Below are 130,377 nucleotides of genomic sequence, written 5' to 3' on the forward strand. Positions count from 1 at the left end.
TTTTTTTTTTCTAATCTTATCAGCGAAGCCATGGCCAGAGATCACGATTTAGATCCCGGACCTATCAGTTACAAAGCCGTCTATCTTATGTCTTAACTGTTTCTAAAGGCAGGCTGGGCTGTGGTTCACCTCCTCAGGCTGAAATCTACTGACCAAATCCCAGAGGATTTGCTCCAGATGGAACTCAAAACATTCCAGGTCTTCACTTCCAGCTGAAAAGAGAAAGGATGTTTCTGAGTTTGTTTGGGGTTTTTTTGGTCAAAAAACTTTCCCAACAGAAACTATTTTAAATGGATGTCATGTAAATAATCATTTTGAAAAACCTCTGGTTTGGCCTGAGAGGGACAGAAATAATGATATATTTTATGCTTCTCTACACCTCATGTAAGGTAAAATATATGAATAAAGTTTAAATAATTGAGATCCAGCCACACCCAAGATGTGACCTGTCTTTACAGAAGAACTATAAAAGTGCGACGCAGCACATTGTCGACCAGGAAGTGAAACGCGGAGGCATTCACACAATGTTTTTCTAACTCAGTGAAGAACAATAAAGTCGTGAGCAGGTGAAACTGAAGGAGATAATAAAACAAATGAGGAACAGATTCTCGACATTATTTGGTTGTGCAACAACTGCTACCTCAATTTGATTTTTAGCACCAAAAACAAAGAAGTCGTTTCAATGCACTTTTACAGAGAAAATCCCAACAGTTGGAGAACAACTTGAGCAATCGTAGGCGATGGTGGAAAGGCAAAGCTCCCTTTTAACAGGGAGAACCCTGCAGAACCAGGGGTGGAGACTTTCTGCTGCTCCAGTTGGGGTTAGAGGACAGAAGAGAGAAAAGGAGAGGACAGAGATAGAGAGCAAAATGTTTTTGTGATGTGGATCAAATAAAATCCAGCAGTGCAGTATTGTGACGTTGTCACACAATCTAATGCATTTTGATTGTTCAAATTGAGTTTGCCTTGTAAAATATCCCAGTTTTGGACCAGATATCTGTCATTTAGAAAAATGTAATAAAGACAATAACTGCAGTTCTGACTGAAAATGTAAAAAAAAAAAAGGATTTTCCTAGTTTTTCAATTTCCTAATTTTCCTCCAGTTTAAATGTATTAATTTCAGAGTCAGTGACATGGGTGATCTGCATTGGTTCGAGCATGTTGTTCCAGGTTTGTTCTCTTCAAACAGGCCAGCACTAATCTCGCCCCAAAACCCTCCAATCAAACATCAGTCTCTCCAGCTGCCACTCCACTCACATCCTTTGTCTGTGTGTCCTTTCAGACCTGTCTACTGGCTGGGTAACGACACCCTGCGGGTGTCTGCTGCCCTTTTTGCCGAGAACCGCGGCCGGCTGTGCCAGGGGCTGAAAGCCAAAGACGGAGTGGTGCCAAAGTCGGTGGTGGTGCTGCAGGGAGGAGAGCAGAAGCAGAGATACTGCACGGACACAGATGTCCTCTTCAGGCAGGTGAGTGGTCAGTAGTTCAGCATTCATTCTCTTATCTATGTCCCTCCTGAACAGCAATGAGACCGTGCCATCCTCAGGTACTGTGGTCCAGCATGAGCAGTCAGGACATAATTGATTTTTAAACAGGCATCATTCAGAATATACTCGTTTTACATTTCTCTGGTAATACTTCGTCCAACACTCTCTAAAGCTGTGACTGTTTCTATCAATTGTGCAGGAGTCTTTCTTCCACTGGGCTTTTGGAGTGACGGAGGCCGACTGCTACGGGGCCATTGATGTGGACTCTGGGAAATCCATCCTTTTTGTTCCTAAACTGCCTGAAAGCTATGCTACTTGGATGGGAGAGTGAGTCTCAGTAATCCTCAAAGAGCTGTGCACACAACACAGAATGATCAGCAGCTGGCTCACAGCTGGAACTTAAAGAAAAACCTGAGTGTCATGGTCTCTAAAAAGATGTATTTATTTATTTTTACAATTGAAGGCGAGAATGATGCAAGATTTTATATTTTTGTAATTGTACAAACTTCCTCAGACGAGTCGACACGGATATAAAAACCTCTAAGTATTCTCACGCGAAACAATTGAGTGAATAAATTGGACATATCAGCAACAAGCTACATTTATTGCCCGTGTTGGACTTGGCTATTACAAAAGGTGAGTTAAACAAGACAAGAAATCGAAAAAAAAAAAAAAAGCTATGATCATTGTTTGGGAGCTGAGAAAAAGCTGCTGTGAACTAATTTGTGCGATTGATGCAGACTGGCACTGCTGGGTCGTGCGTGAAATAATTAGTGAGATTATTGAACCTTTAAAAATAAGTGAAAAAAAAATTTGATTTCGAAACAATTTTCTCCTTGTGCACAGGTTTGATCTGGACAGCTGAGCTACATTTTGTGTTTTTTGCAAACCAGCTGTTTCATCTTAAATCCCAGCTGTTCGTGCTTTTTCTTTTTTTAATTTGTGTTTTTATCTGTTGACAGGATCTTTCCAAAGGAGCACTTCAAGGAGAAATACAGTGTCGATGAGGTGCAATACACCTGTGACGTAAGTCCGTGTGGTGTTGTTGGTCACCTGTTGTGCTTTGACCTTTTTGTTCCTGTGCTGCATTTGAACGCTGATGTTTAGTCACAAAGTCGCGACGTCACAACCAAGGGACAGTCATGCCTCCAGAGACTGCTTATAACATGAAAGACGTCTTGGTATATTTGAGCTACTTGGCGACATTTCTGAGCAGGCCTTCTTTTTTTGAAGTTTAAACAGAAAGTTTCTGCTGTTTAGCTTAATATTTCTATAACTAATTATTCAGGACTTTTGCGACCTCCAGTGTGGAGTAGAATATTTATTCATCTCAACGAGCTACGATTGAAAACTAGAACAAATGTGGAGTCATCAGTTCAACTGTTTTAATTAAGGAAATTGTCATCAATAAGCAAGATGTTGACTTAAATTCATTAAAAAGATTTATTTATATATATATATATATATATATATATATATAAATAACAAAAGGTGACTAAATGTATTTGTAAAAGTAGTTAAACTAAATGCATAAACTGTACTTAAATGTACAATAATAAGTATAACAGGTATGATGGTTTCAGGTTATTTATAGTCTTACTGCTTTCTCTTTCAAAGTAAAAGCATCTATTTATGACCGTATGTTTGAATTAAAAAATGTAAGGAATGCATCTTCCAAGCAACACTGAGAGCAACAGTGAGGCAAAACCATGTGTGGCTTAAATGTGGGTTCAAGAATTGATCACACTTGTTGTGTGAGAGGTATTGCATGCCTCAGGTATGGAAAATGGTATTTGAGTCTTCAGTCCTCAGATGTCATGTTTGTTGTAAAAACCAAGCAATATAAAGTACAAGTTTGCTCTACAGTCATGACGGTCAATATAAAGTGTTTTGATAAATTCACTGCTAACTCAGCAGATTTGGATTGCATTAATGCCTTGAAATTAAAAGAATTCTCAGAATGCTTTCTGATTAATAGAAATGATCAGGCATGGTAATTATGTCTGTACTTTTATGTACATAATGGTGAGAGAATTCTAAATCGGGCTGGATTGTCTACAACATTATGAAAAAGAAATGTGGCGGGTATGAGAGCTCATCATAACTTCTATCAATTAATTTGAACAGTGAACAAATCTGAGTTTAATATTCAAAGATCATTAGTCACATTCTGTGGCCGACCGACATGGATCTTTTGTGGGACTAATGCCGATTCCAGTAATAGAGAATAAAATATTATGATAGCTAATTGGATCATTTTTTTAATGCTGGGGTGACGTGTCAATGTAAATACTTCGTTTAGTTATGACGTGCGTCGAGGCGTCACATCAAAGATGGTGACGTCTGGTCAATGTGGAAACAGCGATAAAAGCATGGGCGGAGAGCGAGCCAACACATCAGTCAAGTGTGGATATCACAACGAGGCACTTCAGGAGAAATGGGGAACTTATCGAGTCGTTATTTATTTCACAAAATAGTTAACCGATCAGTTCAGTAAATGCTCCGTTGTCTTTCGCTCTTCACTTTCCAGCTCAGACTGAGAAACCTTCGCTCGTGTTCAGGCTGTCATAATTTCCTGTTGTCAGGGTTTGTGGGAGCAGTTCAGCCCATCAGAGCTGACAGCAGGCAAGAGACAAACTGTATGTTGGTGGGCTGACACCTCCAGAGCTATTTTAGAAGCATGCATGTTGTCAAATAATAAATAATATATTTAGACTACAGTTTAAGGGGGAAAAAAGTCTTTCCGGTGCCAAAAAAAATGGCTGAAAAGCTTCTATTTGTTGTGATCACATCTATTTTTTCCCTCATTTCCATAGTGACAGTGTGGATGACTCACCCTGCTGATTTTCAGGTGTTTTTACATCTCCACACCTGCCTGAGGTGTTACATTTCCTCATCAGTCACAAGTTCACATGCAGATCATCAGGCAGCAGCTATTTAACACCACAGGATCAAATTAGTAGAATAAAATGTTGTGACTGTGTGTTAATGACCAATACCGTCATCAAGAAGTCAAAGTTCTTTCCATCTGTTCAGCATTCAGGTGACAAAGCTTCCTACACTAAAATAGAACAATATTTCCTTCTTTTCGGAAGTTTAAATAAGGCAAACCTCCTTGAAAATACTCAGTTACGATGTTATAATCACGTGCGCCTGATGCGATACAACTGTTTGTGATTTTAGCCACTTCAGGTAGGATTAAATGTGGGGGTGTACAAATGTATTTCTCAACAGAAATGACACTTTGTATTATTTACATTATAAAGAAAGTTTTAAAAAGTGTTTTTGAATGTTATAATTGTTTATTTATATTCACATTTTTTCAGTAGTGTTAAAATGTATATTAGATATCCATACTGTATGTCCAAGTGTGTAGAAGAAAAAAGAAAAAAAAAGCACGTAGGGTTTTGTGGGCTGTCCTGACATTTTTCAATATATACATATACAGTATGTGATGTGAAGTCCCTCCCTCAGCACTTTTTTTACTCAACTTTTTTTTTTTAGCTGTTGCTGCACACTAAATCTTATTCATTTTATGAATCCTGTAAACATCAAACATCTTCTATCTTCTACCTTGTTCACACAGATTTTTTGCAAATAGCATGGAGAGAGGATGGCAGAATCATTTGTTCTGCTTCTTGTTCCACCTTTAGAGGGATCTAACAACCAATAGTGAAATTATGGCCAATAGTGTAATAGTTTTGGACATTTTAAGTGTCATAAAGTCAATAATGTAATAACTTGCCAATGGCGTAATAGGATATGTGACCCTTTGTCATAAAAAACATTTGGCCAATAATATAATCTGAGTTATTACATTGAGGAGTAACATTTTTTAAAAATCATTCTAAAAAGTATCAACTGCATTGAAAATTGTATAAAAAAAAAAAAAATTACAATTTAAAAAAAAATCCATCAAAATGGCTGGATTTCTTATAAACAAGTTTTTTGCATGTTTGGTGAAGGTTGCTAATCAAAAATATGTATAGTGGATGGCACATATTGTCATATGCATTGAGGATACATGCTGCAGCACTCTCTCAATTATGGCTGAAATCTTTTTTGCTATTGGCAAGTTATTACATCATTGGCTTAATTACGTTCAAAATGGCCATAATTATTACATAGTTGGTAGCTACAAGGCAATGTCACAGGTGACGCAGAGCCTTTGTTTTTTTTTGCAGACGCACTAAAGAGTTGCACATTGCCCATCAGCCATTTCTCTGTTGCACTGTGATATAGTTTGTAAATTTATTACAAATAAATTGCATCAAATGTTGTGAATGTGACTTATTAATCTGCAAATCAAAATAAAAAAGAGGAACTATTGGGGTATTATGTGCAGAATTTTGTGGGAAGAGGGAATTCAATTAATTTTCATATAAGGCTGTATAACAAAATGAGGAAAAAGTGTGAATACTTTCCTGACTCACTGTAGACTGACAAGGTCTTTGAGCCTGGTCAGACTTGCACATCTGAACACGCGTAACCATGACTGTGAAAACTCTTTAAAATTACACAGAAGCTACAAAGATCCTTATCTTTTATTTTCACTGTGTTTACCAGAACATTTAAACCTAATGTACAAATAAAGAGGCTGTATCGCAGGCCGGGTCCACGTTTCAAAAGCGTTTCTCGTGTCCAAAATCGATGTAGATTTTTAGTTTCTTTGGCGAAAGCAAAGGTTTCAGGAGTTTTTATTGTGCTGAAATATCACCACAGTGTTAGTGAGTCACAGATCTGCTATATGACATTTAGGCTGTTGGCAGAGGGGTAATAAAGCCTCCTGAGTTTTGTCCGTCACTGAGCTGCTGAGTACCGGAGAGGCCATGGAGGCACGGTGGCGTCCGTCTCAGTGACCTTTTTATTCTGCTTGCCTCTGAATCGAAGGAAAGAGGTGCTGGTTGTCTGTGAGGCTCCAATGTGTGTCTGACTCCTGCTATTATTTCCCATGTGCAGATCGCGGATGTCCTGGCCAACCTGAAGCCAGCAGTTCTCCTCACACTGGTACGAATCACTCAGTCCTGCATGAGAACAGTGAGAGGATCTCACAGAATCGCTCTCACCTCACTGCATCGTGCTTTAGGTTAGATTTCAACCGCTCGTCATGCTGATGGGTAGTTTTAGGATTATTAACTTTCCAATATGAGAAAAAATACATTTACTTAATCCAGAGACAAATAATCACTACATGTATTGAATGCTCTTGGTGGTGACGAAACAACTGTTTCCTGCAGCGAGGACAGAATACAGACAGTGGGAGCACCAGCCGAGAAGCCTCCTTTGAAGGAATTAGCCGGTACGTTTAATTGGCATCTATTTGCATTAGCATAATTATACTTTGTTTAGAGAGGTTGTTTTTTATTTTTTCTTCCATTTATAACCAGCAGACTTCTGCTGCAAACGGATTGTGTGTGATGAACCTAATTTGAAATGTAATTTAATTAAACAAACAATCTGTCTTCTCTTATTAGCAGTCAATTAATAGCATTGGTTTTTGTTTGTCCTTCGCACCAGTCTTCGTTCTTCTTTTACACGTATACATTTACTAATTTTACCATTTTTATCCACATACTTTACGTGCAACTGGTTTTGAAAAGGCTCGCAAATACTTGCATCATATTAAATATTGTTCTGTCTCGTTACTTCTTCTTTTAATCAGCTTCCAAGTAAACAACACTCTCCTGCACCCGGTCATTGTGGAATGGTGAGTAATTAACATTTGCGATATGATAGTATTGAAGAAGTCGGTCTTTGGATGAGGATAAAGCCTGTGAGCGTGTAAAGGTGTCTTCAGTCAGATTCTCACAGCGCTGGTAATTGTGTGTCTGCAATCACAAACATGGAGGAGGGCTTTGTTTCTCTGGGTTGTTATTTTCCTCCCCCCTCTTAAAGTCAGGAGTCGGTCTGCATGCCTGTAATGGACTCCGTGCTTGCCTGCTTGTCCTTGGCATTAGAGTTTGCACCCTCCAGATGAATTGACATTTTCTCAAATAAAGAGGAACGCTTTTCAGGCACACACCTCCAGGGGAGCAGAGCTGGATTGAACCCTCTGCCACCTCTTCTCGACCCAGCTCACTGGGCACCTTTTCAAAAAAAAAAAAAAAAAAAAACCAACATAACATGCTTTGCCCTTTTTAAAACATTTAGTGTTATATTTCATGACCTCAACTTTTCTTCCGCGGTTTATTCAATTATGAACAAAGGAAAAATAAACTTGTGTTTATGCTGCTTGCATAAGGCCAGGGAATGACCGTGTGCATGTTATTGTATGTCCACACACAGGCTTTCTGTAAGGGTCCATTTCAGCTGAGTAGGCCACCAAAAATATAAATGGGAAAGGATATTTTATTGCCAATAAAACAAACTTGAGGTGGAGAAACTGAGACATTCTACCTTTTAATTGTAAAATGTCCCATCATTTTCAATTTGATGGAAGAAACAAATCTTTAAAAAGAAAGGGGAAAAAAGTGTTGTGTTCCTAAGAATGATCTTCAAATTAAGGGAACGGTATTTAACAAATGACGGCTACAAGGAGTTTTGGTTTGGTTTTTTTGATAGACATTTGTGATCAGAGTTTTTCCAGTTTGCTTTTAGTCTGTTGTTGCTCAGCTTTGGCCTTTGTAGCCCTTTGAGTTGTACTTCATTGTAGGAAAGACGCCAACTACCAATAATGCAATCATGGCCAGTAACAAAACCATTTTGGCCATTCGAATGTAATAAAGCTGATTACATAACTTGCTCATAACGTAATAAAATACAAAAAGATTTTACAACCACAATTGACAACGTTGCATAGTATGTTTCTCATTAAATGAATAAAATGACTGTCCTATCCACTGCATCTATTTTTCATAAGGAAACCCCACAAAATCAGACATGAACCAGTCATTTCCAAGAAATAATAACTTATTACATTATAGGCAAAATGTTATTATAGTAATGGTTCAAATCTTATTACACTAATGGCAAGTTATTACATCACGAGCTTTATTACGTTAAACGGGCTAAAATGATTACATTATTGGTCGCTACATGCTACAGATAGTGACAGATACTGTGAGATTGATCAGACTGAGGCTTGTTGGTTAGTTGACCAACTTCAGTCAGTAATTCTGCTGCACAATTCAAAGACCTTTGAACTGCTGTAATGACATTTTATCCAAGATATCGAGCTCATTTTGAATGGTTTTAACATTAAATTTTTAACTGTTGTATATAATGTCTGGTTTTCTATGCGTACTGACGGTGTGAGTGATCAGAGCTGGTTCCTCACCTGTTATTTCTCTGTGTTTGCAGCCGCCTCCTTAAGACCGACATGGAGCTGGAGGTCCTGCGCTACACCAACAGAGTTTCCAGTGAAGCCCACAAAATGGTGAGATTCTTCTCTGCCATAAAGACCACCTGTAAAAGATCACACTCGTTTACATTTATGGACCAATGAAAAGAACGAAGCCAACAGTTGAAAGCAGAAATCAAACAGAAAACCCCTAAAAAAATAAATAAAAAATAAAAGCCTCTGAGAGTTTAAAACTCCACTAAAAGATTGAGGAAGTCAAGATCCTCTGAGGCTGTAAATGGTTTAGAAACTATTGATTTTAACTTCCCGCAGTTGCTCGGAGGTCTGCAGTTATCGGAATAAGCTTTTGACCAATGAGCTATAACATTAAACTAATACTTTACTTCTGTGCTGGCTTTTACTTTATCACTATGAATAACCTCTTCAGGGGTTGAGGGGCAGTTAACCTCGCAGTGTTATCTGTCCTCTGACATTATTCAACACAAGTTCTCAGTAATCATTTCAACCTGTCCCCCCCTTGTTACAAGTGTGACCATCAATCAGTTCTGATGAAACTGGAGCTCCTGTTCATTTGGCCCAACTTTATTTACAATCCAACTCGTATATCAGAGAGTCAAATCTACAATTATTATTCAAATCTTTTTGGCTTATTTTGTAACAGTCCTGCAAATAATGCCCCTTACGTTTCAGCTTTAATCATATACACACACTAAAAGAAATGCTTGTATTATTTGTAAAAGATTGTGGTCTGACCTTCACATTTTGTAACTTATTTTCCCAGATGACCTGTTTATATAACAAATAAAAAAAAAAGAGAGTTCCTGATCAAGCCACCTGTCATACGTTAATTGAAACAAATGGGAAACAAAAAAATGGATAGGATGTCAATAATGAGCACAAACGTAATTTTTTTCTCCCGACAAAAAGATTTTGTGTATGGTCCTTTAATTTAAAGATTGGCTTTATACAGTATATCTATGCAAATCTTTTGGGGAAGAATGACAACCCTATTGCTATTGCTGGGTTCATGTGTTGAGCGACAGGCAGATTAAATTCAACATAAACCAGCAACTCAATTGCACAATTACACATTTTCTTGTTGCTGAAGGCAAAAAAGTGCAGTTACATCGTCAATGACCAACTTCCAGTTACAGAAAATACTGAAAAGGATATTCTATAACAATATTTCAATCTAAGGGATACGACAGGCATTGCACACTCAACTCTCAAACAAGGATAGTGTCTAACATCCAAAGGGTATTTTTATGACAGTTTGACCACAAATGTAGTCTCAATAATGCCATTTAAATGAACCATCCATCAACCATTCCAATAGATTAGTTACGATGGTTTTGCTTTTTAAACAAACTGTGGAGGTGCAAATAGATTGATAAATTAATAATAATTCAAACTTGTATAGTACACTCAAAGCCGCTTTACATAGAAACAAAAATGAATTTTTAAAAAACCCGAAAGTGATCTCTCTAAAAATACTATGTTTATTGATCAGATCCAATCTTCATCTGCAGATCATGAAACACGTGAAACCGGGACTTAAGGAATATGAAATGGAGAGGTAAGAGGCAGAAGTGGTTTGGTGTCTACGAGTACATTTACAGTACAAGTGAAAAAAGCAGCATTCATTCAACTGAACTTTAGATCCTGACAGACACATTCAACAGTCGCTCGATTGGGTTTAGTCGTAATAGAATTGCAGTGAAATAAGCAAGTTGAGATCCTGCTGCATGTCCTGATTTTATATGATGCAAAATATTAGGTGTGCAATGATGCTGTGCTGCACATACATGTACAAACAATGTCTTTAAGCATGGGTGTTAAATTCAACAATCTGGAATATTTTATGTTATGTTAGTTTTTATGTATTGGTAAGAATTGGTAAGAATTGTCCAAAACGGCCGGTAAAATGATCTGTGTCCTCACCTAACTTCAGTTAAGGTGTGCGTGTGTGTATATATATATATATATATCAAAACCTGCAACCAAAAAAACACCTCAAATTAAAATATAATTAAGAGTGAAAAATTAAAATTATTGTATCAAATGAATTCCAGAACTGAATCAAATTAGATTAAATTTTAAAAGAATGCCAGAGTTGAATCAAATTACATTAAAAAAAAATTTAAACTTTTCATGCACTGATTTTAATTCATTTACTTATTTTAATAGTGTTTTTATTTTATTTTTTCCAAAAGTCAAAATTAAACCGTGAACATTCAGTTTCAGATAAAGTTGGTTTTTTTTTTTTTTTTTTTTTTAATGAACAAACTTTTTGTCCTGGATTTAGCTCCATAATCATCCGTCTGTAACTTCTGAAGTAAAGCTGGACATTTTTGTATCTTTGTAGTGTTTCTGCTGTGGCGGAGCTGCCGGCCGCCAGCCTCGTTATCTATGTGATGATTGACGATTTAGAGCTGAATGAATTCTGAAAAACCACAGTGTGAATAAAAGAGCAGAGGAAGTCCTTCAGCAATTAGTTTTCCCCTGATCTCTGCCGGCCTGACATTGTTGACGGGTAATGATTGTCACTGCAGTTCTGTGTCTGACGTAGCACTATTTTGTCGGTTTGCAGTCTGTTCCAGCACTACTGCTACACCAAAGGAGGAATGCGCCACACCTCGTACACCTGCATCTGTGGAACGTGAGGCCTTTTCCTGTCGAATCGTCCTGCTTTCATGAAAGAATTGTATTATTATTATTGCCTGCATGAAGACTTGGGGCACATAATGTATTATTAATGGGATTACAGGGAGATTTGAAACTAGAACATCAAATGCCGTCTCCCTCTGTGAGACGACCACTCCTCCACCTTCCTACTCTCTGTTTGAAGCACCGTGTGCGCTGAAGCTAAACTAACATCTTCTAGCAGGCTCACTATCAGCCAACAGCATCATTATGGATGAAGGATTGTCAGATGCTTTGCTAATTGTGCTTTGGCCTTTTGTATAAAAGGCCACGCGCACAGTGTTTCTAACACAGGATTAGTCATCAGAGGATGATTCATCTTCCCTTTCAAAATAAGATATTTAAACAATTAAAAGACCTCTCTGGAAAGCAATGGCTCTCAAAGTCAAAGTTCTAAATATTACAGTAATTTGACACAATGGATATTTAAAATAAGGAACTAAAATACGTTTTCATAAATTGCTTGTAGAAATGCTTTATATAGAACAAACTCATAGAAATCCTGATTTTAGTAGCGACGTTCCTTTTGTTTCTTAGGTTTGATAACATTGTATTCATTCAAGTGTATACTCTGTCTCCATTTCTCTTTTCTTATTGTTTATTTACATTCAGGGGAGATAATTCTTCAGTCCTCCACTACGGCCATGCTGGAGCTCCGAATGACAAAACCATTGCAGATGGAGACATGTGGTGAGTTGCAGCCACTTCATGGTATTGCAGGATTTCTCCTAAGGGAGGAGCCGTTGTACCAGAATTAAAATCTTTCACAGTCTTTGTGTTACACCTATTCAGTGTTACCGTTAATTTATACAGCGATTTCCAGTGTTGCATTCATTTCTGCCTGGTTGTTGCAGTACAAATGTTAAATGTGACCTGATGGGCTGTGTGGCGTCTGCTCCCCTGCAGTCTGTTCGACATGGGCGGAGAGTACTACTGCTACACTTCAGACATCACCTGCTCTTTCCCCGCCAACGGCAAGTTCACGCCAGACCAGAGGGCCATCTACCAGGCTGTCCTGAAATCCTCCCGCGCCGTCATGGCTGCCATCAAACCAGGTCATCGTCTATTGAGGTTGAACTGAGGACACGTTACAGACACACAAACAGGGAAGAGAGGAGAGGAATTGAAAATTCAACCTGCTGTTGATGTACTTTGAAAATCTGTGGTTCTTGTCTGACTATATTGAAGACATTAGGCTCACAAAGGTCTTAAAAACTATATTTTCTATATTATATGTTGCTTTTAGAACAGGTAGGTGGAGCCTGTTCAGACGAAGTCAAAGGCAGGATTAGATCACCAGTCCATCACACGGCTAACAGAGAGAGACAGACGCACACATTCACACCTATGGCCAACGTCAACAGATGAACAAGCTGCATTTCGTTGGTGTGGCAGGAGTGAAGTGGACCGACATGCACCGCCTGGCTGACAGGGTTCACCTGGAGGAGCTGGTGAAGGTGGGCATCCTGACGGGCAGCGTGGAGGACATGTTGAAGGTCCACCTGGGCTCCGTCTTCATGCCCCACGGCCTGGGACACCTGCTGGGTATCGATGTGCACGACGTGGGCGGTTACCCCGAGGTGAGGACAGACCACTTCATCTCTGAGATCAACTTCCTGGTAACTTGAAACAGCAGCAGGAGACAGTAGTTTGAACTCTCCAGACAGCAGAAGATAAAAAAAAAAAAAACACGTTTCTCCTCCTGGAATATTGATGCATCATCAATATTAAAAAAGCTGCTGGTGCAGAAGTGAGAGGGGAACAAAAAGAGGCCAAACTGAGAAACAAGTTCAGAACGAGGGCAGGACCGAGGAGAAGGTGTCTGACCCCTGACAAGGATGGTCTCATGCTGCGATTGGAGGCTTTGAACGAGGCAGTTTTGACGTGTAAATCGTGAAGACAGTTCAGCCACAACATTCCTTATGAAGCTGCTGGAAATTGCATGGCAGGAAATGACAGTAGTCGAAAGAAGCGAGGAAACTAGGCTCAGTGTTAAGGGGATATTACAAAGCAGCTTATTGGCTCACTGCCGTAAGTCTGACATTAAGATATAATTTGGCTTCTCATCCACAAATATTTTGATTATTAGACTTGAAGAGGACATTTAAAGCCCATTCCCTTGTTTTTTTTTCATTGCCACTAATTTTGAATAATAAACTAAAGTCATGACAAGCGAGACATTATCAACATGTTGCTGTCTGAACATGAAACAAAACTGCAAAAATGATGCCATTTCCACTCCATGGTTTTCATGTAAACATCAGGTCTGCCACCAGTGCTACTAATTGCTTCAAAATATTAAATGCCAAGTTGCTTTCTGCGTACAGTTGTCTCACGGAGGCATCAAAGACACAGAAAAGATGTTCAATGGACACTTAAATCTCAGACAAAACTCCACAAACTCTGGATTCAAACTGTTTTCTACATGACTTCACAGTGAAGTAATGCAACGTGTCCCGTCACTTCAAAGAAGCATCCAGAATTTCTCCAATAATCCAAATGCAAAGATTAAGAAATTAAATTTGTTTTTTTTACATGAATACAGATTTTTAACTGTGGAGCAAAGTGCACCAAGCCAGAGGTATCTTTACCCACCCCCAAAAAACTATTTTCACATTACTGATTTTTGTAGGATCAAATAGTAAGAGTCTTTTTTTAGTTGGACTATTGCTAACATGATGAACCAAAGAGTTATTACAACCAGCTGCTACATGCCCAAAATGTTTCGTCTTCAATGTTGGATGCCGTCATGTTGTCCACATTTTTCCCCAAGCCCGAGTAAAACAGTGTGATATTTTCATTATTTGCACCATTACAGAAAACTATTCATGTGGAGGTTGTGCTCAACAGTGAATCTGTGTTACGGTTCCCGTCACGTAGGGAGTGGACCGCATCCCCGAGCCTGGACTGAAGAGCCTTCGAATGGGCCGCCTGGTGCAGGAGAGGATGGTCCTCACCGTGGAGCCCGGCATCTACTTCATCAACCACCTGCTGGATCAGGCCCTGGCCAACCCTGCGCAGAGCTGCTTCATCAACAACCAGGAGCTGGCTCGCTTCCGCGGCTTCGGAGGGGTCAGTGAGGCCGAACCGCTGACTGGCCGCTTGGTGGCTTTGACCGACATGCACTGAAAATAGCGTTTGGTTCATAGCGGCCGTGTTGGCGAAGGCGAGATGCCTCATTGGTAGAGAAGTAGCATCAACTTAAAAGCCCTGCGACTCTGTTGCTGGACACAACAGGACATGGATGGGAACCATCGGAACTCCTCGGGGAATTTTTCACATTGAAGATGTGGTACAAAAAGAGAAAGATACTGACGGGAACATCCGCTGCTCACTTGTGTCAAAAACCAGGGGTCTGCAACCTTTTTGACCAACGGAGCCATTTCCGTCATATCAAATTTATCTGGAGCCGCGAAACACATTTAACCTTTAACATTAGGCTATATATGAACAGAAACTATATCTTATGTTGCAATTTATGGTGTTTCAAATACAATTTATGATGGTAAACATGTTAGTTTTCAACTTTCTTTTTCCACCATTTTTTTTTCAGACATGTTTGACATTTTAGCTGATTTAACCATTTTGACTTTTTTTATTATGTGTGTGTGGCCCCCCCCCCATTTGTAACCTTTTTTTTTCTTGCGAGAAATAAAAAATAATTTTAGGTTTTTGTTTTAGCAGCTTTTTCACCCTCTTCTTATGTTTATAGAGTTTTAACCCCTTTTTAGTATATCCGTTTTTAGCCCAGAGTTAAAACTCATTAAAAATGACTAAAATGTTAGGCATCTTTTTTTTTTTTTTATGTTCAGGGAGCCACTAGAGAGGGGCAAAAGAGCCACAGGTTGCAGACTCCTGGTCTAAAAGCATCAGTCTGGAAGGTTTCATGTTGTGATGTTTTGAGTTGTGATGGTGAATTTAATTTGATTAAGACTTGGGGAAACAACACATTATTTGTTTGAACGTTTCAGGCAACATTTTGAGCCATAATGGTTTAATTGTGTCATAACTGTTAAAAAGAGTCGACAACATTACATCTTATAAAAGCTGTGCTACATTCAATACGTCAGGGGAAAATGTTCAGAAAAGCTCCTCCTGCTTTTGTGTTTCACTGATCCGTTTCTCTGCAGGTTCGCATCGAGGACGACATCGCAGTGACGGCGACGAGCATGGAGCTACTGACCTGCGTCCCTCGCACAGTGGAGGAGATCGAAGCCTTCATGGCCGACTCGGATAAAACCTTCAGCCCTGTGGTCCAGAGCGAGCAGTTCTAAATAACCGGACCCAAGTCGGAGCTTCAATCAATTCCACCATCACATTCTCTGTCTTATTCATAATCAGGATCTTTATCGAAAACCGTTTAAAAATTCGGATCAGTGTTAGCAAATGTTACTTTAAGGGACGGGAAAACTGTTTTGACCTCCTGGGGAGAAAGTTTTCTATTTTCTTTTTTCTATTCTTATATGTTCCTCTTTGTTAACATTTGCTGACAACAAATGCCACAAAACTGAAATAGAAATAAAAGAGTTTGATTTGCATCAGTGTGCAGAAGATTTCTTTTCATTAAGTCATTGAAATAAATTACATACAAGCACAATTATTGCATTATCATTTCTAATAGTATCCTTTGACAGAAAAAAAAACTGTTATCTGGGAGCAGAAACAAATGAATTTACATAGAAAATGTGAGTTATTTTACCACAGGACATTCTCTGAAGCACTTGTTATACATAAGTATGTTTCAGTATTAGTTTAATGATTGAAAATAATCCTAAATCCCTAAGATGTTTGTTTATACAGCAAATATTTGAGAAAAATGTTTGACACTTAAATTTATTTTTCTGTAAATTAAGAAATTGATACTCTTCTCCAACCTACAATGTGCAGTGTTCCCAATGCATGAAACTAAAAAGGTATTACAAGTGCAGTTTGTGCTCCTGTACTTTACCTACTGGTGACACTTTGGTTTATAGGTTTACCCATGATGGGAACAGTCTTTGCTGTCATTTTTACAAACACCACCTTTCATTTATTTTATAATCTTCACATGTAGCACTTTGAGTCTTTTTCTAAATGTAAAGTGCTTTACAAATCAAATGCATTATCTTTGCCTTAAAACAAATGTGCATTTCTGTTTCGTGTGACAAAACTACGATTGAATCGTTAATGCATCTTATTTCGTTGTAGAATTCAATAAACTCATCACAAGATTTTCGCACCTCTAAAAAATCACCACTGTGCATTAAATAAACCGTTGATTTCCTCAGATTGCAAGCTTTACACTGTAAAGTTTACAGTCTTTCTCCCGTTTTGCAATCTGTCTCACCTGTTGACGTCTTGGTTGACGCGCACACACACACATTCCTGTTTCAAGCGATCATTGTTCTTGCCGGATCGACGCGCTGATCGCTGGTGTGTTTCATAAATTACAATTCGAGACTTAATTCATGATTAAACACACCTTGTTCCTTTAATACAACCCTAAACTCGCTGTGGCCAGTAAAGTAAACTCATGTTAACTAGTGTTTCAGCTTCGACGGCCAAAAGTTGGTTCTCCTTCCGGGTGGAACACCTGCCATGCAAAGAAAGGTTCCTCCATTCATAGTCCTGCTGCCAATTACCATGTGACAACCAATACACTCTGAACCAAAGTTAAATAAATGTAATTTTGACTACAAGGGCACTAATGTTAGCAGTATTTGTACTTTGATGAAGTAAAACAAAATGGAAAATAACAGCATGTGTTTTTGTTCATATTTAGTGTTTAATGCTATGATTCTTTTAGGTGTATGAGATCACTTTAAAGTGTATGTGCGCCCACACGTGTTAATGAGGATAAGGACAGGAGCCAACACCCAGCATTATATATTGTTTTTTATTGTGGTAATTTTTAAAAATAATTATTAATTTTAACACTTGTACAACCTGTCAAATCAAGTACATTTTATCCTCTCGTATCAGTTCGTGCCTGATTCAAATGTATTCTTATTTTAGAAAAAGGTAACATAGAAAGTCAGAAATTATAGATTTCTGTATTTACAAGCACAGTGACCTAATTTTCAATAATTGTCGAAGATGATCCAGTAAAAATGATTCATACAAGTTTCTTATTTGAGTGCAGCAACTAATATATATATATTAACCTAATTTTTGAATCAGTAGCTAATATTCCTGAGCATTTTATCATGAATTTTACTTAGGGTAACTAACTTTCAATAACTATACAGATTTCACTTGACATGGAAGTTAAGAGATTTTTTTTAATGTTCCTGGTTGTAGTTATAGTTATTGAAGATGCAAGTGAAAGCACTGCAGCCAGTTTTCATAAGTTCCTATTACCTTAATAATCATGTTTTTGGGGAAACAGGAAATAGGAGCTGTATTTCCATCCATCCATCCATCCATCTTCTAGTCTACTTAATCCAGTGCTGGGTTATGGGTCGCTGGACATGTTGCCAGTCTATCACAGTGCAAAACAGTACCCGTAGGATACCCGTAGGATACCCACTCACAGTGACGAGAACATGCAAACACCACGCAAAAAGGCCCCCGACTGGTATTTGAACCCAAAACTTTCCACAGAGAGGCAAGAGGGCAAACCACTGTTCCACCATGTGACCCAGGTGTTGTATCATTTATTTCATAAAAGAAGAAAAGAAATGTTTCTCCAAGGAATTCAGAGAATTTCACTCATCCAGGTCCTTTAAAGAGACAGTTTATCGCTGCTGACCACAGGGCTGAAGGTTTTATCTGAGTCAGCCATGAAGGCTTCGATCTCCTCCTCTGTGCAAAAGGTCAGCAGCTCGATACCAGTCGCTGTCACTGCAATGTCATCCTCGATGCGAACCTGAGCAGCAGTGACACACGGGTCAGTAGATATAAAAGCAGGGGGTATAGTCAAGTTTTAAAGTTGCCTTTTTATGAGTTAAGGGTTCAGCCACACTGACCCCTCCGAAGCTACGGAAGCGAGCCAGCTCACGGTTTTTGATGAAGCATCTCTGAACACGGTTTTATTGACATTTATAGACACTTTTATGATCTTTGCCACTCTGTTGTCTCACACACACACGCACACGCGCACGCGCACGCACACACACACACACACACACACACACACACACACACACACACACACACACACACGTTTTGAGTCAAAGCCAAGACCTGAATCCATGTTTAAATATCTCGAATATTGTTCAGGTCTCATGGACTGCTGATAATGTTGTCTTCAAAGGAGGAAAAAGAAAGTAAAGAGTGTTTATCTTGTTGTGATTGTTTTTATACTTCTGTCAGAAACATGGACTGGTAAATGTCTGTTTTCACTTAAGGCTCAACATACATGTGTGTAGTGTTGACATTAAGCAAAACATAGTTATCTGGATCTGTGACTGTCAGATGGTCCCATTGTTTTATTTGTGACTTAAGTACAGTGCAGAAATGTCAGAAGCTGTGAAGATTGGCTTCAAAAGTCAAATCTGTGTCAGAAAGTGAAAATATTTCAAGATGAGAGCCAAACTCAATCAGAATGTCACATTTATGACCGTGTCTCTCCACATTGCGCTGTTTATTTTAATTTGTGTCACCGATTTCAATTACCAGCTGTTGCCACCCAGCAGTTCATTGAAATATTGTGGGATAACGCTCTTCTCTGTCATCCGGTCAAAACTGTCTCTTGTTCAAAGCCTCCAATCGCAGCATGAAACCATCCTTGTCAGGGGTCAGACACCTTCTCCTCGGTCCTGCCCTCGTTCTGAACTTGTTTCTCAGTTTGGCCTCTTTTTGTTCCCCTCTCACTTCTGCACCAGCAGCTTTTTTAATATTAATGATGCATCAATATTCCAGGAGGAGAAACGTGTTTTTTTTTTTATCTTCTGCTGTCTGGAGAGTTCAAACTACTGTCTCCTGCTGCTGTTTCAAGTTACCAGGAAGTTGATCTCAGAGATGAAGTGGTCTGTCCTCACCTCGGGGTAACCGCCCACGTCGTGCACATCGATACCCAGCAGGTGTCCCAGGCCGTGGGGCATGAAGACGGAGCCCAGGTGGACCTTCAACATGTCCTCCACGCTGCCCGTCAGGATGCCCACCTTCACCAGCTCCTCCAGGTGAACCCTGTCAGCCAGGCGGTGCATGTCGGTCCACTTCACTCCTGCCACACCAACGAAATGCAGCATTATTACACTGGATGGATGATATGGTCTCCATCTAAAATCCGGTCAAGGCCCTTTGGTTCTTCTTCAGTATCTCAGATGATTTTGAAACCAGGTTAACATTTAAAGAAATAAATGTGCTCTACACACAAACACAAATTTAAAAACTTCACTTATTCCATTTAATTGTAAAAACCTGTAAAGGCTCAACAAAATATATTCAACTCTCTTGAGAAACCTGGTAAATTGAAGCGTTACAGTCAGTTCGTATCAAACAGCAACGCAGACTTCCAAAATGCTCCTCAACATTTTATGAGAACACATTACATTTCAATTCCTCTCCTCTCTTCCCTGTTTGTGTGTCTGTAACGTGTCCTCAGTTCAACCTCAATAGACGATGACCTGGTTTGATGGCAGCCATGACGGCGCGGGAGGATTTCAGGACAGCCTGGTAGATGGCCCTCTGGTCTGGCGTGAACTTGCCATTGGCGGGGAAAGAGCAGGTGATGTCTGAAGTGTAGCAGTAGTACTCTCCGCCCATGTCGAACAGACTGCAGGGGAGCAGACGCCACACAGCCCATCAGGTCACATTGATTCCTTCACTGTTTATGAGTTTCTGGTGCGACAAACATGCACACATAGACACAAAAACACTCAATCGCTTTATGGAGTGACAGTAATTGTAGCACTGAATGGCAGTTGGCTGAAGTGTGTCCCACAGAGACTGTGGCTGCTTCTCATCGGTGCAACAGCCACATTCATGAGTCAACCTGAGGTCAAAGCCACTTGCCACACGTCTAGATCTGCAATTGTTTTGGCATCGGGACCTCCGGGGTCGCCGTAGAAAATGACTGAGCAATTACTGCCTCAGGTGGGAATGAATAAGAAATGAATTACAACCAAGAATGAATAAATGACAACTGAAATATTAAGGTGGAACTCCTGTAGATGTAGCTATATGTTTATAATTTACTACATGTAATTAAAAGGTAAATCATGGATGGATGGATGGATGGTGTAACTTCAGTAAAACAATATTAGCTGTATATCCTTGTTTTAGATTATGAAGCAAGATAAGCTGTTGAAAAACATTATTCAGTGCAACCACTATCGAGCTACTTCTTTAAAACATTGCAAGGATTCCATGTCAAGTTTTTCAATATTCTTAATTTGATCTAGAAACACCTGAAAATAAATCATCCATGGGCCATTAATCTTGAACTCAGTGCACAAGGTCTTCAATACAAAAGGCAGATGAATGATCAGTGTAGGTGTCTGACAATCTTTCACTCATAATGCTGCCAGCCGATAGTGAGCCTGCTTAAACATGTTAAAGATGAGTTTATACCTGCAGCTTAGAGACAAATGGAAATGCATTCTGTAGCCTTAAATTTACCGATCAGTAGACTCATGGTAACATGTGTCTTTAATGTGTAGTCAGTTAAGTAAGTCATCATAGATACTATTCAAAACAGCAGGAAGAATCAACTTGAAAAAGCCTCATATTGCACAGATACATAGTGTACGAGGTGTGGCGTGTCCCTCCTTTGGTTTGGCAGTGGTGCTGGAACAGACTGAAAACCAACGGAAAGCATTGAATCAGTCAAAAAACTATAGTTAAAAAAACATTTCCACAATTTCAGCCAAACAGAGATCAGGTATAGCACTAATTAGCTGAAATACTTCCTGTCCTTTCATTTATTCTGTGCTTTTTGAGAATTCCTTCAGCTCTCAATCTTCAGGCATCACCGAGCTGTAGGACAGGAAAACAAACATGATGGGCAGACTGCAGCATTGACGTTACAGCAGAAAACCTTCTGAGAAACAAGGACGACCAAAGCGAAACATGAAACATGATTTTTGTTCTAAACATAGAGTGTCGTTGGAGATGCTCTGGTTTCATTTTGTCAAACAGTCAGTAACATTTCATTTTTGATTTAGTTAGCAAAACTATATATTTTTTTTTTTTTTATGATGCCATCAGGTCAAAACAATACGATCTACTACACTAATCAGGTCTCCTATCATTCTGAAAGTAGTAGAAACATACTGAAGCGAGGAATCATTCCCCGTCTGAGTATGTCAGTCAGATTGTATGTTAAAACATTCCTAATAATCTTGTCCTTCCAATGTGGTTAATTAATCTTGTTCTTTCCATCACCATGTTTGGAAATTATCCTGCGGGTCAAAAAAGAAGGGAGAAAGGCTGTATGTGGCTCATGTCTTTTCTCGGTCATGGGTGTCAAACTCTGGCTTCAGGCCACATACATCCTGATCTAATCTCAGAATGGATGAGCCAGGATAATTAAAGCACAAAAACCTTTAAATAACTCCAATTGTGTCATTTTGTGTGGCGATTTGCATGTATTTTCTCAAATCCTAAATTGAGTGAAAATTTTAACTAATGTCTCGATTTTTTTTTTTTTTAGGTTTATTTAGCAAACAGATGATCTTTGCCAGAGTAACTCTCTTCAGAATAATAATGTCTGTCTGTGTTCAGGCAGCCTTCAGCAGGATTTCACCAGTTAAGAATGACAGGAAGGGTGCTAATGCTACGTGGCAAACAATAAGTCAACTCGCTTTCACTGCTGTATCGCTCATCCCTCTGCCCCAGTCTCTGTTTTGTTCTATTTTCCAACACTCAATATTCTACAGATTGGACCGCTGGCAGGGCCAGTTTTGGCCCAAGTGACTAATCTTTGACATTACCTGCTGTAGGAGTTGAGTTCAATGCACCGCCGATACAGTTTTTATGCTTTTGTTCGTTTCCAGCTGAACGAGCAGGTCGAGATGCAGATTGCGCCTCCATCATCACCTGCTGCTCCTCTCTTCAACTGAGCCTGTAATTATATCATGACTAAACCTTATTTAGTGCCTCTGATGACTCCATCAGTGCAATTGAATTTAAATTGTAAGTGAATAGTTGATGGATAGTCTTGTTCTGCTTTTAAAGTGATGTGAGGCTGTTTGAGATTCAAACAGCTTCTTCAACATATAATGTTGATACACACTCGGTGTTTATGCCACTTGCCACCAAACATTCTTCTCCACCTCAGAGAAATGTAAAATACATCACTTATCGCTCTATTACATATTTTTCTGTCCAGGTTTCACGTGCTTCATGACCTGTAAAACAGAGATTATATCTGGACTTTACTCTGTACACTGTGCAATGTAATCTTCATGTGCTTGGCTCTTCTTTTACAGTTTATTGGTCAAATATATGTTCTGTACTTTATGGTTACGGTGCCATCTTCTTTGGAACCATGTACTTTGAAAAGCTTTAAAAAGTTTAAAAGTCACTTGTCGCTTTTTATATGTAATTACTCGGATCTCAGCGCTGACTGGATTCGAGCTTAAAATGAGAAGCTCAGGGGGAAAATAGGTGAAAACTGCCCTGCGTAAAGCTGAAGTCTGGTCACACGGTCACCAAAGTGGAAAAAACAGGTAGAAGGCTTTACTGGACACTTGAGGTGAATAATGTCAGATAACAGTGTGAGGTTAACTGCTCTTCAACGCCTGAAGAGGTTATTCATGGTGATAAAAATTAAAGCCCACACAGAACTTTAGTATTACTTTAATGTTATAGCTTATTGGTTGGAGGCTTACTCCCAATAACTGCAAACCTCTGAGCAACTGAAGGAAGTTAAAATCAATAGCTTCTAAACCATTAATGGCCTCAGAGGATCCTTACATCCTCAAAGCTTTTGGTCTGTTTTACTGTAAGTGAAAGGCTTTGTACTGTTGTGTCTTTATTTTGTTGGGATTTTAAGACTGATCTTCACAGGTGGTCTTTAAGGCTGAGTAGAATCTCACCATTGTGTGGGCTTCACTGGAAACCCTGTTGATGTTGCGCAGGACCTCCAACTCCATGTTGTTTAGTAGACAAATGTGCAAATATCAGGAGAGGGACCAGCTCTCATCACTGTAAGGAAAGGTGCAGAAATATCAATTGAAGTTGATAATCTTGACAACTTTCTTGACTGGCTCTGTTCTGAACAATGCACAATACCATTTGTTACCACAAGGTGGTGTAGTGAGTCCCTCAAGGGGCTTCAACATGTGAAAAATTAAAGAAGTACCAGGTGCCAAGATGAGAAGAATGAGGTTATCTGCAACCAAACTGAAAGAAAATGTCAAAAATGATCTTGGTTTATCCTTGCATACTGTTCCTTCACTTCAAACATTTTATAAACTTAAAAAATTAAAACAGGACTTTTTTGTTATGACGGACACAACAAACAGTAATATTTGCCATTCTGAGTGATATTGTATTAAGGTAAGTGAGAGCTTTCTTTTATTTACAGAGGGAGATGTGGAGTATTTATCCATCAGTCACAGCCTTTTTTGGTAAACCATTATCAACAAAATGCATTCACTAGTCCCTGATCCTAAACGTAACCATCATAGACATGACTGAGTGTGAAAGCCTGACAATCAAGTTGATATAATCACTCTGAAATTGATCCATTGTGTTTTAACTCCCAACTAGATGTTTGGACTCCAAGATGATAGAGACGAAACGCATGCGTCTCATTGTTGGGCCTTCCAGTGGCACAAAGCATCCCCAGCCTTATACCCAACCTCATCACAAAATATATATTTGACCTTAATTGCTGTCTAACCTTTGCTCAAAACCACATCTAGACCACATCGAAAATTATTAACTGATCCAAAGAAAGACACCTGATTGTGCTTTCAGTGCACTCTGACAACATGAGACCAGCTCTGCAGACATTCGCACGTGGAAACAAATGCACACTGAAGCTTATTTTTCTTTTTGTTTTAATTTCAAATGTCCAAAAATAAAGCAACGACCAAAGCAATTAACATTAATAAATGTTTGAAAAAGTGCAAGGAAAAAGTAAATAAAAGGAGCCCTGTGAGGGTTCAATCAGCACCGCTCCAGTGGAGGTGTGACTGAAAAGCGTTCCTCTTTATTTGAGAAAATGTCAATTCATCTGGAGGGTGCAAACTTTAATGCCAAGGACAAGCAGGCAAGCACGGAGTCCATTATAACCATGCAGACTGACTTCTGACTATAAGAGCGGGGAGGAAAATAACAACCCAGAGAAACAAAGCCCTCCTCCATGTTTGTGATTGCAGACACACAATTACCCGACTGGTCTGCAGTAATTATCCAGCGCTGTGAGAATCTGACTGAAGAAACCGACACTCTGACAGGCTGCTGGAGTCTGTGTGAAATAAAACATTGAGTTATCTTTTGACCTGTGTGGCCTTTAATGGTCAAAAGACATTGTTCTAGTATCTTACACATCCTCCTTTTTCTCTTCCTGTGAAGTTACATTTCAGATGGCCCATCCGAATGCTGTTGTTGATGTTTCTCCTGCACCAGTGGGACAAATAAACACACCAACTGGTGGGACGCACGACACACATTCAGCATGATTGACTGCTGAAACTGTTACCCAAAACAGGAGCACACCCTCAACGGTGAGGTATTTCTCCTTGAAATATGTACATTTATCAAAACCAATGAGTAAATTAATGTATGCATTATTCATATAACAAATGTTTATTACTCACCATTCATGAATGAGTGGGTGCAGAAGCATGTTGTTTACTTAGAAATAGGCTTAAAGAAAAGTAACCAGAAACAACAAAATAATTTGATGCAAAGTTCATCAAAAAAGTGGAATTACTACATTTATGTATGTAAGAAAAGAAAAAAGAATCAGCCCGAAGGACAATAAAGAACCAATGACATTAACGAAAGCGTGACGATAAATGGAAAATTAATTAGATTAAAATATAATTTCATCAGCAACAATCAGTGTGCAGTAAAACTCTGCTTGATCCTTGGTCATAAATGGAGAAAAAATAACAACCTTAGATTTCAGGCCAAATCGGGTATGTGCACATGTGCTGCTTTCTTTCACATGTATTGCAATTACTGTAATTACTGTCATTATGTTAATCCAAATCAATGCCAATTAAATGTACTGGTTAATTCCAAAGGAGGCTTCTAGGCTGATGCTCCCACTGTCAGTATTCGCTGCACGAATAACATTGAAATGTTATTACAATATATATAATGATTCTTTGCATTTGGATTCTGGCAGCATGACGAGCGGTTGAAATCTAACCTAAAGCACGATGCAGTGAGGTGAGAGCGATTCTGTGAGATCCTCTCACTGTTCTCATGCAGGACTGAGTGATTCGTACCAGTGTGAGGAGAACTGCTGGCTTCAGGTTGGCCAGGACATCCGCGATCTGCAGACGGGAAATAATAGCAGGAGTCAGACACACATTGGAGCCTCACAGACAACCAGCACCTCTTTCCTTCTATTCAGAGGCAAGCAGAATAAAAAGGTCACTGAGACGGACGCCACCGTGCCTCCATGGCCTCTCCGGTACTCAGCAGCTCAGTGACGGACAAAACTCAGGAGGCTTTATTACCCCTCTGCCAACAGCCTAAATGTCATATAGCAGATCTGTGACTCACTAACACTGTGGTGATATTTCAGCACAATAAAAACTCAATAAAACAGTTTATGCCAAAGAAACTAAAAATCTACATCGATTTTGAACACGAGAAACGTTTTTGAAACTTTAAATTAAGTTTAAGCCGAACAAGACTTTTGGTAAATCCAGTGAAAATGAAGGATATTGTGTACATACATATATTCTGGGTACATTTAAAGACAGGCCAGGTCCCAGACGAGCTCCAAAGACACTGCTGTTTTGTAAGAAGCATCGATTCTGCTTTAGCTCACTCCTACAACCCGTAGAGCAGGGGTGTCCAACCTCTGTCCTCGAGAGTCCCTGTCCTGCATGTTCTCGCTCTCTCCCAGTTGCAACACACCTGATTGCAATGAGGGGCTTGTTATTGGGCTTTTTCACAACCTTGGTGATGACGTCATCATTAGATTCAGGACTGCTGCAGCAGGGAGAGACTAAAACATGCAGGACAGGGGCTCTTGAGGACCGGAGTTGGAGACCCCTGCTGTAGAGACTCCTTGTTTACTTTAGCATCCTTCTCCCTCACCACAAAATAAAGTAGACTAACGTTCTGGACTATTGTATGCGTTGTGGAGGTGCCTGCTGGAGAGACACAGCAGCAACCTTTCTGAGCCTGAAGGTTTTTTTGTGTGGACAATGGTGGTTGAAGTCACTCACTCATGAATGTGATATTATCAGTACTAAGAGCGTCAAAACTTTCATCAAATCCATTGTTCTGAACATACCGAGCATTTCTTTCCCCTTTTGACAGTAAACGTAAAGCCCATCTCACATCCTGTACATTGTTGTTTATTTCCACCCCCCAAAAAAATCTCAAATTTTTGCTGTCAGGAGAAATGACCAATATCTACCTTAAAAATATTTTGAAAGCAAGTAGATGAAACATGCAGCATTTTCAGTTTATGACTGAATTGACTGTCTACCCAGTTTACTGGTAAACTCGTGGAATATAAAGGATGTTGACTTCTGTGAGCACATTTGAAGGCAGAACATTACAGTCGAATGTCTCTTTGGAGATCACATGTGTTCAGACCAGTGACTTTGAGTTTATCATGCATCAAAGCCACCGAAGAAAACTGATTATTTGAGATTGTGGAGGAAAGATGGTGTGTTGGTACAGCCTTATCCCTCCAGTCAACCAAGGACCTGCTCACCTCAGAGTAAAAGAGAATAAGGCATTAAGATTTGTTCTGCACTTTTTGCCTGAGGGACAGCTGCAGCTACTATTTCCTCTGGACAATGATATCTCATGACTGTATGATGGCTACGCTTCAATAAAAGTCAGTGATTCAAAGGTCTTAAGTTTGTCTGATCCACTGAACTGTTTACAAACCTGGGCCCATTTCAAATCTTTGATAGGAAATGTTTATGTTTATGTCTTTTCACACAAAAAGATTCCAATCGTTCAGATCCACACAGATCTGATGTGAGACCAGCTCAGTTTGTGATTTTCAAAACCATGCAGTTTGTGGAGTAGAGATATGACAGATGGCGGGCAATGTGAAACTCATTAGTGTGTCAGTGGGAGGCCAGAAGCTTGTTGCCGAAATTGAATCAGATGCGGAACAAATCATCCTTCCATCCTCCCTCCATGCCATTTACACAAATGTTGGGGAGTGATAAAGGCACAGAATCTGTATGAAGATAAAAGATGTTTGAGTTTCACATGATTTCATGAATGAATGAGACTTATTCATGTTTGTGGCAGCAGTCAAACAAAAAGTCAAGTAATACAGGTGCCAAAGGAAAAACTTTGAAGTTCGAATGTCAATGCAAAAAAAGAAAAAAACAAAACAGTTTTTGTGCCTGATTAAATTTATCTGTAAATAGCTACAAGGACACCAAAATATCATCATAATATTGGAAAGTAGCAGCAAATCATGAAGGTAAGCACATGGCAGGTGCTTCAAGAGTCTGAATTTCAACAATGAAAAAGGTGAATTGTTTTGCATGTTAAGCATGGTTGTGTTGAGAAAGTGTGTGTGTGTGTGTGTGTGTGTGTGTGTGTGTGTGTGTGTGTGTGTGTGTGTGTGTGTGTGTGTGTGTGTGTGTGTGCGTGCGTGCGTGCGTGCGTGCGTGCGTGCGTGCGTGCACACCACCTTTCAATTCTGACTGAAAAACAATCTGAAATATTTATGACCTGGTTCTGACAAGAAGGAAATATTGTTCTCTTTTAGTTCTTTGTGTTGGAAGCTGAATGCTGAACAGATGGAAAGAACTTTGACTTCTTCATGACGGTATTGGTCATTAACACACAGTCACAACATTTTATTCTACTAATTTGATCCTGTGGTGTTAAATAGCTGCTGCCTGATGATCTGCATGTGAACCAGTGACTGATGAGGAAATGTAATACCTCAGGCAGGTGTGGAGATGTAAAAACACCTGAAAATCAGCAGGGTGAGTCATCCACACTGTCACTATGGAAATGAGGGAAAAAATTGTTGTGATCACTGCAAATAGAAGCTTTTCAGCCATTTTTGTTTTTGGCACCGGAAATACTTTTTTTTTTTTCTTAAACTGTAGTCTAAATATATTATTTATTATTTGTCAACATGTTTCTAAAATAGCTCTGGAGCTGTTGGCCCACCAACATACAGTTTGTCTCTTGGGAACCTGCTGTCATCTCTGATGGGCTGAACTGCTCCCACAAACCCTGACAACAGAAAATTATGAGAAGCCTGAACATGAGCGAAGGTTTCTCAGTCTGAGCTGGAAAAAAAGCTGCTGGTTGCAGATTTTAAATATTATGATCACATTACTTTAAATATTTTGGAAACTATTAACTGTCTTGTAAACTGTACTACCCAATGAATTGATGATGCTCTCTGAGCTTGACTATTTTTCTTGCATGCAGACAACACAGTTGCAGATGATTTGTTTTATTTATCAGCCATGCTGCATTATAAACAATTTCAAAGACAGTTTAAAAAAAAAAAACAAGTCAAAGAAAACAACAGTAATAAATTAATTCAGGTATTCACTGCAGACCAGTATTTATTATAAAGACTGTATGTTTGTTTAAAAATATAGAAAGAACTGCAGATCTGCAGCAAGGATATGATCAATCCTTATTATAATAAGTATCAACATCCAGCATATTAGTATTGCTGGACGTCAATCAGCTAGAAAAAAATCAACAAAGCTCGCTCTGTCAAGTTCTTCAGCCAGGTCGGCAGTTTCGTCAGTAAACTGCAGCAACATAAGAATTAAACTTGTCTGTTGAAATCATAAGAACATGTGTTTTCCAGGAGATGACACTCACCTCCAAAAGATCAGTCAGGGTGTTGATGGGGTGCAGCTCCCTGTCTGGATCAACTGGTGACTGATGACAGGAAAGATTTCATAAAACTGACATTTAGATAATGGTCGTCCAGAGAAACAAGAAAGAACAATTTTCTCTGATCCAACAGGGTTCAAATGGAGACTATGAATGTTACCTTCAGAGACCAAACTCTGGTCAGGTCACTCATGTCATTGGTGAAATATTCCTTGGTGTGAATTCCAAAGTTCATCACCATGTCTGGAGGCTGTCTGAAGATCCACACAATCATTCTTAACTGTGGACACAATACAATGTTGGATTTATAGGTTTAAACAGAACAGAGACTGAAATATGAATGAACTTCCACAATTGTCAGTTCCTGAGGATGGAGAGATCATTTGTGTTGGATTTTAAATGTGATCCCACCATATCAGCATAATTTTTGTCCATAAACAAGGGAAGTCCGAGCAGCATCTCTGCTGTGCTGCATGTGTCGATGGCATGGTCATATGGAGCTCCCAGCAGCAGTTCTGGAGCTCTGAGGACACAAACACACTTTAGTCACTTGGTCTGACATGAGACGGACTCACAAACTGAGATGTCACCTTGCAGTGCCGACACAGCTGGTCCACATCTGCAGAACGAAGTGGTTACTTTCCTGTACCAAAGAGTTCCGCGCCGACAACGTATTCGTCTCTCTGGGTTATTATGAGCCAAACCAAAGTCAATCAGCTTGACTTTTAATGATTGATGAATATGATTGGGCATCATGATGTTGTCCGGTTTGAGGTGAGCATGAATAATGCCTCTTTCAGAAAGGAAAGAGCTTCGGCCATCTGAAACAAAGCACAGAACAACACTTTATACACCTGAAGAAACACATGGATCAATAATCAATAAACCTGCTGCAACAATTTATTCTGACGCTAAAATGAAAACTGTTATGATGGAAGTTTTAACTTGAATTCTGAGTAAACCCACACATGAAAGAGACACTAGTCATACCTGATGTACGACGGGACGAATCTCCTTCAGATGGATTGTATAATTCTGTATGAACTCTTTTAGCGAGATGTCCATCCTCTCAATCTCCAGGCAGTAATTCTCACCAGCCATGAAGGAGGTGGTCCATTGAACGATGTTGAATTGGGGCAAACCCGGGGAACGCATCGAGTGCAGAAACTTGTTCTGGAACCAGATCAGGTCAATTCTAATGCTAAAAATGGTGTTTCTGGATACTATGCAAGTGAAATGTGAGAGACTGTTCTCGTCAGGCACCTCGTCCTTTGAGGAAGCGATGGCTTTCCAAAATCGTCATCCGCCCCTGGACACGAGTGTCCGCTCCGACCACGCACGCAGCCCAGATTTTGTGACCACGCGTCCTGTATGGGACTGTACACACCGACTGTGCATGAGCCGGAGCTTCTGTGAGGAGATCCTCCGCAGAAGTGAAGATATTTTCTGGATCGTTGCGTTACGGAGTGCTCACGGACGTGAGCCCGAGTGGAGCATGGCCCAAAGTGGGTCACTAACTGATTTTCAGCGACAACGCTGGTACCTTATGGCTGTGTTCATATCAGCCTGAATAATATCAACTAAATGGGAAAACAAGGAAGATTTCAAAATACAGTTGTTGCCTTCACTGAAAATAGAAGAGATCTTTGTGGTGTGTGTGTGTGTGTGTGTTTTAAGTGAGATATTGTGCAGGTATTGCATCAAGCAACAGGCACCAGGCAAGTCTTACTTTATCGCCATCCGGTGGTAGTTTCTGGGATTACAACATCGACAGAGCAAAATGTGAAATTGAATTAAATAACTTGAGAACATTTGATCAAACGCCTTCAATCTGTGCGAGGATTGTGTGCAAGTGTATTTGTGGGGAATGACAGCATTTCTGAGGGAGGGCACTGTAATATCCTTAATTACAAACATTTAACAGTTTGATCTCTGATCTTCTGTTAAAATATCAGACCACGTTTAGAATTGGGTGATAAATATTTTTTTTCAAAGCACAGACTGTATGATATCACGCAAGAGAATGTAGAACAAAGAGTACAGAAATCATTAACAGATTAATAAGGGCTTCAATAAAGTGCAGCTTGCAACAACCATTGTAATAATTGTGACCATGTGGTCATTTTTAAGAAATGCTGTTTTGGACTGAAATTCTAAATATTGAAATATTAACTTAGATTTTTGGCAAAATGCCATTACATAATGGGCTTTAGTACATTCCATAAGGCACCAAAACAATACATTATTGGCCATCATCACATTGTTACATTGCTGTTTCTACATATAGCAACTTCTCCTGTTTAAATCAAAACTTTGCATCTGGGCCAGTTTGGTCGAAAGACATGGCTGGACGGGATGTAAGCAGACTTCTCATTTAGAACAACTCAAGTTAAAACCTTTCATCTTCTGAGAAGCCATGAGACACAAGTAGAGGTCGTTATTGTGGCCTTTAATTTTGACCAGGATTTCCTTCCAGTAAGACGTCTGTGATAAATGTCAGTAATACTACCTTAATTGTTGGAGGATGAAACCTTCCATTACAAAGCTGAAACCACACGGCCTGTCTTTTGTCTCAAGTCCAGCAGTCATTTTTGGCTGAGGGGTGGATGAGATCAGACCAAATATTTTTTAGATAAGAAAAATAAAAAAAATGTTGGGATTCATAGAAAATAAATTCTGTATTTAGGTCTTTATTGTTTGGAAGTGGTCCACTTGTGGTTGAGCAGCAAAATGTTCATTTTTCAATAATTAATTTCAATTATGCTTAGAAGTTCAGAAATAAAAATGTTGCTTAGAGATTGATAGTTTTAAACTGTACTTTTATGCTCAAATAAGCCCAATATGATGCCTGGAAAAGGCATCACTGGAACCCCTCCAAGTTATTTATGAAGCTCTCTGTGAGCAAACACCATTATCGTCCATATGTGATCAGTTAAAAGTGATCTTCTGAAGGGGAATTACATACAAAACCCTAACCCTTTCACTATTTAATAACAGAAAAAGTTCACTTTACTTGTACAAATAATTACTAATTCTGTTTATTTCAGAGCATTAAGCAAAATTATTTGGAGTTATAAAGAATTACATTTAATTAAAAAAAAACAAGAAATGGGTGTAGGACTGGAGTAATCCACAAATTACAGGAGAATTTTATAAATTCCTAACTTCCCAAGTGTCTTTATTTTAGAAAAAAAATACCATGCCATCACAATGGCACATTGACAAGGGCTCCTTCTCTTAGAGACTGACTTAATACAAGAACAGTACATGTGGGTGGCAGGTCAATTTATAGTGCTTCTATAGAGGAAATTGATCAAAGCTATATCATAAAAAAAACAACTTTCTATAACACACTGGGTGTCCGTTTACAAGTAAAATTAAACAGCAGAGGTATGGCAGGAAAGGACGGCTCACCGTGACGAAACCTCACGCGTACATCAATGAAGAGCAGTAAAAAGCCGAAGTGATTACGTTTTTAAAAAAATCTAAGGAAATTCAACATATGTTTGATAATTAGAAATTGTACAAATGTGGAATGATCTAATCCCACACAACAAAAAAGATGCATATACACATAATAGTTTGAACTCAATGAATACAGATCACTTCCTGACTGAACGCCTACATCCAGTTCAGAGGCTGTGACTTCCTCCGAGGCTGCAACGGTTTTATCCCCAAAGTAATGATGGGGGCTAATAAACCGTGTAGAAAGGGGAAGTGGGGGGTGCACACAAATAAATAAAGGGGATGATTTTTCTTTTCAGTTGCTGGGAGTGAGGCAAACTGTACAGAAAACCCTTAAAAACAAGCTTTATCTTACACATTTTATCATAGATACATATTTACACACAATACAGAAGCTGCTTTTACATCTCTTGAGATGTAGGTTGGAAAGAAAGAAAAAAGGTTGGTTTGCCAGAGAAACCTGATGTGGGCAAAAATCGAACTTTTTTTTTCTTTTTAATGAATCCATGCCGAGTAAAGGAAACACTGAGCACCATGGAGGGTTTATAACTCAAAGTTTGTTGGGAGAAAAGGTAAAAATCTGCCACTGCTGTCAGCGCAAAGGGTAAACCGAGTATTATAGATGTGATCTTATCAGAGTTTTGTGGAGAAGAAATAAAATTGATTGTGCTCTCTTCCTCCTCCTCCACAACAGGTAATCAAGACCCAAAGGTGAATTTAACAGTTGCACTGTTCATCTTGAACCAAGGAAAAGAATTCCTTAAATTAGACACAAATTAACCCGAAATCAGTTTCAATTCGCCAGTTTGCACTTGAACTCTCTCCTCCCTCCAGGCCTCTGACGATCCACAGACTCCGGTCACCCGCTATTCTTAAGGTGCTCTTCTTCTCCAGCCAGCTGTGTCCAAATGCACCAAGTAAAATAAAAAGGCCCTTTTGGTTTCTATCCACGGCAAACAAGTCAAGAGTCTGTTTTAGGTGACGTCCAGCCAGAACTGCCCTCTTGGCCGGCCTACGATCCTGGCGCCCGACGAAGGGTTAGTTCATTTTGGCCCAGCGGGGCGGCCGGGGTGAGGCGAGGAGGGGCGGGGCTAGCTGCGGCCACGATAGATGGGCTGTCTGTGGGCCACTCGTGAACATGAAGCGCAGCACGTTGTCTGGTAGTAATCGTACACGCAGAGGCGAGCTTGGACCACTACGTTGCAGTTGAAATATTTGTCTTTGCAGTTCTCATCTACGGGGGGGGGGAAGAAAAAAAAAAGAAATCACATGACTGCAGTTACAGGGTGATAATCGGGGAGAATCTTCTCACTAAAACGGACCTATTTGAGGTATGCAGGGATCCGGGTTGCAGTTCTCCTTCTGGGCTGGTTTCCGCTGCTCGTCGCACTGCTCACTGGACAGCATGTTGTCAGACAGGCAGCGAACCTCCCGCACGCGGAAACCTCCCTCACAGGTCTTGGAACACTGGAACGAGTCAGTAAGAGCCATCAGCATCACAAGGTCATCGATATGGCACCGTTCATACCGCGAATGCAGCTCAAAGAACTTCAAGATTTAGAAATGAGAGGAAAAGAAAACATTGATAAGTTTATTATTGAAAGAGAAGGCGCTTAAACAGTAGACTGAAATATATATATATATATATTATAATACACACAAGTAAAATTGCAGTGGGAAAAATATATGACAACTAAAAACAAAGTTCAAAATAAATTGAATAAAAAACTATTGTGGCAATAATAATGGGCAACAGTGTCATAAAATAATAAAATGTTTTTTTACAACCACAACAGAGTGCATCCATCATATGTTTCCTCACTGAAAGAGAATGAAACTGGACCATCCATTTTTGACAAGCAAATGGCACAAAGCCTGCAACAATACTTTATTTGCAAGAAACTATAAAATTACTGGCTACAGGTGATACTTTTTGAAAGAATTTGAGACTCTACCGCTAATGTAATAAATTATTGGCAAAATATAATTATGATAATAGCTTAAATACCCAATTACACTATTGAAAAGTTATTACCTTGGGGTCTTGCTCAGGGACCCCCAGTGCATGTTTTTGGGAATGTGGGAGGAAACCCACGCACACACAGGGAGAACATGTGAACCCCACACAGAAAGGCTCAGGCCATATTTAAACCCACGACCTTCTTGCTGTGAGGCGAGAGCGCGAACCACTCTGCCACGGAGTGGCCTTCCAAATAATTACCATCATCCACTTGCACAAGTAGTTGCGATAATTAATTTATTTAGTTACTCCACTTCCACAAAAACATGTTCCTTGAGTGGCCATTAAAGTCTTTAATAACCTTGGAAATATATTTTCTAAATCAAATTCTTTTAAGACGAGGTTAAAATGTTTTGCTTTGTTATGTGTGTTTTGTTTTGAACATTTTGATTTGTTTCTCACATGCCTGAAATAAACTCATTCATTCAAAACTGCATTAGTAGTTTTCTGCCAAACACTTATAATACTCCACACACAGAGACGTCAAGATATACCAAACTGGTTTAGTATAACTGATTAAATTACACTGATTGGATAGTAACAATGAAAACGGCAAATAATCCCTCCTCTAAAGATAATTGGTTCAACATAGTTTTCGAGACCTGAGAGGATAGGTTTTGAAAGAAAATGGGAAAAATGGACAGACTTTGTAAATAAAAAACAAGGAGACCAAAAGGGAGAAAAGTGAATCGATAAGGAAAGAGCAACTCAGTATAAACATCTTAAGCATACATCTGAAAAATCCGCCAATCAGGCACCCAGTTATGTATGCATGTGTCATCGGTTCAATTTATGCGACCTTATCCTTGTGTCAGCGCACCACTATAAATGTCACAATTGTAACTATTACTCTAAACCATGAACGTATACCAATTTACACAATTTTGACGGACACCTGCTGTTCTGTTCAAAAAAAAAACTGCAAATAAATATAAATCATTAACTTCACATCATTATGCAGTGTAGTTTGTTTAATGAGACCAATGTCGTGCCACTCCCTAAACCAGTGGTTCTCAACTGCTAGATAAATGTTTGATACATATTGAAAATGTCATATTCAACAGATCAAAATAGTAAAAAAAAAATTTTAAGTCACATCAGCAGTGACATTATTAGGAGCAGTTGATTGTTCAGGTTGATTCTCGAAGCTGAAGAAATCACCAATTTGGCAAAATCAAAAAGGACTCACTGAAACCAAACCAAAACAGGTTTTGACAGGTTTTTTTAAATGAAGCAATTATGCAGGTCATCCCATCGTGAGGCTGAACTGAAAAGGCTCCGAGCCCCACAGTTTGGACAACACTGTCCCAAAACACGGTTGTCCATCTCGTTGACTCGTGGGAGTCGCCCGGTGGTTCAGAGAAAGGAGGGTTTGATTTACTCACAGCACTCCAGTCTGTGTGGTACCACTTTGCTCCGCAGGCCTTCGTGTTGCAGCTCTGCTGGCTCAGAGGTCGGTCCAGGGACGAGCACTCGTACGGCGGCATGACCGTGAATCCTTCCTCCGACTTCATCAAACACACTACTGACCTCTGCTGGCTCCCCGGGCCGCACTCCGCTGAACACTACCTCACAAAAAAACAAAAAACAAAAACCACAAGTATCACTCAGACGGTGAGGATTTAGTTTCAGCCTGCAAAGAGATCGTCATGGTGTCCTGTGGGCGTCGTACCTGACTCCACGGCCCTGTGAACCACTCGATTCGGTTCTCGCAGGGGCCGCTGTTGCAGACCTGGGACTCTGCGGGACGCTCGTTGCCACACCCCCCCAGAGGGAGGCTGCTGATGTGGTTGTTCAGGCACAGGACCCCCCGGGTTCGTACTCCCATCCCACATTCAGCAGAGCACTGCAGAGTCACAAGTCAGGTTGTTTCAACAGGTATTTGTCCGAAACTGTTAGAAAACACATTTCAATGCACAATTGTTTTACTGAGTTTCAATATGGAGGGAAAAGAAATAGTTTGACTCAGTTCTTCCAGTCTGAAATGCACTTGGTGAAATCAGTTTAATTTATGTCCCTGTGCCGAGTCCCATTGTGAAGTGCTTCCAGTTTAAGTGGCTGCATGACTGGAAAACAAAAACATCTGCTTGCTTCTTTAATCAGTTGCAAAACTATTCCTTTCCAGCTTTAACTTACTGGCTGAACCAGATTATCTCCAAAAAAACAAATATATAACCTACCGACAGCCTCAGCTCTCAATATTAGGTGGTGGAGGGAAAATAAATGAAACGCTAACCGGCATACAGTCTCCCTTACACACACACATGTTGGACACGTCATCTGTACCTGTAAGGGCTCTCAGTCTTACACAGAGTTTTGGATATCAATTTAATCAAATGAGCAGCATTTTAACCAATGGTGGAAAAAATCCTCAATTGTCTTTCTGGAAGGCACAGAGCAAGTAAGCCACAAGCATTTTCTAAATGTTGGAAACGAGGGGAATTTTATTTTTGTGCAATAACATTTAAACAAACACCTTAAACAGAAATCGATTTGTGGCTTCAGCCACTGAAAATTACATAGGGGAGCTATATAATCAGGTTAAATCACGATCTGAACCCAATTGGGGGAGGGGGCATTTCAGTTATTAATTTGGTTCCTCCTAAACATATTTCAATTCAAAATCACTTTAAAGTTAAGGTATCTCCTCCTCAATCAAATCTGATCTGCCCTCGAGTTAGGAATCACTAAGCATCTTTATGTGCTGTGGTTTTTAGGAGCAGCAACTTGAGTGATGGAGACCGGCCTGTTGTGTACAATGGCTGCCTCTGTTGTCAGGCCTGAATGAAAGACTGTCACTGTGTCTCCCGCCGCTCCCACACCTACCCTGTTGCCCCACTCGGTGAAGAACCAGCTCTTGGCGCAAGCTCCCATGTCGCAATTCTCCACGTCGTTGGGCCGCAGATTCATGTTGCACTCCTCGTCGGGAACAAAGTCGCCCACGTTGCTGACACAGCGTACCTCCCGTGACCTTTGACCCAGTCCACAGGGCACTGAGCACTAATGGAAACACAGGATATGCGGTTAATTCAGCGCTGTGTAGGTAGAAAGGCTGCGTTGATGCTTTTTTTTTTAGTTTTCCATGTTTCATGTGGAGCATGAGGACATAAAAAGTACTCTGTACTTCCCGTCATTTGCTTTATGCATACAAGCCCAATTCCAAAAGGTAGGTTGATGAGCAACTGTAAAACGTACAGGATGCAATTATTTACAATTTATATGAACCCGTATGTCTTCTTCTTGTAACAGCTACTTGTAAAAGAGAAATTGTCAGAGCCAACCAAAACCAGATTTGTATGGGGTTTTTATGTTCGTTTGTTTTTGGGTTTTTTTTACTATGTGCTGATAACAAGCCTGATGGTCTCTTTGACTGGCTTTGATGCAGAGAAGATAGCAGCATTTTACAGTTGTTTTCCAATGCAGCTCCTCCTTTTGCATTTGAATGAACTTTGTCCAAAGACAATGAATATCTGGAATTGTTCCCGAGCCCATGCAGTGGTTTTCCAGTGCATGCCTGTACTTAATGCAGTGATGACTGATGCTCCCACAATCTCATCTATCCAATATTAGATGTATGAGCTGTCTGGAATCCTTTATTATAGTTATTGCCATTGAAGAACATTTTTCAGAGATTTTCCAGAATTTTCAGTCACATTATTTCACAGAATAATGAAGCTCTGCACTCCTGAGAGATTGAGACTCGTATCTATTCACGTTAATGTCCCCCATCTCTTTCTATGATCTATATCCGACAGTGAATAAAGTAAAAGATATGTAAAAACCACTTACTCAAAGAAATAAACATGCTACAAGAGTGGAAAGTGTCGAGCACCTTCGCCATTAAAAACATAAGTTTTGATGACAATACAGTGATTGAAATGTGTCGAGTTCTCAATGGCTTGTCGCCGTCACTCACAGCGGTCCACTCAGAGCGGATCTGCCACTCACTGCAGATCTTCAGCTGGCAGGTGATGGTGGTCTCGGGCCGCTCCAGGTGTCGACAGCGGGTGGTGTGGACGTTGAGGGTGCGGTTGGCGTAAACCTGGCGACACAGGACCTGCCGCTGCTGCATGCCCAGGCCGCACGTCTTACTGCATTCTGACCACTCTCCGATGTCCCAGCTGCTCGGGTGAAAAACACAAGAGATGAGAAGAAATGCTTCAAATTCATGATTCCTACATTTAACGTTAATCTCGACAGTCCCGCTCATTTAAACATACTCATTTTTGGGCAAGGGACCAAATTTAGTGACTTGTGTAATTCATCCAGTTTCTCCCAATAGATGCAGAGCAAATGAAGGGCACCAACAAATGATCGGTTTAAAAGGTTGGGCTGAGATTTATAATATGTGCCGTTTTTGTATGATTTCTAGAATTTAATTCCTTTCTTCCCATCCTACCTTACTTCCTGAAATACCACCATTCCTGGTGTTTTTGCCTTAAAATGATGTATTTAACAATTTCCAGCCACATATTGATCAGATGTGAAAGCGTACATCTAGTGGGCCAGTTTTAAGTCGGTGGAACAGTAGAACAGTACTCAAAAGTTTACAGCAGGGGTCTTCAATTCCGGGTCTCAGGCTGGTGTCCTGCATGTTTTAGCACTCTCCAAGCTTCAGCACAACACAAGCCAATGTTGAGGTCATCATCAAGCTTGTTAAGAAATCCCAATAATAAGCCTCTTATTCCATTTAGGTATCTTGCAACTGGGGAAGACCTAAAACATTCCTGACACCGGTCCTCAAGTCCTGGAATTGGATCTCTCTGGTTTACAGGATGTGAGGACATGATGGCACAACAATTTAAAAGAAGTCCAGTTAGAAATCCTAAAAACGCTATTTAAAGAACCGTTTGAGTCATCAATTCAAAAAAAGTTTTGTTTTGAGATATTCTGTCTGAGGCCTTGTTTACACATTGCTGGGTATTTACAAAAACTGATATTTCTTTGAGTTTTGGTCTTGCATTTACACATAAACGCAGCTACGAGCCACCAAAAATTATGATTCAGAAAAACTGTCTTGCCGTTTACATGGAGAGAAGGAGAGATGGAGATTTATGTCACAGTACGCGACAGAAGCATCACCAGCGTCATCTTTATGGAACCCGTGTTTACAGTTTTACTGCTGTGATGAAAATGGATACAGTGAAAGCAGTGCTTGTTCTTGCATTTTATTCGTTTCATATTCCAATGCCACATTTGTTCATCGGTTCCAGCAAACAGTGTTTCTTTATTGATGAAAGAACAGGAAATAACAGTAGTAACTGGTGGTGATGTGTTTTTACCAGGACTCTGACTAGCTTGCTTGGCTTCATGCTTCTAGATTCCAGCTTCTAAAAGATTTCTTTTAAATAACAGGGGAAATATTCGCTATTGTAAACACCCAGCGACATGTACTGCACTGCACCCCCCAAAAAACAAAGGATTTGAAAAAAAATGGATACCAGGTCCATTTTATTTTTTTAGTTATTTTTCACGCCTTGGTGATCATTGTACACAGAACAGCCATTTTAAACAGCGACGCGTATTTTACACAAGCACAGGAGAACAACAGCTGTCACTCACAATGCGGGGCATGGCTGCAGGTTGCAGGCCTCTTCTTGTGGGCTGGGTCGGCTGCTGCTGTCACACAGTGCGTCTGATACCTGGACCTGGTTCAGCCGGTGGACGCAGTTAAAAACGGAGTACCTGAAACCTGAAAAGCAGAATACAGATTCAAATGCAAACTGTTTTATTGAGACATAATAGTCAGCATGTAACATTAACAAGGATGATCATGTTTGACGAATGAGTATGAGCATATCACATTCTCAGAAAACACAGCTTGTTTAGACACCTCTAATAAATTTCAATGCTATGCTTCTCGGGAAGCTGAGAATTGAACACTGGTGAGTCTCATTTCTATTGCTGACACTCTCATTCCCTAATGCCTATCTGATGTAGTTTTGACTAGTTAATGCCATGTAAAGTGTAAAGGATTATAGGTGCAACATGTTATTGTATGAAAAAGCAGTTTTGGCTCGACTTGGGCACTTTTAAAAGTAAAAAATTAATTCTGCCAATAAACAAACAGCAAAGTGTTTGATCCAACCTTTCCCACAGGAAGCGCTGCATTCTGTCGTGCCGCTCTGTCTCCAGCTGTACTCTCTCTCTCGTCTGGCTGGTGGAGCGACGGGTACCTGGTTGTCGGGGAGGTGAGAGGGGTACAAGTCTCTGCCTGCCGAGTTAAAGTTTTCCCGTTGAGTGTTGGTGTGCTGGTTGTATCCTCCCTGTCCATTGACGGCATTCCCTGAAACGTTACCACAAATGGACAGAAAGACGTTGTGAAGTAAATTTGAGATTCTGCTAAAAACCTTTATCGACTTATCCGACAGTTCTTTTCTCAGCAAGTTGTTCCGTCTAGAAAACACAGCGGGCAACCAGATGTTTGGCAGCAGAAAGCGAGTCTCTACCTTCTGATCTGTGGTCTGGTTGCTGTCTGGTCTGTGTCTCAGAGGGCAGAAGGTACTCGTAGTGAACACCAGGGTTTGGCTGTTGGAAAATCATCTGAAAGAAGGCAGACAATAATCTCCCCTCATGTATTTGCCTGTCCATCACACCATGAATCAAAGAAGCGAGTCACTACTATCACTGTATGTTGAGGGAAGAGCTCGTTTGTTACCCACATAAACGTCCAGGATCTCATTGGTGGGCCCTTCAGCGAGGAAGGACTCCCCAGCCGTGCTGCTGATTTCATTGGGTCGGCGGTAGATGAACATGGTGCCCCCTCCTTCATATTTCCCCGGTCGGTCGATAGCCCAGTTTCCATTAATGATGGACCGGCCTGATCGGCTTCGCAGAGCTGGAAGAGACGGGCGGCACAACCACACAATTACCACAAACAGCCCTGACCTCTGACGAGAAGGAAAATACCTCTTACACATAATTATTATTTCACGTAAAACCATTCTGACGTAGTAAAGACCTGTAGTACGTTGACTTTTAGTTTTGCTTTAAAGCAGTTCTGACACCAGACTTCTCCACCCAAAAACAGTAACTTGAGCTGTGGAAATAAAGTCTGTCACTTGCACTTTAAAGTCTTTTTACAAATGTGACAAATCTGTTTGTGCTGGCAAAACCTGTCATACAAATCCTGTAAGAAAATCTCCAGAGAAGTTTTCCATGGATATTTGTGGATTAAAGGCAAGACGCCATTAGAAAAGCATTAGACGTGTAACATTAGACGGTCTTGTAAAAGAGTGTTTGGATAACTAAAAGCCCTATTAGAGATGAACAGCATAGAACGGAGGCCGAACTGAGGGGGGAATCGAGGAAGTGGTGAGGATGCAGAGGGAGCCTGCTGAAAGGTTTCTGCCACCGGGTGCAGGTTTAAAACAACTCGAAAACGTGATACACATTCATTAACTCAAGATTAGCACTTTCAAACAACTGATTATTCAAAAAGACAATATATTAAATTGCTAAAGTGATAGGTGTCAATGTCCACGAACGTGTATGCTTTTTGCTTGTCTCGAGGTAGAAGTTTGTGTGAGTGTGGTCTTTAAAGCTCAGATTTTCTGAAAATGCAAACCTCATAGCAGCCTACATGCATTTGAAGGTTGATGTGAGGTTTCAGGACGAAGGGAGTGTAAGGGATGGTCAGGCTTAATCCCAATTTGTGAGGGTTAACAGTAGTGAAGGGCCAGGGAATGGATTTCACGCTGAAAGCGTGTGTGTGTGAGTTATCTATAAAGAATGTTATTTGATGGGAGAAAACGGAGGAATTTGGACGGGAACCAGCAAACCTACCCTCAGTCCCTTCCCTACCCTCACTACTGGAATTCCTCACCATAATTAAAACGAAGATATTTGGGCTTGAAGGGAAAGACTCGCTAATGAAAACATGTTTTTACACTTTCTTCACGCGGAGCCCTGATGAATGGGGGTGATTCGGGGGGCCTACTCCTCATCTCTGAACCTTCTGCTGCATTGGGGCTCTCCTGAAACAATGTCCGGCATTCCAACAGATTCGAGAAATAACCCACTGCAGTGTTTTACCTCCATAAAGACATCAACAATCTGTATCGGGTATTTTAATGAGAGGCCCCACTGACAGTGAATAGCTTCATGGGTTCATGGATGGAGTGGTTTAGATTTTTCGTTAATGTTGCAAGCAACAGTTACCTGCATAGTTGGATTCAGCAAACTTGTAATACAAGAATGAAAGAAATTAAACAACTTCATATTCATGTCCTCTTGTGAACTTTTTTTGTTCCCTGGGTTTTGAACGTTCCAACTGTAATTTAACACTGCATGTGGTGGAGATTCTTATTTTCTCTGCATATATTTATATCTGGAACGAGAGCAGAGCGCCACAGCTGACAGCAACTAATGAAACTGCAAACCAGGATGGAAACTGAAACACTACATTATCCGGGAGACAGCTAAATTAGCTGTTACCTAAGACAAGTACTACAGCAAACACTGCGAGGCCTCAAATTTTAAATACATAAATGCATGAGAAGCTGTACTATTGTAAAATGACCCAAATTCCTCAACCTGTTTCATCTTCACGTCTCGGGGTGTTGCCGGGCTTCAGTATGTATGATGTGTTTGTTGAGCTGTGGTGGAACGCATCACCAAACTTGTAGTTCAATTCTCCTCACAACTTTGGACCACAGTTCAGACCATTTTAAACAGCATTAAAAAAACAAAGAAAAAAAACTAGCAGAGTGAAGCTGAGGTTGAACAATGAATTCAATTTCATAGTTTAAAAACATTCATTTGGAAAAAAGAAAAGCCTATTTTGAATTCACAAACGCAAAGTTTTTATTGTTGGGCAATTCAAATAAGCCGTTTACAGAGTTGCTTTGACCATCATGCATCACTGGGAATATGCATCACGTTTTGGGGAATTTAATGTAAACCAAGACATTAATATTCCAATACAAGACTGATGTGGAATATTTTTACTTCAACATATCTCGTCTTCAAGCCAAAGCAATGGAAGAGATAGGTTGGGGTTCTATTCGGAGTAGCAGTCGACTTGTTTATCTCCTTTATGATCCTAAATAAAACCTCCTGTGCATCATTTAAACCCCGACTCTTCATCTTTGTCTCACAAAATTCAACAACAATGATGCAATGATGACTTTTCTGCCAGAGGACCAAGGACTCCCAAAAGTTTAAATCTGGAGTTTTGAAATAATGTCTGCATGGCACCACAAGCATGTTGCAGTGGCGTAATGACGGCTTTTAAATAAGTGAGGATCTGGCTGCCAGATCAGACTCCTGTACCTACCATCATAGAGAAGCTGCTCGATTGTAGTGATGTAGTGTCCAGAATGAAAGACTTGAAATCTATCAGTTTACCCTCTCATGACTCATTGTCTCAATTAACTCATTCAGTTCTTCAGCTGCATAGAAAAGACCAGACGGAATATCAATGATGTTGAACTGCTACTTTAAATGCATTTGTAGAAATATTTCAACAGAGTTGCTGCATCAGGAAGCAACAGCTTCAGTTTCTTGTTTCAAATTAAATCTTCCATTTACAAAGTTGCTAATGTAAGAGTGGAGAGGTGCTGCTGTGAGCCTATTCGTTTGCAGAAGCAAAAGATAAATTACAACTGAGTATTTTGTGTGTAACTCTCTAAAGTTCTCAGCGGTTCAGCCCTTCCAGCATCACACTAAACAACATTAGAAAAAGGATTTTCTCAGATGTGGAAAAATTCTAAAAATCCATGTTTACCCCTTCGTACTCTGAATATAACTTCTACGTACAATGAACAGGATGTAAAAATGTTAGTTATTCTTAGTTTTAAAACTAAAATCTATTTTTTTATTAATGAACTTTGATTATACATGTTGCACGTGTCACCAAACCTTTACACTTGCATAGTACCGGTACTCAACAGTGAAAAATATGAATTAAATAAATGAGTAAATAAGAGAAAAAAATGTAAACCTTTTATAATTGTTTCTCCAACTTTCATTTGAATATAGGCTTCATTTACATTATTCAGGTTTTTTTGTTTACTTATAAGTATGTTATTGTTAGTTTGGACTTTTGAATTGCAGTGGTTTAATATTTGTATCACTATTAACATTATGTTTCATGTTTATTTTGTCACATTTTACAATTTTGCACAAGTTTAGAAATGATAATCTCATGGCACCCACCTCATCAACGCCACTGTAGACAATATAAGTTACATTAACATACACTGCAAATATCATTTCTTTCATTTTAATTCACTTAAATATTTTTCTCTTTCTTGTATGAACTATTTCAATGTTTTTATTGTTTTGCTCTAATTCCACCAGAACAAATTCCTTGTATTGTGAAAACTATACCTGGAATCAAACCCATCTCTGATTCCAATTTTTTGACTTAAAAATGTTTTGGCACGATGCAACAGACTGGGCAATGGGAATGGGTGGAGCCATTATGAGCATGTGGATTCCCAAACACTTCCCAAACACTCTGACAGAATAAAATGATTCAGAAACCCAATTTGATCTGCAGTCAAATAATTTGAATCAGCCAAAAGAAAGAGCAATAGTAAACCCATCTTAAGTAAGAAGAGTTCACCGGGTACCACTGCCCTACTTAGCTCAGGTTTCTCTGTTGACACCCCAGTGAAGTATTGACCCGCAATTCCGACCACCCACCTAGGTAGTTCCTGCTCTTCACCATCTCCGTGACGTTGATCTTGGTGGCTCCTTCAGGGATTTCCACGATCTTGTGGTAGCCGACTTTGGTCAAGCTGTGTCTAAACAATCCCGAGACCAGCCTGCAGGTTGTGTTGTCCCCGCCACACACGCCACACTTGTCCATCACCGAGCCGAGATAGTCATCGCAGCCTGGACTCTGCGCAGAACAGAAGAGGGACCGTGGAACGATCACTATTACAGTCAAACAGATGTCAATGAAATCCATGCTGAATTAAAAAAAAAAGTTAGGTTGCCTAAATATTGCAAACATAAAAAGAGCTTTGTAAAAATATAGACTTATTCAAGCTGAATCTGCTAAATGTGTCTCATAAAATGATATTAACTGAAATAGCAGAACTAATTACTAGGGTTCATGTTACTTTACAGACTTTTTTTTTTTTTTTTTTTTTGCTTTGACCGCCTTTGAACTGAGACGAGGATTTCCTTCCCTTTTCTCTAGGGTGTGAATTTTCTGTGTCACATTGATGGTAATAAATTACAGGAAACCTGGGCACAGTAAAAATAGAACCGTTAACATCAGCAGTCCATAAATTCACTCAAACCAGCAGTAAAAGCAGCTCACTGTGCAAACAGGTGGTCCTGGGGCTCAAACTGGCTGCACTGAGCTAACATACACTCAAAACACATGGAGCTGCGGGTCCAGCTGTACCGAGGGACGGCCAAAACACACCACTTTTGACACACATTTGACAGGGCTTCGACAGCTCTCTGTGATTGTACAGCACCCGCTCCCCGGGCCCCCGAATCCGTGTGCAGCTCTCACCTGGCTCCACGGTCAATCCTCTGATTGCTACTGACATATTGCAAATGCTATGGGATTGTAAGTTAAACACGTTTCCCTCCAAGTTAATGTGGGCACTTGGAGCCCAGCGTGAATTAAAAGTAAAGTCATTGCCTCGCGGTTTTGTGCTTCTGCCGAAGCCGATGTCTGAAGTCATATTATCGACGTAGTAGAGACAGCAAAAGGAGAATTACAGGTATTACCAAACTGCTGCATTTCACATTATGGACATTTAAGACCTCAAGCTTTCCACTATTTTCCTCCTCTATGGAAATGGCATTTGAACAAGCGACTGAGAGACTTTAGTGCAACTTTGACAGATTCTTCATCTCCGGAAATGACAAGAATGTATTAACATTTGCTAACGAGTTGAAGCCGCACCTCCAGGTGTTTTGGTAATGATCACCAATTTGAGAAGATCTAATGAGTTCAAGTGAACATCTGTTTTTCCATCATCTCATTGAGATAATTCAGAGGGTTACAAAGGGAATGAGTCATTTACTCCAAAATAACAGCACGACCACTTCCTTTGGCATTGATGTGCAGAGAATTATCTTTAAAACGTTATATTGTTATTATTAGGAAGTCATTATTTATGATTAATAGAGAAGTAGCCCATTAATCCTGAAATGTTTCCATACTGGTAGTTCAACTTTGGGTGTTTTGTTGCTTATTTTCATGAGTATGCAACAAAACAGAGATTTCATTGTCTGCAGTTTCATCCAGCACGCCCTGTTGGACTTTAACCTTTACTAAAGTGATCTTGTCTGACTGGTGAAAGTTTTTCATGTTGGTTAAAATTCTCTCGGAAGTGAATATGTGTGTGGAAAGTCACTCAAAAGACATTTGTGGAGTACTATGTCAACAATATAGGGACAGATGAATGGATCGGCGTCTATCTGAAGACATAAGGCCTCCAGCAAAAACTAAATTACAAGAATTGAATAATAAGTCATGAATAATATGGTCATGTCCATGGATTTTGCAGCACGACAGCAGTCATAAAACATGTGTGCACTGAAGAAGCAGGGAAAAAAGAAAAACTGAGTGAAAGGTGTACAGTAGAGAAAAGGAGAAAGAAAAGTGTGGAGTTGGGTGCAGTGGCTGAGGAGCAGAGCGATTCAGGCGAGGTGAACTCCGGAGGAGTCAGGGTCTCCCACCCACAGCACCTCATAGCGGTCCCGGCCAAAACACCACCCGGGCCAAAATAAACACCAAGTGCCTCCTTCCACACAGGAAATAAGTGATGGGAGAGAAGAACAGCAAACCAAGAGCTCTGAAAAAAAAAAACTAAATAATACTGCCAAAGGCTTTTGTGGGTATAAAGGAATTAAGTTGCAGTGCAGCACATAGCTGTATGAAGGGGGGAGCTCAATGACCAAACATAATACAATAACACAGTGAAGCACAGCAGCATTTCAGGGTAGAAATATACAGATCAGAAAATATGAAGCAGCTACGAAGCTACCGTCCAACTATCAAGCCATGACATCTAAACAGTGTCACGGAGAAGTAAAACCTGATAACCTGATTAACCATCAAAAAAAGAAAAAAACGTTGCACATTTTCAACATTAGATCCTTAAACCTAAATAAGAACAACATTTTCCTCTAAAGATCTTGACAGATCTATGGTGAGAAGTTATGAGCAGTAATTCAGATCGAAACCCGTTGAAACCTGTTAAAGTAGTAGTGATGAACAGGCCAGGGTGATTCATTCAACTCAAGTCTGTATCGACAAGGAAAGATATTGTAGCTGTCGATATAAAACGGGATATTTAGTTTGCCAATATGTGCAGAGCCAAAGAGATTGTAAGCCAAACAAAACATGTTGGAAAACTGAAGTACTTTTACTGTTAAACCTGCTAAACTTTCAAAAACAAGCTTTTAAGTCTTAAAATGGCAGGTAAGTACCAAATAGTAATGTCCCCTTGAATAACCCTTCAAATGGGCTCCTTTCCCCTCCAGGCAGTCACAGAGAACGATAACATTTACAATGAACCCTTCTGGTGTCAGGACACATGAACTTCATGGGCTCTTCCCAACTGAACCCAGAGCACAAATCCTCAGTGTGGCCAATGATGAACGAATAGAAAAGGCAGCTCTGGAGTAATTCCTGGTTTCGTCACACTGAGACCACATCCCCGCTTCTGTGACCGTCTCTCCGAGGGTGGCTTGTGCAATCTGACGAAGGCGATCGGCCCGCGTTTCACTGGAAAGCCAAGACAAGTCGTTTCTTTTCTAAACGTCGCAGAAGCCCACCCTCATCTGGGAATGGTTACACGTGTCAAAACAGAAGAGTCTTCTCTCAGTCAACTCTCAAACACTGAAAACAAGACCGTGTTAAAGTGAATCCTGATGGGATTTTCCCCACACGATGCAGTTGGTCGAGTTCTTGCTACAAAATGAACTTGCACAGTTTTTGCTCGAAGGCACTTGTCACTGGAGATTTCTTCTGCTCGCAGAAAACACATGAAGACATGTTGAATTAGACACAGACGTCCTCGGAGTTGAGCCGTCTGATTGAAGTGCACACGTGTCCTCGGTGGCCTGCAGACACTTCTGCTCCCTCCAGCTTTTAATGTTTGAACAATGAAAACTAAGTGGGGCTGAGACCTTTGTGCCTGGACCCCGGGTAGCCGGCGTCATGGCCGCCAAGTGAACTGCGCACTGCAGGCCGTGGGGCTCAAAGTTAAATGTAACCCCTAAACTAATAATAATTACAACAAGTCATTTGTGGGGTCATGAGAATTTGGGGATTCCAAAAACATACAGGACAGGCTTCGACCTTCGTTTTGCTCAACCTCTTGAACTTGAGGCACTTCGACAACGACGGCAACATGTTTTCAGGCTGCTCAGGGACGCCGCTCCACGATATTCACAATGAAGTATCGTGGGACTCCATATTAATTCCACAAGGTACAATCTACACTTCGATACCCAGTTGAGCTCATTTATGGATCCATGTGAAACTTTCTAGGTCAAATAGTTTCTGAACATTAAAAGTCAAATGTATGGAAAGCTGCTTCTAGATGTTCAGGCTTTAATATCATGCAATTGTTTGGGTAGCATAGATTCTCGGCTTCATTTCAGAAGCCTGGCAGGTTTAGCCACACAGTAGAAAACTCTGATGGAATAACAAATATGAAAACTAAAAACCACCAACAAGCCGGCCATTTTCCCTAAAACAAAATGTACCTTTGTACCACAAAAATACAAACATGCTCCTTCAGTCAATGATACAATGCAGTACCTTTAAATGTATCAACATGGTTAAGAGTTGTTCTCCTTCACGTACAATAATGTACTTTTTTCTTGATGTGAAAACAATCTAGAGCTGATCAGCATGTGAGACTTTGATAACTCAAATCAGATCTTCATGCAGGAATACGTACTGGAATTTGCAAATGTACGAACAGAATTTTTATGACATCAGTAGTTGTGGCTAAATGATCAATGTGGCATTCTTTAAGCATTTCAGTGGAAACAGAATGTGAGAATTTAACCAGCGTCGTCTTCTACACATCAAAAATTCAAGAAAAATGTGTGTAAGCAGGTAAATGACCAACATTTCTCACATAATTCATAGTGTTTCTGGTGGAGGTCATTTTATAATGCTTAGAATTACAGCAAATCACCACAACAACTCGATTCCATTTAGCTTTTGTATAGCCAACATTCATACCACACAGCTTTTATAACACTATTTGAATACCGTAATTTCCGGACTATAGCTGCTAGCTTTTTTTCCCAGCGGTACAATGACACAGCTGATTCGTGGATTTTTATTGGTTTACGAGCTTCATGCCACCAAAATAGGAGTGATGCGTTCAGGCGCATCACATAACTCCTTCCTCGATTTGTTTTTTTCTTTTAAAAATTTGGTGGGTGTGGCTGATATTTAGGTGCACTCCAAAAGTCCAGAAATGACGGTAGTTATTTTCCCTCGACCGTTAGCTTTGTGGAAAACTGTTCCCAGTTCTTCACTTCACTTTAATGTGTGCTGGTGCATTTTTCAAGGGATTACATATTTAAGGGAGTGACTTAATGTGCTAAATATACCAAAGGACAGAGTGGCAGATATCACATCACCATGTCTTTACCACTAAACAAGTGTTAAGCTGCCAAGGAGCCACATTTCTTCCCACCACCTCAGGCATTATGTTACTGCTGCTTTGCAATAACAGAGCTTTTATCCATGTAGGAGGGCTGATGTGTTGCTCCACACGAGGAATGTAAATATGAATGAAAAGTTGACGCTCTAATGATATCATACTTGAATTAACAGCAGGGGTACACGCAGTGTGCAGGCTTTCAACTCCTCTGTGCTGCAGTTAATCAAGTTTGAAATGTGCAGAAAAATGAGCTGCTATGAGCTTTTGTCAGAGCAGACAAGGGTTTGAATGTTTCTGCTCATGTCTCTCTTGTAGCAGCTGAACCGGTTGTTTGGTTTTCCCAGCCAATGTTATTGTGGGTACTTGCTGTGTGTACATTGTATGACCAGGCACTGTGACTTTTTGTTCCACCTGCCAGGAGGCTCAGTCAGCGCCGCCACCGCACTTCAAATGTGACTGATTTGATACACAAAAGATAATTCAACGCTGGTTTGCTTTGATATCTCACACTTCGTATCGATTCAGTGATGTTAATAGAGTGTATTTGTACCTCTGAGAATTTAAATGAGACAATTTGAAGGTGACTTGCGTGAAAAAATAATTTTTTATAACGCTAGAATGACTGAACTGAAAAACTAAAACAAGACCAGTTCAATATTTTTGCATGGAGGTGGATATGTTTAAGGCACTACATTAGTACTAATTTGAAATATATGGTAGAACTCAGTGTTACTTTAACTTATGGTATTCTAGGTTTTGATCCATTTGCAGTCAACTCTGGTTTTCGTGTAATTAAATGAGGTGAAGCCTATTATTACTGAGCGTCTTTCCAATTTCCAGTGTCATTCATGCGTTTTTAATTAAAATTTCCAGGCCTAGAAAGCAGGAGTATCTTGTGAAAGGTTGGCCTGAAAGACTGGTGTGCAACTATAGATCCAGAAGGTTTTAGTAGAGGATGACCTTTTTCCTCAATTACTGCTGGAGATTGACTGTTCATTGACAGATACAGCTTTTACGTCTCTGTATGGGATTGGGTGTAAACAAGACTAAGAAGAATGCGTGCCCTTAAAATACCGATTATCACAGTGTGTGCCTCCGTGTTTGTGCAGGCATAAATTGAAAAAAACTTGTTTGAAAGTTTGACATACAGAATAATCTGCAATAGAAGACATATGCAGGCCGGAGGCATCCATATGTGATAAGTGTCCCTGTACACGACAGTCCCTTACAGTGGGCCTGGAATCAAAATGCAATAGCTTCTCAATGGATCTTCCAAAAGATTTTGAAGTCAGATCAGTTTGTAGTCCAGAATTGAATTTGCACAGAACTGTTAAACAAAACAAAAAAAGGTGCGCGTGGGCACATTAGCTCGATGAGAAAATCCCCTGCATCCTTTCACTCACATGTAAATACACCGACTGCCAGTACTTCATTGCAAATACATCAACTATAGCCAAGAGAACAGACACCGGGATGCTACACTGTATACAGTGTATGTTACATCACGTATGTCTCCTTTTGATTTGGATCCCCTCTTGTTGTTCATCCACCGTTTTACAGTACATCAGAGCATATTTCCTTATGAAAAATGGCACTGATATTTTGTAGCAATAGTAATCCTGTGGCCTGTATTCGTTAGATTTAAGAATTTTCCCTCTTTTGTTCCTCACTTAAAAATGTTAATTTTTAATAAACTATATTAGTTTCAAACAACATTAAAGACAATATTTCAATCACAGCTTAAAACATGGTCTTATGGGTAGACTGAGCAAACATCCTCTTTTGGCCCATCTACTTTTCTTAGCCTGTCCAGTCCAAGGGGATCTTATAAATTCATGAAAATATCTGATTTGCATAGAATTCAAAAGTATATGTAATAAAATTGACAGGTGCTTTGCACGGAGTACTACTGTAATTGTTTGCCCGTGATGTAATCCTGAATCCTTAGACCAATTTTAGGCACAATTAAGCAATATGTATTCTGTATTTGTGTCTTTGGTCATAAAGAGATCACTTTGTTTAATGTTGAATAAAATAAGACATCTTTGATCATATTTCAAATCTAATTCAAGTATCTAGAAGCTTTCATGGATGTGAGGATTGTGTCAGAAAGAATGAGAATCACGACTGCATGAGAAAATGTCCTCAGAAACTGATGCGATGATCAAAGAACATCCAACTCTGTTGCAAAACAACAATTTTCAGACTACAAAGGAGGCAAGACATTGGACCACGTCTACATTCTCAGACTACTTTCATATCAAGCCTTTTCCCTGCACAGAAATGCAACTGAAACAAAGGCTTGATTCTTAGTTTGCTTCATTTCCTGGAGTAAGCAGATTACATTCAGTACAAAGTTATTCTTGAATACTGAAGTACGTCATAGGCCCCATCACTACTGACTTAGTGGAGGGTGATGTGCAGTCAAACTTACTGTCTTGATTAAGTTTTAAAATCTTTCGGGGAGGCCAGTAACTGAAGACAGCCAAAATTGCAGTCTATGAGCCTTAAGCCATCCACAGCACATGCCAAGTAGAAACTGTGGCCGACACGGTTATGTGAAAACACAAAATCCATGTGATCACTCTCTCTCTCTTGAGATTAGGTAAGAGTCAGACAATGAGGGACCACATTAGGTTTTTCCCCTTGTGCGGTTTCCAGCGCAGAGTTTTCTGATGGTTTGAAACGACATCTCTCCAGTCCATGCAGAGCCAAACCATGGAAGAAAACTATAAAAAAAAAAAAAAATAGACAAAGTTGTGAATAAAAGGATGTTTTCTTAGACTGGGGATGGTGCAATGGTTAATAAAAAACCCCAAAGTCTTAATCCACATAAAACCAGGCTGGATTCCTACCAAAACCTTCTAACCTGTGTCGTGGCCGTTTCCTGCTCAGCTTACATACTGAGTGCAAAATCCCAAACAAAAACCAGCAGTGTGAGATGCACTGCTTTCTTTTTGGAGGCAGGTTTTCACCATCTTTCAATGTACGACAGCAGTTTTACTCGAGTAAATGCAAAGAACAAATGAATTCCACAACAAAAATGTGGAGCTGTAACTCATTCATGTCAGCAGACAGATGTCAGATTATGTCATTAGAGAATAACAAGCTGATTTGATCTGTGCTCCTACTGTAATGGCACATTGTGGGATGGAAGCAGTGCAGTTATTTTGAAACATATTTATGAGTGTAAGGTTAAAGGAGGCTGTTCGGTGCACACTTTGGGGATTTCTACGGCTCCTTACACAGAGAGGCTGTAAAATGTTGGCAAAACGCCACTGAAGTGATCATGACTCTGTCAGCTGTGACACTCCGGTGCATCTGGAAAGGTAATATAGAAATAAGTTGGTCTTCCAGGCAGTGAAATACAGAGGCAACATCATCCCAGCAACAAAGAATTTACAGTGGAAGTAACCTCAGGACGTGATGTTGTGTCTGGAAATGAGATTACACAAGCCCTCCAATCATCTCAGAGATGAGAAATCAGAAATGGGGTTTTGATTTAATACGGTTTTAAAATTCGCATTAGTTCAGGGGAGGGAAATATTTCTATGTGATATTTAAAAAAAAAAAAGCATGCTTTATTAAGTTCACAAAGTGGTTGCCACGGTTACCAACATCTGCCACCCACATGCCCGGGATGCTGTGGAAAATTAGCCTGCTTTAATGAGCAGGAGCGCGCGACACTGCTTCGACTTCAGTCAGCACTTCAAACGCATCTGTGTCTGAGGAAGCAGCACATCAGCCATCACATGCGACATTCCTCCATTAAACAGAGGCTGTGTCTGATTTACGGTCCCCTGTGCTTCCTGTTTGAAGTGTACACTGTAAGCTGCAAGAATTGGGGAATGTCCCAACTTGTCAGTGCAACGGGTCACGTCAATGGTTCATCCTCCCAACATTTCCCAAAGTTATTCTGGAATATATATATATAATATTTATTTTTTTATTTTATTTATTTATGTATTTTTTTCTTTTGTATGATGCTATATTTGGAAAACAAATGTTATCCTACTTCCAGATTGGTGGATTTGAAGTTTTAGCTTCTCCCAGTAAAGCCCTATTAGATAATTACTGAAGTTTCTGTGAGCTCTTCGCCAAATCTGAAAGTGGCCCTTTTCCCTTTCCTGCTTCCTGTGGCAGCTTTCTTCTTCTGCAGCACCTCTGATGCATTTTTGGTCCTGGAAAAACATTATCTTGAATTTATAAGACCTGTCTGCATGTTTGTGGTTTACATCAGCTTTTTATTTTGCCACTGCTTCTTTATGCTGTCATTGCTTCATAAATTCAATTCTTTGCACAACAGGTGCAGAGTTCTGAATGACAAAAGAAGTATCTCTCTTGACAGAGCCAATATAGCAAAAAATAAATAAAAATTGTGCACCATCATTGGACTTCATGCAAACGGATGTCGCTCGAGCAGAACTTGTGTCGACCCATACAGTGCGAACAGCTAATGTGTAACACGATAGTGATGCAGAGCAATTAACTGGACCTAATTTTCATTAACTCGTCAGATAGTTAATATCTTGTCAACACATTTGTGCAGCATGAAGGAAAAGGAAAGTTCAACTATTTTAGGGTCTTCTTAGCGAGCGATGGGAGGATGGATTGTTGAGGTGACAGTGCTCCCTGGTTCTTTCCCATTAGAGATTTACTCGGAACGTGGCGACTAGGAGGAGGCCCACAGGCCGGCCCAGGCCCTGCTGGACACAGTTCATCTCTCGATTGGTCTGGAAACAGCTCGGGTTCTAGAAGAAGAGTTTGGGAAGGTTTCAGGTTACAGCAATGTGGGGGCTTCTTTGCTCGTCATACTTCTTTGACAGCCACATGTGGACTAAATGAGAAAGAGGAGGGATGGATGGATGGTCGGGGCGTTTACAACTGACCAGTTTTGGCCTCAGATTTACGCTCTCCAAAACCTAAACAATTGATTTTACCATCTTAACCTGGTCACAATTAATCAACTCAATCACACAATGCCTTTGAGTCCAGGGCGAGTAGATTTTGGTGACGGTGTTTTACCACCGTATCATATGCGCGTCCTTCAAGTCCAAACAGTATTTAAGACTCCTTTTACAAGAGTCTCCTTTGAACCCACAATGACCCTCAGCAACATGTGAGAGCTTCTGTTTCCAACCAGGTTTTTAAATCATGCCGTCATTCTTGAGACCACAGACTGAGATAGTTTGTTGTGATCTTTTTTTCTAAATCAAATTCAAACCACCTTGAATAGTAAGATGAGAAAGTTCAGAAATCAACCAAAGCATCTAATCCTAATTAAGGATCAGACATAATCAATTAAACACCTGCCTTCCTGCCCAGAGTCTAAACAAGATCAAACTCTACCCCTGTTGGCATCACTGACAGAACCTAAAGATTTAACTATAAGTGGTCTCATTACCTTAAATAAATTCAGCAGTGGTTTAACAAAAAGTTTTTAAAAAATCAGGCTATGTAACATAATCTTGCATTTCTGGAATGAAAGGGAAACCTTGACACAAAAAAAAAAAAAAAAAATTGACAAAGGCCAGAGGAGGATATGCAAACTTCACACACCCAGAACCAAATATTTATGCTGCATTACTATTGTACCACACTAGTGACACTGTGCAGCTAATTGTTTTGTAATGCTCATCTTATCTGTGAAAAATATACCCGAGTGGATTTTGGAAGGAATGAAGTGTGTTTGTTTGATGTCAGATGTCTGAAAACATTTCCTCACCAATTCTAAATCAATCTGTATATTTTCTATGATTGCACATTAAACATTATACATCATTCAGCTCAGTCATACAAATGATGCAAACAGCTATTTAAAGGTGATGGCATCACCAAGAATCAAACCTCGACTCCGTCCAGCTTTGCACTCACAACACAAGATGTGATATCATCAATGTCTCAAAGCTTGGAGGCTTGTTCCTTCTCTTCATCCCCTCTGGATTATACTACTGGCCTTGGTAGGATGGAAACACCAAGCAGGAAACTAAATGTGGTTTGTAACCACAAATACAAACCCAAGTTCTGGTGTTTTGAACTGTAATCACTCAGTCCTCAGCGCTCCACAACACAGCATTTGTTGAAAATCAATAGCAGTGTGTGTTAAACCAAAACAGGAACGCAGCAGGGATCATTGAGGGTAACACAATAGTTGAAGACAAAGCAAGTGGCAGTTGTGGTCCAGCTTAAGTGTCTTCATCGAAAAAGTCTGTAAGCAAGCTCCCAAATCTTATTACATTTGCATACTCTCAAAATTGAAATCAGGAGTTTGAAACTATGTTTTGAAGGTTGCAAAGTATTTGTAGCTTTGCAAGTTGTGAAGAGAGACGTAGGCATTAGTTGCAAGACCTTTGATCCCAACAGTAAAAAGAGGCCTCATCCACGGCAGACTGCCCTCGCAGCCCGGGGCAGAGGGCACAGCGTCTTTGCAAAAGGCTCCCACGCTTGTAAAAAAAAAAAAAAAAAAAACTCAAATAGCGCCGAGCACGATGAATCTACATTCATTAAAAGGCGTAGGGTTTCTCCTGACATCACTGAACTCATTTGGATGGACCGTTTTAGGAACAGAATAACAGCACAGTTTCTACCGAGCCTCAGCTGGTCGAGGTAAACGGGTTCAATTCCTACCGGGAACGACCGGAGAAAAGTCGACTCGTTCCGTCTATGCTTTGCGATAAATGCAAATAATACAAATACAGACCTTAAATGTGTTAACAGATCAAATAACATGCCAACACTTTGAACTTTCATTTGCAGAATTTCTTGAACTAAATATTTGGAGAGAATTTTAAGGGAAATTCTCCCAAATTATTATTTTTAAAGTCACAGTCAGATTTGTGTTTATTTTCTTCCAATCAGTCTTTTCAACAAAAAACACAACTCAACTTTCCTACTCTGCTTTTGCAAGAGTTTGTAGTTATTTATATATATATATATATATATATATAATTTTGGCTCTGAATACACATTCAGGAAAACCATGGGGCACAGACATCATGTATCTCAACCAATCGGAGTTACTTAAATAACTTCATCACCTGAAGCTGGCATCTCATCTCTGTGTGATCTGATCATAACATCTCAATTCTTCATGCATACCTGTCATTTAACTGGCTTGATCTGGTGTCCAGAAATCATTTCCAACATGTTCCTCCTGTCCGAGGTCTCCATCCTGAACTCTGCATAATACCGGGAACGGAATATTAAGCCATTTCTGCACGGATGGATTCCTTACCTGACTTACTGGGTACGTGTACAACGGTGTTAATAGTGGATGAGGGAAATTTTTGACTTTACTCAATTGCATCCTCAGAATGTCATTCATGCATGTAAACCTGTCAAAAGAAACATGGACCAAGTAGACGGAGACCAAACATCCAGAGATGTCATGTACATGTAATTTCTAAGACATAACAGCATTTATACGCACATCATTTGCTGAAGTTGTCGTTTGCCAACCAATTGGTAAATGTGTTTGCTTTTTGAAATAAATATATTTCAAGATGGGACACTCAGCTGAAATCCCCAGTGATCCCAAGTTGGGGAAAATCTGTCAATTATACATCATGTGATCCAAAATTATTGAAATATTTCCTGTAAATACTCCCAAAAAAAGGTTGGAAAAAATTCTAAATACATATAGATAGAACTCAGGCAGATATCATACTTTAGACTGTCGCTCTTGAGATTGAGGTGAAATCACAGTTTCATTTGTGTAATACATTGGCACACATAATACATTGGCAAAACACCCAATCTCAGTCCATCTGGTTTATCTGCCATCAGAGCAGGTGCCCAATTTATATTTGTTCTTTATCATTGAAATGCATGCTATTCAAGTTTAAAGTCATATAAAACTGGCACGGACATCTTTATCAAGAGCTTGGCACTTGATGCACTTAAACCTCAGAAGTCTGACACCAGCCACATCAATCACCCACCAAAGCAATGGATCTAAAACTAGCCGAGGAGAACTGCAAGCACCAATGGGCTAATTCAGGGTCCCAGTCGATTCTTAATAGAGCTCCAAGTACATCTTTATAGAACCGGGACAGGCCTGACTCACCGAGTCGTCCTCGAGGAGGGAAACCCAATCCCACAAGCAGCCACTGGATGTGGTGTGGAAAAAATAAACAGCCCAGACAGCAGGCAGAGCTACAGTAAAAAAGCAGCCATACAGTAAATACTCGCACTCAGCGAATGGACCGCAACATCACAGGGCTGCACTGACAGGCCAAGTTTTGGAGTTATGTTGTCCAGTGCCGCTTGCAGCCACCAAAAGCCAGATACAGAGAAGTGCCAGGCTCCACAAATTTAAAACATCACAATCAAATCAGCTTTAATCACCAGGTTCTGTGAATGAGATTGAATTTCAGCGAAATATCAGGCTGCCAAGACCTCCTGGTAAACGGATTAAAAAAAAACAAAAAAAACCTCACAACTGAGGAGAGCATCATGCAAACGCTATTCCTGCAGTCAGAAAGTGAGCATAGGGATGGGGCTCTCCACTGCCTCCAAGGTCCCTCCAGGACCCGGCAGAGGCGAAGCAGGTCCTACCTGCGAGCGGGGCTTCCCCTGCACACGCACGTGGAGGCAGACGAGCAGCAGAAGAGCCAGTCCCGGCAGCATCATTCTCACATGTGGGCAGAGACGTGTACAACCAGTTGTCAGTCAGGCATCCGCCGAGAGGTTAAAAAAAAAAAAAAAAAAAAATGTAAGGGGGGTCCAGGGGCCGCTCCTTCGTCAGCCCACTCTCAGTAGCCTCTGCAGCTCCGAGAATGCCAAATAGAAGCCTCTCACTCCAGGACTGATCTCTATGAGCTCTCCTTGTAAACTGAGCTGGGGGAGGTGCAGTTGGGGGAGGAATGGGGGGAGAGTAAAGGGTAGAAAATGAATTGGAGGCAGAGAGGAAAGTGCTGCAGCTACTCCAAACTGGAAATCACAGAGGAAGTTTAAGGGAGTGCATCAAAGTTACAAAAACTTGATTTGGAAATGAATTCTCAAGGAGAGAAAAATTCACAAGTTTAAGCATTGATATGAAAATTATGTGAATTGAACAGAAATATTGTGTCCTGAATAAACACATGAGCACCTTCATGTTTGTTTATACTGTCATAAACCACTATATATGTATGCACTGTACTTTGTCAAGAGGGAAATGGGTCCATATGAGAAACACATTTTTCTGTTCGCAAACAATGAGATTATTTTAGCCAAAACTCAAAGCAGAACTGCTGCTGCCAGAGAGAACAGACTCCTCATATGGCTTTTTTTCTATTGTTTCCACAACATTAAATCCCAATTTACCAGGACATAGTGACATAAAGAGTACACCCTTCATCCTCATATCTGACAGCTGGTTTTCTCATAATATTTTGAAGCAATGCAGAGTATTTGGGGGAAATTGTGGCTGGAGCGGCTTCACAAACACAGGCCTGGAAAATAAGTATTCAACTGTCCCCTTTAACAGGCATCGCCACAGCAAGTCACTGAAACTTTCAGGCACCTTCCTGCCAAAACCAGGGTTTAAACCGAACACAGGCCTCAAACAAGGTGGAGAACATTGAAAATGTTTTTCTGTTTTATACAGAGACCTCTGCAACACACTACAGTTGGACGTGGTGAGAAATGCAAGAAACCTTCAATCCAAAATGAGAATGTTTAATAAATGTGAAACAGATGCATTAAGTTGTAGTACTTGGCTCATCAATAGCGTAACATCATCAGGTATTAAGCATTCGGCTGGACCATGTTAGAATTTCCCCCAAAAAAGTACGTTTGATTGCCCAAGACTTTCTCACTGCGGCAGTTCAACCAAAAAGTAAAGCAACACGCTGCTATAAAATCAATATGTGGTTTGAATTAAAGAGTCTTCTTTTTAAACAGATCATTTTGTCATCTATATTTCAAAGAAAACAACTCCCCCTGTAATTTCTCCAGCAATGTAGTGCACTTGACTTAATGCACATGTGGGACTATTGTGATTGAATTGCTGCCTGCGGGAGTGTAAAAATGTACAAAGAAGTGAAAGTACCGACAGGTTGTTTCGCCGCATGATGATTTCATGGTTCCACCCAAGTTTGGACTATTCTGTTCTAATGACCTGCAAAAACAGCACAAACTTTACTTTAATTGCCGTTTAATTTTAACAGCAGAAAATGTACTTTAATCGACTTTAAATTAAACTTTATGTTCAATGCTTCAGTACACGACATCAGGATACCTCACTAGATTACAAGCATTTGAAAGGGAGGCCTGTTGCCGAGATTTTATAATTTGATTACGAATCAAAGAAATTGAAACGCTGTACCAGGAGTGTTAAACATAAGGCCTGCGGGCTGAAACTGCCCCGCGAGAAGTTTCAATACAGCCGCAAAACCACCAAGCAAATTGTAAAAGTGTCACAGAAAACATTGATTTGATTGATTGATTGATGATGACAAACAAATGTCTTCATAGTCGCGATAGAAGGCAACACAGACTGAGACATCAGTGATGCTGCTATGAAAGATAACAACCTCATTGTTTGTATATTAGCCTTAAAGCCATGCGCTCAGGGAGATTTTGTAAAAACATGCCAAATGCAACAGCTCTAAGAAAAGTTTTTTAGATGGATCACTATTTTTTTTACCCCAATTTTTCACAGAAATTGGCTTATGTTGAGATTGTAGTCATTTTCTGTCGTAATTGTTTGGTTTAGTGAAAATAGACATTTTCATATGCATAAAAACTGAAACGTCAAGTGTAAAGGTTCTTATATTAGGCTATATGAAGCTAGTGAAATAAAACATGTTTGAAACCCCACATCTATACACTTAAATGTTGGAAAAGCTGACATTTTACTGGGTATCGGACTTTTCTTCTTCCTTCTGCAAACTATCACAGGTTAGACGTCTGTAGAAATATACTTATGTTGATGGAGGGTCTCCCCTCACCTCTATCCCCGGTAAAGTTATGAGCTGCCATGAAGCTTCGGGCCTCAGACTCTTGTGCACTCGCATGCATTAGCTGAACTGAACAGACGGCCAAACGCTCTTTCTGTAATGATATGTATGTTGGCAACGTTCTCAATAAGTTACACTTCCCCATTCACTGCTCCTTGGATCCTGTGGGAGCCATTATGAGCAAGCGAAAGCTCTGGGTGCAGGGAAGAGCGGAGAGAAACTAATAACTGCACACCTGCAACAAGAAAACACACCCTATGAAGCCGTATGAGCTGCCTGCACAATAAGGAGCTAAAACAATCTCCCCAGTCAAACGCAGCTGCAGCAAGTAGGAGAAAACTGGCTCATCCACCATGACGACCATACACACATCCTCGGATGTGCGAGACGTCTCATAGCGCCCCGAGGTCGGACGGGGCCAGACTGACTCTACTGGTGCAACCAAAGGTCTTTGTTTCCTTCATCAACCAGATCAGCCCTGTAGCCAGAGGTGGGCTCAACTGTACTGCACAGTCAGGGCCTTCCTAACAACAGCTGCAGTGAGAACACTTCATTCACTATCACGAGGTAATCTCATGTCCACCTTGTATCAACCTTGAGATTTCCCATCAGTCAACGTTAGCCACCCCACCCCTTTAAAAAAGGCAGAAATTACAATGAAGTGAAAATGCATGATGCTTTTTTGCATCTGGGATACGTATTAGTCAGCAAGGCCAAGCATGGAGGTCCCATGATTGTTCCCTTCAAGCAATGTGTTTGACTAAAGAAGGCAGAAGCGCTGCGGAGGAGATGGGTTAATGAATAAAGCAGGCTGAGAGGGGATGGAGGCTGGGAGCGGCAAGGCGTGGTGCAAGAGAGGTTGCAGTTTCTGGTTGTGCTTCATCCGAAGAGCAACAGACTCGACCACTATGACAGTTAAATAGTCACGATGCATTTCAAATCAATACACCCGGCCTGCTCAGGGTGCTGCTTCCCATCTGAGATCAAACACTCCGTTTGGATCACCTCCATGACCTTGAATGACACAAGCACAGTATGAGCCTGAAGCAGTGGAGAATAATGGATATTTACTTCTAAGGAATCACCATTTTTAAGACCTACAATATTAAGAGTTTTCATTGTGACAGTTATTGGCATTTTGACGGATCAACACTCATAAATATTTGGTGTGTGCGCAAAAACAAAAACACCTCAAGTGAACTGAAGTGGGAAGTTGCCCATCCTGTGCTTACGCAGTGTTTCCAGGGTTTAATAGCTTTATACACCTGCTGGAGCCGTTTTGCTAATACAGCCATTACTCTCAACCAGATAAGAGTGTGATTTACAACCGGGTTCGACCCCGAGCAGCAGGAAATTGCTGACCTACTCCTGGTCTCACACACACACAACCACACACTCATTAGAAACAGCAAAGTTCATTCACAAAGGGAAATTTACAACCAATGACCAACATTCAATGACAAACTTTTAGAGTCCCAAGATAAAATGTCCCCCTCACACTCCCGTGCCCTCTCTAGCTCTCAAATGACACCCATTCCTTTTTTTTTCCCCCTCTGATATGTTGCATGAGCTGACCACACATTGAGAGCTGCACACCACATTCCAAACAAACCGATGAGGCCTAAAATGTGCTCAACTGTCTTTTCATTCAACAGCCACCCAGACAGCAGAAAGTCTCAGTCAACAGCCGCCCGTCTGAGGGAGTCCCGTGTAACCACCAAGCACCAAAAAGACAGCTTTGTGTCCGTCTGGTAGACCCTCTTAAATCTGTACAGGGGGACTCCGACTCCAAAATACAAAGCTAAGGCTCGTCATATGCTGCACACCTGCTCATCTCCATTGAAATCTTTCTAATTAGGTTCTTCACTTCAATCCCACACATGGGAAGTCTGTTTCTCAGTTGACAGCATGTTTATTGAGCAGATCTTGTATTACATAACGACTCACAATCCCTTAGATATGGCGACTAAACTTTCAGGAATAAAAAAAAAAAAAAAAACCAATTAGAGGTCGACGTTTCACTCAATCCAGCAGAAGCAGTGGCAATAAGAGTAAGTCACATGTGCAGCAGTGTAATGATACAGATAAGTCCATGTAGTATTTGAGAAGACTGACCTTTTGGCAGTCAACCTTGAATATTTCCTTGTTTGGCTTGCTTTGCTGGAAGCTTCCTACATCTGTGCATCATCTCGTGAAGATATTTTAAGAGGAAAAGTGCTCGGATCTGTTTGCCCAAGGACTTTTTATACATTTCTGCTGACGGCATCATTGGAAGGTGCCGGTTCAGCTGTTGTTTGGCTGAGCCACCAGAATACGATTAGGAAGTGGAAGTTCAAACGCTCCTGCTCTTCCTGTGGTCTTGCAGTTCTGTGTGGGGCGCCCGATATATCCCAGACAATGAAGCAGTCACAGTGACCATGACTGCTTGATCTTTACCGTCACATAGAACACAAACAACACAAAGCACAGCTGAGGTTTAGAGCAATGCCTTTAATGCATGTTCCACTTAACGATAAAAGTATCATAGAAATACGTTGCTTTTTTTTATTTTTTATTTTTATTTGAGCCCTTGCTTCACTCTGCAACCAAAACGTCTCATGGAGAGCACACACACACACACACATTATAAAGAAGGTATTAGTCATTTTGGATATTTGTGTCAATGTGAGCAAACAACCAGACAGCTGTACAAACACTAGAACATTTTCCAAGAGTGTTTCATATTATATTATATCAACACAATGCTATTGTTTATAGCTGTTGGCATCCAGAGGTAATAAAAAGTGTGCTTTAACTATTTTCCTGCTATTTAGATTCTTCAAATTTGAAACATCTGGTAAGTGTTTGTTTATTCAGCAATAGTTAAACTCACCATGTTTTATCCGTTTTAAACTTTTTAGAGTGTGTTTTAATGAAGTATTCATAGTCTCAACTGTCAATTAAAAACTACTGCCTCAGTCACCAACTTTTGTACTGAACAGCTCAGTGTCCAACATCTCCATCACTGCAGTTACACTATTCAGAATCTGCCATCAAATCCAGGATACAAAAACATTTTAGACTCATGACTTTGCCGCTACGGATGATAAAATGCACAATGTTTTGTTTTATTTTTCACAAGCTAAACTGACAGGGTATTCCGCCATTTAAAACCGCCTGCCTCTGCAAACAACAAAACTGCATCTCAAACAACTTTTAAGCTTTGCAGAAGCCTACAGCACATTCAATGTGCATCAGAAACATCACAATTTGGAGGGGGGGGGGGAAGCAAAATTCTACCAAGGATTTTAAAAGATGGCTGAAATGGAGGTTTGCTTCCCAATCCTGGTCCTCAAAGACCACAGTCCTGCATGTTTCAGACATATCTCTGCTCCAACAGAACGGACTTAAGTAAATAGCTCAAATAAATGAAAAATTATTTGAGTCTAGTGTGTTTCTTTTTTTAATTTATTTCGGACATGCTCAAAATCACTATCAAGTCCACAGTCGACACGAGGTAACCAAAGATATTTCACCACACAAACAGTGAATAATGACAGAAGGCCAATATCCTCAGATAACATGTCTGAAAAAGGACTGGGAAGAAATATAACTCATTTAATCACCCCTTCTCCATAAATACATAATGTTCCTTAGCTTCCACTTATTTAATAATAATTTCATTTGAACATGTCTGAATCTGATGAAAAGGTAATAAATTAAATAATTAATGAAATGGAATAAATATAATAAGCTTATCCAACAATATCCAATTATACATTTATACAATTTACATGCATAAAAATACATTGAGACATTTGAGCAGAATTAGACTATATCCCCCAAAAGCACTTTGCTCACTTATATCTTAAAGCCGGCTCTGTGCACAAGGTTAAACACTCCCCCGTCTGTCGAAGGCTTTATGAGCAGTAGCCGAGGTGTGGGGGAGCAGAACAAGTGGAAGCCAGAACGCAGGAGTCTGCTGGAGGTGCACAGGTCATGCAGAGCCAGCAAAGGCCGACGTGGGCCACCAAGAGCCACTGGGGGCGGGGGACGGGGATGTTCTGGATACAGGAAGCCAGAGCCAAACTAAGCCATCAACCTGTCATCCCCTTCAAAACTTCACATCCATTTGTCTGAACCATCTTCTGACTGGAATTCCTAGATTCAAGCCCCCCCCCCCCGACAGGCGACAAGTGCCCCAACAAGTGTCTCTGAATCTCTGCTATAGTCCTCCTTTGTGCTAGAGCTGAACCTGACCTTCCGCCCCGGGGAGAAAGAGGAGTACCGAGAAGTAATGTCTCCATTCAGGCATCAACTTGGGATGGTGTAAAACTCAAAAATGATACAAAACCATCTAAATAACACAGGTACGTTAAAAAACCGACTTCAGCATTAAGTGCAAGCATACAAGGTCAGACAGATCTTCACAATCCAGATTGATGATTTTCACAACAGTAAAAGTCTTCAGACAGGAAAGCAGCTCTGCAAGCTGCAGTTATATTGGCACACGGGGCTCTTAACCAACTGCTAATATTTCCGCAGATCTTCATGCGTACCATGCGTCCGATTTCATCCAATATTTCCAGACAATGAACAACCGTGAATGTTTAAGGAAAGAAATAGTTGTTTTAGATGTCCAATGAAAAAATATATATTTTTAGTTTCTGAAGATACCAACACGCCCCAACCGTACCCCCCACCCCCAGTGCTATTTTACACCGTCAACTAATGGCACCTTCATGAGTGACTGCTCATAACTGGGAAAGGTCACAATTCCTAGTAGGAAAAATACAAAATATAGAGTAGAACACTCTGCACAGTCAGCAAGCTATAACAGACGGCAGTAATTATTTTCTTATACTAATGTATTGTATTTTAATCAGAAATGACTTTACAAACATCAAATCATCTACTGGTTTAAATGGTTGAAGACAGTAGAACACAACCATTTCTTCTTATATGAACACTCAAGTAATGAACTGATGAGGTTCAAAATAAAGACATACAGTAGGTCTAATGGCAAACCTCACTGATCATTTGTTACAACACAAGCAGATAAGTTACTCTAGCAGTGCTGCTGTAAACCAACCTTTGGTCCACAACAACGAAGCCTTCCACCAACTACAAGAAGAGTAATATCTTGAGGACAACATAAAACTTCTCGCCTGGTATTTGAGGGACTGATTGTAAAGACATCTCTCTTCAGGAAACACGCATATCTGTTACTGCAAGTCTGCCGACTGAATAGAAACTCTGCCGACGTGAGCCCACGACCATCTGCAGCAGGTAATAGCAGGAACACCCTGTGAGGGGCAGCTGGGACTTGTCATGACAGAGACGGGATTAAGGTATCTCCACCAGTCTGTGCCAGGCGGGCCGTATATCAGAGCACTCGTCGCCCTTTTAACAAGTCCGCCCATCCACCACAGCGGGCAATGCAGAAAACAGATGCAGCTGTCAGACGGGAGAAGCGAGGAGTGGCCTCGGCTGCTGTTTGATGAGTTTGGGCCTGAGCTGCGCTCTGGGTGCTGGGAAGCGTGCCAGTCACAGGAGGAAGGCTGCGGCGGAGAACCTCGGCGATGCATCAGGTTGAACCGACCATCAATTCAACCTGTCATCTACATTAGGCGAGAATAATGAGTCAAAATCTATAGTGAGGTCCGTCAGGGAAATGTTACGGTGCCCATCAGCATTGATTAATCCCACGGTCTCAATTGAAACATTTCGAAAGGCTCATGTGAGTTCAGGCTCATTTATCTTCCACATAGATCACCGAGATCCAAACTTCAGCCATCATAACAGGGATTTCCTGTTATTTCATCACGGCTCGCACCACACTGCGCTCAAATGTGGGGTAGGAGACAAACTCGCAGTGCTGTGATTTTCTGAGAGATAGGTTTTTACCCTCAGCTGGACACACCAGAGAAGTGTGCGGCCAGCGATGGCCTTTTAAAAACACACACACACACAACCTTCTCAGATGCAAGCCCTCTGAATTAAAGGGGTGGAGGGGAGGTCACAGCTGAATGGAGTTCCCACCATAAAGGGAGCGTTCTTTCAAGGTTCCTCTCACATGATGAGTCGCATTAAAGGAGTTTCAGTGCCCCACGTTTCCCCAACATGCTCATCAACATGCGAGAACCATAAGAAGTGCTCAGTGCCGTCACCTTTCAAACAGGAAACTGGTCCCAATATGCAGTTTCACCACGTCGATGTAAGGTTTTCCATCAGAGTGTAGAAGCAACAAAAAATACAAGGAAAAATTTACCAATTCCATCCCAAAATAAATAAGTGGAGGATCAGAAGTGCGTTTGTTTTAAACAACATAGAATGAAATAATATTAACATCCAATCACCATTGTACAACTTTGCCCAGAGAGGTGTGGATTATAAATTATATTTCCAAGTTGTCTTGAAGACACTTCTTCAAATTTGGCACAAACGTTCACCAGGTAAAGGTCAAACTTCCTCATGTGTGTCCCAATACATATTCTTGTATATGTGTCCGTCCTTCTTCGTTTGACAAGACTACATTAATTACACCGCACGTGCCTCTGTGAAATTTTAAGCTCACATTCAAACAGATAAGTGGTGAAAGGATGTTTTAGGAGGTAATTGAGGCTTCTTAAACAGTAATTTTGTCACCGATTCAAAAAAGAGATTCTTAGTGACTGATTATAATGTTCTCTTTAAAAATGGCATAAAATGCCTTAAAATCCTAAACGTTGTATAAAAATGTGTCATTTCTAAGTGTCATACATAGAAGTCAGTATTCAGTACCTTCATATTTGTACATATTACAGCAAAATCTGCATTACTCCTACTGTTTGCAATGTAATTGAGGCTTCCTCAAACTGTAAGAGATGCATAGTTAAAACCGTTTGCACAGGAGTGCGCAGAGCAAATATATAGATCCACAAAGTTTTTTTTTTACCTCAAGAAACGACATTCTTGTTCTTCAAAACAACATTTGGGAACATCAAACTGACAAACAGATCCTTTTAAGCTTTGATCATGTTTGACATTTATAGGATGCATAATGCAAGTTTGTTTTTTTCCCCCTGTACATGAAGAGCTGTTCTTGGAACTTGTAATGTGTTTTGAGGAATACGTACTCCAGTATCAGGGATCTCTGTGCTATGTAAAGACAGGCTCCGACTCGTTTGATTGCACAGGCTTGAATAATTGGTTCGACATTGGTGTCGGATGTAAATCACACGCTTCAGAGTACCTGGGATAACTCCAGGTCGGAGTATTTTTGCAACACTTCCCGGCACCTCAGGGGCCAAGAAGTGTTAAATACTGTGGCTGGGTGGGAGATACAGTAAATAGAGTGATGAATGATTCAGGACTGTATCTCCAAACAGTTGTCGCGTTGGTTTTTACATTTCAATTTTAAATACAAGAAAACACCCAGCTGCTTCGCAAATGCTTTACATGGAGATAAAAGCACAGGGCTCACAGTAGGAACTCGGGGAAAATATAACTAACTTTTGACAGCAGACTGAAAGCTCAGACACCAACGGCATAGAATGAATTAATCATGTAAAAATAGAATATTTAAGCCGTTCCACAAAATCCAGTACAACAAAAAAACACTGGATTTTAGTGTTTGGTTGATGTCGATTTCTCCACATTTTACATTCTCGTGTTCTAAATTCCCAACACAAACAATACAACAAATGAAAGCTGAAACGGGACATTTAAGAGGTTAAGAATTAGGCTCCCGATCAAAAGGTTGATGACAAAAGGTATAATTGGTTTCGGAATTTGTCCAAAGTTTTACATTGAAGGACAGTGACGTGTCATTTTCACAGATGAGGTAAAATGGCAGACTCTCTCCGACTGTCCACAGCAGATCAAATTACTCGCTCTGTTTAAAGGCCTCTAAATTGACGGGTCCTTTTAACAAACTTAACATTTCCAAAAATATAAACAATCTGGATAAATTAATTTCTCCTAAACATGATCAAAACAAAGTTGGTGCGACTCTCCCCCTGACAATCACTCCCCTTGTGCGTCTCACCTTCCAGAATTAGTTTCCACTTTTACACTTTTTTACAGTTTGCCATAGGCACCAGGCCCATGGCTTCTCTCTCTGCACAACTTACACCTGTGTTGGCTGCTGTTGTTGCATTCGCCTTATACTAGTCCCGTCTTTCAGCTGTTATTATTCCAGCCCGTAACCATCTCTGATATTACTCCGCCATTTTAGTCTGGGTCGCCCGTGCCTTCACTTCCTCGGTTGCATCATCTCCTCTTGAGCTCGTCTCGTCATCCTGTCAGGGTCCATCCGAGAAACATGTCCAGCCCACTCTGCTTTCCGCTCCCTTATCCGCCATATTAGGTCATCATAGTCGCATCCCCTTGTATTTTATACTTGTATATTTGGCATCTCGTCCTCCCACTTGATCTTTTAGACCGATCGCAGGTACTTTGTACGCACCGCCTGCACTCTTCTCATCCACTTTGCCCATTGAACAACTTGCAGCACCGTACGTAAGCTTAGACAAAATCTGGCTCTCAAAGTTTCTCTTTCATCGGCCTGGTCAGGTTGCTGTTGTAGAGTTCCACAGTTTCAGCTCACCCATGTCGTAACCATGCCAATTGCCTTGCTCGTGCCACTTCTGCACTGCCATCTCCAAGGCGACCCTGAAGAGAGCCGGAGAGAGCAGACAGCCCCCTCGGCGTTGCAAACCAGTCTGCCGTCGTTGCCTTGGCAGCGGAGTTTCACCCGACTTGCTTCATATATGTCACTAACGATGTGATGTTGAGCTTCCATGGAACTCCAGCCTGGTCGAGTGTCTGCCAAGTTGGGCGTTGGTGAACCATATCGAAGGCCATTTTGAATGTGACGAAGACAATGTACAGTTCGCGCTTCTCATCCCGAGTGTAGTCGATCTCTGTCTTCAGTGTGAAAAGATGGTCCATTGACTGTCAGTTACACCCACAAACAAATGACTCAACAGAAATATTTTTAAAGATCAAAATGGCCAAAAATCAGAAATCTCTTCCTTTAATTTTCATAAATGTCCTATGAGTTATAATTTAAATTGTAATTACTTTCTGTTTGATTAAAGAAATGATAAACATAAAAAATGGGTTCGATAGACAGGTTTGCATTTCCACTGTTAAAATATTCTGTCACACAGGGCTTTTCTCTTTAAAAAGTCCTCAAAGTTGTTTGAGTCAAATCATCACACAGCGTTGGTGTGGTCACAGTTTTCTCTTTCTTCCCCATCAACTCTTGTATGTTTGAAGAAGCAGTTTCATAGTTATGTTGAACCATTCATCTTTATCCAAGATTCGGAACTGCGTCTTCACTCATTCCTGGGTTCAGCTACTATTGACGGGACCCTCCGAGTGTGTTCCCCCCAATAGCAATTGGTAGATGACATATGTTTTCTGATGTATGTATAATTCTAATCATCTTTCTTCAAGTACGCTATAATGACTGAGCTAAAGCAAAAATATTTCTTTAAGAGGAAAATATAAACATGGCTTTTTATCTACTGTATCTTGAGGGACAATATCAGACAATCACCACACTTTGTGCAGCTCAAAAAAATCATCAGGTTTTAAAGACCATGAGACAGCAACCGATGCCTGAGTCATTGTAATAGCAATTATGTGAATATGTAAACAATACTTTATATTAATGTGTAATCCATTTCAGTAACGCACTCAGAAGCTGCATCAACATTGTGGCTTTCACATAAAGTAACAAGTTATGGAAAACGTATTGTAAAACTCCGGTACACACTTGTATAGCTCGACGCAGTTGTAACATTTACTCATGCGGCTCTGATTTCCAAAAGAATCCTGGGAGCGTGCTCACGCCACAAACTGAATGACGCCGTCACTCCATATACGACACTCTCGTCCTCCAAGCGGAGTGGATTCTGTGCAGACATTAAAACCACGAGGGCCACATCCAAACTATGCGGTGGCCGACTGCCCCAGAAACTACAGCCTATCGGTTAACCACTGACAAGGCTGCAAGACCTGCATTCAATTACGTTATATCACAAACTGAATCTAAACTAAGACAAACATTAATATCTAAACTATTTCTGTAAAGACATTCGCTTTATATGTTGGTATAAAACCTATGCACTTTCCTTTGATGTAATGTATAAAAGGAGTCAAAACAGGCACAGTAATTAATGTTAGATGCTCCAACTAAGATCTGCACCAATGACACCCGTCACATCTTTGTTTGGTGTCCTCAGACATATTTGATAAGCACATTAAAGTCTGCAGGAACCCTGATGAAGGCATCCACACATTACCTGCATTAACAGTTTTGGAGAGCTGGAAGCACAAAGATCAACCTCTAAGCAACATTCAATCAAACTCTGACGTGACCATGATTCCTTCTTTGAAGATCGGGAGTATCTAACATGTTACTGGGAATTTTAGTATTGACGCACTCGGACCAACAGATTAGGTCCTGAAAGCTGCATGCATAAAATTAATGTGTTGCATTCATCCATTTTTTTCATATTTCAGTTTGATCTTAGGCACAAACTATATTTAAATTTTTTTCTGGACTAATACAAAACTTTGCAGTTAGTCTATTTTGCACAATAATCCATTTTCTAATTCTTTTAACTCAAACGTGTGATTTATAATACAACAAAACATGGTTCATATGGTAAATTATATGCTTTTTTATATAACCTGATAGTTATTTGAATGTATTATTGATGCTTTTGCATAACAGTTTGGTGTGTGTAAGAAACCTCATTAGAAACGCATTCCAGGAAACTTCCCCTATGATGGTCTGGATTCACCACCTCTGTGATGCCAGCATCATCTTGGCCTCGATCAGTAAATGTCAACTGTCCTGACCCATTTGACATTTTGATATCAAACCCTTACTTCTTTAATTCTGTAACTGTGCAAGTATTGGGCCAAACAGCATTTACAGTGCTTTTATTTCCTCTCATCCTCTTCATTTGCTGATTTTTCTGTGAATGAACAAGAACTTCTATAGCTAAATATGGAATAATTTGTGATTTTGGAATTGGCTGTTGCCATGAACAAATGTTCACTTGTGCGCCGGTGGAAAAACAAGTTATGAGCTCCAACTTACTGAAGACATTCGAGCCTGCATCTCTGATGAAGCTGTGATGTAAAGACATTAATGAATGCATTACATTTATTTTAAACCTCGTGGGATGTCGCCTTCTGATGCTGTGAAGTGCCATGTTAAGTCAAGCACAGTGTAGCGAACCAGCTGACCGTCAGCTGACCCAGACAGGCACCGACGATGACTGACACTTCAAACAGCAAAGTCTTCTTTCTTCCTCTGGTTCCCATTTCTGCTACTGATGAATGGCTGTGCTTGCACACTTCAACCAACCGCTCCTTGCTAGGGTCTTTTTGTCCCCTTTATCAATATACTTCTGACATCTCTTGCTTTGAGCATCATGTATATACCATATGTGGTGTATCTGCAGGGTCCTCTTACCTCCTCCAGGGGAGATAAAAACCTGCAGGGGCCAACTGCTGCAAACATTTATAAATTCCCACAATAATGCTCAATTCCAATCATGACAACGATCATGATTAAATTCAATTATCCAGATGTTTTTGCATTGTATGTTGGCCTGTCGCTGGAGGGATGTTCTGTTTAAATGGCAGGACCAGCTGAGAAAATCTCAGCAGGGAAAGAGATGAGAAAAAAAAATATCCCCCTTTCCAATAAAGGGCTTGAGAGTTTAAATATTTCATTAGTGTGTTAGAAAAATCTGATCCTGGAGAGAAAAAAAAAAGCAACTGTTTTGCATAGCTACTTTATTTGAACTCATAAATCACAGTTTAGCTGCAACTCCTGAGACTAAAGCAAATGAACCTATGTGAGGGATCACAACGTTGTGTGTGTGTGTGTGTGTGTGTGTGTGTGTGTGTGTGTCAATGGATGAAATGTGATGAAGGCCAAAGTCAGAGATCAGAGGGCTCAGTCTTGATTAAATCTTAATGTTGCAGAGACTGTTGCAGGATTACTGTGCATGGGAAACACACGAGGGTTAATAGAGTGAGGTCAGCACGTGCAGCTGGAAACCAGCTCCATTTCTTACAGTTAAACCCTGATCAAAAGACCGCTAAAGTGAATCCAGCACATAAAATACACAGCCAACCGTACACATGACGATGGTGTCCACTTCAGCCGGCTGACCTTCACTTCTCCTCAACACAAACCCAGATCTTACTCTTAATGCTGTGCTGCCCTCTGCTGCTAACAGCCAGGAGCATTAAAGTTTAACTCGCACTACACTAAAAGAATAAAACATTTCTCTCAGCAAAATTAATTCAGGATAAAATTGAAACTGGAAAAACAAAAACTTACGTGATGAAGACAATGCCAGCCTCATAGTATTACTTCCTGGTCACTACTTTGCGTTGTAAAAAAACCAACAAATTTTGTACATGTGAATTGAAATTTTTTGGGTTCAAAAAAATCTAAAATCTAAATGTCTGTACAGCTTTCTCATTGCCAATGTCATGACAGGACAACGGTCATGATTACAGGAAGTCCCACATCAAGGCGTTCTGTTCAATGAACTGGTGTTTAATGGACAATCATCATTCCAGCTGGTAAGTTTGAATTTTGGTTTGTTCAAATACGAGAATGGACATTTCATATAAACCTTTAACCTGCTTCTATTCAATTGAATGAGAGAACACCACATTCTGACAATGGAGCAGCAGAGCAGCCACTTTTACATCTGCTTCCTTCCAGCTATTTAAAACCTTACCTCAACAGATTAATTAACAAATTGCAATGTTCATTTAGGAGTACCTTACAAAATTGTCACCCAAGACAAATCTGTAAAGACTGATTGTTCTAAAGATGTTATTTGCCTGACAGCTTTTGAAAAAGTGACAATGAGCTGACAAAAGCCATCTTTTCTTTGAAATACTCATTACTTGAATCTTCTTTTGTGTAATAAAATGTGAAACCTGCACACACTCAATGAAGTGCTTAAGCAGTCCTATTACTTCAAATGAAACTATAACAAAGACAAACACACAAAAAAGCCTCCCTTTCATCAAATCGGGATTCTTTGTTTCGAGTTTTGAAATGCAATTATTGCAATCAGTCAAACATTAAGTCGCATCTGAACACTATCATGGACCTCAGGTGTAGCGTTAATATACTCCAGACCATCTCCAACCATTACAGACGTCCGAAGATAACCGTGTGTGTGTATGTGTGTGTGTGTGTGTGTGTGTGTGTATACACAAAACCGTCATCTTGAAGCTTCAGTTCCTCTACAAAGCAGGAGAACTCTTCATCTTCCTCCATGCGTTTGAAAAGGGATGAATGCAAAATCGGCTTTGTTCCACAGAAATAACTTTTTCCAATGAAGGCAATGGTTCAATTATATTTCAACCTTTAAAGGGAACCAGTGGGGTAAAAGTAGTAACTGTTCCCTGCATTTCACAAATTCCCTTCAGGACTCTAGTAGATTACAATTTTAAATATATTTAACAAAGGACCTGAACTTCCCTTTTCCTTTCTCAACGTTGAAAACAGCAAATGTGTTTGTGGCCTACCGCACATTTCCCCGCCACACAGAGAGATGAGTCGTTCAGCCCACATGGCGTCCCGTCAATCACCCGCTCCGACTGTCGCACGTAGAACCTGAAGCCGATGGCCCGGCAGTGGAGCTCGCAGTGCTGCTCCCCAGGAACTGAAGGATAAATATCAATCATGAATTTCAACATAAGCACACACAGCCCCCCCCCCCCCCAAAAAAAAATATTTAAAAGCTTATCTGTACAGGGAGCCGTATGTAGCATAAATCAAGGTAATAAGTCTAGCATTTATAGCAGATGTTATTCAGCAATGACTATACCGGGCTGCTCCATAAGATACCAAACAAGTATTCAACAGACATGCAATGGTGCCGACTTTGCTCAGGTTGTCGTGTTTTGTAGGACTGCAAACTCTTGGATCTGTATCTGAAGCTTTCATTGAATCCCAGATCTTTAACATCTGCAGTGTGAAACTTAATTTACAGATTTGCAATCAAGTGTCGATGCCAAAACCTAAATGTCTTCCAGCGAAAGATGACACACATAAGGCAAGGCATGATTTGACAGGGTGCAAATTTACAGGAGATATGCAAAACATGGGATGGACCCAAGAAGAGGACAATAATAGATTTTAAAAAAACTTTACATATTGTAAGAAACATTTATCCACATTAAAAAAAATGCTTGATAAAGTCCGTAACTCCGTTTGATATACGTCGTCATATACATTCCAGCTTCTGCACATTTTCCACAGTAATGTTCCATGTGATCACGAGCACTAAAAGATTTTCTTTTTTAAAACACTTTACTCCAGACAGAAGTCTTCACCATGTTACCAAGCTCGGTCTCTATTCTCACACTTTCTGTACACCTTCAAAAATCTAGTCTTACAATTAACTACAGCATTATTTTGTGTCTAGAAAGTTACAAAACTGCATTAATTGTAACAGGTTAATTATTCCTCCATCTTCAGGCTCAAAAATTGTTTTTTTTTTTACAACAAAAGAAAAAGTCTGACGCTCTTGAAACATTTGATGTCACAAAAACAGCAGTAAGCAGATGAAGAGAATCCTGATCCCATGCTTCCCATTTCATTCATATGTTTTAACAGTTACTGAAGATATACCACAAGCCTGGGAAGCCAGGTATTTGTTAAACAGATGTCTCGGAGTATGTGAAAGTGCTGTTGAGGAAAGGTGTCGAATGATCCGGACTCAACCTTGCACATTCACCTGCGGTTATTTAATCTTGCATCTGCATTAGCAGTCAGTCAAAGCTGCAGAGCTCAAAATACATATCTGCATGATTATTTTTGCGTCTGTTGTCACAACTAGCAGGCGGTTGGCAGATCGTCAGGTGTTTGTAACCGTTGCCGGGATACCTCAGGTGTGTGAGGTCAGTGAGTTTGTATGAATGTACATCATTCAGGGAGCTGGAGATTTATTGAAATGTACTGTGATGTATTGACTGGAGGACTTGTGGGTCATCTGTCAGGCAGCTAAAGGCATAAAACACAGTGAATATGGAGGTGGACTGACTATATGGTGTTCTTTTCAAGAGAGGGCGCCAGCTTTCTCGCAGATGAGAGGGACCGGTTAGATTTTTCAGCCAAATGGCAACATGACCTGCCTGCTTTATGATTTTAAACCTTCATGACGCCCTGCAACTGTAATAAACGCCGAATTCATACTTCACCTGCATTGTGATGACATTTACAACTTAAGAATACCTAAAAGTACTTCAGTACTGCAACATTCGATAAAAATACATTATGCATTTTCCATTAGGATCACTGTGGGCGATATTCACTTTTTTCATAAAGCCCTATCTACAGTAAACCAGGGCATTAAACAGCTCAATGACAGGTCCCAGATCCTCGCAGCCCTGAGGGAGGACACTCTGTTCCTGGAACGGAGGTATAGACTTGAAGCACACAAGTTCCCAGGTCCGACTGATACAATTTTGTAATCAAATTGAATCCGGTTAACTGCCTAATGAGACGATTTCATGTTTGAAGCACTTGTTATTCAGTCAACAATAAACTTCTTAAAAAACTACCAAGCGTCTGTACTTTTTATAACAACTCGAAGTTACTTTTATACATGTATGAGAAGCAATTACCAATATTTTATTAAAAGCTGGTATAATATCTCCAGGGTGCAGAAAATAGGAAATTCTCCAAACTTGTACATTTACAAACATACCTTCGTTGAAAGGCTCCCACTCGTAAAGTCTTCCCATGAAGGGTTGGTTGTTGTAGGAGGAACACTGGACAGCTCTGATGGGTCTGCTGGAAGGAGGACAGGCCTGAGGGATAGAATCAGGGAACACACACACAAATACAGGCATTTATTTTCCTTGAAAATACAGAATGTGACGGGTAACTCTCATTAGTGTTTGATGGCCTCCGACTACCACAGCCAACCATCTCAGCTTTGTTTCTCTTCCTCCATTAGAATCTCTGCCTTCAAAGTGGTTCAGATTCCGGGATTTATGATGGCTCAGCAGTGAAACCTGAACTCCACAGAGTCTCTCCATACATCCTTTGTCCAAACAAGCCTCAGGCCTGCTTTACGTTGCTTAAATATCTATGTCATCACACACCAGTGAGACAATGTACAGAACCAGACATTGTTTGAATTTATTTCGCTGCACGGCTCCGTCGGATCAGATTAACAGCCCTCGTATCAACACTTTGTATCAACGCTGGCTGTACATCTGGTACGTCCACATTAACTGTTAAAGCAGCGCTTGTGCTGAAACCGTCAGCAGATTCAATTGAAACGTTAGTATTTGGAAGATTTAGCATTAAATAAATGTTAATTGTGAAATATAAACGCCCGAGTGAAAACTTCAACAAGTCGAGTGCGGAACAATAAATAAGTGAGGATTTGATGAACAGCAGGTTCACTTTTGGAGTAATGACAGAATAGTTTGAAGAGTTTGGCAGTATGAGCAGCACAGACTGGAAGGCTGCAGCACTCATTTTTGCTCTATCAAAAATAAGAGTGGATTTCTCCTATTAGCAAGGTTAAAGTATCGATGTGGCTCTGTGGTAAAACTCAATCGCACAAAAAAAGAACCAAAATGCAGATTTTATCGAGAGGGGAAAAAAATGGAGAAGTGGTTTTAAAATATATACAGAAAAGTATTAATTACATGAAACTGACAGTACAGAACTACACTGAACCTTCAAAGTTTGAAAGCAAATGTGCGTGCACTTTTTTACAAACTGTATAGTGAGGTTCACTGTACATGCAGACACATAACAAAACCCTATTGCATTTGTTCATCCATCTCTCATACATGCTTTATCCTCACTCTGAACTGGTTGCCAGTCATTCACAGAGCAGCGAGGCAACCACACACATTCAGAGAGTCCAATTACTCTAAACTGTACATCTGCAAAATGTGATGAAGAAGAATGCCCTCTCCTTTACTCAAGACAGTTTGAGCCGTGGCAAAAGTAAAATGTTTGAGGAACACATTCTCATACATTACTGTTGCAGATCCTGTAGTGAGCGTGCACTCCACGGCAATGAGAAGAAGGCAGAGGGCTGTAGGGCCTTTCTTCATGCTGCTGAGTGTCGGAGGTCTCGCCGCCCGATTGCGTCTCCGGCTGGACCTCGGCATGGTTGACTGATGAAGGCTGGTACAGGGGGGCCCAGACTGGGTTATTTCTGGGTTGCACATAGGGTCTGGCGTATCGATGGTGGCTGCTGGAGGGATCCGGGCTGTTTGACCTGTGGCCACCGTGGCCTCGAGCAGAGGGGTGGTGGGAATTGGCAGCAGCAGAGCGTCTCTGTCTGCGAGGGTGATGCGTCTCAGTGACCCGGCCAGCATCCGTCTGCAGAGGAGCAACATAAGGGGCTCTACCATAGCCATATCGCCCAGGGATGATGTGAGGGAACCTCCTGGGAAACACAAATATGAGGGAATTAATCACTCAAAGCATACTACTTTTATCTTCACTTCTAACAATACAAGACTTTGGCAACCGTCCTGAAACTAAAAGCACATTACTGCTTTGTGCCATCTCTTACAGGGGAAGAGCACTGTGGCCCTTTGCCCAGCCTGCAACTTTCGTAGGAGCCAAGAAACAGAAATCTGGGCACCAGTGTGGTCATTCATCTCTTTAGGTTCAAACTCACCACTGCCACCTCGACCCGGCCCTCAGCTGTCGGTGCTATTTGTTTAAGAGCAGGCACAACAGGAAGGAGGTCACAAAGCAGCCAAGCACCAGCCGGGCCTTTGACTTCAACCATAAAAGAGCTGGAGGGCAGTCAGATGGCCCATGGCGATGGCTTCAAGGAGTCACATTTAGACCAGGCAGCTCTGCATGCAGTGCAGCTGTATTCCAGCTATGTGGACCTGCCCATCTGAGAACCAGGGGCAGCAGGGCTGAAAATGCTGTGTGTATTCTTACTGAAGTTTGGTTGAAGAGTAAAAATCGATTTGTCGCATAATCAAATTTGCCAACAGTTCTCTGCAGTAAGGAAAAAAACGGATGCGCCACGAGTGGGAGGAAGAATCATTCGAATCTGTTGTTTCACCATAACAAAGAGCCAAAGTCCAAATCTTCTTATGTCATCTTGCCGAGATTGACAGACTTCGTTCAGTGTTTTTGAATTACTTCAGGACTGCTCAATATATTGGAATTTTCACAACATTAAACTATCAACATGCACGATAGACATATCGCAAAAGACCGAACTGTGATCATGTTACCATGCATGGCGCATTCATGTTCTGAATGTGAGCATATTCAGCCAGCCAGATGGAAATTACGACTCTCGTCGTAAAAAAATGTGTGGATAGTGAGGAAAATCTGTATAAAGGCAAACTTACTGCTAATCTCTAGGTCACGTTGATTTAAGATGGTCACAGATGTTTCAGCAATGCTACAGTTTCCATGTGTTGTGGTTCAATGTTCAACTGAATGGATATTTATTTCATGGAAGCTACATTAGGTTGTGCAGAGCTCTTTTGGACATGCATTTCACTTTAACAAGCCACTTAACCATTTGAATCTAATTTGTCACTTGCCTCACGAAAGTCGTAATTTTCCTAATGAAACATCTTGTTATTCCAACATTCAGTAAGACTGACACATATTAGCAAATTATCATGGAGCTGAATATGACCGTCACCGGACAGGCCAGTCTCTGTGACTGTCTGATTTGGCAGCCAGAAAAAACGTGAATCATGTCAAATACTACATAAGTCGTCTTTCACTATGAGCACTGAACTGTCATCCGGTCGAGAATATATTTTGGTAATCTATACATCGATCATCACCTATACCTGGGGTGGGCCATCCTGGTCCTCGAGGGCCGCAGTCCTGCATGTTTTCAATGTGTCCTCACATCAACACAGCTGGCAGTAATTAGTGACTCGTTATCACGCTTTCTGCAGAGCCTCATGATAACTGTGTTTGAACGGGGAAACATTGAAAAGATGCAGGACTGCGGCCCTCGAGGACCAGGATTGTCCACCCCTGACCTATATAGTTTTTATACCTTTTATTTTCCATTGTGTATATAGCAAATTGATGCGTACATGGTTGCTAATCTCTTGGTCAGCTCTACACAGACTGAACCTGCACCCACAGCGTACCTTTGCCCACCAGGCCTGGTCTCTCGCTCCCTCCATGTCTCTCCACGGCCACTGCTGTTGGAAGATCTGACTGGGTCACGGTGCAGGGGAACAGTAGGCCGCAGGGCTGAAACTACATGGCCCGATTGCTCAGGTGGGATACTGCCAGCGCTGGAGGGATACCTCGGACTGTACACAGGCAGACAAGGTCTGGTCTGCTCTTGGACTCCTTTTCCACAACTCCGGGAGCAGGTGGACCAGGAACCCCAGGTTCCCCAGGAGCCCTGAATCTGTCCATGCTCTGCCCTGAACTCCTGTGGGGATTCTGCCCTCTGAGGAACCTGTAGGGAGACGAAACAGCCTTGACAAGCATGGCCACAAAGTTGCAAAGAAGTCCGACAGTGCAGTTGCATGTGAATGCCAATAATTGATGGAAGCCACCACCACTAGCAACAAGACTTTAATCCCTGCAGATCATGGCCTCATATAAAAGCTCAAGTCAGTGACCTCATCTCATCACCATGACTATCCTGCTCCACCGCCCCTCACCACTGTTCATGAAACAGACCTCTGTTCACGCTCATAAAGCCTTGATTTAGCTGATTAGTGGGTGTCTGCAAGCGGTCTATCCCCTATTGGCTACCTGCGTTTCACACTGTTGACTCTAGCCCTCTGTGTGACTGCCAGGGACGTATTAGCAGCGATCGTTGCACTCTTTCTGAGGAAGCTGCCAGCGGGAGCGCAATGCCAAGCCGGCTTTATCTGCGGAGCTGCGCGGAAGTCCTGCTCTTTAAGAAGCACTTTGTCTCCATTCACGGCAGCCTCTCAGGGCAAACACATGGCCGTAGTAAAAGCTCAGCTGCCTTTGACTTCTTGAGGATGGAAAGAGAATACAGAAGCTGTAGGGAGAGTTGGCAGGGAGCTCCTCTACTGTCAATCAGTCGGTGCAGCTATTCAGAGAGAGCTCAGACCTCCCTCCCCCGCCTCCGCTACTACTGAGGCTTTTGTAACTCAACGCCACTGTCGTCTCCGGGTCAGCAACAGGTCACACAGCTGGAGTCTCAGTGGAAACACGTGGAGCCAACTTGCACTGACCCCCTACTAACTGACAGGCCCTTCGATGTGTCCGTCAGCCTCGTCCACTCACTGCTGCTCCAACAAGTTTCTGCCATGTGGCTCCTTTGGCTGCAGGGTTCAAGAGGTGCTCCGCTGACAGCTGACATCAGCCCTCTCCGTTCTGCCGCTATCAACAGAAGCTTTCACTCCCTCACACTACAAGTTCACAGATTACCACTCGTGTTGGGTTCTGCTCCCATGGGAACACTTATTTAGTGTGATGTTTGGCTACGCTGACAAGTCACAATAATGCATGACACGCTTGGAGAGATGCAATGGCTGGTGCATTTGATTAAAGAGTAAAGAAATAAATAACACAAAAAAAAATATTAACACAAAAAATGGAAGGAAGTCTCAACTCATGACTGTGAAGACATCAAACAGATTGTTAATGGGACCATCGAATATGCAACCGCTGCTCACCTTTCTGTGGTCTGTGGTCTGCTGGCTGTCCAAGGGGTCCGAGCGAAGCAAGAACAGCAGCACGGAAACTCTGCAAACACATGAGAAATGACTACGGCTTTGCACTGCTAGTACTTTAAATTACGGATTTACTGAATAGGCAAGGTAAAGAGTTACAAAATCTCACACAAAGTGGCGGCAGGACTAGAACAGCGAGCCACAAATGAAGGCACATAAATAGTCCAATTACCTGACAGTCCAGGGACAGGCTCCCTGCATCGCTCCTTACTGCTCACTGTGGGACTCTTGGGCGTGAAAAGAGAAGTGTACATTAGCAAACAGCAAAGTGATGGTGGCCTTTTTGACTCCGTGTCCACACTGAATAATTGTGCAATGAAAAGTGACATAATGACAAAAATGTGTAAAGAAATTCTATCAATAGCGAGACCCCACAGTTTTTGGAGAACTCATACATTTCAATATCCTGACCCAAAAAAAGACTTCGACTCACTTGACCATGTGACTTGACCTCTTAGTTCATTAGAAAAATCTCTGCATTTAACTGTATGAACTTGGCATTTTGATTTTTGTCACCCAAAAAATTTAAAATGCATTCAATTTTAGCATTGTTCCCAGTTAGGATACCTCCTGGTGCAAAATACATGTGCAAAAATCAATTTGATGTTTCTATTCCTTTTGTTGCACCCAAATTTCCAACTGATGACTGCCACATTTATAAAAGGCGTTTTTTCTAAAGGAAACCCTATTTCTACTATCTTCGACATGTTTTCTCCATTTGACCATCACAGTTTGGATTAGATGCCAGGCAGTTTCCACAGTACAAGTCTCAGTGTTGTATGTCTTATTGCATGCTGTGTGTTTTATTGTAAAATTAAGTTAATGGTCTGTCAATTTTTCACTTTACAAGGTCACCCAGAGCATAAAGGACACCTCGGGGGGACCAATGCTGTCCCTCTGTCCATATGTTTGACACCCTTGCCTCAGATTCAGCCCTCACCTTCCCAAAACATAGCCCACCATAACTCATACACATTTGCTTCAAAAATAGATTGAAACACATGACAAAGCAAATTGGCTGCTCTGGTATCATTTAGACCCTATAAACATTGCTGATGATTTCAAAGTTATTGCAGAAAGATGACAAGAACGTGCAGCTCACTGTATATTACCAAGTAGACATACCTTTGGGTTAATGATGCGGGTATGGTGAAGGATTTGATACTTCACTGTACTTTCAAACAAGCGTATCCTCTCCAAGCGCAGGTATCCTCATGGTCGGCACATTAATCCAGGTACAGATCAGGACTTTTCTCTATGATCCATGTAACTAAAGCTAATCCCCCGGGGTAGAAAATCAAAGCCAGGCATAGTACAAACTCCGGTCGCGGGTCATCGCGGTGATTTCGGCGGGTCTGGTTTTACGCACGAAGGCACCGAGTGGCAGAAAGCTGGAAAGCGGCCGCAGCGGGCGGAAAACACACCGCGCTGCGCCCCCTGACAAAATACACTACTTTTTCTGAGTGTGTGTCGTGTCAAATAGGAAGGTGAGCCTCCTTTCTTCACCGTGTGAGCGTCGGCGGCGGTTTGCGTGGGAAGGAAGAGGGCAGATCAGCCCGAGTGTGTCCTTCCCCCCCCGCCTCTCCTCTCCTCTCCTCTCCCTCACAGTCCAAACTTCAGGCACAGGCAGGTAAACGATCTCATTGATCACTTCTACTGACTCTCCAACGTTGACTGAACACTTTTGAAGCTGGTAACAAAACCAGATTTTTTTTCCTCTCCAGGAAACCAAAAAAAAGGCTTCAAAGAAATCCTGCAATGACCATTCTTTCTCTCCCCTCACGCGTAAAGTTAATGCGTAATTGTACTTTAATTAGCAGCTGTCACTTATACTAAATCAGTCTTTTGCCAAAAAAAGTAGGTATATAATGAATTAAAGTGGCAGTTTAACCAAAACAAAGCGTGCCTCTTTTGTCCGAGGGGGCAGTTTCGTGCATGTTTTAGACGTCTTCCTGCTCCAACGCACCTGAATCCAATCAATGTGTCATAATGGAGCTCTGGTGTGAAGGAAGACGTGGAAAACTTGGCGTTTGGAGGATTTGAGGATTTGACAACAGTGACATGGTCGGAAGTGGTTCGCGTAAATACCCATGATTCATTGTTTTCTCTGCAGTTTTCCCAGAAATATGCTTTTCGGGTTAATTGTTGCATGTTAAGTTGGATAAAGTAATTTAGAGCAGTAGTCTCCAACCTTTTTCTTGGGGAACCCACATTTTTACTATCATAAACCCTGCCACACCCTATACAATTGCAAATAAAAAAAAACAAAAACAAGTGTTTACACGCCATCTCAGGTGTTTTGTTGAACGGGTGCCACTGATGCTTACATTGTTTAAAAAAAAAAAAACCGTTTTTTCACCCTAAACAATGCATTCAGCTCTACTTTTGGCTATTGCTTCTGTGAAGACATATTCTATGTAACTGTCTTGGCACACCCAGTTTTTCTCCAGCTGTTTACACTTTTAATGTAAACGTGTAACATTTGTAGTTTTGTGATATAAATTAATCATTTGCAGACTCACCTATTTTTAAGACATAAAAACAATGTTCTAAGCCTTCAAATCAAGAGGGATTCACAACCCTGCATCAATCTTTGGTGTCTGTAGCAGAGGTGTCCCCCTGATTGAGAATCATTGGTCTATATGGATGATAACTCAAGTAATAGCATATTTGACACATAATAAACAGCAAGACTTGATTTCACATACAAAATTGTATTAAAAAAATTAAAAATCAAATACATGGATAAACTAGTGTGAGTGTCTGAGTTCTCGGGGGATTTTTATTGACTTGATACTTTCTCAAAATTTTATGAATAGGATGATGTTTCCTCTCAAACTTAACTAAACTTTGCGTTTCTTTTTTGTTCATGACAAATAAGAATATGAATGGTTTTTGTTGGGGTTTTTTTTCCACTGGTCACAAAGCTCAGCACACTTTAGTGAATACAGCTGCAGTACAGAAAACACTGGCATCTACTTTTTAACATTTACACACTGATATATTTATAACGTGTATTGTTCTCTTCAGCACGTTTGTTTACTTTGACAGAGCCAAAGAGAGCTATGTACAGCTCTGTGGTCTGAACCGCTACAGCTCATCCTAACCAATGTCTGTAAACATGTTTTGGGTTTTTTTAAATAACGTAATTATACTATTCAGTAACCATTTCATGTTCAAATATTATGAAGTCTATCAATTTCTTTCCACAACCATCAGTGTCATGTTTCCCTCCCATGCACCACAGCTCCATCCATGTGTTAACGTACAGTATATTAGTTAGTCTATATCTACAGGGGATCTCACCCCTTTCCTGACCCCGCCGACCTTCTTCACTGGTGCATAGTTTATGATACAGCTCAGGAATTTGCCTTTAATGTCAATGTTTCCAAACATTTCACAGGCAAACAAGCTTCCAATTAAGGCATCACTAATGAAGCGCTGTTCCGGATGACCCCGCTGACGGCCCCTCTGGACCAGACTTCCAGAGGGAGCAGTCACTGTTGTTTGAGACTGAAGGCTGAAAATGTGCAATGAGGTGCCTCTGGAGATGGTTTTCACTGGGGGGGAAAAACTATCCATGTGAAATCTTCATTAGAGGAATTAGACACAGTATTTTCATATATTTCTATTTCTGAAGATAAAGTAGTGTATAACCTAGTTCAATAACTGTTTGTTTGGGTTCACTTTTTATTGGATAAATGACCATATTTGGCAACTTCCTGATTTCTTCTTGTTTTTTTTACCACCCCCCCCCCCAGTCCCAATATGTTGAAATATTGACAATGACAGAATATTTCACATAATACTTGTACCACACATTAACAATTTGTGTAAATAGTGATACTTTTGCTTTAAATGTTTTATATATTCGATATAAACACATATGTCGGCCCTTTGCATTGGAAAATTGGGAAAACACTTCTTTATACTCTCAATTAGGGAATTAGTGTACACAAGTGGTGGGAGACTCGTGAAATATTCTTCAATTAGTACCTAGTCTAAGCATATTCCTCTTACGAGTATTCTAATGCGCGCTTTATAATGGGTCAAAGTTGCACTGTGGCTGAGAAAAATATGGTGCGTTTCTTCTCTTTGTTTGGCTGATTCTCTCTCAAGTGGAATGAAATGGTAATTTTGTGCAGCGCACGGCTGACAATAAACAATGCACTTGGTTCATTCCAGGAGGAACTAATAGTTGGTCCTGTGAGGTGGAACAAACTGGCAGCCGCATCTCCAGACAAAACACAAAAGTCTGCCACAGACTTCCAACTCGGCGCTCAGCTTCATTGCTTGTCATTCATCCAAACACAGATTGTGTATCTGATATTACATGAATTGAGTCAGCAAGTCTACACAAGTACAACAATGCCCTTGCTTCATTCAGTCTTTCTGGTCCTGCAAATCTATGAATATGACATCAGATTATTACTTTTGAATAGAAGTAATTGAAACTTACATCTGAATGAGCCTGCAGGGGCTATCAAGAGGGATTCTGGGAAATGTTGGCAGGCAGCATCACAGGTAGACAATGCAGGCTTGTCCAAAAAGTCTTTCTCTTGTAAAATCTAAGTTTTTATTTGAGCTTGTGTGGGCTAAACTGCATCGCAGCCCGAAAAAAAAAAAAAAGCCAAGCTGCAAAGAGAGTATTCAAGCCATGAGAATAGTCTTGAATATTGTGACACGGATCGTTAATCGTTTTTCCTGTGTAAATCGAGATCAAGTGTACAAACAGGATCTTGCCTCAGGAATCTTTGGGCTTCTCCGTATATATAATGATAAATTTTCCTCAGAAAGGAACGTATTAGACAACCTATTAGAAAAGTACATGAACAACAAAAACTGGCTTTTATATTTGTCATTTTTATCGTGTGGATTCTGGTAAAGGAACATTAAGTTGAATAATGTCAAAATAAATGGAATGATTTGGATTATAAACGCAAGAATGCATTATTTTTTTTTTTATCTTTAGTACACAGGTGATGTTCCTCCAGAAACAGGTTCGCTAGTTCAAATCAAGGTTTGAAAAATGTATTTAAAATGTCAAAATGTATCAAAAATCTGGACTCAGTCATTGACCAAAAAATGAAATATCTACTGCAGATAATGTTGATTTTAGCAACTTTGCATTGAAGTTTGATATAATTCCAGAACTTGAACAAATTAAGAGCAGTTTGACATAAACTGCACAAAATTTCTAATTAGTGGAGCAATTTATTTTACCTTTGAAACTGTAAACTTGTGTTTTCTGATTATGTTTATTGTGTCAAGTTATTTGATTGTGTTTTATTGTGTTGACCTCTGTTTGTACACTGTGAATAGTAATATATGGTGAAAACCAAAGATTTACATCAGTACTGTGTTTCTGAGCAGTGACAGTTTTATACGGTTTCCTCAATGTATAATCTGAAAACCTAAACTCCTCTGAAGGATTTCAACACATTTTAGAACCAAATAAAACAGCCTATCTTTGAGTTGCAGAAGATAATCGACTTTAAATGAATGTACATAATGGAAAGATCATCAAAGGGAGACAGAAGACCATATAATATCACTGTCTACACCTACAGTCAATTTAGAGCCACCAATGAACTTGTTTCCATAAATACATATAGTATTGAGGTGATGCCCTTTCAGAGTTACTCGTCATTCAAGAAGTTTAAAACTACTCCAATGCTCAGTGAAGAAAGTCTATTTTATTGCACAACCTGCCGCTGTTGGCGAGTTGGTTGATCTCCAGTGGTGCGGATGACTCGGGACAGCAGTACCTGTCAGCTGCTCTATGTGCGTGTGTGCGTGTGCGTGTGCGTGTGCGTGTGCGTGTGCGTGTGCGTGTGTGTGTGTGTAGAAGTTAGATGCTCCCCCCCCCCCCGCAGACACTCCTCCGGGCCGGAGCGGTCTCCTCCGCAGACAGGTCTGAGTAAAAGAGGGTTCCATTTTTTTCTTTTTCTTTTGTTGGGATGGTGTGAGTAGTGAGGAGAGCAGGAACAGGTGGTGAGAACCTGGCGAAGCCGCTACACCTCCAGGGACATTCCAGTCGGAATTCACACGACCCGTCATAGTTCCTACAGACTGCTGGGCTGTGAGGTGTTCATTAGGCCGTCATTCAAAATGATTGCCAAAGAGACAACTGAGTTGAAGAGCAGGCAGCAGGAGCAAGCGGTCAATTAGAATGGAAATGATCTGAATGGAAAGACGTGACAGAGTCACTCCTCAACATGAGAAACCATTCAAACTATGTACACAACTTCAGTGTGAATGCAGAATATTTTTAATACTAATACAGAAAATCAGTGGTAAACAAAGAAAACATCGTCCTTGTGTGTGCCCTTACTTTGGTGTCGGGCTACAGGAAGTGAGAGAGCGGTGCATGGGAAAGAAATGAGTTTCAAGACAGAAAAATCATTCTAGTCTCAAATAAGGAGACACTGGTCATTTTCAGCAGGTGACTGTGGTGATGTCGCACAGGGGTCATTCAGAAGGCTTTTAAAGTGCACAGGATGCTTTGTCAGGACCCACGATGCACTGGGAGTCGGTAAGTCTCTTTAAACTCTCTTCAAGTATGAATAAGGTCCAAACTCTCAGGAATCAACCTGCAAAGTTTCAGTGGGAATCTACATTCAGTCAAGATGCCTTTGTCATGACAATTCCTCGTTTAAAATACAGTAGTATACAGTATATCCATCTGAAGACACGAGTACCAACAGTCTGGAGAACACACGCCTCAGTTTCCAAAACCTTGAAAAACTCTAGAATGAAAGTGATTATGTGTTATCGATGGGGTGTGAGATGACGCAAAGTAGGTGCCCAAGTTGTGTGTGTGTGTGTGTGTGTGTGTGTGTGTGTGTGTGTGTGTGTGTGTGTGTGTGTGTGTGTGTGTGTGTGTGTGTGTGTGTGTGTGTGTGTGTGTGTGTGTGTGTGTGTGTGTGTGTGTGTGGCCTAATAGTTTGAACCTTTGGTCCTTTTCACTTGGTGTCAGAGAGTTTTGCCAGGCTGGCTTGGCGGAAGGCCGCTCGGTCCCTCATCTCCAGCACACAGTCTTTCACCATCTCTGCAAACATGGACGGCCACAGCTTGTGCAAAGCTTCACCCTTCAGGTTGGTGTCCGACGCCCTTTGGACCAACTCCCGCAGGTACTGTTCTATCATGGCCGCACGCTCCGCTGACTCCACAGTGCCCTCCTGTGGGGAGTAAGACAAACGTTACTCATGTGGATTGAATTTATAGCTGCTTGCGAAAAAAAAATTGTGTGAAGCATTTGGACTTTTCTAGCTTTTTTTTGTTGATTTGTTTCGAAATGTGATGGACAGACAAAGTTCCATTAGTAACAAAACAGTCATGCCAGTTTGTGATTTTCCACATAATAACCAAATATACCTGTTGAATTGCATTTCTCACACAAATAGAGTGCTTTTAAAGTTCACATGAGTTTTGCAGGTGGTCATGTAAGAATAACACTGAGTGACATCAGATGCAAACACAAGTGTTTAAAAGAGGGTTTGAGGTGCATTAGGCCTTATTTATATAATAATGCGATGCTGGAAATGGTTTGGGTCCAATGGTCATTGCTTGAGTTCACTATGGAGTGACTGCATGCAGTGCTGAGCACAATATCAGATGTTATACGGTGGTGAAGGAATGTATCAAAACCTTTTAGAACATCACAACAGATAAATCTGAACTTGGAAAAATAAACAGAACAGGAAAAATGCAGTCTTGGGGATGATCTATCACAATGTCAAACATCAACAGAAGACATTCAAAAAAAGAGTGCTACACCAATGAAAGAGAGAAAATATCTTAAGAGTCTGCAAGTTAAAGTAGTGGGAGCCAGATGGGAAAATGCCAGCAGCATATCTGCTAAAGGTTCGGAAGATTTGCAACTTCTTGTCAAAAGACATTAAAAACAGACATAATCATAAACAAAGCGAGCCTTTTCAGAGACAGTAAATTACATTGTGCGCTACATGACTCTGTTAACAATAAACATCTTCCAGTATTTTGTGCAATCTGGAAAACACTCCCAGCATTTCACATTGAAGGCAGACACACTGCATTGATGATGTGCATTATTTTGCACAACCGTCAAACTCTTTCAAAGCCAATCTTCTTGGCATGGCCACGTTCAGCCACCGTCTCCTACGTGTCCTTTACTGTTTTGCCACAAGACAGAGCGATGAAGGGAAAGTAAATGTGACAGTCAGGTCTTAGACCACAGTTCATTATTCTAAGCTGACACATTGTGGGGGACACGTTGCCACCGTATCACACTAAGACAAAACAAAAAAAAGACATCAACCTTCTCAACAGAGAAAGTAAAAAAAAAATTTGACACAATATCTAGAAAACACATGTTAAAGAATGATGGAAATATGTTTGGTTTTTTTTGTATCATTATTTATGTTTCTGTCAATATCAATAATCCGGATAATCTATTATTGTGATAGTTGAAATGTGGCCAAAATATGTACATCCACAAAAAAGAAGTGGACTGTAACACCAGAATGGACACCAGGTTCATGCAAATAAGAGCAGAACTTCAATTTTTTGCAATTGCCAGTTTAATTCCACAGAAAAAAGAAAAAGTGAAAGTCGCTATATAATATATCTGCTTGAGTGGCATGTTATCCCAAATCCCATTTATCTACCAGAGTGTGAGTCAAGAGAGGAGAGATTTAAGTAATACTCTGAACCAGGAGTAAGCCCCAGTGTAATCATGTTAGCAGCGATCACTGTTAAACCTTCGGGGTGTAATGAAGGGTTTTTATGTCGTGTCAGTCTGTGCACACATTCTAGTAATACAAGAGCTCCTTATTACACTTGCTAACAAAACTGTGGCTTTAAGAGAAATATGAGAATATGAATAAGAAAATAACCAAATATTTCAAATATGTATTTTTTTAAATTATATATCTAAATATTGTGTATTGACACCAGCAGCTGATTCACAAATGTCCAGCCATTGTGTTCATGTGTATTCAACAAAAGAGAGACAAAACATGTAGATGGTTGCTTTGTCTTCTGATGTTATGTTTTGCATTTTACTCTGTGTTTGTTTCTTCAGTGTGTATGAGGATGGATGGATGACTGGTTTCTCCAGCCAAACTTTGAGAAGCATTTGTTTGTGCAGACATTGGATGAATGTTGTCCCTGCTCTCTGGCTGTGTTATTTGTAGTGTGTTTGGATTTTTGAGTTAAGTTAGTTCTAACCCTAACCCTAACCCCGCTTTGTTTTGGTTGTGGCATTTTGGGCAGTCCAACCAAATTCTCTGAATTCTGAGTTACTTCATTTCATTTCATTTGTAAGTTGAGCTGGTGGATACTTTAGAAAGAAAGAGGGAGATTTCATGACAGATATTGGTGCAAATGATAAAGCAATACAACTTTGAATTTAAAGACATTTTGGAGCGAGTGAGTGTATTTCAGCTGTTGACTATGGAGAGAACTTGACAAGGCAGGACAACGAAAGGTCAAATTCATTTGACACTAACAAAATCGTACCAAAGCTGATAGTTCAACACGCAACTTCTGAGTTAATGCAGTGTTGGTTTATAAACCCATACAGGAAAAACTCCAGGACGAACCTCAGGACTGTCTGCACTACAGTCTCTGCTTGGGTAGTTGAACAGCGCTCTGCTTAGACCTTCTCCGAAGAGCTTGCCATTATCCCGCAGCTCCTCCGGACTCAGTCCCGCCCGCCGGCCACGTCCCTCCAACAGGAACTGCAGCTGCCGCTTCCTTTAGGGGTGAAGACAGAGATGAGCGAGTCAAGAACAGGGTGAAGAAATAAGAAGTTAACAGTGGCAGAAAGTGAGTGACAACGATAGTGAGGAGGGTGTGTTCTCGTGTCCATTTTTACTCATTTGGAAAAGTGTTCCGACCTGACAGCAGAGACCGCTGACCCAGCACTCAAAGCTTCACATTCACCATTGGCATGACACTTTGAATCAAATATAGCATTTCCTTGAAGCACAAGGTTTAAATTTCAACCAAGAAGACAGATCTTCACAGTTACAAATGTTAAAAAAAACACACACACAAAAAACATTCCATACGAGAAGAGTTAGTTTGTAAAAAGTATTTGCGCGGGCACCTGTCACACATCATCCTCGTCAATAAGCTGCAACCATTGAAGGCATCCATCTGTGAGTGAAACTGAGGCGACAGTTCATTTTGAAGGAGCAGTAGTTGTGATCAGTTTCCAGTGAGTGAACTTGTACAAACTAAATGAGACGTGTGATGAAAAGCTGTGACAGAGCTTTGGGTTTGAGCCAAAACGATTGGTGATAATGTCTCAGCTCTGTAGAACGCAACCGTTAAACATCCTCCGCAGCAGAGTAGCATTTTTTTTTTTTAAGCTGGAAGTCTTTGATAATATCAAGTTCATTCACATCCACACACAAAAAAAAATCCATGTTTTTTTTTCTCTGTCATTTGACGTGTTAAAAAAGTTATCTCTTCTCACCTTCATCAACACAGGACTCCAACACACTATATTCCTCTCGCAAAACATGAGCAACTTTGTCAAATAAACCAATGAAATGAGAAAAAAAACCCACATTTGGCCATGCAACATGATACAACTCATACATACTTTAGCGGATAGCAATCACTGTTTATCCTTGTGAAGTAGATGAAGGACGAGCTTGAGGATAATTATGGTATTGTGTGATAAACTCAAATTAAATTGCATTATATAGTAGTTGGTATACTTGTGATCTAATTCAATATTTTGAGACAGCTGAAGAAAAGATCAACACTTTCTAATGTAACCAGAAATGGGTGGATACTATCACCTGTTAGTTCAACCTTTAAAAAAAAAAAAAAAGAGAGAACATCTGCCTCTTTTATGTGTGTTCATAAACGAGGTGTGTCATAAGGTCATACTTAAATCCAGGGTGCGATTTGCTGGGAGGGATCTGGATTAGATAGACCATCCTTCTGGTCAACTTCTCCCTCACTTCTGCTTATTTATTTTTATTGGCGGGTGGTTAAAATCTCACTCCCCTGCACTGTGATTAAAGATTTTTAACACCTCGGCAAAGCAGATGTCACCTTTTATGCATTTAGATTCACAATTTGTGTCAAATTAAGTGGTAAATTTGAGGTTATTCCTAATTTTTAGTATGCTCATTAAAATAAACATTGCTTAGCCATGATCAATAATTGATATTTGATGACTGGCCCTACTGAGCAGATTTTACTTAAAAGGTCAAGTGAATGTCTGCAACGGTTACATTTATCATAGTCTTACATTTTATTTCTTCTGGATTACATCATTGTGTTCAGTTTTACTGAAACACAAAGGTTAGGGTAGTTTTTTTTTCTTTGTATCTGCACCCTGGGAACGCCTTGGGCCTCAAGTATAAAGAAAACCAAACAAAACATTAAACCCAAAGTTATTTATTAAAAAAAAAAAAAAGAAGAAAATTGAAGGAAAATCCACCATACAGATGTGACTCTTAAGATTAATCCTGGTGTGATTACAGTATTTGTACAACCCCATTGGTAGAATTTGTAAATGCTTCCATTTGCATCAAGAAAACAGGTCAAGTTCCCCTAAAGACGAGATCTCTGTCCACTCTCAAATGTTTTCTGGTGCAGTTCAAGTCCAAACAAGGACCAGGGAGCTCCAAGTGAACCAAACAAATCTTAATGGATTTGTATAAGAGATGGTGACACACATACTGCAGCACCAACCATTGTTTTGAAAATTGCCTTGCAAGATATCCTACCCATAATTAGCACATTCCAGCAGGTGTTTTGTGCCCACCTTTACATGATTTAATTGTTCATACAGAACAAACCATGTGTGGATGTTTCCTTAATGATGGGTTTCACTTAATGTCCCTTATGCTGCAAGAAGAGTGAAATGAAACTGAAGTGACATTTGAAAGTACTTGTAGATTTGTGAATCATAGTGGGAGATAAAATAGAGCAGGAAAATGTCTATTGCATCGAGCTTTTGTCTGGTTGACAGTAGTGTCTGCTTGGGTGGATCTCCTGGGAACGCCATAACCTTCTTCTACTGACTGACCCCTGTAGGAAACCCGACACCTCAGCAGTGTTTGATGTTGACGCCACAGCCCACTGAAGAGGGGCACACAACAACAATAACAACAAATGAAAAACTTGGAGCAAAGATGAGAAACAAGAACACTCTCCCTTTGACGCTCTTCACTTTTCTTCTTGTGTGCATTAAATCATTTGTGCAAATAAACTAGGAGTGTTAGATGCACTATTTAAGTTTCCAGGAGTGATGATTTCAGACCCAATTGAGACAAAATTTCTAAAATCTATTATAACAAATAGAAGCATTTGACTTCGGGTAACGTGTGTAATACAGTATCTATCCATGACATGATGTGGATATAAATTCTCAAGTTAACTTGTTCATTTGGTTCATATAACACTAAACTTTTCATAAAAAGTGTCTTTTGGAGATTTTTGAAAATTGTTCAAATAAACTCAATTTCTTTTTTGGTTCAAACAGCAAAAAGAACATTTTCATCTGCCCTTTGCTGTCACTGTTTTTGTCTGGAGGAAATGACTGAGTCTCTTTACCAGATAATTACTGGCACTGCCACAGCAATCCACGTCTTTAATTATAGCCAAAGACGAAAGAAACAAGGATGCACGCTCGACGGTGTTTTTGAAGTGGTCAAACATGCAGCACATTTTCACACCGCCGATTTTGCTAATGGCCTTCGACAAGATCAGAGCCACTGAAGTCGCCTTGTGCGTGACAAGTTGAGCAGTTTTCTGATTTGTGAGGATGTTTTCCATTGACCCAGAGTGACAGACCTCAAGAGTTTTTTTGGCTGAGGAGAGAGAGGAATGTTTGTGTCAAAGTGCCAAGTACCCACCCTTACCCTGAGACACATAGTCTAATTCCCTTGGCTCCTCGGTGCCAGGCTCCGTCTCCCTGTTTCACACACAAACCTGCACGCGCGCACGCACACACACAAATGTGAACACACGAAATTCCTCACACAGGCATGCACACACATGTACAGAAGCCGACATGCTCAGGAGCTATAACTCACATATGCACATTTAAAAATCCACAGATTCTTCCCATACTTTGACAAATAACGTGTGCAGTCTCAGGACACAGCCCACAGCTGGTCATAAACTGCACTGAATGTTGTGTTGTGAGGAAGTTCCGGACCTTACCTGGACTCCTCCAGCAGCAGCAGGAGACGGCAGCGTGGAGTTTCAGTGGCTGCTATGTGACCCAGAGTCCCAAACACCCGCTCTGCTGCGATCACATCATTCATGGTCACCTGGGACACGCACACACGCACACACGCACACGCACACACACGCACACGCACACACACGCACGTTTTCCGTCATAGTCAGTTCCTGTAACCTAGAAAACAGCCGTCTGGATGGTATCTTCATTACTAGAGTCTATAACATCCAGTCACCACATGACAAGTTCTGATAATGCAGGTATTGCAGGTTGAGTCATTCCATGAGCAGCACAAGGTAAGGGTGTAAAAGGAGATGTGTTTTGTTTGAGATGTGCTTTATGCACTTTTGTTTCTCGGGTCCAGTTTTTCTGGAAAAACTCTACAATAAAAACAGCATCTGAATCAATGAGAACAAGCAGCAAGTCTAAAGATTATTGATTCAATGTGAAGACAATATCCAGTTACTTTAAAATACATGGCAAAATGGTAAATGGACTTCACTTATATATCACCTTACAGCTGTGTGAGCAGCCCCAAAGCGCTTTACATAGCTCATCACATTCACCCATTCACGCACACATTCACACACCATTGTGCGAATGGTAAAAGCTTAATTATAAAGACAAATTCAAAGAAACTGATTGATTCAGTTCGAACCTGGCAACCTGTCCATACCCTGCTTCCCTCCATTGCTGGCATCAGCTCCAGCATCCTGCAAGCCTTCCTTAAATTAAGCAGTATAAAGGACGGACAAATACATAGATTCTGTTTTGTTAATCTAATTAGTTGACAAAGGAAAATACTGAGTAGTTACTTCCTAAAAGTACAGCCATAATATCCTGATCACCTTTGTGTGGCTGGATGCAGTATGATCGTGAATCCCACCACTGTGCTAGCAGATGAAAGGATCCATCATTGCAGGCTGTTTTTGTCACTATTATCATTTTATAACTGGTGTTTTGTGGGATGATACTCTAAAAACTGAAATGTCAACTACTATGGGAGAGGCAGCTGACTGTGATTTGTTCAAACAAGTGTATGGAACAGACAGTGAAACACTGATTTTTGGTTCAGATACTTTGGCTTCACCATTTTACGTGAAGATGCCAAAAACTGCACATGAGAAAAAACAAACAAAAAACTGTTACGGTTATTACACTGGAGTCCTGCAAAATCAACAGTACTTACAATCAACAGATTATAGTCAACAATTAAAACCTACAACTTGTGACACACAAAGGAAGAAATAGATTTAGGGGTGAAAAACCAAACAGTCTCTCACCTCCTGGCCGTTGATCCTCTGCAAGTTGAAGTGGTTCAGGCGGTAGATGACGAAGGAGCGCCACAAAGCCAGACTGACCACTGGGTTGCCCTCGGGGTGGATGGTAAGCTGGTCCAGACGTCTCACCTGAGCCAAGGCTGCGAGCTGCGGCAGACGGCTAATGTTGGTTTCCAAGAAGATCATATGCTAAAGAAAAGAAAAAACACAAATAAGATATTCAGTCAATTAATATGCGACACAATAAGCTTCACTGCTACATCTTCCATTTTTCTTCATAAATTATGGACTTAAAGCTGATTTGGCAATCATCTATAGAACAATATTAAACAAAACATACAGCAATAAATAAATGAAATATACCAGCAATGGAATTAAGCAATATACTAACAATGGTAAGGAAAGAAAAGTACATATCAACACTAGTAGACAGAGAATTGATATAAGATTGAGACCCACTCTATATTGTGACCAGACCTGATGTTTATATGACAGTTTAAAATCTGTTTGACATTGCTTGATTTGTATTTCCAGTCTGTTCCAAAGTGTTACTCCACACACAGGCACAATAACCTTTCCGAGTGGATTGAGCTATCGGCAATGTAAAACCTCAATATCCTCCCGAGCTCACCGATAGATTCGGGAACTTGACCCGTATTCGCGGCAGTGTTGGTACGATGGCGTCAAAGCTGATGTAGCGGAAGGTGATTACAGTGACAGCAGCAGCAGTCTGGACGCCCCAGCCCCTCTCCAGGGCCTCCAGGGCGCCGAGCCCGAACAACCGCAGAGTGTCTCCATCCAGCTCCGCCAGGTGACTGTCGGACAAGGACAAGCTCTGCACGCTGCCACTACCAGTCTCCACAAGCCTGCAAAGAATGGAGAAACACACACACACACACACACAGAAATGCTACTTGTAAGTTAGTCTGGACATGTTAAATTTGCTGAACAGAGTCCAAAGTGCAAACGTTTGGTTGAAACTCAAGACTCTGTGCAGAGAGGAAGAGGAGGCAAGAGGACACTAACTCCTTCAGTCAACGTCCTATTTGTGTTGCCCAATTGCCCCCCATTTTCCTGCACGGTAGTTGAAATGCCCTTCCACGATAAGAGAGTCGTGAGAGTGGAGAATTTGGGCGAGTCTCAAGGAGACATAATCTCCCTCTGCCGGAGCCCATGCCGCTCGGCCTTCTGAGTCTGCCGACACTCCGGGGACTTTTCAGCATAGCAGGGCATCGGATGGCCACTGGCTGCACGCTACTCCACTCTGATCATTTCAAGTTCATCCTGCCAAGAAACTAATCTCCCCTGTTCATATTTCACTTCAACCTAACAGCGACAGAAAGCCACAGTGGATAGAGGATTAATCCTTTGATGGCCGAAGCTTTATCCCAGGTCCTTGCACAGATCCATTTTTAGAAATGTGTGTAGAAAAGTGACTCAATGGAAAAGACAATGTGCGGAAAAGAGTCATAATGTAAACAGAGATTCCACACTGTGAGACCCTGCAAAGATTACAGTTTTATATACAACCGATTAGTTTCTTTTTGCAAGTGAGGAGGAAAAGGGACATGAGATTTAGAAAACTAAGGAAGTCTGTTTAAAATGAGATATAATCAGAGCAACCAGGAGGACCAAGTAAAGTGAAAAGAAAAGAAAATGCAAACATCCTTGCAAACAGGGGGTCAATCTTGTAGCCTGCAGGCAAATACCAAACCAAAAGGCTCCATTTCGCATTGCAGTGTCATTTCAAGTGTAAAGAAATTCAGTTACTGAATTTGAAGGCCGTTAGCAATTTATTCAGTAACAAGAGGATTTGCACTGTTTTCACAGAAAGTAGCAGATCTAACACAACACTCCTTGACAATCCAGTGACATCACAGTGAAAGAGAACCACCTTAATAACTGCTAAAGCAGCATTCGCGTCAAACCCATAGTGTGATGGTGATTTGTGAAAGAAGTCGGCAGAAACCATGTGCCCTGAAGTGAAAGTCTATTGAAAGCATTAACCTGAAGAGAAACTCTGATGGTCGAGAGGATTTCAGATATTTCAGCAGATTCTAGAAGCTCAAAGTCAAATCAATCGTTGCAACTTTTGGAACCAACCGAATCTAAAGAAAAAATATCTAAATTGCTAACTGAGAATATGGTTTTTACACCAGAATCCATTGTGAGAAATAGCATAATGTGTTTCAGAGCAGTTTAATCAGATCAGTAGCTTCATCACTTTATGCTGTTATCTTGTCAGTCTGGAAATATGACCGAGTCCAGTGGAACCGGTTCAACTGCTGTGGCTTAGATAGACAGATAAACTTTACTGTCATTCTGACAATTACCTCAGAGATGCATTGCAGAATGAAATTTCGATGCAGGGTCAACAATAAAACACACAAAAGTACCAGAGATGAAATAGTTTAAAAATCCCTGACTTAAAATAAGGTGCTGAAGGTTAACTTCTACCTGGACAAATGAGAACATTCATAGATATAATGAAGTTCAATAAATTCTTCCACAGATTTTATGGAAAGATTTTTAAATTTCATGTATATTTTATTTAGACTGTACTTCTTTACTCCAAAAACAAAAGAAAACATGTTTGACTCGTTATGATGTGTGGGCTTACAGTAACTTAACTTGCACTGGGACGGACCAAACAAGATCACACTGGGATGCATGTATCCTCTGAAGGATGAGTTTACACTTTGCACATACTAAAAATACACTGTTGGGATCTGTCTTTCCTGAATCAAGCTACAACTGTGCAATGTATTTGATCATTTCTTGGTGCCTCAAGATATGAATGATCCACCAGTGTAACCGACCACACCTCACTGAAGGGCCAATTTTCTACTTTTCTCAAGTAGGCATTAAACTGAATGGGAAATAGCTGGCACATGTGTCTCAAACTGCACAGTGATACTTAGGGCGAGTTTGGGCCTGAGCTTATTAAAATAAGGTGAGAAAACCTTGCTAACACCAAATATTATATACAAGTCAATATACACATATTTTATTCTTATTTATCTACTGACCATGAGTTAAAAAGAATATATCAAATTTTCCTGATGTTCACATATTGTGTTCAGACTGCTTCAGTTATCGTCTGATTTTCCGAACCTGAACCCAAATATATTTAATTTACTCTTAGATTCCTGATGAAACTACAGATTTCCCTTTTGAAAAACATTTTTAAAAAATGTCAAGATTTTATGCTTTTCACTCAATCGAAGAGTGTCTGATTGAGTGGAACACACGGTGGAATGCTCAACTTGGACATCATAAAGTTGAGCTGCAGTAGAGCAGACATGACACAACATGGACATCAGGTCCTCGCTGGGGGATAATTTGGCCTTGGCTTGCTTCAATGGAGTCATTCTTGTGTTAGAGATATGTGAATGGTCAAAATGCCTCAGGAGGTGGCAAAGTGCAGGGCAAGGAGAGACCTCCTGATAGTAAAACAGGTCACAACTGTTCAGCCTTTGGGGCGTGCGTGCGTGTGTGCGCGCTCATCCTCACAACCATATAAAAAGCACAGTAAACACAAGTTGCAGATTAACTAGAAAGGTCTGGTCCTTAAAAAAACAGTCGTAAAATGTATGCTTCTGTCCTTTTTTCCTTTGGGAAACACGAATTACTTGTAGACCCGAGGAGCAGTTATTCTATAAATGAGGATCAAATAGGATTTATTTTTGTTTGACTCTGAGCCCCCATTACTAAATGACCTCAAACTTGTGTTTTTGCGCAACCAAAACGTGAGAACCAAATGGGGTGTGCCATGAGTTTGTGTTTAGTCTTTGGTGTGAATTTCCCTCTCAAGGTTTGACAGTTGACAGGGCTGCTTTACTTAGATTTTCAAATACAGTTTGGAATATTTGGTCCCCTTCTAGTGATCAAAATAATCAAGCAGTGGGAGGCACTGTGGACCTGACCTCAGGCCAGAAGTCAAGTTCAAAGCATGATAAATCATAAAAACCTGCAAAACTACAATTTCTGAATATATAACAAATATTTGCATCTCGACACATCATTTGCCTTCATGTACAGATAACATCATTGAACATGTGTCCCACAAAACTTCATTAAATATCAAGGGACGGTTACAGCATGGGGAAATCCACTGGAGTATTGGAAGAAACCAATATCTCATGTCTGAATTACACACCTAGTCGCTGAACTCAGACTAAAAATCCCCTGAAAGAATAGGAAGCTTTTCCGGCCAGCACCTTGATTACAATGCAAACGTGCGAAATGTTGACGTGCGCAGCATGAGCACCATATGAGGTCAGTTACTTGGAACACAACCCCCCTCAGGGATGAAAACAGATAAACAGAGAGTTTCAGAAAGTTGACTGGAATGACTTATGTTACAAGAGCAAATTTGTGTTTGGTGGATTGTCTCACCTTGTCTAACCCTTGCTGTAATAAATGTTCTTCTGTTCCTTGTGATGTGCCAGCAGTCCTGTCCTCATCTCGATTGAACACTTGTGGGATCAGCCTGAAAATGCTTTTTTGTCCTGGACTGACCAACACAACCACTTTGGTTGATTTGCAATGAAAGGTGGTCGCAGAAAGCGATGCCCTCTCAGCAGGGCGTGTGCAGACTGAGCCTGTGTATGGTCTGTCCACATTTTGGTCCGGTTACTTCGCTCTGTTGCTCATCCCACTAATGCATATTGTGAATCTTTGAAATATGGCAACATTTAAAAAGGGAAATTAAGCAGACTTTCCAAATGATTTATTGCCAGGAGGCATTGGCCGAACTGAAATAAACAACCATTTTATTACTTTTAGTGTCGAGTTCACCTTGGTGAAATGAAAATGCTCAATGTCATTTGTGTTGACTGATGATTGTGCTCAAAGCTAAAACTTTCCAATGGACGCAGCTCCGACTGGGAGCAGAGGTGAGATTTAAAGACCTGAAACCAGAAGTGGCAGCAAGGAAACTTAGCAGTGGCAAGGCCGCAGTGTGTAATATTTCAAGCAGACACGTGGATATGAACACGGACCGAGACGGGGAGGCAGCAGACACTGACAGGCAGTTTAAATGTCGAGACAGGCCACGCCTCCACAATGTAAGATCGCCGAGGGCCGTAAATCAGGAGGGGCCTGAAGAGCGGGGCGGGAGATCAGAGCACAAGTGTACATGTAGAACGGTCGTGTAGAGAAAGCCGGTAACTTCTGTCTGCTTGGAAGTGTGCCATCAATGCACTCTACACCGTGTCGCACATTGTTCCCTCATAATCACAGCTGAAAGGTTGCCAGGTGGCCCCGATAGAGATGAAGACAACAATGTGGGGAAGACGTCAGCGAGGACTCGGTTACACTGATAAGGATCTTGCTCCGACCCACTAAGAGTACGGTTTTAATTCAATCAGGGCGAATTTCGCTTAATCCCCCACAAGCCGAGAAAAAAGTACATCTCGACAACTTAATCCCCTCTGAAACCCAACTTGTCCACGTCTACGACGTCTGAACGCCGCGCAGCAGTGACACACACCCAGCATTAGTCTTCAAGCTGTCATTGCACTGTAGTATTCAATCATTTCCCTCTCGAACGGCGATCCAGAGGTTCGGCTGCATGTTTATTTTGTGACGAGTCCTGCAACCCGTCAATGCGAAGTGCTTCTACAGCTCGTGTACCTTCAGGATTTTGTGTTTCCTACAAGGACCCCTCTAAACCTTTCCCACCATTGTTCAGACATCTCATGAGATATGTCCCTGGAAAAAAAAATAAAACCCTGCTTAAGATCGTAGGACAAGTCTTTATTAAATCACTGCCTAGCAAAGTACATAGTCCTCTCCATCCTCCCTCTTGAAATTCTGGGTAATAACTTTTCCATTGCTGGGCATCGCTTGTTCCATTTCTAAGTGGATAAAAGGTTAAATAAATCACAAATAACCTGCAAATGTATTAAGTTCAAGAAAAAAAAAAGAAAAAAATGAATTCAGTCCATCACAGACACAATTTGGCACCAACGCGAGCTTTTGTACCATAAATTTCAGGAACCTTTGTTGTCACTTTTTCATCCACTCTCACCTTAATTTGTCGCAGGAATAAATGCATTGACAGCAGCTCGAGATGACTCATTGAGTTTGCTTCATCGACAACACTAAAAAGCTGAAAGAGATCAGTGAAACTGAAGCCTGAGAAACTGGCAGAAATGATTTGAATATATAATTTCAGAACTTAAGAAATCATATTTCTGTGTGGTTAGCAACCAAAGCATCACAAAGTCATGCGAGAGTCATGAAGTGGTGAGAAACGCTGATTGGTGTAATCATTTTATGTTACATAGTCGGAATAAAGTCAGGGTATTGTGGACGATTTGTGCACGTAGTTGTGTAATAGACTAGTTGATCAACAGAAAAAGTGTTATTAGTTTACTGACAAAATATTCTATTTCTTTTCTTTTCTAAAAGTAATAAGAGAAGCATGAAGGTTACGAAGCACAGGCATGTCCGACTCGTTCTGCTCGCCACGTTGTCATGTGACCAATAGATGGATGAATATTCGGATCGACGATTAAAATCATCCTGACTTGGATGACATCAGTTCATGCTGTTCAAGCCCAGTTTGATCCGATTCGGTTTGCATTAAATATGCCTCCTACCTGGATTAATGAGAATAAATATAAATAGCATTTATTTGAATTGTGGCTACAAATCAAAGTACCAGGAGAAAATCCATGCAGGCTCAGGGAAAATACGCAAACTCCACACAGAGAAATTGAAGATAAATCATTATTGTTGGATTTTTCAAAATACCAACAATAAAACCTTGAGATTTGATTCCAACTTTAAAGATTATATGAAATAAGGACAGTGCATGTTAAAACATTCACTCGACAGTTCCAATTTTTAATAATTTACAACTGCCAGTGGACATTCTTTGGACTATTCCAAATTTAAATCATTAGTTTGTTTTAAATGGACAGTGATCTGGAGTTAAAGAAATAGGAGGACACCCCAAGGTTTTTCCATTAGATGTGAAGTATAACATATGCAAATGTTTTCCGCAGAGCCAGACGCATGGTGGATGTTGTTCTATGACGAAATCGTTTCAACTTCAGGTCGAGTCCAGGCTTGGGGGGCCTTTTTGTTTGCGTGTGAATTCTCTTTGGGTTCTCCGGTTTTATTTCACAGTTGTTTTTGTTTTTATGACCGTTTGTCTCTGGTGGAGTGTAACCTGTTCAGGTTGTACCCTGCCTTTGGCCCCAGTGAGTCAGAATTGGCTCAAGCTCCCGTCAGTAGGACAAAGCAATATATGAAGGATGGATGTTGTCCAGGCTGCTGTAGGCTTCATCCAGATGTAATAATGTACCTGGAAATTCACATCTATTGACGTTAATATAGGATTGTTATGTGTTGCTTGTAACTAATCTTTCACCCTCTCTTCATGGTGCATGAGTACAAACCTTCCTGGGAATTCACTCCCCCTGAGGATATGACCAGTGATGTCAGCCAATAGTAAGAGTGTTGATGTACTCGGCTCCAAAAACAGCACAGTTCATCCATCATTTGTCCCATTAGCGGCTCCAACTGGGGGAGGATGGTGCAACTTTTTGCACCTCTCCAACATTAATCAGATGTAATCTGGACTCGGCTGGCTAAGTATCACAACTCTTCTGTAAACCCACACACTGTTGAGCAAAACAACTTTGCTATGCAATTCCCCTCCCACTCACAAATGCTGAGGATTTCTTCCCTTCCAGTTATAAATATTGCTTCTATTTCAAAGCTGTTTGTAAAACAAGCTGTTTGACATACAATACAAGTTAAAGCAACTGTGGTCGACCGACTTGCTACGAAACCCCTTCGTTACTCTGACCTGATTGCAATGTCAATTGTGAATTAAGTTACAATAGAGCCTGGGAAGACGAACTACTGCTATTGAAGGATTTTGCCTGGGGGCCAGTCTTATAACCTCGCGCAGGAAGAAAAAGCCGTCGTTGGAAGCTGTAATAATAGTCTTCGACGCAGCCCCCCACTTTGATCTCCGCCCTCTCCCTCATAACTCACCCAGACCTGGACAGCAAACTGCAGGAGACATAGAGACCCTGTCAAGTTAAGTCGAGCGCAGATTGTTTTGCTGATTGAAAGCTTCCAACATCATGTTGTGAACACAGGAAATACAAAACTTCCTTTGTATAACTTTTACATCTGTACACTGATTTTCCCCACATTCAAAAGTAAAAGGGATCACTGCATTACTGAACGGAACAGTATGGTTTTCAAAACAAAAGGTCTCACCAGAACTCAATTTAATATATCATTTCTGCAAATTGGTGTTCTGTCACCAACGTTTAGTATTGAAAGGACAGAGAAGGAAGCTGATGTCTTACTTGGGGTCTCGAGGGCTGTTTGGACGGCTGTTGGTGCGGAGCCTGCTCTCTGTTCCCAAGGATGGTTTCTCTGGTCCTGAGCCGGGACTAACCCGCCTGACGGAATACAGACAAACACCCTCAGCAAAACACATTTCTGGACACATTTCTTCACAAGGAATATTTAAAAATGAGATGAATTTTAAATACGCCCTTCAAAACAATAACTTTTTGAAATAGAAGCACACACATATCGTTACATCTCACAGACTGCTTTTTGTATGAGATTGAATCTATATCCTATCACTGCTTGACCCAAATAAAAGGATTATACACACAAAACAAAAGAAATCCAGAGTTTGGCCTCACCATCAGGCAGGCACCATCTTTCAGTCCAATACTGATCAAATGCCTCATTATTCTCTTTCTATAAGCAAGTAAACCAACAGGCAACTTAATTTTTTAGGACTTATGGGTCACAATGTAAAATTTCTTCAAATAATTTAAGGCAAGATGAATGAATTATTACTGCCTTTCATCCTAAATCAAACCTTAGGATGAAAAGATGAAAAGGCAGCTTGTTTTTGAGAGTCAGCAGGACTTGCAGGCACAATAAACACATTAATAATATTTTATGTTGAATTATTAAGTTATTGGTATGATTCTATATCACCAAAATTTGGGGTTTGGGAGGCATTACTGGATTACATTCTACCATGGCAACATAATCACATTACGTTCATCTGTAGTACATTACTGTACCTTGTGTCAGTACTGATATTACACTTGTTAATTAAAGAACGGTTGTTACTCATGCGGCCACATAAAGAAAACGCATCAAAAATGCCTTTCCTCACCGAGCAAGATTATGCCACAAAAGTATGAACCTTTGTCAGAGAACAGGCCGCAGTTCGTGCAGCAGGAGGCAGGAAAACAAAAGTATAGAGCAGATATTGTTTTTTCTTAGTTAAATAAAAGCATTGAAAGTGATGGTAAGTTCCCAATGTCAAAAAACTGAGCTTTGTTCTTGGTACAACCCTTTTTTGTTAAGCGCTCCACTTTTTAAGTCTTTTCACTGCAGTTGTTTTCAATCAAAGCACAAATGAAAACTGTGAGCTTGTAAATCTAATGTCACTAAAGAATATGTGTCGCTGCGTGGGGATGTAAGTTCCAGGTTTCTTGTTAATCATGTGCTCATGTATTTCAGGCACCGCGTGATTATTTAAAGCTCTAAGCATCTCTGATCTTCTTCCCTTTATGATTAATCAACAGCCACCATTGCAGGTCATTGACGTTATACTGTATGTCCATCATCTGTGCTTTCTGAGATCTGTGGCTGTGAAGCCAAAAAACTCTGAATTGTGTTCAGTGTTTTGATGTTCTCCAGGCTGAATTTGGATCCTTTTGACAGTACTGGGAATAAGTAAAACATATACATAAGGTCACTTCTTTTGGCAGCCTATTGTGATTAAATGATTACCATTATGAAATTATTAATTATTATTAATAATATAATAATAATAATAATATTATATGAAATTATTAAACCAGTTACCATTACAGAAGAACAAATCACTGGTGTTTTTGATCATGTATGAACATAATACAAATGGAAGAACACCTGAATAGAAACATAGAGCCGGATGATGTCCAACTTTAAGATTTTGAAGGAACATTGAGAATTGTGCCACAAAAATGTACAATCGGTTACAATAGAAACAGTTTAAAGGGTAAAATTCTTTAAAAAGTTAGAAACAGTTTATATACTATGTTGATATGTTCAGCTTTCCAATTGTAGTATATCCCTGACTGAAGTTGCACAAAACTTTGTTTCATTTCACTTTATTTTCTTGTGCTGAACTGATCCATGTTGACTGAATCTATCATTAGACTGACCCACACGACTACTTTCACGATCGTACCACAAACCAATTAAGGGAGAACAGTTCAAATAAAGCACTAGTTACTTTCCCAAGTAAGCAGTAGGATGTAGTACATGGTATTTAAGTAACTTGTTACATACTGGTCTTTACCTTCTAATAGGAAGCAGTCGAGTCAAACATCTGTCACCAAAATGAGTCAATCCCATCATAGTCGCTCACGTTCAAAGTGTTTTTCTTTTTCTGTTTCATTGAACTTTTGACCTTAACAAAGTCAATTGCTTGGCGATACTGTGTTGTAAGTGTTGCTATGGAATTAGAATTGCATGTAAATTAATCCACCTGGGTTCATCTGGAGAAGGCTCCTGTGCGAGGCCGTTGGTCTGGGCGGGGCTGTGAGCGGGACTGTTCTCCGGACTCACTTCTTCTCTCGAGCCATTCGTGGGTGGAAGCTCCAGGCAGGCCCTGACGCCCTCCCACTGCTGCGCGGCATTGCGGATAGCAAGGCGCCGCTTCTCCTGGAAGAGGGACACGCACGTACACGTACACGCACACAGAACAGAGGAGGTTTCAAGTGACAATTCTCCCAAGCAGCACAGGGAACATAAATTAACATGATAAAATCTCTTTGTAGTTTCTGTATTCACAAAAAAAAAAAAAACCTCATGCCTCCTGTCTTCCTTGTCTGTGTACGAGTATACAAACAGCATGTGGATACAGAGCGTCTCAATTAAATGAGCTCTGAAGACATGAATATGTGTAGGTTGATCACATCTGCAGCAGATAACAAAGCTGCATCTCAACCTGCTGGAATAAAAATGCTTCTCTGCTTTTTTTTTTTTTTTCCTATTGTCCTTTCTTGGACAAGCTGTAGTTTCGATATGCTCAGCTGTGGAATGTGCCACTCCTCAATGCACCGGTGAGTCAGTATCAATTCATAGAGAGTCCCGCGTCCTCCTGAACCTTTGGCTGCTTCATTCAACATGATATTTTCTCCACGCCGAGGATTAGCGAGAGTTAGGTTACTCTGAGACAATGAGCTGTGCACACGAATCCGTCTCTTGGTAAAAGACTCAGTGGAGGTTTTGGCATGCGCGCACATGCGCGTACACACACACACACACACACACACACACACACACACACACACACACACACACACACACACACACACACATGCACACTTTGAAAACCAATGAAACAACTAAGTTATTTGAGTAAATCAGGGAACTCAATTTCAACTTTATATCTTTGGAGGTTTCCCATCAAAACACAGATAAAAGGTGTCAGTTATTGACGACATGCTGAATGAACGACATTCAAATACAGTCAAACATCCAGACAGCACTGCTGATGCAGATGTACGTACATATTTGTTGCCACCGGTTTGCCGAGACAATTTAGTTATTCATGTAACAGATGTCACATTTTACCATTATTTGATAATATCCATTAAGAAAAGAAGATAGCAAGCATTGTTGTGTGTCTGGTTCGCTTGTATTGAAGTATACGATAGATATTCATTTTCTATTCAAAATAAAAAAGATATTTATGTAAACACCATATGTGATTCCTTTAGCTTGAAAGTGCTTAAACCATTTAGTTCAGACTCTATTGTCTCTACAGTTCTGCAGCCTTTGTTTGGCCAGGGTGAACTTAAACAGGTGGATTTAATGTGATCCACCCCACTTTCTGTAAGCTCAGTATGAGCTGTTCCCACCAAGGAGACGATTAGAGGTCAGTGATGCAAATGTAATCAGTTAAAGACCTCCTTGGTGCCTGCATCAGTAGCTATTTCCAACCATAGCCTGAAATAAGTGGAGTTTCACGGGGCTGTGCTTGCAGGATAATGTGAGATGATTAATCACCTAATATGCGGGCCTCCATCCATCTTTTTCGTGTTATGAATTGTGAATTGTTTGCTCATTGTGCATGCTCACTTATACTGACTATGACCCCTTAACACTCCTGCTCTGGAGCCTAAGTCAATATTCTCACGTAGAATCAGAATGGAACCATTAGTGTTCTTGTCAATAAGAGTCGAGCGTTCACAAAACCAACTGGAACACTTTGTTTGGTCATGATGAAGTCGTAGTTTTGGTATATTTCCTTTTTGAGCTCAACAGCATTATTTTTCAAATTGTTTAGATTGGAAAAACCAAGAGAGAAGGTCTTTTTTCTGATACTTTCATTTGTTGCAGGTATTTTTCTATAATCACCCCTCTCACAAAAACAAATGTAGAAAATCCCACTGACGGTTTTGAAGATGATTCACACATTTTAAGAGTACATTACACAGATGGGTGAAACACAAATCATTAATAGATGATGTTTTCGGACAAGCTTTGTTGATTTTGTATTTTGAACAACTTCTGATGTACAAATGAAAAACAAATAACTTCTTGACATACGTTTAGCAAACCAAGGTACCAGCGAGTTCAGAGAATACTTAATCTCGTCTGAAATGTAGGCCGCACTGCGTATTTGCGATACAAGTCAAAGCACCAGACACAACACGAGGAATAAAACAAGAGCAAATCAGGCTGGAGTGGTACCTTATGAATGGTCTGCTTGTGACTCTCCCTCTTCTTCTCCTCGTCTTTTCGAGCCTGTACACCTGCCATGCGCCGATCCTCGTCCTGAAAGAGATAGCCGGTGCAATCAGAGTGTCGCTCCATTCAGGAGACGTGAATAATAGATGAGAGAGGGGCGACACCACAAAGGACGCCGGGAGAAGGACTGTGCCCCAGCAGCAGAAGTGGACCAGTGTTAGTGGAGGAGGCTGAGAGAAACTCTCCCACCAGCCGACTGCATCACAAGGATTATCTGTCTGATTTTCAGCCTCCCAGATAAATTGAGCCCAGCTGTTGCGGGAAGCCAAAACTCCCAGAATGCAATGCTGCCAACACAATCTGAGAGTGGCGGCTAAGAGCAGAGGGGGTATTCAGCTCTGCGTGACGAGCTTTGCGCAGACGAGGCGGCTGTGCGATCAATGGGGGCAAAAATGTCGGCGACGTCGGCCAGCGGGGGGAGATTAAGAAGCACTTAAAAAACAGTTTCTACCACCATACTGTAAATGCTGATATCTCCAACTGATCAGTGTCTTAGTGACTGCAAAAGACTGCTACTTTATCGCAATAATGTAGTCTTTACTTAGGCACCATCCACAGCATCCATCATGTGGATTATTTCAGCCCTGAAGGGTTCAGTCAACTGTAAAAAAAAACAACAAAAAAAACAATTTGATATAAACATACCCCAGCCTGAGCAAAATCCACACATGAAGTATATTCATAGTTATTTTTAAATATGATCTATCAGGTTAAAAAAAAAAAAGGGGGGGGGGGGGGGGGGGGGGGGGGGATCATGTAACGCTAAACTAAATAAACCATGTTTAAATAAAAGCTGGGATTAAATCTTCAGGGAGTGTTTCATATTTTTTTACTTTCAAGTATTTTATTGACCAGTGAAACAGGGTGCAGTGAAGTATGTTTCCACCCGGTGATGATCCAGCCATGTTCGATTATTCAGCAAGCGTTAGCATCACTACAGACAGCACCTGTGTTCTATTTTTTTTTTTTTTTATTGTTTTTATGTATTTATTCTTGTATTTAATTCTTAATGTATTGTTTTAGCTTGTAAAGCACTTTGGATGTCACCGGGTGATTATAAAAGGGCTATAGAAATAAAGTTGATTTTGATTTTGATTTGATCACTGAACCTCATCAGTCACTAAAACACAACGTGTGATTTGCTTGGATGGGAAAAGATGTATACCGCCCTTCTGGTCAAATCTGCTGCGTGCATCAAGTTGTTGAAGGGTTAAACATTTCTTGGCAGTCGAAGAAAGAAGAGATGCTTTCCCAAAACTGAACGTTGCTTCAATAGCAGATACACTTTTAATGTTTTAAAGCGGAATACAAATGAATCTTTTAGCATTTTGAGACCTACTGTTTTGTCACTGTTGAAATCATTTAAATGAGGCTGGGAGACTAATTGAGGCATAAAACATAAATTGAGGCATAAAAGGTTTGTTTTCCAAAAACTCTGAATAGAATAGAATAGAATAGAATAGAATAGAATAGAATAGAATAGAAATCATTGTGAAATGAACGATGCGTAGCCAGTTGCAGGCAGCCTAAATAGATCAAATAAAAAACATGTCCCATGTAAATTTGATTGATTTCTAATATTTCTTTCTTGGATGTGTTGTGTGAACATTTCATTCATAAATATCAGCTCATCTATCCGCAGTCAAGCGAGGATTTTCTAGCAGCTCTGGGCACTGCAGGCATGTTCAACCAAATCAACCAGAGAGGAAAATCTTCAGCAGCTAAAATGCACACTCTCCCTTAAGCCACTTCAAGATACAGTTTGAAAACACATCAAGTCAATGATTAATTTATGAATACTGACTTAAAAAAGAAATAACGTTGCAAACAGCATTGTCTCCAAGTGCAATAGCTACAATTTAAGGATATTAAATCAATTTTAATGATAATGTAACCTGCACACATTTACCTCACAAATTCAAGTGAAAACATGAATATTGTTGAATTTGGGTTGGGGTGACACGTTCCCTTTATTCTACTGTATCAGCATTATGTTTGGAGGGCAAGGTGTGTGATACTTACAGATTCCTTCACAGTACAAGCTCAGACCTGGGTGCTCCCTGCTTGACAGCTTCTAAATGCATGCTTATGTTTCACTGCGGCATAATTCTTGCATGCTGTATAAATACTATGACTTCATGTTTCATGCAGGGAGTCATTACTGTATTATTAAATCGTTCCAAGATTATATGTATTATAAAAAGCTTATCTGATTGGCAAAGTTCAGCTAGTGATGTTTTTTTCCCCCTCTGATACATAACAGGGAGTTCAATGAGTGCATTGAAAAGTGTGAAAGGAAAGATGAATATTTTAGGAGATTTTCAAACTGACAGTGAATTGGAGAGAAGAATGTTGGTCCTAATAAGTTAAGGTCACAACATGTGTGGAGGCTTTGGGGGTCAGACGGTGACATAAATCTGTATGTCCAAATATCAAAACATCCCATTTCTATTGTAATTTCTTCCAATGTGGAAGTCCTGTGAGCCATTGCTAGCTGATTTTAGTTCCAAGCAGCTAATCAGTCTCTAATAGAGGCCAAAAGACGAGAATAAATCATACTGAGCTTTTAAAATGCTGTTTTTAGTAGCATTTGGCCAGTAGCCAGTTACTCTCCTGTAAACACAGAGAGAGAGAGAGAGAGAGAGAGAGAGAGAGAGAGAGAGAGAGAGAGAGAGAGAGAGAGATCCAGTTTATTCAGTCTTACTGTGATGCGCTTCATGTCCAGCTGTCTCAGATGAAGCACACAGCGCAGGACGGCCTGCTTGTACCATGTCTCCAGGGCTACAGGATTCCCATCCAGGGTGAGCTCAGAAAGGGTGGCGCGACTCTCGCAGGCAGGCTAGCTGATTGAGACTAGAGAAAGAGAGAAAGAGCGAGAAGGGAGAGGGAGAGAGAGAAAACATTGTGAATAAGCTCATTAGTAAAAGCCACACATATGCTTTCTGTGCAAGAAGTGACTGGATTCAAAGCTTCATGGTTCCACAGAAACATAATGATTTAACCGTAGGAATCCCATGCAGCCATCAGATGAGACAAATCAGCAAAATCTCACCATCTATGCGGCATTCTAAAACACTGTGCCCCTACTTGTACTGACAGGAGCTAAAACCAGTTTTGATCAAATGGTAATTTAGCCGACACTTGGGCAGCCAGACATTACTCAGGGGGAAATAACAATAGTGAAAATCTGCTGCACTCTTAAAATTGGCCTGTGGTAAAGGGAGACATGAAAAAGCAGAGTCATGCTCTCGAAGGCAGACGAGATCCCATCTCCGCTAATTTGTGGTAATAACCTTGATGAACCATTTGCATGAAACTTCCTACGCACAGGCGTGCTACAAAGAGCCTGATGGTGACTCTGACCAAAGCAGGTCAGACAGTTACATCTGTTAGACCATTAAAGAGCCAACTGTGAATGTCTACAGAGCATTAAGTACAAAAAAGCAAAAAAACGTGGCTACCGATGGACTTGTCAAAGCCATGAAAGAAGAAAAAAATATGATATATAGATGATAAATTACCAAGATATGAACATGTAAAGACCTATTGTAAAGCCAAGTGTTTATTTGATTTCTGAATTCAAGGGTTTTAAGTTAATCACGATTATAGAGAAAACTCCCAGAAAGAAAACATAAGAACTTGGTTGATGCCGGATAGCTTATCGAAAGCACACACATTGCCTCTTATCAACAGATGTATTAATAATGGTTAGAATTGACTTCAACTTATGGTTCAGTCGCCTACAGAAATAATGTGTCCCCTTGGGAAAGTTAATTGTTTCCAGCATGAGACTAAGTCTAGTTGGTATTAATTACCAGTTTGAGTTGGGACAATGACATGCAAGCAATGATAAACAACTACTTTTATTCAAAATGGCATTTCAAACTGGTCTTTTGTCATTTTATTTTCTAAGCACAAATATGGATTTTGGGACATTTAAGCCATTGCTGAGGTAAATTTGATCACTCTCTCGCTCTGTGTTTCTCTCTCTCTCTCTCACAAGATTCTACCGCCTCAGCATCGCCACTGTCAGCTGCCTTTAAACCAGCTGCTTCATCTGGTCTTTAAACTGCAACCCTGCACTGGACCTTAAGGAGGCATGACTTTCAAAAGTAAAAAAAAAGACAAGTATTTTATGTTAATAAGGCTGAACTTTGTTGATTATATATATGGATGATATGTGTATCAGGAGTGTGTTTGATTAATATACTCAATATTCACAAGTGATAATGCACCAAATATTTGGAACAGGCTCCTGGAAAAAGCTGCAACACAAACTCAAACTATAACAGACTTTTCGGTTTCATTTTATGCTCAACTGTGTCTTTTCATTTTGTATTGCATTTACTATTCATTCTCTATATTTTGTTTCATCATTTTAAAGCTTTAGAATGTTTTTGTTTGTTGATGGGAAGCACTTTCAATTGCCTTGTTGTTGAAATGTGCTAAACACAAGACGTGCCATGTAGATTGTGACAATAATCACAGCTGGGGCGACTTTACTTACACTTGCCCCTCATTGCCACAAAATCCTGATGTGTAACTGGCCGGTAAACTGTTATTTGTCCTTGTGACAAACAGTAATCTGATTAACTCCAGGCAAGTTTTACTGAAAATTGGATCAAATTTGATATTCACTGCAGTTCACAAATGCTATTTGCTCCAAGTTTGTCTGCCGAGTCCAAATCTACAGCAGGTGGATTGTGTGAGCTTGGCCTCTCTACCTAGCAACAGAGCACCAGTCTTCCCCTATCAGCAGTAAACACTTTCAAAAGGCAAACACACCACATTTCCACATGTATGTGTGTAAACAGGTGGGTTAGATTTCAATGCTTTAACATAAAACAGAATACCGAAGTCATAGGAGATTTATATGTGTCCACATTATGAAAATGAGTTCAGTAAATATGTGGAATTCGGTGTCACTTGAGGTGTCACTCTGAGGCCAGATGAGTTTGGGTAAATGAGCGGATTATTTGTTGCCGACTTCACTTGGTCCAGATTTTCTCCGGGGCAGAGTATCAGACAGTGAATGAGTGAGACACAGGAACAGCAGGGGTGGCTTCGACTGTCGGCTCGGATCAATCACTGCACAAGGTGACTGTGGTCAAGGAGGCTAATGAGCGCTGAAACCCACATGCAGGCCCCCCACCAGTGGGCCGCCTCATTCAGTCAGGAGGATACTGCTTTAACAAGTTAACTCCATCCCTGAGCAAAGAGGAGGAGGAGGAGGAGAGAAAAACTGGACACGAGAAACAAAAGTGCATAAAGCAGAAACAAAACACATCTCCTTTTACACCCTTACCTTGTGCTGCTCATGGAATGACTCAACCTGCAATACCTGCATTATTAGAACTTGTCATGTGGTGACTGGATGTTATAGACTCTCGTAATGAAGATACCATCCAGACGGCTGTTTTCTAGGTTACAGGAACTGCCTACGACGGCAAACGTGTGTGTGTGTGTGTGTGTGTGTGTGTGTGTGTGTGTGTGTGTGTGTGTGTGTGTGTGTGTGTGTGTGTGTGTGTGTGTGTGTGTGTGTGTGTGTGTGTGTGTGTGTGTGTGTGTGTGTGTGTGTGTGTGTGTTGCGGGAGGGGAGGTGGCACCATCCGGCCACCATCCCCCGTCCCCCTGCCCTGCGGGAAGGAGGGAGTTAAGCGGCGCGAGCCCTTCTTCTTACCTGGTGATGATGCAGCCGAGGAAGAGGCGCCGCGAGCCGGGAAGGCGGTGTGCCTCCGCGTGGAGAGATGGAGGGATGTGAGGAGGAGGAGGAGGAGAAGGAGGAGAAGGTGCTCATGGAAAGGGCACTGCATCGTCCCTGCCGTCAGAGCTCTGTATCCCTCTCCATTCCCTCAGTCACCTTGTAGCTCTCGGCTCCGGCGCGCAGCATCCCAATCCACCCGGCGCGTGCACGCACGAGCACACGCACACATATACATACACAGCACGCTGCCTTGTGTGCACATGGAGAGGAGGGGCGAGAGAGAGAGAGAGAGTGAGAGAGCGATAGGGAGAGGGGAGGAGGTAAGGGGGAGGGGAGAGAGAGTAAGCTGCGCTATTGCAGAGATCCCCTACTGCAGCAGGAGAACTTGACATGTTCACAGAAACAAATATACATCCACACGTAGGAAGCAGCTCGACACGTTGATTCTCCTCTTCAGAACAAAAGGACGGGAGCTGATAGTGTTTTACCATGAGGGAGGCTCGGCATTAAAAAAGAAAAAAAGAAAAGTCAATGCAGTAATGAGATGATGGGTGGAGCAGCAGCTGGACACAGGGACAAAGACAATGTCATAACCAGATGCATCATTGCATAATTTGTATCATCGCCTGGATCCTCTGTGTGTGTGTGTGTGTGTGTGTGTGTGTGTGTGTGTGTGTGTGTGTGTGTGTGTGTGTGTGTGTGTGTGTGTGTGTGTGTGTGTGTGTGTGTGTGTGTGTGTGTGTGTGTGTCCAGTGATGCACATGCTGGAGGCGGACAGGACACTCCCAGCAGCAGTGTGAATGAGCTGCGTCAGCGTCCACCCATATTGCAGCCAACGCCTCGCAGCCACTGCAAATCTCTGTTCCAGTAAGATCACAGCTTAACATTTGAGACTCACTCTCTCTCTCTCTCTCTCTGTCTCTCTCTCTCTCTCTCTGCAGAGAGATGAGCAACACTGCAGCGGAGGCTCATTGTTCAGCACAGGCAAAGCACCACCACCTACTGTAAACATGCAAATGCATGGCTGTAACTCCCAGCAGAAGTAAGCCAATGTGCAAAAATAAACAATACAATACAATGACCTACACACATCATAAATGTCTGGTGTGAACAGTACAAAGACAACATGTTTTGTCAAATATGAGAAATGCAGTTTTTAAAATCTATTTTGAACTTTTGAAGGTTTTTAAAACCTTTAAAAAAAATTGTGCGCACAGTGCGTCCAGGATAGCGGCTGGCGGCGCCACTGGCTCCGCCCACACATGCCCATCTGGGGAAGAGGAGGAAGTACTTCCTCTCTTGGTGCCATGTGCCAGAGCAGAGCTGCTTAATAATGGGAGGGTCTACCTTGATTGGGATTGGCTAAACCCCGATGACACTATATAGGGTTTGAGTTATGATTTGCTGATTGGAGCAAGACAGGTAGAGACTTTCTTCACTCATCATTCAGAGGCATGGGGACAGAGATTACATTTGGAAAAGCATTAGAAAGTGAATTTTGCATAATATGACCCCTTTAATATCTTTGATCGAGTTTGCATTCATTGCTCACATCAGGTGCTCAAAAACAATATAAAGCAATCTATCTGCAGATATACATTCACAAAGCTGTTCCTTTCATATGTCTAATGAACAAGGCTTACATGTATTTTATATGTATTGTCATTACAGCAAGCTGTGTTTAACTGACGTGTATTCATTATTTCATTCATGGCTTAAAATGCTTATGAGGTGATCCAAATATGAATCCATCTTCTGTTACTATAAATAGGCATAAGCAGTAATATATCATTTTTACCCAGATGACATCAATTAACTTGCTGAGTCAGCCATAATTCAGTCTAGCTGGGTCAGTCCCTGTTTCGCCCTGCACTGGGTTTTCGTCCATCGATCATCTATTTTTATAACCACTTCATCCTATTTAAAGTCATAGGGGTCTGGAGCTAATCAGAGCTGACTGTAAAACGATTGTACCAACCTGAACAAACACAGAGACACACACACTCAAAACTACATTTGCATTGCTTGAATTGTACTGAATTGAAATGCAAATAAAAACACTCAAGTGAAAGTACAAAGTAATGTTGTCACAAACTATTCATCCATCCATCCATCTTCTATCCCGCTTATCCTGTTCAGGGTCACGGGTTTCTGGAACCGATCCCAGCGTGTGAGTGAGGTCAGGATACACCCCGGACAGGTCTCCTGTCTGTCAATAATTAATTACATTTCCCCCATATTTAACTGCTTTGTCAATAGCAGGCTTCAATTCAACAAACTACAAAAAACTCTCTTGGCTACCGCCCCTTTATTCAAAGGTTTGAAGGTTTCAAATGTTTAAATGTAAATTCAAATTGTGAATACTCAATAGGGACATATGACTATAAAAAATATACAATATCCATTCATTTGTATACTTGCATACACTTTTATACACTGATTTGATTGTTTTTGGTGTAGAAATGTCTGTTTTAGGTACCTGATGGGTCTATTTGTTACATGTCTTTATATGGCTCGATGCGCAAATTATACAATTGTACATGAATATGAGCCAAAACACAAAGGTTTAGATACACTGAAATAGTACTTAATTACCCTGATGTCAGTATGTGTTGTTTGTTACTTCAACAACCACGAGCAGGGATATTTCTTTTAAAAGAAGCAATGAATTTTCAGTTTTACTCTTTAAAGGGGTCATATTGTGCAAAATTCACTTTTTAATGGTTTTCCAAGAGTAACAATCATCCCTATAATGACGCCCCAGAAGTGAAGAAAGTCTGTCATCTGTCTCCCTGGCTTGTTTTGAAAAATCATAAATCAAACCCTATGTCGTGCCTAATCACAATCAAGGTTGGCTCCTCCCTTTGACCCTCCAACAATCAGGCAGCTCTGTTCTGGCACATGGCACCACGAGATGAGGTACTTCCTCCTCTTCCCAAGATGGACGCGTGTTGGCGGAGCCAGTCCAACTCAGACAGACACAGCAGATTCTGAATGCAGCTCCTATGATCCAATATTCAAATGGATGAAAATCGAGAAAAAGCAGGATTTGGGGCAATAAACTTTGAATATAATGTTTATAGACCAACGAGACCATGTGAAAGTGTTGAAAAGCTGGATAATATGACCTCTTCAATTATGTATTTTTCCAGTGTGTTGTGAGCCCACGCGTAAAGTCAAGAGGATCATGAACTTACACTAATCAGGTGGTTCTCAACAGATAGCCAGAGAAACTTGACCGTCTGCTGTACATGCAAATGGCTATTGTATGTCTGTGACTTGACATTTGACAGCACAATGGTGTAACAGCTCTATTGTTCTAGTTTCTCAGTGCTTTTGCTTCTTCGTGTTAAGATAAAACAGGTTGTTGCTGTATTCTGCACATCCAAACAAGCAGCCAGACGCTTATTCTCATGAGGACCGCCTAGTTAAATATTGGAGGAGACGTTAGATGGATCGGTGTGTGGTAATTACCTCTCTCTGTGACTTTGTACAAAGGCTTTTGTCTGTGTTTAAAAATTTTTTAAATAAAATGCAAGTCATGCTCACAATTGATCGCAGTGTCTGACATTGGTGGAGCCAGCGAGCCCCTGTAAGGATGCTACAGAGGCGGCAGCCTCTGCATGCTGTCTGAGGCTAAATTTAGCAGCCGTGTCTCAGACTGCATGACGTCACCACCAAGCCCATGAGCCGCATAACAATCGCCCACCAATGTGGTAAAATCCCGATTGATCAGAGCCAATCAGCTGACAGGATGGCTTGTGAGGTCAGGTACAGATGTGTTGCTGTGTGTGTGTACGAGTGAGAGAGAGAGAGAGAGAGAGAGAGACGCAGAGACAGAGACAGAGACAGAGAGAGCGAGAGAGACAGAGAGAGAGAGAGAGAGAGAGAGAGAGAGAGAGAGAGAGAGAGAGAAAAGAGTGTGCTTGTTTGCCTGCAGGTGTGTATTTATGCGTCTCTGTGCCCGGCCTTCACCTTGTTATTCCGGCTCCACCCTCCTCATACTGACAGCTTGCGTGTCTTCATTTTTCACACTTGTGCCGACTTCTGGCAGAGGCAATACTTAACAAACAGAGAAAAACCTCTCATCAGGGCTGTCTCAGTGGCATGCAATAACACACACACACACACACACACACACACACACACACACACACACACACACACACACACACACACACACACACACACACACACACACACACACACACACACACACACACACACACACACACACACACAAATAAACACAGGTACATGTGGTTGCTGAAGGGCTTTTTGAAGGCAGGAAGCAGTTGTGATTCGTGGCACCCATCCTGCATCTGCTATTGTGCGCCGGGCATGCAGACGCTGTGGCGTGAAGCGCAAATTACTGTGTTGTTCTTGCACGATACTTAAATAAGATCGCATGTCTATCAAAATCTTTTGCCAGCTTTGTGATTTTCGCCTGGATTACTCAAGTTTCAGCAACAGTGAAAGTCTCTAAGGCGTTACCTTTTGCTTTAACAACTTGGAAATGACTCACAATAGCTGTTATTTTAGGGGTCTAAATAGCTACTTTTCTTGCTTTATTTTAACGGTACCATGATTTATAGGCCGAGGACATTTTTTTTTTTACTAATCTCTTATGCGTTTCAAACTCTGTCGTATTTGTCTGCTCTCGTTCTGCTGGAAATCCCACTCTCCTCCGATTGATCTGCTTACGTGAAGCCACAGTTTCAAAGTGCTGACTTGGCATTGAGTATCTGTAATTTGACACAAGGTCTCTGTGATGAGCCGACACTAGTTTCAGAGAAGCGGGATTGACAGAATTTAAATCTAACTTTAAACTCTTAGATATTTTACGAAGATTCCGTACAAAGCTTGGTAAATTGCATTGATTGGATGGAGCTCTGAGGCCTAACAAGCGCACATCTGTTGATGGAGGTCACTACCAACATTTTCAGAGTTGTGTGGTTCAGTTGTATTTGCTGCCACAAATCAATCTGAAGAAAAAACGATGAAATATGGGCAATTATCTGTCACAAATTGCAGGGGGGGAAAAGAGCACCACAAGAGGTTTAGATAGATAGATAGATAAATACTTTATTCATCCCCGTGGGGAAATTCGCAGTTTAGAGAAGATCAAAGATGCAGTAAAACCTTTTCATCTCTCTCCACAGTGAACCTCCCTTTCAAACATCAGGTGTTTGTGTTGCTTCCTTATTTAACGTGCTTGTCGTACTTTGAGATTTTTAAATGAAAAGTTAATTAGAAATTAAATGTATTATTATTTAAAACGGACATAATCACAAACAAATATTTTCAGATGTTTACAGTGCAGTACAGCATGTCGTCACTTTGCTAACTCAAAATTGTTTGCATGTGAGACGACTATGATAAATCTCATTGAAAGCGATTATCCTGACATGGAGCACTGATTTCTCATCATTTGACACCAGCCTCATTGCTCTCACCCCTAAAGCGACTAAATTATGTCTGCTAATACAATAATAAAAATATAATCCTGTTCAAATGTTGCATTCAGGTCAGTCTGAAGCCTGAGTTTTCTCCTAAAAGTAGTTAATTGAACAGTAATTTCACTCCATTTATTAGTAGCACCCAACACTTTAAAGAAAGATATGTGACGAAGGCTAGAAAAAAGCTTCTGCTTGAGACGTTAACCTCATTTCCCATTTTGCTGCCGCTTGACTTATTGGCTCTGGAGACAAGCCCTTCCCCTGCTAATCCGTGAAGCCAGTGCCTCTGGGTGATGCCTTTTCTGCTTTGTCTGTTTAATCGTTGCACTTACTGACTCTGGTATGCCAAACAAATTCCCAGTGCCGGAAATATAAAGTGAATCACTTACTGGATGTCACAGGGTTTCATGGGGGGGGACTCACCTGAAAGCAAGTGCAAACAGAGAAGCTTTAAAAAAAATAAATGATCAAAAAAAACTAAATGAATCACTGGTGTTTGTCACCGTGTTGTAAGTTGTAAGCAATGTTGCAATATGATAATGTAATGAATTTTAGTATACAAGTGCCCACAATGCATGACGAAACTACCACTATGTGGCTGTCTGTCTGTTCTCATCACGTATGTAGTGAGGGTCAGTTCATGTTCAGGGTTGAATTGGAAACTATTTTCACGTTTCTGAAGATATTTATTCACAAAAACGAGATACATATTTAACATGGTTTTCAAGGGATGATGCGAATCCAATTGAGAGACACTTTGCACAGAATACATTAGTTTAATAAAGTTTGATTATCATTACAAGTATCACAAGGCCAGGCCATTAGGCCAAGTGTCTCCTTTTTTGGAGATTAAATCGTGTATAGAGTAATACACTTGTTGAATCGCTCAATGAGCAGCAATTTGGAAGATTTGTTGATTTGTTGATTTAATTTGTTGATATATATATATATATATATCAACTTTATTTATAAAGCGCTTTTAAGCAGCCGCAGCTGAAACAAAGTGCTGTACATTGTAAATAAAAATATAAGTCTCAAAATAAAAACATTAAAACAATAAAAACAATAAGATGTTAAAACAATAAACAAAACATAAAAGGTTAAAACAACAACAAAAAACGAAGGCACTAAAACCAGACCAGGGTCTCACGCTGAGGTAAAAGCCAAAGAATAAAAATGTGTTTTAAGACGAGTTTTAAAAATGGACAGTGAGGGGGCACAATCTGATATATCCGATACATATATATATATGTATATATATATATACACATATACAGGTAAACACAAGAGACATTATATACTTTTAACTTAAACTGCAACTCAAATTTGATGTTTTCATAAAGACAATCTTAATCTGCAAAATGACTTTCTTCTTTCTTATATTGAAAATCCTTTAATACTATTTCCTGACATTTAAGGCCTCCAATGAGCATGCTCAGAATGGATCAGATAAGTCTTAATGCATGATTGGAAAGTGTGACCAACTACAGAGATGTGTTAACATTTAACCTTTTAATAAGCTTTTACTCTATCATACAGCATCTATATGCGACAGCAGGCTCACCAAACGTCAGTGTGTGGACAACATATCTGGTTCCATTTTTTTTATTCCTTCCCTTTCAGGAAAGGAAAAATACCTGAGTGGCTGGAAGATGCTTATTGAGTCAGTGTCTGATATTAGCTCTTGGCATCATACACCAGTAATGACAGAGACAACAAGGAAAACTGCTGAGCGGCAGCATTCTTTCCCCTGATGTGTCAAATAAAACATTACATCCAATAATTAGGACAGGAAGTGGGTCCTGATCAGACAGAGGACAGGGTGAGTGATGGGGAGGCCGGTAAGTCAAAACACAATGTTGGATTCTGTTATTTACTTTCAGCCCCTGAAAGTCGGGAGGGGATTTGGGGATTTGCATACAAATGAGGGGGCCTGTTTTGACTTGCACTGTGCTGTTTATCAGATTAAAACTATAGAAACCAAAGAGGATTGAATGTCTTTCTTTAGAATATCCCGTTTCTCTTTCAGAAAGTCGGCAGGAGGTTGTGGCTAATGAGCTATGTCTCCCAGGGTAACGCTGGCCGGATGCATTTCACTGCTGACTTTCATACAAAAATCCCACTGACATTGTTTCTGTGTTTGTTGTTTTCCGATACTGAAACCTGCTGCTTTGTGATCCTGTAATGAAGGGAATGGTATCCAGCCAAAGGCGCGAGTCTAAATGATCTGACATGAAGATGAAAGATGATGCAGGAGACAAACATCTTTATCTTGTGACAAATATTTCCCTCATAGTATTATTCTGAGTGGGCTGATTCACTTGGTCATCAGGGTGCTGAAAAAAACTAGACGCATAACATCTTAAATAACTGGTTTGCAGTCAGCCACATCCAAACACGACTTCTGCTCAACCTTCCAAATCACAATAAGTGGTTAGGAGTCAGTCGACGGTGAAATCTCATCCCGGAGGAATCCTCAGTGGCTGTTTTTATGAGGTTTGGTCCTGATAGCGCACGCTGCACGGTGGACGTCAAGGTCACAGAGGCAACAGGAGATCCAGGATTAGTGGAAAGACTTTAAAAAGTCACTGTAGATTGAACATTTAATAGTTGATGTTGATGATAACTGAATCTATTGTAGATCAAACTGAAACCAAAATCCTTTTATCCAGATTCTCATTCTACTCTAAAGAGACCAAAATGCAATTTTGGAAAGCAGGTTTGTCAGAGGTTTCTGGTTTTTGGCATTCTCAGGTCGTCTGAAGTACTTTGAGTGGATAGTTGGGAAAACAATCAAAAGGACCCATGTGCACGGTATCGCTTACTTCTGAAATATTCATCAGAGCCTCTCAGTTTAGACGTAAACGATGAAGGTCAAACACTGTGCTGTGATGACAGAATCTTGTGTATTACTATTCTTACTTTTACTGTGTATGTCTGTAAAAATGATCAATGCATATGTTTAGTTTCCATAATGATGTGCATATTCTGTACATAATTTACACATTTCTCACAGTATTTAAACCCAACGTTTGATCATTTCTCACTTCAGTAGCCCCATTTATGAGTATTTTCAGTTCTCCAGGTCATGTCACATTTCGTATTGAAGATATTTCCTGTCTTTGTCAGGCCTGACAAACTCATTTGAGTTCGAGGAAAGGCGATCATGTTCATGAACAACCAGAGCAAGGTCCAACCACAAACGTGGGAAACGCTGGATAACCAAAGACCCGCAGGTATCAGCAGTCACAGCAGGGTCATCAGCAGGCCAATGCAGCCTCCCTGCAGCCACTTCACTCCAGTCCAGAGCGATACGCTGACCCAACGTGGCAGATCCTGTCAAATTTAATCCAACTCATCACTGTGACTTCGGAGAGCGGCTCCATCTCTGCCACCCAAACAAGCTTAACCGACTCCGCTGACTGTGCAATACTCATCGTGAAACCGCTCAAGTGGAAAAAACAAAAACAAAAAAAAAACTAAGTGAACAATTCCTCAACAATGTGAAATCATATTTTAACCCCAACAATTGGTCACTGGGACCATGTGTAGGATGGAGGCTCACTCCCTGAGAGACTATCCTCTTCTGAAGATTCTGAAGAGATGAAACCAATGGGTGAATTTTAAAAAATGCTTTAATAAAAAAAAAAAATATATATATATATATATATATAAGTTGGGTGAGCCTTCCTGTCTGAGCAAAAGCAAAATAAAAGTTGACCACAACTGACAGTTCAAGCATGCAAAGAAAGGAGGAGAAACAGCTGGTGCTTTTTGACAGAGGAGTGGCCAAATGACAACCTGAATTCACTCCATTCATAAACTTCTGGCATCATCACCTTGTGTTGGGCTGGTCAGCTCTCCGGGGAAGTATTGAATCTATGCAACTGAGTGCACACAACAGAACGCTGCTCAGGCTGATGACGTAAAAACAGCTTTCCATGTGGAGAATAATAGATTTATCATCTGCTCCACAATAGGTGTCTGACAATAAACGGCTTTCTCAGCACACAATGGGCTCTTATGTGCAGGAGAAAAAGAAAAAAAAAAGATACCCTTGGAAAAGGTCTGTTTATGAAATTGTTCCAATCTAACAAAACAAGAAGTGGTAAAATTGTAGACTCTGAAACACAAGTTTGGACAACAGAACATCTTCTGTGATTACAAAAATAACGTAACGCAGCTGAATAGTAATTGGTGAGCCTGCTCAAGTAAAGAACAGCCAACATCAGAAGGAGGAGGGAGTCGTATCAGAGCTCTGATGAAATCTCTGAGGAGAAGTGTAGGCAGGATACTCGCAAAACACTAATTTGACCAGGGGAAGCCTTTCTGTTTCATCTGCCGTTTCCTGGAGCTGTTTGAATCTCCATCTGACATCATGTGAAGTCTCACGCTTCGAATATCAGAGAGCCAGGCGCTGCTGTGGAGGAAGAACAAACAGCTCCCAGTAATAGATTTAGATAGAAATTAATACAAAAAAAACCCCCAAACAAACTATAATTTGCTGGAGCTGAAAACAGTTCCCAATGCTGAAAACATACAAGCAGCCTGTTGAATAAATTATGCTTTGGTCACTGAAGGAAACAAACGTGGGAGTTGACCACAGACAAGCGCTTGTGGGTTCTGATGGTTTTCAGCTCTTTGTTCTCCAAAGCGCTGAGAACTAAAGCAAATACTGATGCTGAATCCCTGAAAAGACAGAAATGGAAATGTTACAAAAAGTTAGACTGACTGACGCTAGTTGAACTCAAACCAAACAGTTCAGTGAAGCAGTTAGTAGCAGGCACACACTTTGGATACAATTCCAATTGCTTCACAGGCCAGACTGTGGCAAAGTGAAAAATGAAGACATGAATCCTCATGCCTCATCTCCTGCTGCCACGTCTGATTTAATCTTAGGATGAACTCCTGCTTCAACTTGTGGTTTCTTTTTACTACATTGGAAAGTAAATCAACAAACCAGAGCTTAATAGTTCAGGTAGAAGAGGTAAAAATATTTAGTTTTGCAAATCCAGGACAGCGATGGCCCATCAGCTTGTTAAGGCAACTACTTAATTCTGAAGTATACTAATGGGTTTATTATATTTAGAATTTCCAAATTGAGAGCAGGAAAAGTTTGTTATTGCTTTTTGTTTTATTTTATTTTTTATTGCAAGCAGCAGAACAAAACTGAGCTTGGACAATTATGGAAAAATATATTTGTAAAAGGCACTGGGAGTGGATGAGATTCGCCCAGAGTTCCTTAAGTCTCTGGATGTGCAGGGACTGTCGTGGTTGACTCGTCTCTGCAACATCGCGTGGCGGGCGGGGACAGTACCTCTGGACTGGCAGACCGGGGTGGTGGTCCCTCTCTTTAAGAAGGGGGATCGGAGGGTGTGTTCCAACTACAGAGGGATCACACTCCTCAGCCTCCCCGGGAAAGTCTATTCCAGGGTACTGGAGAGGAGGGTCCGGCCGTTAGTCGAACCTCGGATTCAAGAGGAACAATGCGGTTTTCGTCCTGGTCGTGGAACACTGGACCAGCTCTATACCCTCCACCAGGTGCTTGAGGGTTCGTGGGAGTTCGCCCAACCAGTCCACATGTGTTTTGTGGATCTGGAGAAGGCGTTCGACCGCGTCCCCCGAGATGTCCTGTGGGGGGTGCTCCGGGAGTACGGAGTCCGGGGTCCCTTGTTGAGGGCTGTTCGGTCCTTGTATTCCCGGAGCAGGAGTCTGGTTCGCATTGCCGGCAGTAAGTCGGACCTGTTCCCTGTGCACGTTGGCCTCCGGCAGGGGTGTCCTTTATCACCGGTTCTGTTCATCATATATATGGACAGAATTTCTAGGCACAGCCGGGGGCCGGAGGGGGTCCGGTTTGGGGACCACAGAATCTCATCTCTGCTATTTGCGGATGATGTGGTTTCTGTTGGCCCCATGAAGCCTGGACCTTCAGCGTGCACTGACACGGTTCGCAGCCGAGTGTGAAGCAGCTGGGATGAGGATCAGCACCTCTAAATCCGAGGCCATGGTTCTCGACCGGAAAAAGGTGGCTTGCCCCCTCCAGGTCGGTGGAGTGCCCTTGTCCCAAGTGGAGGAGTTTAAGTATCTTGGGGTCTTGTTCACGAGTGGGGGAAAGATGGAGCGTGAGATCGACAGGCGGATCGGTGCAGCGTCTGCAGTTATGCGGACGTTGTATCGGTCCGTCGTGGTGAAGAAGGAGCTGAGCCAAAAAGCGAAGCTCTCGATTTACCGGTCGATCTTCGTTCCTACCCTCACCTATGGTCATGAACTATGGGTCATGACCGAAAGAACGAGATCCCGGATACAAGCGGCTGAAATGAGCTTCCTCCGTAGGGTGGCTGGGCGTACCCTTAGAGATAGGGTGAGGAGCTCAGTCACCACGGAGGAGCTCGGAGTAGAGCCGCTGCTCCTCCACATCGAGAGGAGCCAGCTGAGGTGGCTCGGGCATCTATTTCGGATGCCCCCCGGACGCCTCCCGAGGGAGGTGTTCCGGGCATGTCCCTCCGGTAGGAGGCCTCGGGGCAGACCCAGGACACGCTGGAGGGACTATGTCTCTCGGCTGGCCTGGGAACGCCTTGGGGTGCCACCGGAGGAGCTGGAGGAAGTGTCTGGGGTGAGGGAAGTCTGGGCAACTCTGCTTGGACTGCTGCCTCCGCGACCCGGCCCCGGATAAAGCGGTAGCCAATGGATGGATGGATGGATGGATATATTTGTAAAAACTGGATTCAAATTATGTTCGATGTGTTTTTTTTAAATAAGCCAATTGTAAAAAAGTCACATTTCTGGTGAATGATGGATTTTCTTTATGTACTAAGATGTTATGGGATAAAGCTGTAAAAAATACAGAAATCTGTGCTATCTGTCTCAAGAGTTAGACAATTTTTGTATTGTTTTAAGGTGTCCCTCTGTTTGGGAATGTTGACTTGTTTTCAACATGTTCTAAAGAGGAAGATATAAAATACACATATAACTTAACCTAAAAGTACATTGGTTAAAGAAGGATATTTAGCAGTACAGCGATGTGCCCTGTTCATGACTGGATGTAGATCAAAAGACAAAGAAAGGGGGAAAGCTGCAGTCTGCAGAAAATACCAAGGAATAAATTAAAAGCAGATCTCTGGCACGTGTTATCTGAGGAGCAATGAAACACATTTCCATTTGAAAAAAAAAAAAACATCTAACATTGTTCCAAACAAAATTGCATTGCATGTTCGAAGGTTGGTATATTACAACATAACTTTATTTCGGTGCATAATTTTCACTCGATCAAGAAAACTGTCTATGTTTAACTAAATTATTCCACTTTCATTACACTTCATTGTTTTGATTATTCTACTTGTGTATACCTTACTCCTCTTCTTCATTGAACATCCACTGAATGTTATTCTGTTTTTTGTGTGTCCAAATACAATTTGCAAAATATAGTCTCCATGTAACAAAACAACAATATGGATTAGCTGATTTTGCACTAAATAGAAAAATCATTTGTGTTTGAAGATTCTGATGAACAGGACGGATCTATTTCGTTGTAATTTGTTTGAAAGAAAAAGGGATTATTGTAAAGCAGTTTTATCCTTTCCATTGAATGATCATGTTGTGACAAATATACACCAGGAGGGGGCGCTATCACTCCAGGTACAGATGTGATCGTCCTTCAAAGGAGACCAAAGGACGATTTTGTTCCTGCAGAGGGGTCGTATATGAGGCATACGAACCATTTCTATCGCCTGAACTCTGCCTCCTCTCCTGGTGAAGTCTGTAAGTTATTAAGATAGTACTATATGTCATTAGTCACTGCAGAGCATTTCCAGCACATGCAATATGTAGTTGTTTTCATTTCATATCATAATTTATTTGAATTAGACAGTGTTCATTGATGAACAGACAACCGATGCTGTAAATATGACTGATTTAACTCAGAGCTCATCCAAATCATATACAACATAACACATTCGAGAAAACATTCCATATTACAAAACAAATAATACAGCATACAAAAATAGCACAACTATATATATTCCTAAAGTGCTAAAGTTAAGGTGACTTATCACACATTCCAAATAATACCCACTCCTGCCTTCCACACTCACACTCTTGCACACAGACCTACTACTAATGATAAGAAAATGATATGTCCCTTTGTACTACAGCACCCCGTAGTGGTCACAAGCTTGTTGAACGTGCTTATCTTGAATGAGACATAGGTGGTACTTTGTTAGTGTTCCAACTGGAACGGCCCTTGATTGAAAGCACATTCTGTGCAAACCTGGACTTCAGAAACTGAACTTCATAGTCCCTCGTCACTGTGGATCGAGTACAAGTCTCACTATCCATTTTCTAATGAATTCATGAGGGGGTGGTGAAGGCCAAGCCATTCAACACATCTGTACACAAGGTGATAATTTATTTTTTTACATTTTTCATCGTTGAGAAAATTCTATTTTTCTATCAAAGCGCATATATGAAAAGCACCGGTGGTTTGTTTTTGGTTTGGTGAGTCGTCTTTTTTTTGCTCAACTGACGGTATATCCCAGGCCACAGTAAGTCAGTATCACCGCAGAGCGCCTCAAGCAATAAAATAGACTATTTGGTTTATTCTCTTCTTTTCTACTCTGACAGTAATAGGCAACTGTTGAGAGAAGACCCATCCAGAATCATCAAAGGGACGTCCCACACTTTGCCTGTCATGTTCTATTCATAAAGCCTTCGCTGACACAAATTATGGGAGGTGATCGTCAGCTGTTGGAGTGACAGGCTATATTGACTGAGTAACAATTGAGCACGTACAGTAAATCTCAGCTGTATATGAAGAGATATTTGTGGCTTTCCTTTGTAATCCTCAGCTCTCAGAATGAGCACAAACGCAGGCCAATAAGAGGTGATATTTTCTAAACCTTCTCTCTGTATCTCATGTGTCCTCAGTGTGATGTCCTCACTAATCTGAGCTTTGTGCTCATTAACATGTGATACTTTTCAATATTGTCAATCTATGCTTTGAGATGCATGCTGATCTATTGTTGTAAACTAAAGTTTACAATGTTTTAGATTGTTTAATATGATTAATCACCTCTTTGATAGTATTCTTGTTACCATTTCAACACATTAAATCAAATGCACATGGGTAGTGGAGCTCATCCCAACTAACTGCTTCCCAGTCCATCATGAGACAAGAAACATGAGAGATACAACCACACACACATATACCATACTTGCAATGATGAACCACTATGCAGCCTCTAAATCAGGGATGTCAAACACAATTTTTGTTCCGGGGCCACACATAGCTCAATTTTATCTTGAGGGGGCTGGATCGGTGAAATAGTTCTATAATGAGCTTTAATTCAAACTTTAAAGTTTTTCTTTGTTGTGGCGCAGAGTATATGTGATGGAAATGTTAATATTTTCACAAAGCCAAACAATTACTACTGAAAATGACAACAATTTCAACATTAGGCCAATATTAATGAAACATTTTGGTGCAAAATTAAGTGAAATGCCCCCCAAAAAAACTTCCCATAGCTTGTTTTTATTTTTACAAACTCCCTCTAACAGCATGGCTTTGAGGCGAGTTTGATAGCAACGATGTTGCTGCCTTTCATAGTAACATTACCAGTATTTGTCTCAGTGCTGTGTTGTATCCTCTACTCTTAAAAAATGTGTTTTCTTTGAAACGTTTACCATTTTTGGGCTGCATTGAAGCCTCTTACGGGCCAGTTTTGGCCCACAGGACACTCCTGTTCCAAATCATATTTATCAGACAACTTTGTGCTAA

At 40.8% G+C, this 130,377-nt stretch overlaps 3 protein-coding genes across 3 annotated transcripts in view; 1 reads left to right on the plus strand and 2 right to left on the minus strand.

Annotated features, from left to right (window-relative positions):
- The window catches only part of pepd (peptidase D), a 17,279-nt gene extending 1,254 nt beyond the window's left edge, over positions 1 to 16,025 (plus strand). The window contains exons 2-15 of the mRNA XM_080496163.1: positions 1,283 to 1,466; positions 1,684 to 1,811; positions 2,447 to 2,510; positions 6,444 to 6,491; positions 6,722 to 6,783; positions 7,147 to 7,191; positions 8,784 to 8,859; positions 10,314 to 10,360; positions 11,375 to 11,443; positions 12,100 to 12,177; positions 12,394 to 12,542; positions 12,883 to 13,067; positions 14,368 to 14,559; positions 15,618 to 16,025. Of these exons, the coding sequence (XP_080352289.1) occupies positions 1,283 to 1,466; positions 1,684 to 1,811; positions 2,447 to 2,510; positions 6,444 to 6,491; positions 6,722 to 6,783; positions 7,147 to 7,191; positions 8,784 to 8,859; positions 10,314 to 10,360; positions 11,375 to 11,443; positions 12,100 to 12,177; positions 12,394 to 12,542; positions 12,883 to 13,067; positions 14,368 to 14,559; positions 15,618 to 15,761 (1,471 nt within the window). The 3' untranslated portion in view covers positions 15,762 to 16,025. The remainder of the gene's footprint in view (positions 1 to 1,282; positions 1,467 to 1,683; positions 1,812 to 2,446; positions 2,511 to 6,443; positions 6,492 to 6,721; positions 6,784 to 7,146; positions 7,192 to 8,783; positions 8,860 to 10,313; positions 10,361 to 11,374; positions 11,444 to 12,099; positions 12,178 to 12,393; positions 12,543 to 12,882; positions 13,068 to 14,367; positions 14,560 to 15,617) is intronic.
- Positions 16,026 to 33,072: 17,047 nt separating this feature from the next.
- thsd4 (thrombospondin type 1 domain containing 4) lies at positions 33,073 to 82,355 on the minus strand (the record flags this gene model as incomplete). Its single annotated transcript, XM_080512968.1, has 17 exons — positions 33,073 to 34,096; positions 34,185 to 34,329; positions 36,268 to 36,447; positions 36,555 to 36,728; positions 37,709 to 37,882; positions 38,799 to 39,003; positions 40,445 to 40,574; positions 40,971 to 41,168; positions 41,332 to 41,425; positions 41,545 to 41,720; positions 45,533 to 45,731; positions 74,982 to 75,118; positions 77,168 to 77,270; positions 78,460 to 78,877; positions 80,580 to 80,899; positions 82,098 to 82,167; positions 82,327 to 82,355. The coding sequence occupies 17 exons, from the start codon at positions 82,353 to 82,355 to the stop codon at positions 33,954 to 33,956; spliced, it is 2,895 nt and encodes a 964-aa protein (XP_080369094.1). The 3' UTR covers positions 33,073 to 33,953.
- A 6,764-nt stretch (positions 82,356 to 89,119) lies between these two features.
- lrrc49 (leucine rich repeat containing 49) lies at positions 89,120 to 112,508 on the minus strand (the record flags this gene model as incomplete). Its single annotated transcript, XM_080520448.1, is given in 11 exon segments — positions 89,120 to 89,335; positions 91,739 to 91,892; positions 95,331 to 95,440; positions 96,636 to 96,821; positions 97,264 to 97,498; positions 104,972 to 105,067; positions 107,173 to 107,348; positions 109,386 to 109,469; positions 112,147 to 112,263; positions 112,265 to 112,295; positions 112,495 to 112,508. Coding segments are annotated over 11 exon segments (1,419 nt in total).
- Positions 112,509 to 130,377: the final 17,869 nt, after the last annotated feature.

The sequence above is a fragment of the Blennius ocellaris genome, assembly GCF_963422515.1.
Source record: "Blennius ocellaris genome assembly, chromosome: 1".
NCBI lineage: Eukaryota > Metazoa > Chordata > Actinopteri > Blenniiformes > Blenniidae > Blennius > Blennius ocellaris.